The sequence below is a fragment of the Serinus canaria genome, chromosome 5, assembly GCF_022539315.1.
Source record: "Serinus canaria isolate serCan28SL12 chromosome 5, serCan2020, whole genome shotgun sequence".
NCBI classification, from domain to species: Eukaryota; Metazoa; Chordata; class Aves; order Passeriformes; family Fringillidae; genus Serinus; species Serinus canaria.
In genome coordinates, this window is record NC_066319.1 from 19,170,940 (window position 1) to 19,315,118 (window position 144,179).

General features: G+C 41.8%; 2 protein-coding genes across 4 annotated transcripts; one reads left to right on the forward strand and one right to left on the reverse strand.

The window, feature by feature from the left end:
• Positions 1–2,379: 2,379 nt before the first annotated feature.
• LDLRAD3 (low density lipoprotein receptor class A domain containing 3) lies at positions 2,380–110,200 on the forward strand. 2 transcript variants are annotated; one of them, XM_030240625.2, is made up of 6 exons: positions 2,380–2,491; positions 36,780–36,926; positions 56,230–56,355; positions 58,770–58,904; positions 103,424–103,769; positions 105,367–110,200. In XM_030240625.2, exons 1-6 carry the CDS (start codon positions 2,458–2,460, stop codon positions 105,626–105,628), a joined length of 1,050 nt encoding a protein of 349 aa, XP_030096485.2. In that variant the 5' UTR covers positions 2,380–2,457; the 3' UTR covers positions 105,629–110,200. The 2 variants fall into 2 exon arrangements, with proteins under 2 accessions (XP_030096485.2, XP_050831293.1); XM_050975336.1 differs by having other exon boundaries at positions 105,370–110,200.
• A 24,029-nt stretch (positions 110,201–134,229) lies between these two features.
• COMMD9 (COMM domain containing 9) lies at positions 134,230–138,880 on the reverse strand. Of its 2 annotated transcripts, XM_009102154.4 has the most exons (6): positions 138,750–138,880; positions 138,532–138,657; positions 137,990–138,129; positions 137,326–137,360; positions 136,007–136,110; positions 134,230–135,188 (listed from the first exon to the last, which is right to left on the reverse strand). In XM_009102154.4, exons 1-6 carry the CDS (start codon positions 138,798–138,800, stop codon positions 135,048–135,050), a joined length of 597 nt encoding a protein of 198 aa, XP_009100402.1. In that variant the 5' UTR covers positions 138,801–138,880; the 3' UTR covers positions 134,230–135,047. The 2 variants fall into 2 exon arrangements, with proteins under 2 accessions (XP_009100402.1, XP_030096490.1); XM_030240630.2 differs by lacking the exon at positions 138,532–138,657 and having other exon boundaries at positions 138,750–138,815.
• Between the last annotated feature and the right edge of the window lie 5,299 nt (positions 138,881–144,179).

A 144,179-nucleotide genomic window follows, 5' to 3' on the forward strand; every position in this document is an offset into this window, starting at 1 on the left:
ATAGATTTCCTTCTCCCTTCCTGTGTTCTTTGCCCTAAACATTGCACAGTAAATCTTGCAGGTCCCCAAAATTCTGTTCCCATTGCATCCCTTCATGAGTCCTATACCATAGGCAATAATCACCTTTAGTTTGCAAGGCATCTGGGAGACAGTTTCTTGGCAGAATTCACACCAGCTTCCAAGGTTTAATCAGTTTTCTCTGATGTCCTTGGGAGCAGCTAGTGCTGTCCGGTTCATTTTCCTTGACAAAGTTACTGAGCTTTCTCTGCCTGTCTTTGTTCTCCCTGCATCTTTGTTTTAACAGGGATTACACTTTTAGTCACACAGCCCAACATCCGAAAGATAACGAGGAATCACACTGCACCTTTTATTCTGTGCTGACTAAGAAACCGAGGTCTACAAAACACTTTTACAGATGAAGAGCTTCCCACTTAATCTCTCAGCAAACTAGAAGATCCTGCTTTTTGGGAACTGCTAAGGAGGCTCCCATCCCCCCTGCTTTGCCTCTGAACCCCAATTGCTGCATGTAGTCAGGGTGATTTGGCAGAAGCCCACCAGGTGGTGAGATGGTCACACTGGGGTGTCACACTCGGACCCCAGGAAGGAAGAGCAGCAGCTGGAGATCTGTGTCCTGGCAGGCAGAGGAAATTCCCAGAGCCACATCCCTCAGGAGTCAGAAACCACTCCTCCTTCTCAGACCCCCTTCTGGAACTAGTTCGCAAGCTGACTTCTATGTGGGAATTATCTATCAGTGGTTAAAATACCACTTGGGAAGTTACATCTAAGTATTCAAATAAAAGCCTTATTTTAAATAAAAAATTAAATTCATCTTTCCAAATGCTGTGAAAGCTTTATCATAAATCTCCACAAGCTACTCAGAGTATGTTAAACATGAATTGTAAGAATCCTGCTTGAAACATTATTATTGTGCAGATCAGCTGAGAACAGTTTTAGAAATCATTTGGCAGCTTCTAACTGCTATAAACTGGCTTTAATTCTTAGCTAAAATACCTTCTGCACTAAGCCTTCCTCTGCAGCTCTTAAATACATGCTGCAAGCTTTTTAGAGAGTCAAACTTTATTCTATACACATGCAGATCTACTTATGTACTTGACACTCACACAGGGGAATACTTTACAACCAAAAGGTACCACTTAATGAACGACTCATGATTTTTGCATGAAAGCAGAATGGCACACAGTAATGTGGGTTTCTTCCTGGTCATCATATACTGAAAAATGTTGTTCCTTAAAACAAGATCCACTCCTGCTCCCACTGAAACCAAGTAGGGTCAGGATTGGGCCCCTAGATTGAAAATGCAATATGAATTTCCCAAATGCTGTGTCTCAGGGCTTTACTAGGATAGTAAATCCCACAGGCTGGCTCTGATTTCCCTTTGTACCTGGCACTTCCCCTTGTACTGGGCACTGGTGAGGCCAAACTTCGAGTACTGTGTCCAGTTCTGGGCCTCTCAATTCAGGAAGGACATTGAGATGCTGGAGTGTGTCCAGAGAAGGGCAACAGAGGTGGGGAAGGGTCTGGAGCACAAATCCTGTGAGGAGTGGCTGAGAGAGCTGGGATTGTTTAGCCTGGAGAAAAAGAGGCTCAGGGGTGACCTTAACACTCTCTTCAACTGCCTGAGAGGAGGCTGGAGCCAGGTGGGGGTTGGCCTCTTCTCCCAGTCAGCCAGTAACAGGATGAGAGGACATAATCTTAAACTGAGCCAAGGGAGGTTTAGGTTGGATAGTAGGAGGAATTTCTTCACAGAAAGAGTGATTAGACATTGAAATGAACTGCTCAGGGAAGTGCTGGAGTCACCGTCCCTGGAAGTGTTTAAGAAAAGACTGTACATGGCACTCAGTGACAAGGTCTAGTTGACAATGTGTTGTTTGGTCATGAATTGGACTTGATGATCTCAGAAGTCTTTTCCAATGCGATTCTGACTATCTGGCTATGGAAATACCTCATCTTCTAGTTAGGGAATAAAGTTTAGAGGAGCATGCATGAGAAGATATAAGGGGAGCCTTTCTGAAAGCAATAAACCCCTTGGTCGTTGTAGAAGGTGGCGAGCAAGCACGTATGCCCCTGCACGTCCGCAGGGTTTCAGCTCTGACCCAAACTCTTCCAGGTGTTCCTAACGGGTTCCTGCCCGCCGCTGCAAGGCAAGCGGAGAGTTTGCTGTAAGACACGGTAATGCCGTGTCTTACAGCAAAACTGGCCGGAGGTGTCTGATGGGTAGCAGAGGCGAGGGAGACGAGGCGGCCCTTGAGCCGCGCGGGCCGGAGCGGTGGCAGCCGCGGGTGGGCACGACCGCCCAGCGGGGCGGGGCGGCGGCGGCGGCGCCACGCCCGGGCCCTCCCCCGGGCCGGCCCCCGCACCGCCGCTCCCCGCCGCAGGCTCCGTCGGGCCGGACTGGCGGAGCAGCCCCGAAGTTTGCGGGGCGGCCGGCGCGGGGCCATGTGGCTGCTGTGGTTGCTGCTGGGCTCGGCGGGTGAGTGCGGGCGGGGGCGGTGCCCCGGGGCGCTGCTCGGGAGCGAGGGGGCGGCTCCGCTCGGCGGGGGAGGGCGCCGGGGCCTCCTCGCCGCCCCCGCCTCCGTGAGCGGCTCGTGGCGGGCCGGGGGCGCCGCCGGCCGCCCCTCCCCGGGCTGCTCGCGCCGCGCTCCCCTCCCCTCCCCGGGCGGGCCGGGATGCCCACGGCGGGGCTGCGGCGTGTGCGTTTCGGCCCCTCCGCCCCTCGGAGCGTGCTTGGGGTGGTCCCGGCCCCAGCGGGGCTGAGCGGGGCTGGCGTGGGGCGAGGCGCATGGAGCGGGCAGCGGGGCCGGGCACCCTTGGGCCGAACCGGGCGTCGAAGTCGCCGCTGGGCCGAAGGGCTCCGCTGGTACATCCCGGGGCGGGCCCCCTTCTCCTTTACGAGCCCGCCGCGGGGCGAGGGAGGCCGTGGTGGGTGCGGGCGACCCTGCGGCGGTGGGCCCGCGGCGGGCTATGGCCAAGTGAAGGGCTCGGGTCCTGCCTGGCTTTACTTGGGGTGCGGAAAGGGGATTTCATACTTCTTGCTCATAGTCTTCTATATAAAAACTCTTTCTCCCAGCACGGTCGGCATATGCCTATCAAAACTGGCGAGTTGATGATGTTTTGTGCAGCTTTGCTGCAGGTGTGAATTATTTCTGCAACATGATCTTAGCGGGCACTTTTCCAGACAGTGTAAGTAGCCTGGCTGCATGCTGCTGTGTCTGTTTCCGAGTCACGCCTTGGCGATGAAGTGATGGCACACAGTGTGTAAAACTCAGATTATCAAGCTCAAATTATTTTCTTTTCTTGTCTTTTTAGAGTATTTGTTGTCATTAAGAACTCGTAAGTTTCACAGCTTCTATGGTAAAAGTTCGAGTTCGGTGTAGATGGGTAGGGAGGAGGAGAAGAGTTACAGGACTTGCACTGTTTTGAAATTAGTCAACTGCAAACTTGGTGACATTCATAAGTCTTTGCAGGTTTAGGTGTCTTTGCAAAACTATTTCCGCTGTTCCATTTTTGGGAGGCTTCGGATGAAGCTCAGGTTTGTTTACCTGGGTTGTGTTGCCTTCTTCCTTATTAATTTCCATTCTCCTACTGCCAAAATTTCATCTAATTATTCACAGCAAGTTATATGTTTCCATGTGTTGAATATATTTGCTTGTAATACCACCCTTAGATTAACATGGAAGGATCCCATCTACAAGATACTGATCTTTACATCTGAAGGTTTCCCATCCACCCACACCCCATATTCCTGCTCCTCCTTGGCTTGGGGGCAGTGACCTGTTTCTTGTGTGGAAGTTGGTACTTCAACTTTTTGACTACTGGCTGTGGTTCTTGCACAACATTCTTGCAGTTACTTTAACCAGAGACTCTGGTTTACTTTGGGGCAAATTCAAAGAAATTTCTGAAACTTCTTTTTTCATGTGTTCTGTTTTTCTTTTGAATAATTATGTAGGGGGTCTTCAGGGATTTGTTTTTTAGATGTTGCTTCCTCTGTATATTTTGGCACCCCTGCAAGCTTCCCACAGGGAGCATAAGTTTGTTTCTGCCTGGCCTTCACTCTGTTTTGAATTTTACTTCTGGTAATTCCTGATATAAAATATTATAAAATACTTCTTTTCCTATTGAATATTTTTTGGGTACAGATGAGAAACCTTAAAACCCTAGGGATGAATCTCAAGTTAACAGAAGATAAACAGTGTATAGTGTCCCTGTCTAAACAGTTGTTCTGCTAGCGTGCAGAAGTAACTGTTGGCTTGCATTGGCAGTGAATCTTTGCAAGGCAAAGTTGATCTTTTACTATTGTCTTTATTCATAATATTGTACTTGTATCAAATAGGCTCTTTCAGGATGAAAAGCACTATCTGTCTGGGAAAGGTTTTATTTTGTTATGATACTCGAGTTTGAATTTACACCAGGCTTGTTAATTTCAGTTGGTAACTAACTGGTAATTGATCAGAAAGAGACTATGGATCTTAAGTTTCAGCCTCTGTTCCCTGCATAGGAGCTTCTTGGTTACCTTCCTTTCCTCTTCTAGTCCCCATCTCATTTCAAGTCTCATCAAGCTCTTGGGCAGCTCACATACCATGCACCCAGTTTCTTTCATCTGTCTTGCTCTTGCCAGTATAAGCAGGTCAGGCTCAGCTCCGATCCCCTGCTGCTGCCCTGTACATGTCATAGTGTGACCCAGTTTCCAGCACTTTGCTTTGGCTCAGGGTCAGCCCAGGAGTTCCTGGATGTAGGTTAGGTCCTGCAAGGATTCCTGTTTCCAGCTCAGACTGTAACAACATTATCGGGTTAAGTTAATATAGAAGAAGGTCTGTTAGTTAGAAAACAGACATCTATGTTTATCTTCTACTGCTTGTATGAAGTAATGGAAGCTGATCTACACACAGTTACAGTGAGTTTTGGAAAGGATTGTTTCAGAAAATTGCAAGTACACTACAGCTGAAAAACCAATAAAATGTAAACAATCCCTAACAGAAAAATGAGTTCTGTAATCCTGACTGCCACTGTACTGTGTATTCAAGACTTTTTTTTTTTTAATTAAAAGAAAGCTAAATCCTACTGAACATGTTTTGAACATAGATTTATGTATTTTTTTCTTCAACCTGTATATCATCCATTAAGAAGAGAAATGGCAGGAATCAGATACATTCAGGTAAATTAACTACTTTTACAAAGTGAGCGAAAAAGTGACACTGTTTTTTCTGACAGTTACAGACCTTTCTGTTTTAACTGAAGAAGGTTTTACAATATTAGTCTTTAACTGACTGGAGAATCAAAATGCAATGCACAGCTGGGATTTCTAAGTATCATCCCCAGGTGTCACAGTTCAATATAGGGGCCTTTCTGATAAATTAGTCAAATCTATAATGTAGATAATATGCCTCTTAAAATATCAGCTTGCTCTTTATTTAGGGGAGGTTTCTGTGTCTAATTCCCTCCTGTATTTTGGTCTAAGATTGTTAGAATCAGGACCTACTCCACAGACAGCATAAACATGAAGGGCCACACATGTGCTTTTGTTACATTTTCCAACTTCACCTCAAAATCTTGCGAAAAACCAGAACATCCCTAAAATCAAGCAGGGGTAGGAGCTATTTGAAGAGTCATGTTGCCACATTAGTCTGCATTGTGTAATATCTGCTAACTTAAAACTTCCAGATGGTGTTAAGGAAATAGCCATTATTTCCTTACGTGGGTCTTCATTTGTACTGACATTCAGAGGTATTGCTAATAGTACAATTTCTTTGCTGAAAACCTTAGTACTACGTGGCAGGAGTAATCAGCAGTTCTGAGTAGTGGTCTCCACTGTTAGATAAGCAGAGAGAAAAAAGCCACTCTCTACTTGAAGATTCATGTCTGTATTGTATATTCAGTAGGTCTGTTCTGTGTTTTTCAGGCAGTCCTCTTAAAAACTCTTAAACTGAGTCTAGTGCTTCATAACCAGTGTTTGTCTTTCTTGGTACATAAGCCAGCTGTGAGTGTGGGTAGCACATCAGTGTGGGAGAGATGGAGAAAGATTCCTGTAGTTGGTAAGTCAAGAAACTTCCAGCTTGGACAGTAATAAACAACAAGCACTGGATATTTGCTAAGATGTGAGTCTGCCAGTGGTCATAATGCGAGCAGCTAGGGGTACTCATTCCAATGCAAAGCTCCCCAGCCATGCTGAGCAGAATGTGGGATTTGTGCCCACACACAAGTTGTCTTGAATCAGTTTCTGGTTATTCGACATTTGATGTTTGAGGCTGTTGTCAGACTTTACTCTTGCAAGTACATTTTTTGTGCAGGGACTGAAATAAGCAGAGGATGATTTGGGGGAGGTGTGTCCTTGGCTAGATTTAAACAGATTTCTCTTACTCACTGAATGTGGGGAGTTGCAGAGCCCAGGAGCTCCCAGCCATCCCATCTCGCCTGGCATAAACACTGCAAAGAGTCTGCAGTTGCCAGGTTGAGAGGGAGGAAGCATGACTGCAATGTTGCAGTCACATGTTGTGATAGGAAGTGGAGATTGTTATAAAGAAAATAGGTAGTAAAAATGCACCTTTTGTACAAATGTGAAATAAAGTGTTACAAGCATGCAGTCAGTCTGTAGTGCCTGTTACACTGAGACCAGCAAGCTCCATACCTCTTTAGAGAAAAACAGTTTCCTGGTGATACTATATTTTTATTGTCACAATAGGAACCTGCAGCCTGCTTTCATTCTTATGCTGATTATCTACTGGGTGAGGAATAAAATGGCTCCCTTTGCTGTAAATCTGGTAGACTTTTACAGGGATATGTTGATTTGTTAGGTAGCACTGATGAATTGAGCTGAGATTCAAGCATCTCTGTGTTTCAGGGCAATGTGGGAAGGCCTAATTAAAAATTAATTTGTCACCCGGAGAAAGAATTTGTTTTGGTTTCTGTGTTATTTATGTTTTTTAAATTTTAATTTATTTTTCCAAATTGGTATATTTTTACCAGAGTATTGTCTGTCATATGTCCTGTTCTGTGGTTATTCTCTCTGTCCATGTGAGCAGAAATGCAATAATGGAGTAGGCCTGAAAAATCTGTAGCGTGAGATCTGCTGTGATGGTAGCAGTGCTCTCCATTTCAGTGTCTTGTCTGTTGTAGAAGGTGATGAGTTTGATGAATTGCTAGAAAGCCTGGTAGGCTGTTCAGTTGTTCTGCTTGCTGCTGACTGGAGCTGTGGATATTCTTCTACCTTTGGTACAAGGCACTCTGTGATTAATTATTTCAGCTGGCATTTTCAGGGTCTGAAAGGATTTGAAAACAGCTTCATTATCAGCTGGCAGGTGTTGAAGATGAGGAAGGAGAAACATCTTGGGTCTCAGTAGTCGGGTTTTGGCATTTTTGTCTTTTCAAGTATTAAAACAACTCTTCTGTCATGGCAGGACCTCATTATGGGCTTATATCTAAGATGCAGAATGGAATATTTCAAGTGAAAACAGTTTTAATTATGTATTTTAAGGTAGCTCTCAAGTGAAACATAGAATGACAGATTGCCCTTTGCTTGAAGTGTAAATAGATCATGGCTGAATGTATTTGTATAGTCAGCCATTAGGATAATCAGTTTATCATACATTTACTGACTGCTAGAGAATTTTTGAGGAGGAGCTCATATATATTAAGAAACAAACAAACAAACAAAAAAAACCAACAAAATTGAAAATTAAATAGCTTAAGAAAAACAAGCAAACAAAACACCATGGCAGAAAGCATTTGTCTAAATTAGTTGCCTCTGATAAAGAAACTTTAGATTTACGTGATCAATGGGGTTTTGTGTTTGCAAGGACTGTGTGTGTGTGTCCAGATTATTTGACATGTAGAATCTTGTAAGCTGCAGTGACTTGATCAGATGTTTAGTTTCTTTCATGCAGTATCTTGTACTCTAGTGAAATGTCAGATTAAAAGGCATTTTAGCCAACCTCACCTTGCATGCAGTGTTGTCTATCAGGACAGAAAAATCCTTTTAGGAGAGAAGATGGTGTAATAGTAGCTGGCTTGGTGTGTGGGTGTGTTTTAACTAGCACATGGGAGATGCTGAGGCAGTGAAATTTCTAAACGGAGCTGTTGGTCTCTCCTTGTTCTTGGTCTCAGTTGCTTGTACAGATCCCAATTTACCCACTTCTTGGTTGCAAAGGAACTTGTGGAATCACATGCTTATTTTAGTTGCAGCTTATAGAAATGTGTACTCTTTGGAAGTTGGAGGGAAATAATAGGAGGCTCCTGTTAGTGTGAAAAATGTGGTGAAGGATTGGGGAATCATATGGGTGGATAATCAGAAGGCCCTAGATGAAAAAAATGAAAATGGAAGCAATTTGGGGGGGTGGGGTGGCTGCTGATAATTTTTTCCTCTGTGTTTCTTAAGCCTTCTTCCAGCCATGGGCTAGACAGCTGTGAACTTGTCACAAGTAAAACATATCAAGCAAAGCTGCTCTTTGTCAATGTGTAAATGGTTGAGTAAGTTGCTGTGTCACATGTCAGAGTGAACAGGAGCTGAGGTAATGAATGGAAGGTGATGTTGCTGTGAAACTGCTAAAATCTGGGATCGTTTAGGATTGGGAGCTAATGAACTCCGAGGTCCTGATACTATGTCTTCTTAGCCAAAAGATTTATATTTTAAAATGGCTTTGGTATCTCTCAAGGAGCCTGTGAGACTTAACTTATTAAAGATTGAGAAGTGTATAAATTGAATATGGTTGAAGTATGCTGTTGTGTTACGAAGTAGCTTGTTTCAAGAGGGGCAAAAATACAGTTTTTCAGGTTTTAGTGCTATTTTTATCCTTTAGTAAGGATTCTGGTTAGTTTTTTCCTTGTAAATTAAAGGAGAAATCGCTAAGTGCCACACCTTGCTCTGAGTCTCTGGTTTGTGTTGTTATCTTTCATCTGCTTAGACAGATTCCAGATGGCTCCTAGGGAATGTGATCAGGAAGATTCCTGGTTCAGGATTCTCTTATTGAAAATTTTAGATGGAAACCAGTTACATCACATGAGGTATTCTATGTTGGTCTATTTTGAAACTGTTGGGTTTGTTGGATGAAAACTTTGATTTTAGGTAACATTTTCCTGTGAGGCTTTATCTCTGTTTTCATAAAATGTAATAATGTTACTGCAGCAAGTAGGTTGTGGTTCCATTAAAAATTAAGATGTGAATTCTGGCTATTAAGTATTGTGTTCAGATTCCATCATTCCTTGGAGTAATTTCTATTACTTTATGCATTTTGGATGAATTTATGGCTTCAATTGTTAATGAGTCAGGTGATGCTTATAGCTCCAGACAGAACACCATTGCCAGTCATGTATGTGTATCTGTGTCAACTGAAGACTTGTATTCATCTGGGCAAAGCTGTTCACCATCTTAGTGCTGCAGGATCTACTCCAGGTAGTGTTACTGATCAGCAGTATTACTTTGGGCAAGATTTAATTCTTTCCTCACTGTATTCCCTCCCCTTTTATTTGGTTTTTTTTTTTTTTTTTGACATCAGCTTTCTTACAATCTTTCTCTGATGCTGTTAGTGCTACCCTAGTTTTAGTCAAGAGCTATGTGCCACAAATATCAGGCATATGTTTTTACAGTTCAAAATAGTGGGTTTTGTGTCTGAGATGTTCTGCCTTCTCTGGTATGGATTTGATGTGAGGTAAGTAGATTTTTCTTGATATGATAATTTTTAGTCAAGTATTCCTGGATTTTTCTTTATTTTTTGTTGTTAGCGTAAAGGCATTAAAATTCTTCAAACATAGGAGTGTTAGGTGTACAAAGATGTGAAGCACGATAGAGACACACAAATTGATGTACTTATGAAAATCCATGTATTTGTCAAGTTGCACTTTCTCTCCCTTTAGTAAGTCAGGGCAGGAGTTGACAACTTGAAGTACGTTGCTTGTCTGGGGTGCTCTGCACAGGTAACCCATGGTTCAGGACCGTGTCAAGCCTGCTAAAGAGTGGCTGCTTGACAGGGAATGCAGTCATTGCTCACACATGGCTACAGAAGGGAATACTTGAGCTTGCACTAATTCAGACTCAGGGCTGGTAATTCAGACTCAGGGCTGGTATTCTGCTGCTGTCTCCCAATGCAAGAAGAAGTTATGTTAAGGGCTGTTAAATGTTTCTGCTTCTCTTTGTATAAGCTCAGCTATAATTCTGCAGCTAAAGATAGCCATTATTTCTCAGATTGTGAATCCTTTTTTTGTCAGATTCAAACTCCTTTCTTTTTCTTTCTTTGCCTGCATCCTTGTTCTCTTGTTGTGAAGCTGCATGCTGATGACTTAGTCTTTACATGCTTCTTTTCATAGATGATTTGTGTCGCTTCCTTCCTCCTTTTTCTCTTTCTTTCCTTTGTGCCTCATGACCTCACCAAATTGTACCCATTGATGCATAGAGCTAGCTATGGATTTCCTCATCATGCCTCTGTACTTAAAAAGAAAGATGCTGTTATGTATGCTTACTATATCTATGCCAAACTTGCAGTTAGGAAATGTCATTATTCCATTGCCTCTATCTACTGCAGGTGTTCTGCTTCACTCTACCACCAGTGCTGGGCTTCCTTTTCTTCTCCCTGTCCTCCCTATCCATTGCTTAGGTATGCTATGTGCTAAGGCTCAGCTTTAGGCTGTGTAGGACTTTGCTGCTGATTTTGGGAGGTGGAGTTTAGTAAGAGCAGACTATCTGGGACTTGGTCTTACTCAGTTTCTGGTACAATTTATAAGTGAATTGTGCATCTTAGCAAATGAGCCATTTCTCAGGGATCATTTATGAAGGACAAGTAATATTTACTTCACACAATGCAAGGCATGATTTATAAATTGCTAAATCATTAGTGAATGCATTGTTAAATATGTACAGTCATAGACTAGTTAGAGAGTTAAATATGTAGAGTTGCTTTACCTGCCAAAGCACATCAGTTCTTCATAAACACATAAATTGGTAGAGTCAGCATGTGTGACCTTCAAAGGAAACACACTGCAATCAATGAGTTTCAATGGCCAAATAAGTCCTAACCTGTTAGCCAGCCTCCTGCCAATTGCACAAGTTGGTCTTGTGGCTGGGTCCAAAACTGTGAAGTCTTAAAAGCTGGATGGAACTGCACACTCCTAAACTGAATGGAACCTGATGTGCATGGTTTTTGTCCCGAGGAGAATGGCTGTCCACCAAAAGAGTTTGAGGCTCTGATGGTGATCTTGGATGGGTGATCTAGAAGATGCCAAACTGAATCTTCCATGATCTGATCAACTGTAAGAAATATGTCTTCTCAAGGCCTTGGCATCATGTAAAATCTGAACATCTTTGCTTGTTTGTGTAACTGGAAAGGCACAGTACAGATGCTTAGATCAAGATCTGCTCAGTCTGGTCGTAAGCAGCATGCACTTGTGAAATCCTGGAGTCTGGAAGAACTAACTGCTCAATCACTTTTAAAAGACCAAGTCCTTAAACTAAGTAGGCATAATTCAGAATTGGCTAAGGAAGAACAGCAGTGTTTGTGGTGATTGCTGTCTTTCAAACTCAAAAAGGCTTCTTTTTCCTTTCAGCAAGTTTTTGAAAGGTAAAAAGAAGGTGGAGTGGGGGGAAAACAATCCATATGGCTGAAGTTCAGTACCTGGTTGTGAGTGAAATGAAGCATAAATGGAGTTACAGATAGAATTGTGAAAAAAATCAGCCCAAAACATTGTGAACTTTTAAATGAACAGATCATTCATTTTACTATGTAACCAGGGTTCTAGATGTTAAACTTGACATTAATTGAATTGAGTCCTGTTGGAATTCTGATTTATCTTCTCTAAGACGTGTTTGGTAGCCCTGTCTTAAAAGGTGAGATCTACATACTCTTTTTAGGCATTTTCAGTCTTGTGAATATACTGGCTTTGAATATCAGCAAGTGTAAAGGGAAAAGTGAATCCCTGTGATATTTTTCAGTTTAAACATTCTTAATCCAACCACAAGCATTTGTCCTTTTGCAGTCAGATGGAGGACTTCCCTCTGTTTTCTGCAAGCAGTATTTAAATTTCAGGAACCTATTCTTTTTATCTCCTCTGAAAATGGTGCTACCACGTGCAGTATACAAATCAAGAATCTACTCCTGTCCAAAGATCAAAGTGGTGTGTCTAGAACATTAACAGAGTACTTGGAAGATAAAAAGGACGTTGATAGTAGAGTTCCTAAGAGTATTTTTAAACAATACGAGTTGGCAGTACCAGTTGTACTATGAAAATCTTCCATGAGGAATGTGAGCTTCTAAATTGCAAGTTTGAAGTAGAGTGTTGCCAGATTTTTTCCCCTACAGGGATTACTGTCAGCACCATGTTTTTTGAAATGTTTTTTATTGCAACCTTTCTCTTCAAAAAAAGAGTCCAGAATAGCAGTGATCTTATTTTGTACTTGAATTATATGTCCATTATGGTTAAGAGCACAATAGCCATTTTTCTTCTTCAAGTTTTTATAAAATGAGAGACAAAATATTTTTCAGTGTAATTTCCTATTCACACTGCAATTTCAAGTGATTGAAATGCCTGCCCTTTTCAACAACTGAGGCATTAGACATTTCATGGAATACTCCTGATTCAGAGGTCCTGTATATAGGCTTTTTTGAGGTAGCGTGTAAGAGTGTCTGTCTCTTAGTTGCATCACCAGAGTCCACCCAAAAATGGTGGGTACTTGATGACATTGGTTTGCACAGCTGTACCTTTTAATTAGTCTCACATTTTCAGTATAGTACAGAAAGGGTTTGCCATTCTTATGCAAAATTGTGCATGTTAGTTACACCGGAAAGGCCCAGTGTCTCTTCCTGCTGTGGCTTTAGTAATTTTCAGACTTTCAAAGTTAAAGGCTCTTTACTTATTAATGGCTTCTACATGAGATAGACTTCAGCATCTAATCAGATTGAATATCCTTAAAATTTCTAATGGGATCCTTGAAAATCTGCCAATGGACTATATAGGTTTTCTGATGAATTGTTTTAATTGAGCTCTGCCTTGCTATTTGGTTAACAGTCTTCAGGGTAGCCTCAGGCTGCTTACTTTCCAATTTCCTTGTGTTATCTTTAGATAAATGTCCACCTCATTGGAGCTTAATGGCCTATTAGCTGAGTCAAATAAAATCTGGAAACACAAGAAACAGTGCTGATCATTGGCAGGATATTCATGTCCTAACTGAGGCTGAATCCACAGTTGCTGACCTGCTGACTGCCACTGCTCCTTGTGAGTAGTCTCTTGGGGAAACTGTTCAGCCATGGTTTAGCTAATTTTTCCCTGCAGTGTTGGTACTTTGTTTTCTCATCAGTAGTTGCAAATTTACGTAGATTTCTATTGTGAGCAAACTTTCCAGTTGAAGAAGCGATCAGTGTAACTTCCTTTGGGCCTGTATTGAAGAGACCTCTGTAAGGCCCATTAGATCCTGTTAAAATTAAGTCCACGTACAATCATAGACTCACCAAGGTCAGGAAAGCCTTCCAGGACTGACTCCAGCCTTTGACTGAACACCACCATGTCAACTAAACTGGAGCACTAAGTGTCGTGTCCAGTCGCTTCTTGAATATTTCCAGGGGTGGTGACTCCACCAACTCGCTGGGCATCCCATTCCAGTGCTCACCCTTTCAGTGAAAAAATTCTTCCTAATGTTCAACCTGAACCTCCCCTGATGCAGATGAGGCTGTGTCCTCTTGTCCTGTTGCTGGTTGCCTGGGAGAAGAGACCAAACCCCACCTGGCTACAGCCTCTTTTCAGGCATTTGTAGAGAGTGATAAGGTCCCCCGAGCCTCCTTTTCTCCAGGCTAAGCAACACCAGCTTCCTCACGACCCTTACTTCACCTTGTTGAGCCTCTCCTATCTGGCTTTGGCACATTGATCTAGCCTGCCCAGCAGATCAGCACTCCTGCCCAACTTAGCACTGTCTGCAAACTGGCTGACAGGACACTTGGTCCTCTCATTCAGGTCATTGATGGAGGTATATAAAACAGGACTGGACCCAACACTGAGCTCTGAGGAACACCACTTGTGACTGGTCACCAGCTGGATGTACATTCCCCAGTGGACATGGCTATTCAGCCAGTTTTTAACCCAGAAAGAGTGCATGATTTAGACTTCTAAAATATCAGGTGGTTATCTCCTTTTTGTAAAGTAAGCGTGTCTGATATGGGATATCTCAGAGGAGCAGTGACATTGAGGAAATAGAATGATCTCTGCACCTTTGCCAGTCTGGCCCTTGAAGATGGAATAAGTTGGGTGTTTGCAAACACAAGCCTTCCAAGCTACTTTGCACATTCCTGTAAGAAAACTAACTTGGCACAGATTTAGTTCCAGTGTTCCTTGCTTTGGTTTAGAAGGACTTTGTTGGCCGGTTGTGTTGGAAAAAATGTGTTAGTGAAATGCTGTAGTAAATGTTTTGGTTAGAGAGCAGTTTGAGTGAGCTCAACTGTCAAAATTAAACTCTAGGTGTAAGCAGCTATACCAAGGGCTAGTCATTGCATGTTTCCAGGGCAGAGTGATTTTGGGGTACTTTGAAACATACAGATTTATAATCTGTTTTCAAACAAGCTTCCCAAGTTGTTCCTTTTTTTCACTAATCATATCCCGGCATTAAACAAAGTAAAGGGTGCGTGCAAAAGGAAACCAGAAATTGAACCATACCAGGTGTTCTTGTTGAACATGTAAGTGCAAATAAGAGGGCAGTTAATTTCAGTATCTAAAATGGTTTGAGTTTCTTAGGTCTAGGGGATCACTTATCTCTAGAGAGTTACTATGTGAACTGAGTCTAGTTGGTAGTTGAAGCTCAAATTCCCAAACTCCCTCCTGCTTATCTGTTACAGAATGGTCCTACCTATTTTAGTCAGAATCTGTGTATCAGCTGCATACCTACATACCTCCAAGATTTTTGGTTATAAAAATATAAAAATGCCTGTTGACGAATAAATGGAGTTTGCAGACAACACCAGGCTGGGTGGGAATGTTGATCTGCTGGGGGGGGTTAGGAAGGCTCTGCAGAAGGATCTGGGCAGGCTGGATCAATGGGACAAAGCCAATTGTGTGAAGTTCAGCAAGGCAGGGTGCTGAGTCCTGAGGCACTTGGGTCATAGGAACCCCATGCAATACTGTAGGCTTGGGGGAAAGTGGCTGGAAAGATGTCCTGTGGAAAAGGACCTGGGGATGCTGTTTGACAGCAGTTGAACATGAGAAGACCAATGGCATCCTGGCCTGAGTCAACAGTAGTGTGGCCTGCAGGACCAGAGCAATGATTGTCCCCTCTACTCTGCACAGGTGAGGCCACACCTTGAATCCTGTGTTCAGTTTTGGGCCCCTCACTGCAAGAAAGACATTGAAGTAGTGGAATAAGTCCAGAGTAGGGCAGTGGAGCTGGTGAAGGGTCTGGAGTACAAGTCTTGTGAGGAACAGCTAAAGGAGCTGGGGTTGTTTAACCTGCAGAAAAGGAGGCTTTTCTGGGGGGAAATCTTACTGCTCTCTACAACACCCTGAAAGAACATTGTAGTGAGGTGAGGTAGACAGAATAACAAGCAATAGGACAAGAGGAAACGGCCTGAAGTTGTGCCAGGGCAGGTTTATGTTGTGAATAAGGAAAAAATTCTTCACTGAAGGAGTGATCAGGCATTGGAACAGATTGCCCAGCAAATGGTGAAATCACAATCCCTCTAAGTGTTCAAAAAACATGTAGATGTGGTCCTTAGAGATATGGTGTAGTAGTGGGTTAATGCTTGGACTCAGTGATTATTGAGGCCTTTTCCCTCCTTAGTGATTATATGAGGCACAGATGGGCTTTAATATTAATAGTTTGCATTTTTTATGATATTTCTTTAAAAACAGTTTATATATTTGGCAATCAACTGATCAGTATATATCTCGAGGTACTCATCTTCTTAGCATCCAAGCAGGGTGGAAACATAAATTATGGATGCTGGCAGTATTCCCATGGGATAGGAGAGCATTAGAAGTCATTAACAGATAAGGAAAACTGAAGCCAAGGAAAGCAGAATAATATGATCATCTAAGACATCTGTGGCAGGGCTGAACCCTATATCTGGTCATCTCAAATTCCACACAGAAAGCTGCCCTTCCCTGAAAGACATCCTGTCTGAAAGGCTGGACTACATGGCAGGTACTGCCGTTCATCTTCCTCCTCCTGAAGCTTATGTCACCAGCATTCCTGTCAGAGAGCTGACTACAAGTCAGCACACTCGCATGTGTGTAACCATTGTGGTGTTTGAAGGGACATCGTGGTGTTTCACACCAGCTGGGTGACATACGGCCGCTAGTTTATAAAGTGCATCTGTGTCTGCCTCAGCTCTGGCAGCTGCTGTTGAGGGTGAAAGCTGTACAAGTGTGAGAGACTTACCTTTAAGTGCATGTAGACAATAGCCTGTCTGCTTGCTAAGTCTGATGAAAAATTGTGAAGGGGCAGGATAGATAATGTGCAGTGAATGCTCACATCCTCCTTTGTCTGTTTGGTTTTTAATGGTATAAATAGATAATGGCATCAGTTGGAAAGCTCAGTTGTGAAGTATGGTAGGAGTAGAGCGAGTTCTCTTTCCTAGATCACTTTTATGTGTTAGTGATAGGAAGTGTTCCTGTATGGCATCACTGACAGCCTTGAGTGGTTGGCAAGAGGGTTTTAAATCTAAGACTGAATTCTTGGCTTTCTTCTGAGTTTCTAGTTGAATATATTTGCATTGGCAAAATAAGTTGGCTGACTTAAACACATGTTAAGCACAGACTTAAAGTATCTTGAAACAGTAGAGCTTCAATACCTTCTTTGCTTTCTCAAGGGCAAATTCTGCCACTGAACATATGTTGTATATCACATTTTGAAGTGATTTTTTCCCTGGCTTCAATATTGCTGTCCTTTATTTTGAGCAGCCTTTTTCTCCCCACCTCTGAAATGGTAGTAGGATGTGGTTACTGAAATTATTGAATTCTGTACCTGGAGCATTCACTGTGCCTCTCTGAAGCAGTAATATGTTACAAATCAAGGTGATGTGTGACGATGTACAAACAGAACTGAGATAACATGCTAGAGATAAGTGATCCTCTGCAAGGCGTAATGTAGCAGAGTTGTTTGCTGTCTGCCTGGCTTTGTGCCGTCTGCAAAATGGGGATAGCACTTACCGACCTCAGTTTCTTTAGTTTCATAAATGCTGGTAAGTGCTCAGTTGCCCAAAGTGAGTGTCATCAATAATTCATTATCACTTAATTGTTGGAGCTGATTTCCGATTGATTTGCTAAGTAAGACGCTAGGAAGTGGTAGTTGCCACTGTCAGTTCCACTTCTCTGCTTTTCCTAATGTTTTATGAGGTTGTTGTGCACATGATTTTTCCCTTCTCCTCCATGAATGCTTTGCCCTCAAGCCCAAATAAAATTGGAGTAGCTTGCAAAAAGAATGGAACAAACAGCATCAGATGAGATGGTGGATTTCTTTTTGCATCAACGAAGCAGCAGATCCAGGAAGGGCTGAAACTCAGGCTGAACTTGGAGGACTCAGCCCTGCATGTGTGACAATCTGTCACTGTTACTTTTGCTTCTTTTCTTTGTTCAAGTAGGCTACTTCTGGACTGTGTCTTTTCCTCTTGCTGGTGCCCAAAGTGCTTACAGGTCTGCTTCTTTTGTCTAGTGCTGTTTTCTCTAAGCTTGTGTAAGAAGGCTGTTTCAGTTGTCCCATTTATATCCCTACTTTGAATCATATGTGAGTTATTTCTGATAGGTTTTCATTATAATCAGAATATGTACATTGGGAGTGGATAACAGTTGTGTATGTTTTGCTTTTTTTTGTGTGAGGAGTCATAGATGAGGATTTAGAATTGTGTAGGTTCTCCTTCTAGTGTTTCCTGATAGCAAGAAGTTAGTGCCTCCAGTCTTCTAGGGTGGAGCAATGGCAGATTCCTTTTTGGATGCTAGAGAGGGGAACTTTAAAATAGATGTCCTGAAAAATATGTGGTGCTTATTTTTATTACCATAGGGTAGTTTCTGTTCTGTGTAAGATATGAACTAAAATACAAATGAGGAAGCAGGGCAGTATCACTCTCCTGATGCGTGGAAAAGGGAGATGGGGGAGAAGTATTCATTTATCTATATAGCTTATCCCCTGAGACACTGCAAGGGATTTTCACCTACTTTCCTGGATGAAGATACAAAGATAAATAGCTACAACTGGACTTTTTTCATATGTTTTCTGATCACTTTCTTAAAATTTGGGACATTGCCTCACCTTGCAGAATTTGAGCTGTTTAACACTTGTGCAGGGTTTGGCAGTGCCGAATGTTTTCAAACTCTGTGCTGCATTCTAAAAACCAGTGCACAGTCCGTTGGAGCATGTCTTTCATCTCAGTCTGGTTTGCCAAGGAGGCATTAAAGGCAAATACATTGTTTTTTGGGGTGGGTTTTTGGGTTTTTTCTATAAACATACATAGCTTCCAAATTGATTCAGTTCTATCTTAAACACACATGAAGAATGATTTTGTTACTATTTTTATACATTCTTGAGAATTTGCATCACGATTCTTTAAGAGAACCTCGATGGGTTTGTTTCAGTGCATTAACTTTTTGCCTTCGACTGCTGTGGGAATAAAAATGAATTGACATCTCAGTTCGTCTCAGAGATGACAGAATATCCTGATTTGGAAGGAACCCACAAGGATCATCAAGTCCAAATATTGGCCCTGCACAGGACAAGAATCACACCCTATGCCTGAAAGCATTGTTCAAATGCTTCTTGAACTCTGTCGGGCTTTGAACTCTGACCACTTCCCTGGGGAGTCTCTTCCAGTGCCCAAGCACCCTTTGTAGGTTTTGTTTTAATGTGTTCTGATGTCTTTAAACTTCATTAAAGGGACTGGGCTGGAAAGAATATCAGTGTCAATCAGCTGCTTTGTGGGATTCCTTAAAGACCTACTGAAGTCTTGCTTCAGTTTCCATTTACCAAGCTTCCTTCAAAAAGTATTGGTTTCAAAATGAAATTTCAAATTATGATATTTCATTAAAATGAAGAAGTTAATATTTTCAGCCTGCTGCCCTTGTTTGGTCTGTAGTCACTCTTGCCTCTCTTAAGGGAAAGAGGACAGAAATGATGCTGCTACTTTGAGTAAATAGTTTTCCATGGAGAAGTTGTCAGACTGAGAGTTTTGACTTGAATGTGTTGCAGCTAGGATGTTTTGCACAACAATTTACCTGCCTTAAGTTCATAAATCTGTTCTTCCATGTATTAACAGGAATATGTATTGTCAACCTTTCTAGGCAGCAAATTGAGAAAGGGAAAAGTGTGTTTTTAAAGTCTGTACAATGACTTAAAACTTCACTTTCCACAAACAAAAGTAATCCTTGAACCAGTGCTTTTCTCAAATGAGATTAACATCTTCAGTGGAGAAGCTGAAGTGATATGAAGGTGCAGCAGTGAAGAAGCTCTGATATAAAGGTGCAGCAGAAGGAAGAATGAGGACTTGGTGAAGGAGTAATTAGTTTCTGGTTTCCAGTGGCACAATGAATTTTGTGCTTTTGGTTTGGGAATACATGGGGAGAGGTAACATTTTCTGCCATACATATTAAGTTTTTCTGTGGTTTTGATCTTGCCATACAGTTTTTTTCAGTGCTAAGTAAGTGTTTGATAACAAAGCATCTCTGTCAGTGTGTGCTTCTTGTTGCCAAGATGCTTCTGGAACACAGAAGGTATGTAGACATGCTGAGAACGTTGTGTCACCACCCTTCTCTGGCAGTCGCTGTGATTGACGTTCTGTTGTGTCTGAGTGTGGTGGAGAATGTCAGCCAGGTAGAGAGTAATCTGCAGTACACTGAAAAATTCATAATGGCCACTCAAATGATGGCAGTATGACGCTGCAAAGTTACCTTGTGATAGCAGTCTCTGAGAACATCTTCCTGCTTTTCGGATGAAGCTTCCAGACTGCTGAAGGATACTCTGTACCACTTCTGATCACGTGAATGAACTTGGTGATCAGATTAAGGTGAAAGGAAGCAAGAATTTATATCCTTATCTTAAAGATGTCTGTGTTAGGGGTGTTGTATTATAGACATTTTCACATGACCCTCTTTTGAGTTCACACATGGAATGAACGGATGTTGTGTGATGGAGGTAACACTTCAGTTAAGTTTGTGTGTGCAGTCCTGAGCTGTACTGAAGTCAATACTTAGTGTATTACTTCTAAATTTATTTTGTGGAAAATCTGGAGAAAACACAGCCATGGTGCAAAGAGCTAATAGATAATATTAAGTGTTTCTGGTTGAGCCATATAATCTGCTTTGTATGTGAAACACAGTAGTATGATCTAGGATACAGATTGAACAAAGTTTCTTGGTCATGAGTGAATCTTAGCACTCTGTTATATTTTCTGTGTTAATTTTCCCTTTATACTTTCAGATTGTTCACAGAATATGGGTCAAAAGGAATGTTATTTATGTGTTAACCCCCTGAATCAGAAATATCCATACACAAAACTTGTAGTGCATAAATATTTCCTTTCTATGTTATAGACTATATTGTGATTGAATATGTGAAAATTAATTGCCTAGGAGATGAGGAGAATGTGAAGGCAAACACAATTGAAGTGCTTTCAACATAACAGAGAACTATACAGTTAATTTTTCCTGCAGCCACTCCAGTTACATGGCTGTTAACAGTTAAATTATGAATGAGGTAATCTGAAGGAAGCCTCTTCTGACTCTCAGCATCCTCTTTTGTTTGGGTTGGTCACCAGGGTCACAGGAGTCTCATTCCACATGAACCAGTATGAGATGCAGACAGGCTTTCTTCTGGACTTGAAGAGAAAGGCGACTGAGTTGTTGGTGTCATTCACAAAACTCAGTTCTTCTGGGTCTTGAATGCAAGGAGTTTAGGTTCTGGTGCAGTGAATGATGAGCATTCTCATACAGACTGATGAACAAAGGCGTGTCTGGAATGATCTGGGCTGCAAGGCTCTTACTTGGGGGTCTCTGAAAACAGAGTAGCCTGGTGTCTTGTATAATATATGAGGTCACAGGTTAGCCAGTGACATCACCATTCTCATCATGTTGCTTATCCTGTGTCCTAGACAGTATGGCTTATTGTCTTTTTGTGTTGTGTAATGTCTCCTGCTGACAGGATGGCTCAGCTGACCTGTTAAATTGGGCATTAGTGATAATAACAATGAAAGCATCCTTTTTTTGGAAGCATCTTGAAAGATAGTGACTTTTTTTGTGTGTAATAAAAAGAAAATTGAAAGTGGTCCCAAGTTCATGGTCTTTATGATGTTAGCACAGGATTTGTCTTCTTGGCCAAATATTTTTTGCTTTTGTGAGAATGATTTTTTTTTTTTTTTTGCTTAGGCGCTGATCTCCACATGCTTCAGTAAATTGCCAGTATTGGGAAGTAAAACTGAAGGGAAAATTTAGGGAAGATAATTGTGTTAAAAGAAAGCCCCCTCCTACTTGTTTTGTAGGAAGAAAGTCTTCACTCTCTTTAGTAGTTTTTTTTTCCAGTTGCTTTACATCTTGTCTGATGCAAAGTATGTGAAACCTTTCTGAAGTGTTTAACTAATTTTCCAGTTATAGCAGAGTCTGTTACCTCAGAGCTTTGTACTTCGCCTGTGAAGCCTGTTTTTCTGATGCTAATGGAGTAGCTTCAGAGAACAGGCAAAGCATCAGTGTATGGATGGTTGGAGTTTACTAGGCTTTCCAGCAGTGAAGGTGGCAGCTGTTTCTGTGACCCTTCAACAGAAGATCTGAGCAGAATCTGTCACCTTGACGTTTAAGAAAATTACTGCAGTAACTGGAAGTCAAAATTAGAGAAATGAGTCTTTGAGGAATCTCAGGTGCCTTTTTAAAAACGTTATTGCTCCCAAGTGTCTTCAGGTTTCCCCTGGAGAAAAGTGAGTTTTCAATATTTGGCAAGATTCCTGTTCTTTTAAATATAGGCCCGTGTTTAAAGAGAGGGTATGTGTGATAGAGGCTCTGGTGCTGAAAATCTCAGTAAGTCTGGAGTAAGTCTGCTTAGGTATTTGGTTAGAAAATTCAACTCCAAATGAGCAGAAGCAAGTAAAGACTGCGAGTGGGTTGAGACATTGTTCTGCCAAGGAAGAATCAGAGTTGTCAGAACAGCAGTGATGCACTGCCATGCTGACTTTTGGAAATGCAAAGGCTGGAGGCTGCTTTACTTTTGTTGCTTCTGTTCCACACTTCTGTTAAGTGGGAGAAACCTCAGCTAGTGTCTGTATGCATTACACTGGTGGTCTCTTTTGATGGCAGTGGGTGTCAGTCTGGCACTGTGTATTACTTAACAATGTGTCCTTAAAAATACCTATTATGTACAGTTCTCATTGTCTTTTGAACTTCTTGTAATGAGTGAGAAGGACAGGAAGGTGCAAATATGTATGTGAATAGTACTGGGAGAGCCACAATTAGAGCTAGCCAGTCGCTGATTTCTTGGGGCTGTGAAAGAAAATTGAATATTGTTGTTACAGAGAAAATATGTTCAGGTTGTCCTTGTATTCCAAAGACATATCCTGCTGCTTGTTTTTTCTTACCAAGATTTGATAGCTGCTTGGCAGAAGTCTTGGCATTGCTTGGCACTAGCAATTCTCTGCTCATCAACTTGAAAAAAATGACTGCTGAAACTCAGAAATGCACAGTTTTGAGCTACACTGTTTTCATCATTATCAAGTCAATACAGTTTGATTTTTCTTACTTCCTTCTTTGCAGAGATTTGGGGAAAAACCAGAAAAGCTTTCATAAAGTGTGGTATCGTTCTTTTAATTCTCATTAATAAAATACAGTCTCCGGCAGTAAAAGCGTGATGTGAGACCCAATATGCTAAATTTACACCCTGCAATTTTCAAACATTAGTTGCCACTAAATTGGCAGAGGAACTGGAACCAAATATACCTGCTTTGCAATTATATCTGCTGGGTTTGTATTTATGGAAATAGCCAACCAGGCCAACAAGAGTCAAAATTAAAATTAACCCTTATGGCAGCATGCTGAAACTGCTGTTCATTACTGTGTTGAGCAAGGTGCTGAAGAACCTCTGTTCTGGCCAGTCTCAGGTGCCACTGCAGCAATAATGCTTACTTTCCAAGAAGCTTGAAGAAAAGATTGGCAAATTTATGAGCTTAGTGCACCCTAAGTTTCAGCATGGATTTTGTATGGAAACAAATGTGTCCTGCCTTTGAACCAAGTCCTGTGCACTTTGTGAATCAAAAATTTATTACTGACTATGTAGATTCCATGCCTTTTGTCTATGCATTTTGAGTTCTCTGGCTTACTGAGATATTAAGATTTTTGTTTTGTTGAAAATTTTCATGAGTTTCCTGAGATCTTGTGTTTCTTCTGATCCTAGTGTGTGCAGCTCTGTAGGTGATTCCCCAGCTCATGGGTTTGCCCTGCAGCTCTCATAGAGTTTGCCAGTTTGGCGCACTCTGCCTGGACATGTCTTTGCCCCAGCTTCTACAGAATGTACACTTTGTAGCATACAGAAATATGATGGGTGCCAGAAGGAATGTGGACCTTTCAGTTTGTTTAGCCAGGAAAATGATATGTGGCATTATAGCATTGGGTTTTAGAGATCTCCTGAGTTTTGATTTGGCTCAGTGGAGAATACCTGATAGAAAAAAATGTTGAATGAAGCCTTAAAAGGCAAGAATGGTTTTGTAGTTAACCGGAAATGTATTCATTTTGTTAGCTGAGTTTGTGCCCGGGATTGACTCATCTGAATGAAACACATCCAGGTTTGGAAGCTGCAAGAGGGCTCCAGTGAGACACCCAAAATATTTGGATTAGGGGCTGAAATATGTAATCTTTCTTAACTAGAGCCTCCTAGGAAGCTTTTTTCTGAGACTTTTTGTGTCATAGAGTGTTTGAGGAGGCTAGATAGGATATTGGGTGGTTTTGGGACCAGGATACGTATCTAAAAAGCAGATGCCACTTTTTTTATTTTTCTTATGAGAAATTTTTCAGAGGATTTTAGTAAATAAAGGAAACAGAACTGTTAAGAAGCAAAAAGTGGGAAAAGGAAGAAAGTCAGTACACCATGCACACTGAATCTTGGTGTTTTTGTTTTGTGGCCCTTTCCAGAGTCACTTGTCTACAGTTGCATCCAAGTCTCCAAGGGAAAGTTCATTTTTCTCACGCTTTTGTGAAAAGCTTTTCTGCTTTTTGCTAAATCTTCCTCTGTCTACCTTCATCCCAGTATTCTTCACTCTTTGCTGTACTGTTAAATACAGCAACTGTTGAAAGAGCCAGACTCCAAGATTACTTTTGTTGCAGTAAACCCCCTAATTTTACTGCTAGCTCAAAAGCAGTTTGGGGTACGTGGTGTGTGGAACAGTATCTTGCTGTGGCAGTATTTGCTGGAAAGAATCGGTCACCAGGGCCTTGCAGGAAGATTGCACGGCCCCACTGTGCTTCCCATGTTAATGTCCTGTTGTGTGGAGGCACTCTCTACATTCCTCTGCAGGGAAACAACATCATTGCTCTTGGCTATGGCTTCTGGCACAGTAAATGAAAGACATAAGGTAAAACTAAACTCCAGTGAAAAGAGTGAGACCCTCCCTTCAATGTAATCCCTGCCATATATCTGCCTAACAGCACATTTCCTATTGACAAAATGCAAATTATATTTATTTTTCTGGTTTTGATTTGCTTACAGAAAGCATCAGCAGTCTAATCCATGCAGCAAACACCGTGTAACTTTATCTTCTGGATAAATTTTTATTATTGCTGTATAAAGCACATTAAAGAGCTCAGTTTGAATGGGAGAAAATCATACTTTAAGTAAGTGGTTATAAAAGCTGTTATTTCTCACTTGAAATTATTATTTTCTAGGTCTCTGGTAGTGATGACGGGAAATTTCCAACTTCAAATAAATAACCATTACTTGTATACGTCTGTCATTCCTGAGCTCCATCTTCCTCCCCCACTTAACTCTCTTTGAGGCTTACCTAGTGGAGGACACGTGACCAGAGGTAGAGGAAAAGGGCAAATACACAGTCTTCTATAAAAAGAAACCTCTCAACTCTAAAGTAATGGCAAAATCTCTTCAAGTGGACCTGGAGCATGACATTTGAAGAGGCTTGTGTCCTGTGGTTAAATTAGACCAGTATGTTAGCAGGGGTCTCCAAAATACTGTGAGAGTGGTGAGAGCTCCTGGACTGTCTGAAGGATGTTGCTGTGACTGCCCCATGGCTTGTCATGGTTTCATATCTATAAGGTAAAAGAAAATCAGCTGATTATAACCCAGCCTTGTGATGATCTGAAATCAAGGCTCTGTTTTGGCTTGTCTTGTTAAAATTTTTTCTAACAGGGTCCAGTTCTGCATTCTGCAGCTGGTGAGCAATGAGTTGCCTTTCCCCTTAAAGATTCAGGGATGTTCTAAGTTCACTTTGCATCATTTTTTGTCACCCAGTACACATGGTCTTCATGTATGCCCTCTTTTCAGTCTCACTCCTACCTCTTTGTTGGATTTGCATGTATATGAAGAGGTTACCATCTATTTCCAGGTGATGCTTCTGTTTAGGAATACTATCCCATCTTCACTGTCTGTGTGCTACCACTACCATGTAGTACAGTCTGTCCCTTTTCTTATACTATTGCCTTTCCTTGACTCTGATTGTCTTCTGGTGGTTCTTCTAATTTTAACTGTTGTTTCAATGTATTTAGAAAAATGTTCTTGTCCCTCTTCCAGATTTTTTAGGAGCCTTAGGAGAGAGGTTTATTGTCTCCTTTTCTTTTCTTAGGGCAAGACTTCAAAGCAGGAGCTGAGTTGCCTTCCTAGGGTAGGGAAGTCTGCAGATCTGTCTCTTGTCTAGATGAAAATCATGGTTATCTGTCATCGATCTCCTCACACTTGGAAATTAGCTCAGTGTTGTTGAGTGAAGGGTTATGAGTTTTTTCTTTATTGTTAAGGACAGTGTTGATGGTTTGTTTTGTTACTCTGTCCTGGATCCTGGCCTTCCTTGGGCTTGGTTCCTCTTTGGAACCTCACACGCATCTGTCTCTTCCAGGCTCTTTTTGAGGTGATGTTTTCATGCAGTGTCAGAGCCCAAGTTCTCCCCTCACTACCAGTAGTACAGCTTATCTTCCCCTCCTGATGTGCTGTCACATCCTAAATGCAAACTCTGCAGAGGGAAGGTCCCTCTGCCAATGTCCATCATCAGAAAGATAATCGTTACCACAACTTCATCTTGGTTTGCCTTCTCCACCATTATTCCGGTGAGTTTGCTTTCACAGTCCTGCACTTTTTGTCTCTAGCACACCTTTGAAATGGTCAGTGACCACTGCTGAGGGATACACTTGGAGCAGGCACTGAGTGTGCAGCTGCAGTGAGAGCTGCAGGCTGTGCCCTGCGTGAGAGAAATGTTGGGAGCCCCAGACAAGGAAGGGGCTGTGACTGGATGCTGTGACCTTTTCCACAGCAGAGGGAACAGGGACGTGTGGCACTGGCCAAGTGACCGGACACTGGGACATAGCAGGAGCCAAGGACTCAGTAGGAAGACCCCAGCCTATTGGCAGCACAGACTGAGGGTATGAAAGCACAGGAATTCCTTTGCTCAGGCTCCCTCTCCAGAGGCACCAGCTCGAGCTAGTTTTGTGTTATGCACTATGATTAAATTACTTAAAGGAACCAGAGATTTGAGAGTGCACTATGGAAAACCAGGGTTAATGTGTTAAGGAAGCCTTGTCTGATGGTGTGGGTGTGGAGTGTTCAGAGAGTCAAGTGTACCCATTGGGTCGCTGGAGCCACCCAGGGTGTAGGGGTTTCAGTCCCAGCAGAGAGAGAGTCTGGTAGTGGGAGTGTGACTGCCGGAGTGACTCCTGGGTAGTTGGACAGGAAAGTTCCTGTGACACCAGTAAATGTCGGTGTGGGAAACCAGCCTTCACCATTTATACATACACTGGGACACACAGTGGCATGTTTGGTTCTGACAGGCAGCTTTCCTTGCTGGAGAAGACTGATACACAGCTATCAAGAAGAAATTAGTGCTCTTGAAAACTTTGCTGCTTAAAGAAGCAATTGTGGCGTAGTTGTTAAAGACAAGCAACTTCGTGAGACTAAGTGGTGTCTGTTGCAGTTGAAAATAGCAGAAAGCATTTACTTTAGGTTACCTGACTTAGCCTGAGGAAAGGCTACAGTTCTTCTTGTGTTCTTAATCTGGAGGGGGGCATGCATGTTCCTTTCTCTCTGTTTTGTGATGGCATAAGCTCTTGAAACTTTGTGGTGGGTTGATTCAGGCAGCACTGAGAACTACAGGCTCTAGGTTAACTGTTTTTTAAAGCTTGCTGCTCACCTGTGGTAGAGTTTATGCTAGTGGATAGTAAGAGGAAGACAGGAATTTATGACCGCGTTTAAAGAAAGATGGGGCTATTTTCTCTGATTTAAATCAGCTTGAACTGTTGAGGACATGCACTTTTAGCTAATCAGCTATGTACAGAAAGCAGCACAGAAAAGTTTGACATGGTGTTTCTGCCTCTGAGCAGCAATAGCATTCCATACTGTCATCATTGCATGGACTTGACTCTGTGGGCTCTCTATAGGTGCAGAGGTTGTAATTTTGTATGGTTGGGTTTTTCTCCTTGGTGGCTGAAACATTATTTTGCCTAACACTTAATGATAGTTTGTTTGTGTTTTTTTCCTGTAACATGTAGCTCTTTCTTAAACTGCATTCACTTGCAAAGGTTGATTCTATGTCTGATCTGTGTTGTGAGACATACGACTACAGAAATATTAAATATTGTTAGAAGTGCTGAGCGACTACTCACTGAAGAAGAGGAAAGATGATACTTTGCTGAAGCAGTCTTTCTCCCCTTCTGTGTTTTTGTACTGCTGCATATTTGGGCATTGTTATTTTTGTATGCTGGGATGTAAAAGAGGGAGGAGTGTGTCCAGTGTCAGCTACTGATTCCAAAGGACTTCAGTGGTTTTTATGCCTATAAGTTAGAGTGTACTTTAACCATGGCCATAGTAAAGTGTTCCTAGAGCAACTGACATTATGGAGTTGGGTTTATTTTTCCAGAGAATTAATACTTTTACAGCCTCACAGTTAACTTTTGCCAGTCCTTGTGATTACTTCTCATTGGAGCAGTGCTTTAAGTGATTGCTATATGACATAACAGAACAGCTTGAAGTACCACTGGCTTGTGGGGAAATAACCTAATAATGAATTCAGTTGTTTTCTCCAGACAGATTTTTCGTATGTCATGTGGGATTTTTCTTATGTCATGTATAAGGCCTAAATGTATTTGCCCAGCTAGTAAGGCTGAACATCCCAGAATTTGCACAGCTAACCATCTTCTCTGAAGGCCCCCAAAATGCAGGTAATTCAGTACATGTTTTTAAGCAAGAAAATGTGGTTAACAGCAGCCGTTTATGATCTCTTGCATCTGTGCACCCCAAAAAAGTCCTTGCAGAAACAAGTCTCAAAAGGCAATTAAAAGCTTTGAATCTTTGAAAGCTAATGTTCTAATTCTGATTGGGAAACTTAAACTTAGTTGTAGTTGGTAGGTTTTTTTATTGGCAGGGAATGTCATGTGAGGAAATTTAAACCTAGTCCCTCCCAGTTGTTAGAAAAACAATAGAATACCCATAGTGCTTCTTGTTAAATGGAAGCACTATGGGTATTTTAATCACTTCTTTTGCTCTTGTTACTCCTGTAAATTTGATGGTGAATGAATCAGACTAAGTCTTGCTGCTGTCATATTTCAGGCATGATCTTAGTATTTTCTGGGCAGAATGTCGAGCTTGGCCTGTTTTTGGGAAATTGGAGTAGTGTGATGGATCACATGAGCTTATATATCTACTTGTTTACTCCTACTCTCCATGTAATTTCTTATAGGCACATCTGTTTGATACAAAAACCAATGCCAAGTAATTACAAGTGTATTATTAAATGAAAGACAGGAATAATGAAATCTAAATTCTGTCCTAAGATCTGTTGTAGGTTTTCTGCATAACTGTGTATAGATCCTTTAGTCTTTTGTTTTTGTGGAGACAAAAATAATGTTTTCCTCAGGGTGTTGTTGTAGCAACATGCCATAGAATCATGGAGCATGCTGAATTGGAAGGGATCCATCAGGATCATTAAGTTCAACTCCTGGCCCAGCACAGGACACCCCAAGAACCCCACCCTGTGTCTGAGAGTGTTGTCCAAACACTTCCTGAGCTCTGTCAGGTTTGGTGCTGTGGCCACTTCCTTGGGGAGCCTGTTCCAAACACCCTCTGGGTGAAAAATCTTTTTCTAATATCCAACCTAAACCTGCTCCAACACAACTTCAGGCCATTCCCTTGGGTCCTGTCTCTGGTCACCAGACAGAAGAGACTTGTACCTGCCTCTCCTCTTCCCTTCAGGAGAAGAAATTGCAGACTGCAATGAGGTCTCCCCTCAGTCTCCTCCATGCTGAACAGACCAAGTGACCTCAGCTGCTCCTCATACAGCTTCCCCTCAAGGCCCTTCACCATCCTCATGGCCCTCCTTTGGACACTCTCTAATAGCTTTATGTCATTTTTATACTGTGGCACCCAAAACTGCCCCCAGCAGTCGAGGTGAGGCTGCCCCAGTGCAGAGCAGAGGGGACAGTCCCCTCCCTTGCCTGGCTGGTGATGCTGTCCCTGATGCCCCCAGGACAGGGCTGGCCCTCCTGGCTGCCAGGGCCCTGCTGAGTCAGATCCAACTTCCCACAGACCAGGACCCCCAGGGCCCTTTTCTGTGGCACTGCTCTACAGCCTCTCAATTCCTAATCTATACACACGACCAGGGTTGTTGCCCTGTCCCAGGTGCAGAATCTGGCGATTGCCCTTGTTAGACTTCACATAGTTGGTGTCTGTCAAAGGTATTAAAAATAAAATGTCTTTAACTTTGCTGCTTCTTTAAGGACATGGTGTGGGTAGCTCTAACTTGGATAAGAGCAGCATAAAATCTCCATTTGACCTTCTTGCTGGGTAACGCTTGTCTTTTGAGGTACACCAAGTTCAATAATCTAAACTATTCTTTCCTCCTTATTTATTTCTGCTTCCTTTTTCTATTTAAACATGTACTAGTTTGGAGCTGTGTTCACTCTGCACTGTTAATGGCCCACAGCCTGTTTCCCTTCCATCATGGTAAGTGTGCCGAGAGCCTGCAGACCAGGGGAATATATTTTTGGTGTATACTCAAGCCTCTGCACTGCTGCTGAGACAAGCAAGTGGGGAAGCTTTAGTGAAATGCCCAGTCCCCCAAATATAGAATCCAGCCATGAAGGGTGCAGGATTAAAGTGAGCCTGTTCACCTCGGCTCACTTGCTGCACATTGTTGCAAGGAAAAAGCAAAAGGTTGTTTAATAGGGAATGCTGTATTTGATAATATTTAATTAAGGTGCTTCCATATCTAAGTGCTGAAATGCAGCCACCTACTACAGGGAATGTGTCAGTTGCTTCAACTAACACTATAAGATATTAAAAAGAAGATACTCTGTTCTATGCATATTGTGTTATATATGGTAGGGACCATGATGGATTAATTGATCTCCAGTTCAACAAAGTCAGGTTTTGCAGTGGGGAATTAATAGGTGAATGATGGACAGTGTTCCTTGCTGCAGTAGTTTTTCTGTCTAAATTCAAAGCTATCCATTTTAGTGCTCTGAGAGGGATGGTTTTCCCACTGTCTTTGATTTGCCTCAGTAATATTTAGCGTTTAATTTGAAGTTACCATAGGAGTTTCTGGTCTTTTGGCTAAGACTGATCCATGGTAAATCTTGAAAATGCCACATACCAAATATACCTCATTTCATGGAAAAATGAAGGAGGGAAAGTCAAACGTGATCAATGAGCAGTTCCTTGAGTAATCACTAATTACCTGCTGCTTCAGTGAAGAAACATTTTTGAGCACTTGTATTGCAGTGGGACTGTCATTCTGCCTTTACAAATAACCCTCATAACTTCTAATATAGCATGAGCACTGTAAGCATCAGGCAGTTTAAATGAGGATAGGGGAGAATAGGGATTAAAACTACTCAAGGGGATTTAAGTTGTCAGATAATTAGTGGCAGGTGTCCTTTACTTGTGGCAGATGGCTTAAGTGTTGTCAGAGGTTTCACTGCAGAGCAAGAGAGCGCTTGTTTTATTCTTTGCTTCCCAAAGCCAGCCTGAATGTGCACAGGCATGCTTTTCATCTGTTGTAGCAAGGACCTTTGCAGCAGTGCATAGGAAAGCAGATTAAACTGAAGACTGGCATTTTTGCTGATTTACATGAGACACTTGTGGACATTGAGCTGCAAATAACTTTTTGGGAAATACCAAAGGTGTTTATTTGAGAGATGGGAAGTTAACTTCACCCTCATTGATGTATTTTTGTTACCCTTTTGGTGCTGTTAATGAGCAATCTTTTTATACCCTATGTGCTTGAATTCAGTATGGGTGCCTTCCTCTTCAAAACTAGTGCCTTGTTTTAATTTAAACAAGGGTGAAGTGTAATAAAGAGGTTGAACATGTTTGTCCCACAGTCTCTCTGGGTGACTGCATGAGTCCTGCCTTTCTCCCATAAGCACAAATTGTCTCTGCCTTCTGTTTCAGTGCAGTGAGCATTAATCCAAGTCTGCCTTAATGCCACTGGTGTTATCTTGCTGACGACATACTTCTATTGCCAGTGAAGTTTGTGCATGCACATGTTAAACTGAAGTTTATAGGCAAAGCACTTTCTTCGTGCTCAGCTTTTGAATTCCTCCTCTGAATGCATTACTTGCATTAGATCTCTGTAAAGTGGACATGGAGTGAGTCACATGCTTCATGTGAACATAAAGAGGTATGAAAAGAAACGTCTGTCCTGTGGGGCTAAATTCACAGAAGCCAACTGGATGCAAGCGTTTGGAAGTAGTTTTGTGTTCTCTGAGGAATCAAATCTTGTAATAGCCTACCAGTCACTTGTCTGTGCTTAATTGCAGTCTTTTAAGATGACAGAAGATCACATAATGTTTGTTCAAGTCTGCTAATATTGCTGGCTTTTCTTTATTTGTGACGTGTTTTGCTAGTGATCAAGTATTGGCAGGTATGGAAGGTATGTCTTTTGGATGCCATCTTGCTGCAAATTCCAGCTACTGACTTGCTGTAGTCTCTCTCCATTTGTTTTCATAACATGTTGCAGATTTCAATAGAGTTAAAACAGATTTCTGATCTGCATAAATCAAACCTAGTTTGGATTTATATCTGGGAAAGTTTTAAGCAGAAATTAAAAATTAGTATGGAGTATAATATGTGCATGGTGTGACAGGAAAGTATCATCAGTAACACTCAGCCTCACAGCTACATACCAGCCTGATCAAAATAATTCTCTTCACCTATGTAAGGCTTTAAGCAGCAATCCATTGACAGTATCCTGTGAAAATCCCATGATTCCCACGAAAGACACGCCAAAGCTTTGGCGGTGAAGAGTTCATGCTTCATCCTTGGTGGTGGATCCCTTTTGCCATGAGGCTGACATTACTGGCATTGGTCTTGAGGGTAATGAACATATATGTGTCCTGTATTTCTTCCTCAAAACCTCTTTGGCCAAGCTGATTGCCTGCTCTTACTGATTATACTTTCTGATACAGTGCTGTGTGATCAGTAATGATCTATTCTGTAATGTGCACAATTCTCTGGAGTGCTTTCAGGTAAAGGTGGTTTTGTGAAGGATATCCTTGACTTGCTTTCTTAATACAGTGTGAAGTGCTTGCTCCGTATGACTTTTCCTTTCATTTATTTTCCTCTAATTCTTTTTGGGGAATATTAAATATTTAGATACCAACATTTTTGCAAGTGGCTGCTAAAACAGATTGATTTTCCTTACTCAGTCCCTTTCAGAGTGAAACACGAGTCCGTTTTTTATATTCAGCCCAGATGGTATGCTGCTTAAAGTGAGCAATGTGTTGCAGTGAAAATGGACTACTTTCCCCTTCTTTCCTTCCTCCTTTACTTAACTGAACACATCCGTGTAGCTCCTATTTGGGTTGAATTCAAAATTAATCAAAGAGGCTGCAGGGTAAATATGTCAACTTTGGAATGCCAGCTCTGCCAGATTGAAGGAGTTTCTGCCCCTGCCAACAGACAGTGCCGCAAGTTGGCTACACAAAACCTGACATCTTTATGGACCTTGTTAGAAAAATGGACATGATGATGTGTTTTGGTCCTTTCCATGTCTGTACTGGGTATCTGTGACACTGCTCCTCCTTGTGCCTGCGCAGTCCTGCGTTGGGCCGTGCACTGCCTGGGCAGGAGCATCGCATTCCTGAGGGCTGGGAGCTGAGGACCACACTGAGGATTTCTTTGAGGGTTTTTTTTAAGATCCATTGGTGGAGATTTGCAAAGCATGAGCAAAGCAGAAGGGATAATACCATTTAAAGCAGTTCCACATGTGCCATTGTTTTGACAGTTTTTTAATCCACCAATGGATTTTTTGGGCATGGAGTAATGCACTAAACAAGTTTCTAGACGCATTGGCTGTGACTCTCAAATTGCTCTCTGTAACATGCAACTCTCCTAGGAGCTGATGAAGGTCGTGTTTGAAGAGAAGGTTTGGTTGCTTTGAAACTAGATCGTGTCAGAGTTCCCCTGTTCCCATTCCTCAGCAAAGCTTGGGTAGGGCTGTCTGCAAGTATCTTGATCTGCTGCAATCTTTTATTTGTTCGGTGAAAGGCTTAATAATACATCCTTGCTTTAAAAGAATATTGAGGATAAGGTTATTATATGACAAAGGAAATCCTGTAAGTAACTTACTGGGTAACAGAATTTGCTACCTGTTCCTGGAATGCTGCTTCAGTCTAATAGGGTAGAAGATGGCATTTATTTAAAGGAGTTGTTAAAAGGAATAGGGACTTGATAATGCTTTTTTAGGGAAGTTGTTTTTTGTTCGTGCTTTTTGCAACTCTAAAAATTTCTAAAATTAGTTAGCTTGGTCTAAATTTTTTCATTAAAGGAATGTGGAGATCATGGCTGACACTTTTCAGCAGGATAACAGTAGTAGATCTGATAGGAGCTGACGTTTGGTTATTCTGCACAGAAGGTGTTACATTGCTTGAGATATATCCAGTTATGTTTTCTCTATGGAAACACCAGGATGCTTCATGGAGCAAAGGCAGTTCTGTAGCTGGGACAGGTGGCTGTGAGACCTGCTGCTGGTTCTTAGCTAGCAGCTTGGCCAAGTCAAGAAGAAATCTCACTTAAGTGTTCACAGAAGGACTTCTTATTTTAGATAGGTGCTGCTTCCATGTGGAAGGGGAGCGGGTTGGATGAGAGATTTTGCATTGCAAAGAATACCAGGGTATCTCTTTCCTATCTTGATCTGACAATGGCATCCTGTAATTTTGTATTACTGTGGTAGGTTTTCTCCAGTGGCAGGCAGAGGTGGTGTTCATGCTCTGTGAGTGGCTTGCTAATAAAAGATTGTGCAAATGCTGAGAGCTTCACTCTGCAGCTCTTTGAGTGTGGCGATTTCCATTTGGTCATTTCTTCGCAGGTACATGTCAGTGATACAAAGCCTGAGCTGAATGTGTTTGGTTACTGTTGTAAAGGGAAAAAATTGCCTTAAACAACATCAAAGTCCTCCCTGGTTGAACACAGAAGTTGAACGCAGAACTCAGTTAACAGGGGTGCTGTAAGGCTGCCCTAGCCTGGGGGTGCTGATTGACAGCATGGTGTCTGTTCAGTGTTACATGGCATGAGTAGTCAAGAACAAACTGTTGCCATTGCTGATTTAAAGTCAGGGACTCAGGCATGAGGCAAAGTTGGCTGTAGCGTTTCCCCAGGAGCTGCTGGGAGCAGTGAGGGCCTGTTCCAGTGTATTGTAGGCTGTAACAGTGTGGAGAGCAAAACTGCTGTTTCTCCATGGGAAGAGTAGTGATCCAGGGAATGAAACTGAGGTTTGAATGACACTGCTAAAAGATGTCTAATTGCCAGCTGCATGCCTGGGCATGCTTTTTGGTGGCTGTCACTCTCTTTCTTCAAGGTGCTACATACAGCATGAGGGTTACAGGTGGCTCTGGAGACCTTATTTCCACCTTTTTTTTCTGAACTACCTTGTCTTTTAACAGCTCAGGGCAAATTTCCATTAAGGTATCTGCTCTGTGCTGGCAGATTCTTGGAACATGCCCAGGAAAGTCAGCCATTTGCAAGAAATAACATTTGAGAGAAAGCACATTGTTTGAGACAGACATAGGTTTAAAGAGACTGCCTTCCTGAAACATGCCTCTGTATCTTTTGAAATAGTGATGTGAAACTTGGCAGTTTTGCCTGTGTTATGGATGGAGCATTGTGATACGTTGTGGGGGAGGTAGAGAACAATCTACATTTGGCTGATTCAGAAGTTTCTGAAAAGCCTCATGCACTAATCACGCTAAAAACCTTATTATTTTGGTAGATGTGTTCTCTAAAGGTGCCTGTACAGAGCAGATTCCTCCCTGGGGCTGCAGGAATGAGCTAGGAAAAAGGTCTTACCTGAAACTTCTTATGCTGGCAGTTGTGATCTGCTCTGTTCCCTGTGCAGCACTGAAGAATGGGGCACTCGCCATGTTGTGTTCATAATAGTTTTCCTTGCCCTGGGTGTTCAGGCCTTCCTGGGAGAGGAAGGAGTTGGACTCCAAGAGCAACAGGAAGCAAGATGATGTAGGGATGGGCAGTAGAGGAGCCAACTACAGCTCTGCCATTCCTTCAGAGTTCCAAAAATAATGTGGTTATCCTCCAAATAGATAAATGATAGGTAAGTGGTTAAGCTTAGTGTCAGCTTAGTTTGTTCTTCCTGGTTCTGACCCATGAAGGTATGCAGATTGGCAGTGGGGACATGTTTTTAGGACATCCTTACCTGGGAAGGTTTACATTTCTAGGGTTTTTACCTACCCAGGTGTATGTTGCCTGGGACTAGTCTGGAATATGACAGGAAGACAAGGGGAAGGATATTATTTTTCTCACTTTCTGCCTTGTCTTGCAGCTTCCTCCCAGGTCTGTGACAGGTCATGCCATTTTGATGCTAATTAAACCATTGGATGTCATTGTTCTTCCTTCACTGAAGTTCGTTCATGTTTCTGTGATATCTGCGTTCCAAAAGAAAATGCACAAAATGAGAAAAATGGTAGATTAAAATGGCTGAGTAATGCTGTGTCTAACCTTGACAGCAGATCTCTAGGTTTCTTTCTCTTACTGTTCTCTTGATCTCCAGTATCCTGCTCCTGTCCCCCCTCCACTTGGCAGATTCAGCGTGCCAGCTGCCTTACTAGCCTGTGGACAAATTGTGCCAGGGGGACTGTATTGACACCAAGAAGCTCAATTCTAACTTTGACCAGAAGCACAGTATTTAAAACTTAATTGAAAATCTAGTGTGAATTAGTGTGTTACCTTGTGCATAGTCCTTGGCTAATAACAACAACAACAAAATATTCTGCAAGCTAAGTACTAATCTGACAAAAGCATGGGAGGATAGAGCTGAGTTCATGTAGCCTCATTTTTTAATTTTGTTTGGACTGACCCTGTGAAGAAGAGAGAGCTTTTTAAAAATAACCATTGCTTTCACCAGGATAGAGGTTGCACGTGTGTTCTAGAAAGAAAATAGCAAGAGGAAGCTGGCAAAATAGTGTGTGAGAATGGGGAACAGATTAAATGAGAATTTAAGAAAAAGAAAGTGCTACCAAGTACCAGGCTCAGGATTCTGATAGGATAATGACAGAATAACTAGGATCAGGGTCCATTTGTTTAATCTTCATTCAACCACTGATAAACAGCTTGCTCCGAGACAGCTTTTGCTGCCTTTGTTAAATCCTCAATGAACTTACCTCTCTTTCATTTCCTGCAGACAGCCAACTGTTGCCTGGGAATAACTTCACGAATGAATGCAACATTCCTGGAAACTTCATGTGCAGCAATGGACGCTGTATCCCAGGGACCTGGCAATGTGATGGGCTGCCAGACTGCTTTGATGACAGTGATGAGAAGGAATGCCGTAAGTGACCATTGCTGTGACCTTATCATGCTTTTTATCACAGGGCTTGGCTAACTGGTGTTACTGCTTTGTTCTGTGTTAGAGAAGGAACACAGCATCTGCCACTTTCCTCATTTGGATCTTGCTGGAAAAAACACTCAGGCTTTAGTGTTTCAGGTCTTTAATGTTCTTCAATGTCCAGTTTTAATACAGCACTTGGGGAGGTACCTGAACTGATGGATAAATTGAGATGGACTTGACTTACAATTCCTCCGTGATGCTTTGTGATTTTTAGGTATCTTGTATGTACTGCTTCAGCACACTGGTGTAGTGCTGAAAATTGACCTACACTACCATCAAACCTAGTTCCTTCCATTTCAAAATTGTTGACTGTGTCCTGTGATTTTTGTTATCTCCAATCAAAATACAATTCTTAACTCTATGAACTTTAGCAATAACTTTCTAAAAAGTGGGCTAAATTAATTTGCTAATTGGTGTTTGTAAGTTTTAATCCTTCCTAAGATCTTCTAGTTCTAGAGAGCTAAAAAAGTCTGATCTGGTTCTTGTCTATGATTTCATCTTTTACTTAGTATTAAGCTAGATTTAGTTGATGTTACTCGCCACAACTTGAAAATTTCTAGCCTACGTGTGTTAACCAGACAGCAAAATTATGCTGTAGCATAATGCTGTGATTTGAAATCCACTTGAGACTGAAAAAAATCAAATTTCATGTGATTCTAGAGCAACTGAGAAATTTCTGCAACATTACTGGTTTTCATGTAGCAAATGTGGTTTCTCTATGTGTGTACTTTACAGAGGTTTTCATTACACTTAAACTGAATTTATGATAAGCTTACCTTTCCCAGGACATTTCCAAGACAGCATTAGCTTTGCTGATAGAGCAGAAGGAAAAAAGAATAGCTTCTTTCAAATTACCTGACTGGAAATACTTGAATTGTTAAATGCTCTTGCTGTTTAAGACTTAATTCCTCTTCTTTAACCCCAGTAATCCATCCCTTTTAAGTAATGGGGCCTAAATACCTGTGCTGTGTAAATCTCCATATATAGTTTTGTTTTCGGCCAGTGAGTTTTGCTCACTTTCTAAAGAATTAAAACTATCTGTATGAAGTATCTAATGCTTTTCAGTCTTTGTAAGGCATCAGGCTTGTGTTGTGTCATTGAAGACAGGTTAATTTTATTTTTTTTTCACACTTAAATGTTGACATTAAAGGATAGGCCTATTGCAAGGATTGATCAGTGTCATGCATATCTGTTTAAACCCTAGCAGAAAATTATATCACTGGGAGCTTTGGCAAGAATAAAAATATCTAAAGTTCAACCTGTACCTTTCAGTGAGATGTTCCTGATGACAACAGCTGTGTGACTCAGGTTCCTCATTACTTGGCTCCTGAATAGACTGCTGGCATGACTTTTGGTGTGCTGCTTCTACTTTTTAAAACAAACTGAATGATAGTACTTCTTTGTATTTATAGGATACACACCAAGAGTTTCTGTCTCTTTAAGAATGTTGTAGTTGTCTGCCTTGCATAAATTTTTTCATTTGATACAATTAGATGATGTTTATGAAGATTTTCTTAATGAAGGCTGGACTGGGTATTTACTCAAGAATCAGTAAAAAGAAAATATGCTTTGTGACTCTCCATTCAAAAATTTCCTTACCAAAATCAGTTAGGTCTGGTGAATTTCAGACAGTAATAAACATAGTAACTGACAATAAAATATAAATAGCTGTAAAATGGCAGTTCATAAAAGCTGTTCTTGTCACCACAGACTCAAATAAACCTCAGTGATGTAGGCTATGCTGCAGCTCTGAATTTTAAGTTGCTGCAGAACTGTCCTTCCTGGGTTTTTTTCATATACTTTTATTCAGCTTGATTGGCTGACAGTTTCCTGGATGAGCAATCTTTTGATCCTGCACAAATTGATGGAGATAATTAGACTGTTCTTTCCTCTTGCCATACATCTATCTGCTATTGGATCACCCTCACAAATGTAAAACTAGCATACAAAAGAGGCTTGCAGGGAGAGCAATCGATGTGAATCCTATGCTGGCCTGCTGTTAACAGGTCAGATAAGCCAAAACAGAATGCAGATCGTGCTCATTTGAATCTCCACATTTATAGTGTTTCCGACCAGTCTTTTACATTATAAAATAATCAGAAGTTGGATGGGCTTATACAGACCAAATCTGGTGTCAGATTTGTTCCTAGCTCAGAGATAAGGCATTGAAAAGCAGCCTTATAGGTGTATATATATTTTTTTCATCATTTTAGTCTACAGTTTGTTACTTTCCTTCCATCAGAACAGGGCTCTCGTTCCTAAAACTTACCTTACAGCGAAATTAGAGTTCTTTTTTTCTGCTGTGATTTTCCTTTGCAGTAGCCGAGCTGTTGATGGTGAGCCCAAAGCCATAGGAGTTGCATTAGCAGCATGAGATGGCTGAGTTCCCAGTGTGTTACTACTCACAGCTGTACTTTAAGCTGCTTTGTCTGTGATTCCTCATCAAGTAACTATTTCACACTGAAAAGTGTTAACCTTGCTTAAAAATGTCTCTGTGTGAGTAGGAGCTTGGTTACAGGGTTCATTTGTTGTGAAGATGAGTATGTTGTGTTGTGGCATGACCGTGAGGAAGTAGTCATGCACACGTGTGTGGCTATGTGGAAAGTTTTTCTCTTCTGATTTGTCTTACAGTTGAATGTGGATGTCCAACAATATTTTATCAATTCCGTTGCTCTAGCATCTCATCCTGTCTGTCCCCCTTTAAACAGGAAAACTTTGAACTCTGGGTCTGGTTCTGGATTTTTGTGGACTGCAAGTGGAAAAGTGATGGTCTGTGTGAGGAGGAAATAAGATGCCAAGCAGAATTACCTGCACATTGTCCATTCATGTCTTAACTCTTCCCTCTCTTCCTTTTGTCCCTTTCTGTCTCTTCCACAGGACCATCTCTGTTAATCATGTCACTTTGCTTATGGCCTTTCCTTCATCTCCCACACTTGCCAGAACCCACATACCCACATACCATCTGTCATTTTCTATGCTTCCTTTGTGCCCTTACCTGTCTCCTTAACGCATCCCATGCCAGCTGTCCTTGTGCTGTTTAGTGCTCAGAACATTTCTCATACTCTTACCTTCTCCAATGGTGATGTGATGACTGAAAAATGTTACCTGGTTTTATCTGGGAGGAGGGTTGAGGAAAAGCATGGAAGGGAGGAATAAGCTGAGACAGTGACTTCTCATTGTAGTACATAAGAACTACTTCTTGAAGAACAACCTTGCTTTGTTTTTTCCTCCAGGCAGCTAATTGAGTTTGAAAAGGATTAATTTACCATATCAATGTGAATGTTTTGTGAGTACTTCCAGTTCTCTGTAGTTTGAGTAAACTGCTGTCATCAGTGTATCTCCCAGTGGAGAACTATTTTGTAGTTCATTCCCATCTTTTGGTTCTCATCGACTGGATTGCTCCTCCGCCTGCTGTCCAGTATCTGTCATGCACATTTCTTCGAAGTGTTGCTATTATTACTGCTTTTCACCTGTGTAGATGATTGGTAAAGGAAGCTGAGGCTCTTCTTCCCAAGTGCAGAATCTTTACCAATAGGACTTTCCTGTGAAGCTTGGAGGGATTGATTGCTCAGATCTGAAATCCTCCTCTGGTTGCATACCAGGCTTTATAGATACCTGGTGTTAGCGCTTGCCCTGGTCAGGTTGGGAGCTGCATGCTGTCAGCTCTCAGTTCTTTCTGTTATCAGGAATGGAAGATACAAAATTTGCGAAATAAAGAGCCTGAATGGAAGGAGCCTAGAAATGCATGCTTGCATGTTTTGAAACATTTTGAACTAAATGGATTATCTCTAGTGCTGACTTTTATACCTACCTGCTGACCTGTTCCTTTGGAGCCAAGACCTATGTCTTCCTCTTGGAAGGATTCTCATCTTGAGATTTAAGAGTGCATTAGTATTCTTAGTTAAGCTCATAATTTACTCTGTCATCTCTGTTTCCTCTTTCCTTTGCCTCTTTGTACCTCTTTGTATTAGATTATTACAGAGAGAACATTGTGAACACAGAATGGCTTTTGTCACTAATGAGCAGCAGCTAGTGGGGAGATGGCATGTGCTGCCTTTGTCAGCTAACGAGCAGCAGATGGTGGGGATTCAGAGCATGGCACATCATCCACGCTAAGTGCCTGGCATGACAGCAGCCAGAATTAGAGACATACCAAATACCCAGGAGTCTAGATTTCCCTTTGTCGCTCTTCTGAGAGATGCCAAATTTGTATGTTTAGCTATGAGCAAATAGTGGCACACAGTGAAGCAGTGACTATCTGTGTTAATCCAAGGGCTGAAGAGTGTAGGCTGTGGGCTAGAAGAAAACTGTGTGCAAGGATAGCCTTGGGGCAGCGTGTTCTCATGTTGGAAACCTCCTCCGTCTCACCTGTTTGTGTTTCCAGTTGGCGCTGTTGCTCCTTCAACACAAACATAAAGGTAAAGCAGGTTTCTGAGTCAATGCTAAAAGCTGTGACTGGGTTGTATAGATGTCTGAACAATGGAGTATCATCCATGCTTGTAAGGATGTGCTGCCAATGCACTCCTGGGCTGGCTAGCAAGAGCAGGTCTGTAGGAACATCCGGAACTGTGGTAATAAAAAGCTCATTTCATCACCAGCAATCCATTGTCATCAAACCTTGATCTCTGATCGTCCTTCAGACAGAGCAAGTCTCCTCCATGGGGGAGAATGTCTTTATTAAACGAAGTGCTGCATGAAAATGGTCCATTATAATTAGGATTCCCCAGACAGGTATTGAAGCCACCTGCCAAGCAGGCTTCCGCTAAAGGTCAGTTCTGTCTCTGCCTGAGACACATGTGCTTGCAGGGAACCCAGTGCAATCAGAACTGAAGGTTTTGTAATACCTGCAGTCCTGGGTTGTGCTCAGCATGGTGTGGTGAGCCAAGCTTTTCTGCAGTTTCACAGCAGCAGGCTAACTCTCAAGGTCCTCAACGCTGTGACTTGTATTTGGGCAATCTGAGAAACCAGTTTAATCCAAGTGTCCAGTAGATCTGGTAAGAACATTGCCATTTGTGTCGGGAAATTTAGGCCCTTGGCACCCCTGCTGAAGCCAGGGTCTGGTGACAAAGACTGTAGGAACTTCTACACCTGGTAGGCTGCATGCCATAGTGCAAGGATGAAGGTGGGAATGTGTTCTGGTTATGCTTGTGGCCATGCTTCTGTTGCTGGTTTTGCAAGAATGCAGAAGCATTTTTAACTGTCTTTGTCAGGTAAGTAGAATAACATTTGAGATAGTCCTGTAATTACTTGTTAATTGGTGATATGTTAGCATATTAATCTTTGATTTCATTTTCTCTTGTATGTCTCTTAACTATGTTCTTGCTTTTACCCTGTAGAGTTGGAACTGTGTGTTTATGTATAGTAAACATGACCTATTTTGTCACATTCCATTCTGTGTCTATCTTTTCTATGTTGAGTATGTTTGCATTTCCATTTAATCTAGCTAAATGTACACAGGATTTTGTATAAATGCTTTATAGTCTCAGAAAATTTTATAGATCAGGTGTCATCGGGGTGTGGAGTGCTGGGGTGGGAGATGTGGCACAAGTAAGCCTGCATCATTCAAAGTGTATCTGCACACTTGCTCTAAATCTTTATTGTCTCTGCACTGGTGAGGATTTAAACTGGATTAGCAGTATATTGTAGTTTGAAAGTGCAGCACATAGTAACCAATTTTAAGTTTCCCCGAGGTTTGCTGCGCCTTATTTTCCTTGTTTTTTCCATCTCCAATATGAAGCTTTCTTACCAGACAAGTGTTTACTGCTCCCTCTGGTGTTCACTTGCAACAGGTGTTGGAGCTCCCTACGCTGAGGAGCAGCGAGGCTACGGGTTGGAATGATCAGCTACACACGGCCCTGGGGGAGAGAGAGTCTTTTCACAGGATTGCCAAATGAAACCCACGCTCTGCAATTAGTAGCCAGGGTTTCCTAGATCATGTGAAGAATATTTTACTGTGCACTAAACCCTTTCATTTGGGAAACTGAAACTCTTGGAGAACAAAAGCAGATTAGCTAGGTTTTTTTCAGGTGAATTTTAACTGACTTAATTGCATTCAGTTTCTACAAAAGAGGTATTTTTTTAACAACTGCATCTGAGGGCTGGAAAGTATTTGAAAAAGAAAAAAAAAATCCCACTGTAACCAAAGTCAAGTCTGAGGAACTTTGTCTGTCATTGGAGAAGCTCTTGAGTGCAAGAACTCCTACACTTGCTGGCACAGGCTGCAGTAGGAAGAAAGGGGGTTTGAGTGGGGGCTGCAACAGCTTCAAAGGCATGTCATATGCTTGGAAGCCTAAAATGAGGACTGTCAGACTGCCTTGTCCTGCCCTCTTTGATGCAGTGTATTATTTCAGGAGGTGGCCTTTAGATTTGCTGCTGTTTGCTGCTTAAAAAAACAACAAAACAAACAAAGGTAAATCATTTTGGAGTTTGCCCTCAATCAATAGCATACTTTGAGTCTGCTCTACAGGAAGTTTGCAAGTTGATAGACTAAGGCACATTATGTGTGCTTTTCCCTTTGTAAGTCCCAAAATTACAAGAGGCAAAGCAAAATTTATTACTAAATGGTCATTACTAACAACTCAAATCATTCTGGTGACAGTCTGAATTTAGATGTGTGTCCTCACCTTGTTAAGGTTTGCACTGAGAGCAGTCAAAATCATGACTTCCAAGCTGCTAAGAATAAGTAACCAGCTTTAATAGCTACTTTTTAAGACAGAAAAAAGTCTTGTAAAGATAATGAGTGCTACAATCTTTATAAGATATTTAATAAGTGCTTATTATGACAGTACAGTTATTACAGCTGCAGACATTTTGCTTAGATTTAACCACTTAGCAGGGTCAGTCTAATGAATGGCTTTCATGTACAGGAACAAAGGGCACAAAGTAACTCTGGCTCCTATCCTTTTAAATACTAGGCTTTCAGTTCGACAAGCAGAGCTCAGTGCACTGAAGAATGAGATGTGGTGTTTTGCTAGAAAAGAAAATAAAAATGTCTGCCTCATTCAGAAGGGATTGTCTAAACCAGTTGAGATCTAGAAATAAAGCAGTGGGCCAGGACTTGGGCAGGACTAATCCTACCCATCAGTAAAGACTACTGACTTTGAATTAATATTCAGTAGCCCCAGATAATTATGCTTAAGGCATCAGTTAAAGCCAGGTGTAGACTAATAGTAATTCTACAGAAGATGAGGGGCAGGGTGATATTTGGAAGAAATGCTTTTGGATTCCTGGGATTAAGATCCAGCATTGCATACCTGCAACAAGTTTTTGGACTGCCCCATCATATATAAAGTTGAAGGCATCTCAGCTGCTGCAGTCTGTAGCTGCTAGCCAGGTGTTTCTTTTAGCTTTGAGAAGTTACCATTGCTGATAGGTTGTATTCTATCTTGCTAGTGAACAGCTAATAGGCACTGTGAGCTTAATAGCTGTGAAGTGGTCTTGTATCAAAGGACGCTACATTTTAGAGAAGATAAGTATTCATTTGTTTCTTATTTGCAAGTGAGTGATTTAGTGACCTGGCACTTAAAAAAAACTAAGTAATCCCAAAAAATATTAAAAGGGAAACTCCAGCATTGAAAGCACTTTTTTATATCTGAGGGATTTTGTTACAACCTTATGATTGTAACACAGTTCAAAAGTATTATATCTGAACTTGCAGACATCAGTTCATCGAACCTCTGTCTCCTACTTTAAGAAGTGTGGAGTGCCTGTGATAAGGCTCAAAGGATTTAGCAGAGGGTTAGGTGGCTGTGAACTTTGGCCATTGTCTTTGTGTAGTTGTAGAGGTGATGGCAAGCCTCTGCTGCAAATGGATGTGTACCAAGACAGACAAATGGTTGATACAAACGAGGCATAACCTGAACCCTAAGAATAAGCCTAACCCTCGGTGAGGGGGTACAGGGTGCATGGGGGTGAGGCTGCTGCCAAGCAGAAAGGAGGGGAGGGAGCTATGTCTTGGCAGTTCTGTGTTCTCCTTGGGATACCTTTTGCAGCTGCAGTGTGCCTGGAGCTCTAGGCTTTGTAGTTTTCAAAACCCTAACCCTAGGCACGACCCTAACCCTAGGCGGTAAACGCAGCCTTGGGCTTTGACTGGTTCCAAGGAAAAAGCTATGGAGGAAGCCATGTTGTGGGAGTTTTGTGTTCCCATTGAGATGCCTTTTGCAGCTGCAGTGTGCGGGGAGCTCTGGGCTTTCTGGTTTAAAAACCCTAACCCTAGGCATAACCCTAACCCTAAGCAGAGCAGCAAAAGTAGCCTAGCTGTCAAATACTGACTGATTTTAAGTGTTCTGTAATCCCCTGTGAGCATAATGGAGGTTGATACTGGCGTAATGAACATTGTAAATGATAAATACATTAATATAAAATCAGTATGTTAAAATACTTAGTAGAAGTGTAGGAGATGGAATACACCATAGGTCTGAGCTGTGCTAGCATGTATGTGAAAGGTTGAAGTGTGAGGCTTGTGGCATTTTTTTCAGAGTGTGATCTGGGAGTTTGACTTTCCTTGTAAACAGCACTAACAGTCTAACACCTAACACCTAACTAACACCTTTGTGTTTACTTTACATCTCCATCTAGTGCATTTTAAATGCTTTCAAAGGAAACAGGAGGAGTCACAGAATCTCAGTGTCATGAAATGATTGGAATTGTAAGGGGTTTCTGAAGGTCATAGTCAAACTCCTCTGCTAAAGCACGTTCACCTGCAGCCAATTGCACAGGATCATGTTCATGTGGCTTTTTAATATCTCCAGAGGAGGAGACTCTAGAACTTCTCTGAGCAGCACTAGCTCTGGACAGAATCCTCCCAACTCAGCCTCACCAAGGCAAGGTAGAGCTGCATTGGCTTTCATCCAGTGCTCAGGTACCTCTCTTGTTCTCCATGGTCTTTCAGAGGTGATAGAGAATGGCTTAGCAGTAGCATCTTTTGACACATGTCGGTGCATCCCATTGGGGCCCATGGATTTGTGGGTGTCAAGTTTGCCTGATCTCTTACCTGTTCTTCCTCAGTCAAGGGAAAGCCAGACTTTCTCTCTTGCCTCCATGGTTTAGGATTCCCAAGGGTTGCCCTTAGCAAAGACTGAGGCAAAGAAGGCATTCAGTATCTCAGCCTTCTCTGTATTCTTTGTCACCAGGGCACCCACCTAATTCCTGAATGGGTGGACCCAAATTTTCCGTTGTCTTCCTTTTGCTATTGATGTACTTGAAGAAGTCCTTCCTGGTGTCCTTGGCATCTATTGCCCATTAATTCTAAATGGACCTTAGCTCTTCTTATAGCTTTCCCTGTCTCCTCTGACAGTATTCCTGTGTTCCTCCCAAGTGACTGGTCCCTTTTTCCACATTGGATGCTATTTCTTTTTGTTAGAGGTTTGCCAGAAGCTCCTTGCTTATTCATGCAGGTCTTTTGTCCTCTTCACTTGATTTCTTACTCATAGGGATGCACCTGCCCCCTTTGGTGCATCCCTATGAAAAAGAAATTAAACAATCTGGAGGTTGGAGGATGCTCTACTTGAGTATTAACCAGTTCTCTTGGACCTTCCTACCTTCTAGGGCCATCACTCATAGGATTCTCCTCCAGATTCCTTTGGCCTTGAGAATGCCAAAGTTAGCTCTCATGCAGTCCAGGCTGTAATTCCAGTTACTGCCCAGCTTCCTTCACTCAGGATCTTGAATTCCACTATCTCATGGTCACTGCAGTTAAGGCTGCCCCCAGTCTTCACATCCCCAGCCAGTGCTTCCTTGTTTGTCAGTACAAGGTCCAGCAGCACACCTCTCCTCAATGGCTCCTCCATCACCTGTGTCAGAATGTTACCATCAGTGCTCTGCAGGGGCCTCCTGGGCTCCTGTCTGCCCACGAGTTATTTCTCCAGCAGAGATCAGAGTGGCTGAAGTTCCCCATGAGCACCAGAGCCTGTGGCTGTGAGGCTCCTTCCAGCTGACTGGAGAACTCCTCCTTGACTTCCCCTTCCTGACAGGGTGGCCTGTAACAACACCCACAGAAGTGTCACCCATGTTGTCCCTTATGTGTTGACTTCTCACCTGTGAGCTCCTGTCTGGTTCTTCACCCATCCTGAGGCAGAGCTCGATACATCCCAGTTGCTCTGTCACATAAAGAGCAGTTCCACCACCTCCCATTGCTGGCCTGTCTTTCCTAAAAAGGATGCTGCCATCCTGGATGACAGCATTCCAGTCATGTGAGCTATCCCACCATGTCTCTGTAACTGCAGAGAATGTGCACACAGATCTCTAATTCTGCCTGGTTTTTCTCTGTGCTGTGTGTTGGTGTACAGGCATTTCAGAGAGGTAATGGTTCCTGCAGGTTTTCCTGGAGGAAGGGATGCAGGACAATCCACCAAAACCATGGACACCTTTGAGGTGGTTCTCCTTCTGGATCTCATCTTGGTAGTCAGATCAAGAACATTTGTTGTTACTGTGGTTGGCCTGGCTTCCCAGCCAACCCACAGCATTCCCCAGCTGGATGTGATGTAGTGAATGTTGCCACTTTGGACCTCACACCCTGAGTCCTTCAGTTTAATGCCTGCTCACTGAGTTGGCCAGTCTTTCCCAAAGATCCCCTTGCCTCTTCTAAACAGGTGGATCCCTTACAGGATAGTAAATAGGTGTGGATATTCTCAGTTCAGCTGAAGAAAGAGTAGAGATAATTTCTCACAGGCTGAGCCTGGGAAACTTAGAGGAAAGAATGAAAACAATTATTATCTCTCTTTCTGTAACCTTTGTTTAGAGATATAATTCTCCAGAGTGTGCAATTCATAGTTCACCAGTAGTGTGAGAGAAGATTCCTAAAGGCCAATCAGGTCTTAAGTCCACCATTGTTTCTTGAAGAACTACAGATTTTTAATAATAAAGTGTCTTTTCATGCTTTCTGATGATGGAGTCTCTGTATCACCTTTGTCTGTCCCCAATACCCCTTCAGTGATAAATGGGCATTATTTTTTATATTGACAACTTCTGGTGGGGAGTGTGTTAATATATAGAAGGAGAAAATCTAACAGCAGGGCCTGAATTTAGGAAGAGAGAAGCATTCTACCAGAATTAGCATCCTGAAAGGGTCATGGCAATGAAATGCTGCTGTCACTAGATTTTGTGTATTAATGTTAATTAGCATTGTCATGTGCTAGGATTCCAGCAAACCAGTCTTTAGATGTCTCATTCTTACTTAGAAGCCAGTAATAATTTGTGTAAAAATCTCATGAAGTTAACAGCTCTTTTTCTAGATAACTAGAATGTATGGCAGAAAGCTAGGAATTTCTCAATGAAGGTAGTTGCATGTTTTGGAAGACCTCTGGACTTCTGGTCGCATCTCAAAATCAATGAGTGCTTTTAAGTCTCTTTCTGTGTTTCTTGCTGCTTCCTGTCATCTCCAGGTTGACCTGGAATATTTCTTGCAGGTAGGTAAAGAATGTCAGAATTCTTAAGCAAAGCTGGATATTAAACAATGCATGAAATGAGCATTAGCATTAATTGGAAAGATGCTGTAAGGCAGCTGCTGATCTTTTTGCCACTTACTCAGATGGCTTTCAAACTTGGAATATCAAACTGGAATTATCTCTTGTTTTTACTCATGATTAAGCAACCAAATACTTATTAGTTATAATAAGATTTGTTATTAAGTGACCATGGTGAATATTTCATTTGAAGCTCAATTACACATGAGAGGGGCAAGTGCAATAGCTGCTTATGTTTGATAGCTTTTTATGCAGGGAGATCAAAAGGGTTTGTGGTGCTAATTATTTAATGCTCTTGATGGAGGTCAGTAAATAGGCCAGTTGGAGAGCTTGGAATTGGACAGGTTTAACAGTTGGATGGAATCAGTGGCAACTGAAAGAAAAAGAACAGGTAGGTAGTATCCCAGAATAGAGTGAGGGATTGTAGCCCATCAGGCTCACAATTGTTCCTGAGGAGTGCTGCTACTGAAGTGCCTTAAGGGTGGTGTTCTGTCCTGCCTGTTTGCATCCTGAGTAACTTAACAACTCTGAAACTGTGCTTACTTTGTCCTTTAGTGTGATGTTATTGTTCAGGTGGTTTAGTGAGGAGTAATTTCTAAAATACTTAGTGAGAAACTGGTTTACTGAATGTCTGAAACCATGGACAAAAGGTTTTTGTCCATGCTCTCCTCTGACATCTCTGCTTTGTGGTGATTTTGGAGGACTAAAACACAGACTCCTAGACCATGAAAGATTACTTTAGGGCCTTACTGTCTGGCAAGAATTAAAGTCCACCGACTCATAGTAATTCAGTTCTGAAGTGCTTTCTTTTTTCACGCTTTTAGAAGGAAGCCATATACTCTTCATGGCAGCAGACTCCCTTGGCTTTTTTTGCTTTAGCATTGTTCTTTCTCTCTTACTGCTGACTACAGTGTAAATATTACTCATGTAAGTGGTTGATAGTTTACTGTATGGGAGGCAATCTCTGATGCTTCCTACTGGGCTAATTTCACTACCTAAAAACCCATAAGATTGCTTCCTTTAAAATAAAGCACATTTTAGGCTCTTTTTCTCTATGTTTGCATTAGCAGCTTAAGAACAGCAACTCCTTTGACCTGCCTTGTTAAACAGGGAGCAAAAGCAAGAGTGACCCAAGGGCTTTTTGTAGGTGCAGTGAATGCTCTGCAGTTGGATGTGTTTTGTATCATAACTCAGTAACTTAAATAGTTGATAGTTTTGAATTGGAGAAGTTCTAACATAGTGGACCATTGAGTGCATTTTATACTGGCAATATTACTCAAGTGCTAGCTTTTTTATAGATAGGAAAAAGCAAGCAGAGGAAGTGAAACTTCTGTGCTATTCTACAAGACAGCCCTGTTCCAGGGCTCTGTGAACCAATAAATGATGCATTTGTCTTCAGTGGCTTTCCCACTGGGAACAGGTAGCAGTGGCTTTCCCATTGGGAACAGAACTGAAAATACTGTAGGGTCCAAACAGCAGTTAACTGATGCAAAATTACTGTAAGTGTTAACAGGTTTAGGGTTTATAGCAGTTCTTGGGGTGAAAGGAATCAGATCCTGGTGCCATCCAGCTTGTGTTACATGTTGTTGTCAAATCAGTCCTTTGTAAATTAAAGTTGAAACCCTTATCTCCTTCATGTAAAGCCTTTACTGAAATGCTGCATCTCACCACACATTCATCAAAAGAATCTGGTTTTACAGTACTGTCTGATGTGGCTATAACATCCCTTACCGAAATTATCCACAACAGAGAGGAGTTTAAGGTGTTTTTTATCAAAGTCAGGAAAATACTGATGGCTGTGCAATAATGCAGCATCTGCACGCAGTGGTTTCTGTCTGGAGAGTTGCTCTTGTCGAATGCAAGTAATCAAGTTTTGATTAGTTGAATAAATCATTATCTGTTGTTGAGTTGAGATGCGTAGCTGTGAAGCAGCATAAAGTTACTTTGCTTGATTGCTGCTTGGAGAGGTTCTAAAGCAACAATTTAGTTCAAAGGCGCTCAGGTTCTGTGTAGCTTACTTCTGTCTACGTTGTATCTGGTGCATCCTGTTTCCTCACTTCAGATTACAAAATAATTGAGAAACATTTTAAAACTGCAATGTTTGTAAAGTTAAAAGAAGGAAATAGGCTTGTCTACTGGCCTCATGTGTGGGGTTCCTGCTGTGTGCTCTTTGCATGTTGCACGCAGTAATTAGTGCCCAGTTCACTATGACTACCTGTGAAATGCTTGAGGTGTAGATAAGCTGGCTCAACAGTAACAGTCATGGAATCCCAGAATGGTTTGGTTTGGAAAGGATCTTAAAGATCTTCTAGTTCCAGTCCTCCTGTCCATGTGCAGGGGTACCTTTCTCTAGACCAGATTGCTCAGAACCCCATCCAACATGGCCTTGAACACTTCCAGGGGTGAGGCACCTGCAGCTTCTCTGAGCAGCCTTTTCCAGTGCCTCACTGTCCTCACATTAAAGAATTTATTCCTTATATCCAATCTAAATCTACTACTCCCTTTCAGCTTAAGTCCTGTCACCACATGCTCTTGTAAATAGTCCCTCTCCAGCTTTCTTGTAGATCCCCTTCAGCTACAGAAGGGTCGCAGTAAAGTCACCCCAGAGCCTTCTCTTCATCAGGCTGAGCAAGCCCAACTCTCTCAGCCTGGTCTCATAGGAGAGGTGCTCCAGCCCTGTGGTCCATTCTCTGGCCTCCCTGGTCAATGTCCCTCCTGTGCTGAGAACCCCAGAGCTGGATGCAGCACTCCAGGGGTCTCACAAGGACAGAGTAGAGAGGCAGAATGCCCCCCATTGCCCTGCTGGCCACACGGCTTTGGATGCTGCCCAGGATGCATTTGACATTCTGGGCCACAGGTGCACATTGCTGGGTCATGTCCAGTCTCATCCTCCAGAATCCCCAAGTCCTTCTTGGCAGGGCTGCTCTCAGTCCATTCACCCTCCAGCCTGTTTTCACATCACGGTTTTCCTTGATCCAGGTGCAGCACTTTGCACTTGGTCTTGTTAAACTTACAGTTAATACTGTTAATCATACTGTTAATTATAAAATGTATTTGATGTCTTTGCTGCTTTATCTATGGGAAAAAAAAAATCACCTGCCCGTTGCAGATCAATTGTAACCTCCTAATCAGATTCCAAGTCATTGTGGCCATGACTATCAAAATTGCTTTTATTCAAGAGTGTTATCTCTATACAGCATAAGGTTTTACACAGGATTGCCAAATCTTATTTCTTTTTCTCTGCTATTGTGCATCTCTGCTGAGAAATAATAAAACGAATTTCACTTTTTTAAAAATAGTACAGTTTCACACTTGGGATCTTAAAGATAGTGAAATGTTTTTCTGTTACTGCTGTAGAGCTGTGCCTGCAAACTGTCACATTGTCAGTGGAGTGTACTATTGGTCCTGATGGGAAGTTAGTATTTTTTTAGAGCTTTGAAAGTAGAGGGTGGGAGGATTAGGTTCTGTGTAGCATAAGGAGCGACTTCACGCACTCACACGTACAACTGCCAAAATAGTTTTTTTGAACTTAAGTGAAGCAACCTGGAGGAAACATTTGGCAAACTTGTGCTGTGGCCAGCAGCTTTCTGCCACCATCTTCACCATTTGCTTCATGTTTCAATTTTAAGAGATGAAAAGAATATTTTAGTGAAAAGCAATTTCTTCCCATGGGTGATGGAGTCATAGGAGGCTCCTCAAGTTCATGGCAGTTCACTAACACTTCTTTTTAAATACCACAGCAGTTCCCTTTTGTGTAATGTAAATTCAGATTCACGTTAATCTTCCAGTCCTGGGTTGCTTCTGCCATGAGCAGGTAACAAATGAAGAGTGGAACTGGAGTGAACTGATTCTTTCTGACATAGGCTCACAAATTGGTTGAATGGCAGGTTTTTTGGGGTGTATTTTGTACTTGCTATATTGAATCCAGAGTGACAGTTTTGTAAGCTGCTCTGTGGTTTTCTGCAGTATTTCCTTTCTTGCAGTCCCTTCCTGTCCAATGTGTGGTCTCTCAGTTTCTTCCTTTCTGGAGACATGGGTTCAAGGGGACTTGCCTGCAAGTTCTTTCAAAAACCACCAACTTCATCCCTTCCCTTTCCTTTAGCTGGTTGTAATACCTCGGATAAATAAGGTCAAACAATCCGCATGTGCCTGTTCATTTTTTCACTTCTCTTCTGTCATTTCCAGATATCCCTGTAATTCTTGATTATCCTGAGCCTGTTTCAACCAAGCGTAGCAGAGAAGAATATAGATTGCAAAGACAGTGCTGTCCTTGAAGGCTTATTGAGGCTGAAATCACTGAAATAGCCAAATAGATAGCTGCTGATAGATAAATATAAAGCTTCTCACATACAGATCTGCCTGAAAACTCTTAACCTGTGCAGTAGGGGACACAGTGATGAGCAAAGGAGAAGAAAGCTCTTTTTGTAAGAGTCATGTTATGGGAGTTGGACTGCAGAGGAATGCTGGGATGGTGCAGCACATGACTTGAATGTGCTATAGGCTGTCATGGTCCTGGTATATATTTCTGTTAATTGTTAGGGTGCCAGAGACCTGGAGAAAATGATAGCCCTTCATGTTTAGAGTATTTCCAGAGATCCTGCAGAATGGGAAGGTGGGTTTCTGCTCTGGAAGAAATTATTGTCCTTTCCATAGGAACTTCACGAGCAGTGACCAAAAAACACTTACTTGAAAACCTTGGGAAAACTATGTCAGGGGACAAGAAGGATGTCAAATTGGAAATAAAGCTGAAATTCTTCAGTGGAGTTCTCCAGAGTCAGGAGACGTGACTTGGATTTAGCCTTTACTGGTTTCTAATTTTTCCTGCATTTGTGTACAGCATATGAAAAATGCATTTTGTGTCTGGAATTGGAACTTGGAAAACTAAGTTCTGTTTGGGAGCGAGACTTCTGTCTAGTAAGCTACTGACTGACTCATGAATCACCTTGGTGGTTGAAATGCTCTTTTATATTCCTAGCGTCTCTAATATAAGTGTGAGTTTGAACTGGGATTGGTTTATATATCACGTCTGTTGCAAATATAGAGAATTGAATTTGAGTTTTGTTTATCTTTTCCTTCCCTCCAGTTAAAAAAATAAAATCAGTGGACTATATAAAAGGGAAACTTAGAGATAATTTGAAGGTGTTTTGTTCCTTGTTTGTTTTTGATCTGTGGTTACTAGTATCTAGTTTTCTATGAACAGTTATTCTAAACCAGATTTTTCTTGTGCTCTGGCTGCTGTCTCTGGAGAAGAAGGAGAAGACAGAAAGATGTCTGGGGATAAAATGTTTAACTAAACATTAAATAACTGTCTAAGTAATAACTTATATTAGATAATTGTCCCAAATGGTTTCTCCCTCTTTTTTCTGGGGTACCGGCATGCATTATACAGGAGAAAAAGTTCTTGTCTTTGTTCCTGGTCATTCCAGCATGATTTTCTTCCAGGTGTGGCTAAACATTACATATTACTTATGGCTTTACTGTGGAAGCTCAAGGCAATGTCCCAGATGTGCTTTGTACCCTTTGCAGCCAGAGCAGGTGCGGATGTTGTGACCTGTGCTTGTCATCCCTGAAACGGGGCTCATGCACAGCTCACTGCCACTTCTGGCTGCACATTCACTCTGCTTTAGGAATGTGCAGCCACATGACCTCTTCAGAGGGCCAGAGGCTCTGGTTTTGACAACTCATGGTCTGAAATCTGTCAGGAACAATAGGCTACAAGAGCAAGAGAATGGTCCATGCTAGAAATGTTAAAAGTAAATAATTTTGAAGTCTTAATTTTTCAAGATTTTCAGAGAGGACAAAAAGCGTCATTGAGTATGATTTGACATAAAGTTGATAGCCTCTGAATTCAGACCCCAAGTGACAAAAGTAAACCTGCTTGGAGAAATGGGATCCAGTAAATGTTAACAGAGGCAAAATACAGTTGCTTCCCTCTTTTCTTATTTCTTCTCCTTCTTGAACCTTCTTCCTTTTGTCCCTGCTGGAACCATTCTGGCTCAAAATACATCTCTTAAATAAGTTGTCCAAAAGGACTTGGAGTGTGTTCACTGTAGGGTTTCAGAAAGATGTTAGCTCTTATAGAAAGGAAAACAGCTACATAAGCACAACATCTGAAACACTGAGCACCTCTTTACGTGCGTGTGCTATTATTACTCTCTTCCAGCAGCATCTTGGCTGGCTTGTTAGTGCATTAATATGGACTGTTTGTTTGGATGACGCTGAATCTGTTGCTGAGGTTGTTTGGCTGCCTTTGTTTAAAGATTTTTGGGGGTATGATGTTGCCTCACACCTCGTGGTTACTGAATTATTTAGCTGAGACCTGTCTTGTCTCAGAATTCTAACACAGAAGCTACTCTTTGAAGTTGTATGAAGAATTGCAGGGGTTTCAGATGTCTCTGCTGATGGTTTTCTATGGCCAGAGGTGTGAAGCACAGTGGCTACTTCCAGGTAATTTATCATCTTTTCCTGCAAAGTAATGGCTCACTTTCTTTTCCCCAAGTGGACCTTGGATACTCTTCAGAAAAAGTGGTAGTTGAATGTATGAAATTTAGTGATACATCTTATTTTACTTCATCATAATTACTTCATAATTCTAATTGAAAACTACTAATAAAATGAAGAAAAACATGTAAGAGAGGAACTGCAAGAATCTGATTTTAGAGGACACTAAAGCAAGTGAGAATTACTGTAGTTGTACTTTAAAACAATTTATATGCATTCTGTTGAGTGATGGAAGAAAGCTTTGCTACAGCTGTACTTAGTAGCTAATCCTGGAAGAGATGATTCCTTCCAAATTAATGCTGTTTATCCCTATTAGATATACTTTTTTTTTTGGTCTGTACACTGATAGTCCCTGACCTTGTCCTGGCCTTGTAAAACTGTGCAGGTTGGTGTATTGATGTGCCTTAGGGCCACATTAAAAAACTTGCCTCTTGCTGTGGTACCCAGTCTGTCATAGTTCAAAACCTGTGAGTTGTAAGTCTTAGATTTCATAGATTTGGTGTAGGAGTAGGAAGCATTTTCTTAAAAGGCCAGCAAGCTCTGAGTCTGGCTTCTTTCCTGATGTTCTCCCATCCGTGGTGTTACCATTGCACCATACACACCTTCCTGCAGAGACTGCCTTTGCTTTAGAGTGGACTGTCGGAAGTCTTCAGTGTCTTCTTGTGTGGTCTATCAAGTCATGAGATAATTTGAAAAAGCAAAAACCACTATCTTGTAAAATTTGTAACCATTTGTCTTGTAAAATTGCTTTTTTTTGTTGAAGAGTTGTTTTGTTCTAGGCTGGTGATATGATACTGCAGTACTTAACTGGTGCTTGCCTTGAGCATCATGGTGGAACCATCTGCATTACTATGGCTGAGGGCAGTGTTCTCTTGCTACAAAAAGTGGCTGTGCAGTAAAGTTAAAAATATGTAGCACTTGAGATCATAATGAGATTCTGTAATCACGTGTTAAACACATTTTGATGCTATTGTTAGTATTTAATGTTTTATAAATAGCCGTGCTGTGCAGCATGAGATACAGCAGTTGTTTTGCACCCAGTTTTATATAAATCACGTTGAATAAAGGCAGTGTTATTGGTGTTTGCAGCCTGAAAAATATTTTTATGAGTGTCTCTTTTTGTTTCTTAGTCTCACAAAGACACTAATTTGCTTGTAAGGCACCCAACATCAGTGCCAACAGCACTGCATAGAGCACTCTTAACTGTACTGCTGTAACAGGATCTCTAGCCATTGTAAATTGTTTCCCTCACTTCTGCCTGCTTCTGTCTCTTCTCACAGCAAAAGCCAAGTCCAAATGTGGTGCCACGTTCTTCCCCTGCGCCAGCGGGATCCACTGCATCATTGGCCGCTTCCGGTGCAACGGCTTCGAGGACTGTCCCGACGGCAGCGATGAGGAGAACTGCAGTAAGTGGGAGCCTGCTTGCAAGTGAGGGCACTGCTGCTTATTTCAACTACTAATTGATGCTACTTAGAAAGGAAACATTCAGTAGCCTTCCATTTCTGAGTCAAATATTCTCCCTGTCATTTACGACCAAGACAATCCTTGGTTTTTCACTTCATGAAAATTAGTCTGCCATTTTTTTTTAAGGTCCATCTCAGTCTTGCTTTGTATATAATGCCTGTGTGTTACTCCAAGCCCCTGAAATTAGTTTTAAGCTGCATGTTTGCTTTGAACATGTTCTCTGTACTCAGATGTCACTCAGATTGGACAAATATTTAATACAATTTGAATTGTTCCATTTTTATTTGACTGTTTCATGTCACTGAAGAATATAATGTATTTGGTCATCAGCGCATCTGGGTTTCTCTGTTTATACATGTTCTCAAACAGCAAAAAAGCAAATAATGGTATATTTAGTGAAACAGGTTCTTGGAAGGAGAGGCAGATTCTTGAAGCCAGACATGCCTGCCAATGCACAGCAGCAGGGAAGTTGTAGCAGAGAGATGATCTGAAGTACTGCTTGTTTTGGGCTAAACCCTCTGCATGTGGCTACACAGATCCATTTGTATCTGTAAGTCTAGCAGGAATATAGCATAGCAGTAGGGAAACATTATGTTGAATTCAGCAGCTCTGTTGTTACTATCATGAGCTGGTAAAAGCATGGGTCTCTAGGTGAAACCTAGCAGCAAAATACTTGCTCATTCTTCTGTCAGAGGCATGCTGAGGTTTTGTTTTCAATGACTTCTAAAGGTCAGGAGGAGGACAACAGACAGCAGCTTTCAGAGATAACAAAAGGGGCAATCTTTAGCGTGATCTGTCGCTGTCTGCTTGGTGGAGGACTTGCCTTTCTTGTTAGTGGTTGGTGTGCTTCCACATCATGGACCTCTCAAGGTGGCATCTGTTGTTGTCCTGGAGAGTCTGGTTTGGGCCCTGCAAGGACTGTGTGGCTGTGGCAGGGAGTCAGCATTTCTGTGGAGAAAGTGAAGCCAGAGAAGCATTGAAGGCTAAGGAAATTACTCTGGGTTGCACTTGAACAAGTGGACTAAAAATAAGATTTGACAAAAGTGCTTTGAATATCCTTAAGGTGGTGGACTGACAAGTGGCAGGTCTCAACTGAAAGTGCACCAGCTTATGGAGTTCATTAGGAATGACAGAATTTCCTGTGAGCTTGTAGTGTGTAGCTCTAATGGGACCTTAAAACTGATCATAACATGCCACGCTGATCTCCCCATTATTCTATGCCAGTGAGGCACTTGGTGGTTTTAGCATGTCTAAATGTCTAGTTACTGCTTATGAAGAGGAACAGCCATTTTGGTTCTGAGGTGACCTCAAAAATCAAAGTGGTATGCAAGTGTGCAAGAGTTTCAAACCAAAGGAGTTCTAGCATGTTTGTGCTAAACAAGCTCTTGGGGAGCTGGAGAAATTGGGAGTGTTTGTTATTTTTCCTGCATGTTATATGCAGGGCAGACTTTAAAGTTTCATTCATTTATTTTTAAAAAACTCTTTAAATGTAGCTTTTACTTTAAAGACAAAAAATGGAAGCCAGTTAGTATTTGGAAACAAATTCCCTTTGTTATTGTGGCAGAGAAGCAGTTTGGAGTAGACAGGGCATCTAAGCAGCCTTTTTAAAATTTTCAGTTGGAAAGTTGCCTTCTGTTTCAGTCACCCCATTACCAAAAACTGTTTGGAGTTCAGAGAAGAGTACCAGAAAGTATTTAAAGGACAGAGACTGATTTATGAGTAGATATTAAAACCAGCTAAATTATGCATATCTCAACTAAGTGTTGACTGCGTTGAAGGGATATGGTTATATATTACATATATGAAGGGTGTAAACATTGTTCCTTTAAAAGGAGTTGAAATTCAAACAGTGAGAGGCTGAGATTTCAACATTGCTGTTATATCAATTCAAAATAGTGAAGAGAATGGGGAAGAGAATCAGAGGTAAATAAACCACTGCCTGGCAGTTCTCAGTCAAAATTGTTGTCTTATAACATGAAACTTCAGCTAAACTGAGCTTTCTGTAATGGGAATCAACAGGCAGTGTTTATGGTAGGCAGTTCTACCCTCCATATGTCTTCAGTGTGAGCAAATGTGGAACAGTGATCATGATTGGGCTCTCATGAAAATGAACAGAAGGCTTATCACAACTGTGGGTGGGCTAAATCTCTGCTAATTGTAATGAATCTTGAATAAATTAGAAGTTTCAGCTCTCCCTGGTTAGAGAGCCACGGCTGGTTTGATTGCCAAGTTACTCCCACATACTCAGCGAATTGACCAGCTGTTGAGTTATGGCCCTGTGGTTGATGCTTATCAGCTATTTAACTGCCTGAGCAAGAGAATTCCTAATGAAAGGTCTCAATTTCTCTTTTTGCAGCAGCAAATCCCTTGCTTTGCTCTACTGCCCGATTCCACTGTAAAAATGGTCTTTGCATTGATAAAAGCTTTGTGTGCGACAGTCAAAATAACTGCCAAGACAACAGCGATGAAGAAAGCTGTGAAAGCCCTCAAGGTAGGCACAGGGGTTTTATTCTCTTCTGCAATATTATACCAACTCAACACAGAACAGGCTCAGCAGAAAATATTCTATTGGCTTGCTCTGTGTTGGCTAGCACTGCAGATAGTGAGGGTGAAATGTGTAGGGAGTGTGCACATGCATACATTGCATTCTCAGTGCTCAGAAGAGTGGCATCTTTTTCAGGTTAGTAAAAATACACATTGCAAGAAGTGCTTGTAACCTGTGCTCCAGTGCTCACTGAAGTTGCTGGGAATCCATTTAGTACTTCTGGGAGATGGATTGGACCTGGGGGGATTGATAGTAAAACCTGAGTTGGAGGTGAATCTGTCTGTTTACCGGATGAGTAAATTTTGTGTATGATTAAAGCTTCAGATCTTCATTGTTCAGTTACCTTCTGAAAGATATGTTTAACTTCAGGACAGGTCTACAATGAAAGCATTTATTCTTACCCTTCTCTTGAAGACAGGGAAGACAATTTTTATTTGAAAATTTTTGTGTGTTGAGTCTTGGGAGAATCTCAAAACACAGTGACATTTTTATTCTTTTTAACCTATCATAAAAGTCTACAGGTAGTGTTTCTCAGTTTCGTTTTCTGCAACTTAATACCACAGTATTTTATAAAGCAAGAAGTATGTATGATGACTTGAGGCTAACAAATAGTATGTATTGGGCATCTGTTGCTAAACATTTTAATGTCTGAGTTTCTACCAAGAAGCCAGAGTAGAAAAAATATGGGAGATGGTAGATATTTTCAGGGGAGATGTCGTGTGCTTCAGCCTGTAGAAAGCAGGACAGATGAAGAGAGATAAAGCAGCATATGAAGGAAGTTGTAATTAGTGAAATTGAAGGACAATTACTTTACTGTCTACTTGTACTGATGAATTAGTCCTTTGTGGAAAATAAAATAATCCTAAGCTTAAGATGCTGATGAAAAATAATCCTGAGCTGATAAATATTCTTGACAACTCACAGAGGGAGAGGAAGAACACGCAAAAGCAATGCTAACAAAATGGGTTTATAGCAGTGGTGTGTGACAGACTCTTCTGTGTCATACCTCTGCTTAACCTATGAGCTCTTTTCTTGGCTCCACATGTAAAGGTTGGAGGGGTCATCTTGCTAACTCTTCTGTGTGCTGAGCTACATCACAGCCTGGGAATGTGGCTGTGCTCGGAGCAGAGCCTTGGAGAGGGTCTGGTCTGGCCTGCCCCTCCTCAGTCAGGACAAAAGGGCTGCCGAGGGCCTAGCACGTGCCTAGGGCTAGGCTGTTCTTATCTACGGCTCTAAGGCAGCCTAATCACATTAATGTGGGTGGTGAGGTTTCTTTTGCTTTCTCTCTTTTTTTTTTTAATATATTTCGGCTTCTGAAGCTTAAGGCAGCAGTGCTATTCTCTTAGAATGGGATGACTGCTTCCTCTGCAAATTAATTGGCTGGATTGCCTCCAGGTTGTTTGTTGTCATGACAATCTGCTTTTGGAACTGTCTGTCAGGCTCAAGAGAAGAAAAGAGTTGTATTTCATGAAGCTGTTACTTTTGTCGACATAGTTGGTGCTTCTGGAAATGTTAGACTAGTAAGAGGGCAAGCAAAGTAATTCTTTCTCATTATATGTGTGAAAGAGGCCCAAACGAGGAAGAAGAAACTCTCTCCTATAGGACAAGAACAGCCATGGTTGTGGGCTAATTTAAAAAACAAATGGTCCAAGTATGGGGTTGGGAATGAGGAGTTCCCAAAGTGAAATGCTGGTTGTGGGGAACCTGTGTAATTGGCTTTTCCCTTTGGCAGCTCAGAGCCTCCCTGAATGGCTGTTTCACCATCTGTTAAGTGGACAGTGTGTGGGTACCTGTCTTTCAAAGCTAGGATTAAAACAGTGCGATGTGTTCAACTTCCCATCTGAATATCAACGACGATTCCCTCTGGAGCTTGCAGCTATGGGTGTGTCTGTCCTGGCTTGCAAACACAGCAACTACTTTGTGTTAATTGGGAATTAGTTGCTGCTGTGGACAGTCTTTAATTTCTCACAATTCTTTCTACAGCAGATCTAATTACTGTAGTTACAATGTGTTCGTGTTCACACAGTACCCAAGTATCCTGGTCATTAGCTAGAACTCACGTGCTGTGGGAACTTAGGGACAGAGCAAGGCAAATCTGTAGGGTGTTATAAAATGAAGATAGAGGGGTTTCTTCCCACTGGCTGTGTTATGTCAGATGTGGTAGCTTTAGTTCAGTGTAATTGAGTGTAATCTGACATACGAGATTGTCCTTGTGTGCTGTTTTTCTATCTGTAAATGTGTTGATGTAGAAGTCACTAAGCTTCTGAACCACTGCATGATAGTGTTGTTATCACCATTTAACAGATGGGAAAGAGAGGGCATAGAGCAGCTAAAGGAAATGCTCCCAGAGTGCCATCCTGGCTGGTAGGAATAGAGCTTCAGCCGTGCTTGTCTGCTTCAGGGGCATGCCATTAGACTTAATCAATGTTTGCAAACTGTTTTGAGATACTATGACAACATGGGAAATAGAAGTGTGAATTATTAATTGCTACTTTGCCCTCCTTCTGCTCTTGGGTATACTGACAAGCTTTTTAAATTATCACCTTTCCCTGCTCTTCCATGAACTTCAAAGGCCTCCTTTTTCCTGCTGTCATTACTGCAAAGCTCCAGTAGTATATCAGTTTGGTTTGTGTCAGATACTTCTCCATGCATAAGGGTCCTTTCAATCAAGAAGGGTCACTCTGCAGATAGGGAAAATGGGAAAAATGTACTGAGCCAGCTTTGACATGGAACACTTCAAAATGTGCCATCCTCGATGAATAACAGCTTTGCTAGCATGCTGCAATTTGAGATGAACCTGAAGACGTGCATTTATAAAGATTAATTTTAGTCACAAATAAGAGCAGATTCATTTGACAGGAGGGAGGGCCCCATGATTTAGTTGTGAAAATGAGAAGAAGATCAAATGTTGGAGGGTGTTCCTGTCCTCCTTTCTCCTTAACACTTGTAACTGAGTGTTGTGTATTTTACAAAGGTTTGTATGTCATGAGGAAAGTGTCAGATTAAAAAGTGCCAATTTAGCAGCAAGTCAAAGAATTCTTCTCTAATTATTCACAGAAGTTATCTGTAGCTCTTGTCACTGCCATGATGAACTTCAGAGCAATTATTTTAATCCCACTCCAGCTATACTTTGGTCATCTCAGTTTTCCAGAAAAAAGTGAAGTAGCATGGCAAAATATTTCCGTTAATCCGGAATGTGATGTATTCATCAAAGTATGTGCTTGAGTTTTGGGATTGGATGGAAGTAATTGCTTGGATTATCCACACCAATCAAATGCATGAATTACTTAAGAACTGTGTTTTCTAGGGCTTTACTCCAGGTTTAACAAAACCAGCGCCGATTAGAAATTTCTGCTCCTGATCTGTGTTTTTTAATCTCAATTCAGAGGAAAGTTTCTCTCCCCCACACACTTTTCTCCTATGCCTCTATTTAGCTGACAGTGTTAATCTTAATCATTCAGAGCATCTACTCTGGGTGTACTCCTCAGGCCTATCTGTTGCTGGGGGGATTTCCTGTTCTGTGACAGGCATCCACTCAATTTGGAAGGAATTGCTCCTTTTCAGTATCTTCCAACAACCATATAAATTTGTTCAGCTCTAGGACTGTGTTTAATTTATTCTCTTAATTTGTTTGGGGTTTTTTTAATCTAAATGTGTCCTCACAGCTCTTCTTTTCCTCCATTTTGTACTTTTAGTTTAGAAGACTTCAATGCTAACAAAAGCATACTGGATAGTTTAATTCAAACCCATTTTTCTTTCACAGCCCTTCTTTTTTCTCCATCTAAGTTGCTAAATACCTTTACTAGCTTAAACCCTGTTGCCTAGGAAAGGGAGTTTTATTGCTGCTAGTCTGTATTCACTCTGTCTGCTGCAGTAAAGAGAGGCTCTTGACTTCAGTTATACTCCTGAAATTCTAGCTCGGCAGTTGTTTGTAAACAGTACTGTTGTGGTCAACTTATAAACCAAATGTTTTGCGAGTGTTCAGAAGTTAATTCTTGTTCTATTGATAATAATGGACAATAGTCCACTGCTGTCCATGTGGGTACCTCCTCCTTTTAATTTTTGTGTATCTTTTCCTTGAATTTGCATTGTGATTTTTGTACACCTTTATAGTATTCTAAAACAGATTTAGAAGCATGCATAGTTTTAGAAGTCTCTATTCTTTTCTCTGGGGCATTTATAAATTGCTTATATAAAACATGTCAGCATAGTAAAAACTAAAAAATCTGGCCCTGTGTCGAATAAGAGGAAAATCATTCAAAATTATGACTTCCTAAAATGAATCTTGAAGTGATAATATGAATTTTTTGATGATAATTTCTGTGGATTAAGTTATAGGCAAAGCTGAAAGTGGGCTGGCTGTAGAAGTAAGCACCAAAGCCATTGCTACTGTTTGCATGATTGAGTTGCAATGCAAAGTGGGTTTTAGAACTGACAGCTAAGTGGAACACACGTACTCTAAATTTCAATGAAATACCACAAAACCTAGTTTATCAAGCACAAATAGTTCCCAGAACATCCCACTCTGTATGGAGCTTGTAACCAGCCCTTTGCACATGATAAACTGAAATTCTGAAATTCCCAAATGATGTGGTATCACTTAGACATCCCAAGGCTTTGTAGTCTGATCCTGTCTGTATACAGGGTTTTATTGAGTCTCTCTGACTCATTATTGTCTCAGTCTGTAAACTGAAGTGCAATTTGCAATTATTGTGCATAATCTTAGCCCAGATTCAGCCTGCAGCAGGAATTTAATAATCAGAGGCAGACTGAATAGAAGCAGAAACACAAAGAAGGACACAAATAAAATGTCACTGAATGTTTTATTAAATGAAGGCTTTGCCTGACTGTATTTAGCTCTCTAATATCCTTCTTTTGCATTACTAACTATTGGAAATGGTTTAGTTAGCTGTGAATTTTTTCTTTCCTATGTTTCTCCATTCCCTGAATCCATGCTTGCTCTTCTTTCTCTTTTTTTCTCCTCAAAAGATTATTTATTGAGAGGGTTCTTGTCAAGGAAAAAATGTATCGATCTATTCGGGACTAACATGGGGTCTGACAGGTAGGGTGAGCTATGGGAGGCAGGTGTTCATGTAGGTGGTACTGACCTTTCAGGTTGGCAGCATGTGGACTCTGTGGTCTGTGCTGCCTCCCAGGGCAGGCCATAATTCTTAAATGGACTGTTGATCACTTGATTAGAGCAGCTGATAATACCCAGCCATAACTGTAGATGGGCCCAGACTCTTTCAGAAACATGGTATCTTCCGAGGGGGACTGAGAGAGGAATTCTTACTTCACTGTGCATGGAGGCTTTGGAATTAAAGCAGTTTAAAATAGATGTGGGGATCTCAGGAAGAGGTCTAGACAGCTGGTACAAGTGGATTTGAGTTGCTGTTCCTCTCAGCTCCCTGAGCTTGTGAGTATGATGAGGTTTAGTTGCAGAACAGGCAAATATAGATAAGGAATAGGCTCCTTGTAGACCAGCATGTTACTTCTACAGGCCTATCATTTTGGCAGAGTAGTAAAAGACATGCTGCCAAAATGTTCTGCTGCTCCTGTGTGGAGCACAGATGTTCTATTAAGAGCAACTGTGATGTGGCAATAGACAAGCAATGACTCCAAGTCCTCAAATGGACAATAAACAAACTTACTTTAAAAGGTGTTTCTAGATCTGGGAGTTGTCCAGACTCTTTTACCTAATCTCTTGCTCAGCTCACCTTTGATGACTTCAAGCTCAGAAGTTACCAGCACATGATGATTTGACTACTGTAAAAACCAGTTTTACGATCTAGGTCAAGTCTTGGATGGGATGTTGTGTCACCGGGAGTCACCATGTTTACCAACAGCTTTATCAGAGATAATAGGGAAGAAAAATAGGATCTGTCAATCATCACCTTGACCTGAAAGCGATTCCTTGAAGATAGTAAGGATGCAGAGCTACCATTGTGCCTCCAGCTTGTGATGTTAATATGTTCTGTAGACAGATGTACTTCACAATGCCTTACCTCAAGGCACAGCTTACTCCATCATGGAGGTGCCGGTCTCACTGGACTTTTATTGTAATACCATGATTTTTAATTTTGGTTGGTTGGTTTTTTGTTGCTGGAACTGAAATTGCAGTTCTTAGGCTACTTACAAAAACAGGAGGTGGAGGGATACTTTTTTTTCATCAAGTGGCTGATGAGGAGACCTGGGAACTGAGTCTGAAAAGGCATGGGGTCTTCTCACCTGTGCAGAGATGAAATGTGAGCTCTGAACACTTGTGTCCAGATATTCTTACCTTCACTTTGTGGCATTTATGTCTAATTAAAAATTCCTGAAAGAGGTGATGACATGGATATCCAGTTTCATTGCCTGTGCTTCAAAACTTCAAAAACAGGCTATAAAATGTTACACTTGAGGAAGACAAATGTGAAATAAAGGACATTCTTTTCCCCCATTGATCTTGAGGCTCATTAAATTATCTCTTGATCCCTCATTAGTAAAAATAAATAAATTCCTGTGAAATACATTTTCCACAAGTTTGTAACATTATGTTGGTGTTTGAAATACACTGTATGTAATGGCATGTCATGCCATGCCCTGGCTGCTGAATTTCATTAACTTTTCATTATGTCAGTGTGATCTAATTGTGCAAAAGGCTCCTGTTACTGTACTGTAGGTGCCAGACCCAAGTCTTTTTGCTGTCACTGGGGGAAATCCAGATAAAAGGCACAGATGTTAATCTTTGACTTGCTGTGAAACAAAATCAGTTCCAGGTAAGGTGACCTAGTGTATTTTCTATAGTTGCTGTAGAAAATGATTATAGCATTTGTATTTAAAATGAAACCTTCTGTTATTGCAGTTTCAGTACAGGGGCAACCTGTTTTTTGTTGGAAAATGGGAGTTGTCATAGCAAACATTTGTCATGGAAGAGCCTCCACAAAGGTTTCCTGGGTTAAATACTGAAGAGACACTCTCACTAGCAGAGTGGGAGTTAGCTTGGCTGTGTCTTCTGTTTCATGTTCTAACCCTCATTTATCACTGGCCTGCCCCAGCCTGTAATTCTACTTTCAAGCCCAGCTGGGAGCTGGTCTGCATGGCTCTCCCACCAGGTCTGGCCCCATCAACCCTGCACTTTTAGTTAAACCTCACTGTTTAGCCTGATTACTGGCATTAATCTCTGGTAGTAATAATGCTTTAGCCTAAATCTAGCTTTGAAACCTGTGTGCATTAACCAGGTCACCAAAAAGTGTGAGGTTAATTTATGCTTCAGTGCCTTTGTTAATCTTGGCCTGGCATTGTCATGTTTGTAACCACTGGTTAGAAGTGATTTCCCAAGATGAGCTATTGAGGGAGGTGGCTGCATTCAGCAGTTTGCACTGGGACTTGGGCAGAGAGCACCACTGTCCCTTTCTTTCTTTTTAGGAGTTGGACTGTTTTTTTTCTGCAGCACTGGAATTGGCAAGACCAGTTTTGTTGTGTATACCTGTGTGTGGCAGAGGGGGGAAACAGATCTCAGCTAATTGAGTGTCTAACTTTTGGATAGTTTTTTAACTTTGGTTTGGTTTTTTTCCACCTGCAGCTGCCAACAATAAAGTTAGAAGATGTGGCTCCTAAAATGTCAGGGTGCAACTCTGTCCCCAGCTGTAACTAGTTTTGCATGTGGTTAAAATCTGTATCTTTTCATTAGTTCAGTTATATCTGGGAATAATTTGTGGCATGTGAGCTCTGCCAGAGCTTGTATGTTTGTTCTTAAGCAAAGCTAAAGCCACAAGCAGAGCCAACATGGCCAGATGTAAAAGGGTCTCCATTCAGATTGTGTAGCAGTTTAGTACATAGCCAATTATGGGATTGACCTAAAGCAGTATGTTTTCAGTGTAGACAGTCCCCTAGAGCAGGCTCTGCTGAGAAGTTTTACTGACATATGCTCAACAACAGCAAGGTCAGTGGCTACAGGTTAATCATATCCCTTTAGCTAGAAACTGTGCTGCTGCAGTGCACTTGTTTGTAGGGAGGAGAGCAGGTAGAAATGCAGAATTGTCCCTAGCAGTGCAGGTGATTCCATGAGTGCAGGACCTCAACAGGCCTTGGCAGGTTTTGTCTATTACTTTGAGAAATCCTTGTTTAGCATGGTTCTTGCTTTTCTCTAAGTGATTTCACTTCACTGTGCTAGCACAGTTGCAGTTTTATTCTGCCTTACAGAAAATATGATTTTATATCATCCCATAGGACAAATAAAGGTATGGAAAACTGAATTGTGAGAGATACCAAATCACTGAGGTGATATTAATGTTAAAGTGTATCTACTAGACCTTACAGATCTTCATGCCCACTTCTTCCATGTGCTGGTCCCACCCAGGTCAATGGAAGCATTAACTTCTGCAGCTGAAGGCATTTGTTTCTTTATTGTAGGTCACACTTAAGTTGCTATGCCAGTGTGCTAGCACAGTGAAGTGAAATTCACTGTGGAGCACACGTTGCTTGAGGATGGCTTTCAAGCCCCAGCCAGTTGCCTCCCAGGGTTCCAGAGAAAGGTATTTCATACTGCCTGATCTAAAACTAGCAAATGAAACGTGATGAGTAAGTGGATTATCATGAAAAAGGATGTTTCTTGCCAGGGTTTAGATTAAGCTGAGATTCATCCTTACCCAAGCACTTCAGTACCTGTAAATGTGTGAAGGATGAGCCTGTTGAATTCTAGATTTTCCTTCTTTGCTGCTCTTGCATTCAAACTTGTGTCCCAGAGTCTGATCAGGCTTCCTAGCAAAGCTGGGAACTGCAGCGGATTTTCTTCTGCCTGCTGAAAATTGTGAAATGATGAGAGACATCACACCAGTGTTTAGTGTTCATGCTGTTTCCTGAACTTGGCAAAGTAACTCATGCCCCCATCTCACGTTACCAGATTTTTGGTGCTAATTTGCTGTAAAGCATTGTGTTAAAAAAATCCATATTTATGAGGGATATTAAAACATAAAGTAATTATATGGGTTTCAATTACATAAATATCAACATGCAGAAGCTGAATAATTAATTTTCTGTTTATTTTTGATATAGAGTCTATGCAAACAGTAAAACCTGGAGAACGAGCAGGGGGAGAAGTGTGAAGGGTATTGTGCCCTAACCACATCATCAGTTCAGATGTCAAAACAGATATGGGCTATTAAGGGAGGGCACAACTTGGTGAGTGGAAGCACTGGGTTCAGAACTCCTGTTGATAGTATGCCCTATTGTATGGACACAGTTTGTGGTAATTGAGGTGGGGCTGTGGCCGAGCTTCATCCCTAATGGGCTACAGCTGTGAGGAGCAGGTGAGCAGCATTGACAGCAATGAGCCATGGAGTGCCCAGGTGCACTGACCAACCACCAAAGGGAACAGAGGGCACACAGGTGCAATGCATTAACATGAGGGGTATAAAAGGCTGGGCTAAAGAACAAGAGGAGGAGATGCTTGCGGCCTTCTGAAGTGAGGTGATGTTACTCTGTATGGGCAGATGCCTGAAGCCTTCTGATACGGTAGGGTGTTATTCTGTATGGGTTGAAGCTTTCTGAAATTGTCTGGTGATACTCTGTGTACTGTGGCTGTCTCAACTGTGACATATGCTGTGGCACCCTATCATTAAAAAAGTGTCCCTGTCCAAGCAGGGACACTTGGGAGTGGCTGTTCTCGTGTCTTGCCACAGAAGTGGCAGCAGCTGGAGCTGTCTGATGCTCTCTGCTACTGGTGTGGTAAATAACCTTGGGTAGTTTGGGTTGTATGCCTCCCCTCTATTTTGCATTGGAAAAATACTAAACTGTTAACTTTTAAATGGTGTGTAAAATATTAAGTCATTTGAAGAAAATAAATTATTAATAATTTCTGAGTATTGTCAGTCAGCTGCAGTAACCAGCCAGTCATTGTTCAGTCTGGTCGTTGGTGCTGAAGTACATCCTCTGAGGCTTCAGAGCAGAGGCTTTCAAAGCTTCTAACAGCATTAATGCACTGCAGTAAATGTAATTATTATCGAGTTCTTAAGTGGACATAATTTTGAGCATCTGTTGTTTTTGTTAAGGGGTAGGAAATGTGTTACCTGGGAATTAAAAATGAGCTTCTTCTATTTGAGTGGTTTTTTGTAGATTGTTGTTTCCCTCTGCCTCCTTCACGCTGAATAGTGAGAAAACACCAGCCTTGATTTAGTGATGGCTGTCAGGAAAACACTTTAAAACTTTTTGAGCTGTTTTTTCCATGGTGAATAGGGTTAATGGTTCTTTACAGAAGACTGCAGCACAAGTTCTAGACCTCAGAGGTTTTCTGAACTAAAACTTGAACTGCTCTGTCAGTCAGCTTCGAAGTCCATGGTGGCTGGAGCCTGGCTGACTGGTTTGTGAGGATGTGGTTTGGAGTTAGTTTGAGGGAAAGGGAACATTATGTGCAATTAAAATGGAATCTTTGCAAGGTATTTTGTGCTGATACTTAAAAGAATCAATAGTTGTGGGAATATTGTATGGATCCTTACAGTAAGTCACCATCAAATTTAATTTTTTTTAATTTCATAGTTTAGAATTAGAAAACAATAAGTATGTGACTTCAGGAATGCAATGCTGGGAGGGAAGTTGTGTCCTTGCTTAGAAACTGGTCAACTGTGATCAACCACAAAAAGGGGAATGAGAAGACATATGATCCATTCAGAACTGAACAAATTCCAGGCTGATTTTCTTTGTTGGTTTTACTTGCTGTTAAAGCAGAATTTTTCTGACCAGATTGGAACAGGTTGTGTTTGGGATAGGTTCAATAGAGAGGTTCTTCAGAGATGGGCTCAGACAGCAGGGAGGCTACAGCAGGAATGAGAGGATGGAAGCAGCTGTTGTGATAAAAGATGAGGCCTGGTGGCAGAGAGCAGAGCTTACTGTGATAGTAGTGCTGCATAGCTGTACCTCACAGGTAGAGCAGAGGCTTAAGCCATGCTCCTCCTTTTTTTTTTTTTTTTTTTTCTTAATTGCATTTTATGAAAGGGTCATTTGGCCACGGTCTTGTCAATTGCTATTGTGTGGGAGGCAGCTCCTATAATTAAGACTGAGGTGGCAGTAACGTGCTGTTCATATGCACACACGATCAGTTTTGTGATGAATTAGCTGCCAGGGTTTACAATCCTGAGCCCAAATTCTTCTTTTTTTTCATTGAATTCGCAGCACGTGTGATTGAATCACTGAGTATTTGTAGAAGCCACTGCTGGCCTCTCCCTTGTTTTCCAGACTACCTTTTGCACCTCTTGATATGTAAATCCCAGTTGATGGTTAGTTGGCAGCTGTATGAGATGAGGTTCTAGCCATGACTGATAATTGCAAGAAAATATTCAGGGAGTGCCTTCCTGGTCAAGGTGGATGTAATTCAAGACTCTCTATGTGAAGGAGTGCTGGCTGGAAGTGCCTGAGGAAACGTGCAGACCAGACGTGGTGCTGTGAGCCCACATTTTGGAGACAGATCCCAGCAGATGCCTCTGCAAGCTGTATGGCCTGTCTGGGGTGGAAACCAAGCACCTGGAAAACCACTGTGCAATGAATTAACCTTTGAATAATTCATTTCCCAGCAAGGTACCTGAATGCTTTTGGCTTGTGTCTCTCTTATCTGTACATCAGCAATATGGTCAATCTTTCCAGAAAGTCTGGTGTAAATACAGAGTAGAGGAAACATACTGAACCTGTTTCTCCTGTTTCTGTGCTCTTTCATTCATCATTTCACCTTCACCATATTCTCTACTTTCTTTTGTTGGAAAAACTCCTCATCAAGTAAAGAAATTAAGTCACACTAGTGCTGCTTTCCCCCACCCCTACCCTGCTTTTTTAAAATTGCCTTCTTTCCTGTAAGACATCAGGGGCTTTTCCACACTTGTGTCTGTTTGCTTTGATTTCTTTCCCTCTTCAGATTTTGCATCTTGCTTTTTTGTCACATGTTTGTTTTTGCCTTTTCTGAATGTGTTAGACAAGGGGAACTCTGCACTAAGCCATATCCAGACTTCACTCTACTAGCACTAGTTAAAACATCACAAGGTTTTGTTGCCCTCTTCAGGTAAATCTCTCCTACACAATCATTGTTCTCATTTTTTAGTGTCACCTTGGAGGGGCAGGAGATCATCTAGGCTTAAAACATAAACAAATATAAGAAAACTCTCAAAACCCACAGGCAGGAGCAATCACACATCTCCCTGAGAAGACTGGATATAAATTCTTTTCTCTTCCATCTCTGGACCACATCTCTTCTCTCCAATGAGATTGCCTGACAGTGGCACTCTCCAAGAACATTGTCATCTGGCAGTATTCATAGCAGTTGTGTGTTTCTTTCAGCAGAGGTTCAGTGGTGTCTGCAGTTCACAATCAGGTGAGAAAAGGAGTCAGTTTCTGCTCTGGTTGTGCTATAGCTGTTAGAGCAGGAATTTCCTTTCTGCCTTTTTTACCATATTATTTGTACTGCTTGTATTTTATGGCCATGATTTATAGCATATGTCACGAGTTCCTCTGATGCTGCTAGCAGTTCCTTGCCTGTGGTTTGCTAGGTGGGGGCAGTGTCCTGATGCTTTTGACATGAGGTGTGTTTGTTGGCTGCAGTACCTTCCCTTTGGACACTGGAACCAAACCCTTGCAGTAGAAGGAGGTGGTGGGGGGAATGTCTTGAAAGAAGTTACTGCATTAAACATCTGCTAGAGGAGGAAGTTTCCACAAGAACTGGGTTAATAGTCTGCTTCTGGAGTGTAAGCTGGGGGCAAGCCTTTGGCCAAACCCAGCCATGTGCAGCACACAGCAGCAAATGTGGCTTTTCAGAAATGGGGGTGCAGGGCAGGAACTGTTGCCTGCTCATACATTAATAGGGAGGAGGGGGAGGAAGCCTTTGCAGCTGGGTTGAGCGTAGGCTGCTGCCAGCAGTTGTCCAGAAGCATTCCTCACTGCTGTGAGATCTGTGAGTGATGCTTCAGAGAAAAATCTCCCTTGGCTTTTTTCAACCACAAGTCTTAGTCATGCCTAACAGGGTGGAGTTCTCTGCTGTGCTCTTCCCCAAGTTCTTCAGTTGTGGGAGATAGGGGCAGGAAAAAAATGAATCAGACTTCTTCAATTTCTTCCTTTCCAGGGGCTGCAGGACTGCCTCTCCAAAACCATTACTTTACTCTTATGGTAGTTGTCTCTGGAATTGCAATCACATCGTATTCTGTCTCTTCTCCTGATAATTCAGACAGGCTTCTTTAGCTTTTTGCTTTTTCTTTCTTTTTTTTTCCATACCCTTTTCCCTTCTACTTTAACTATGCAATGAGAAAGCCAAGGAAATGAAGAAGGTGCTGCACACCTCTGCCCTTTCACATTGAGAAAGGAATCTGTCTCTTTTATGTGTGCTATGGCTCTGTCCCAACAAGAAAGCCAAAAATTAGGAAGTGGATGTTTTTCCCGAAACATGTTTAGATGCACAAGTAAGGTCAACTTCTATAAGTTCTGTATCCCTAGGCAAACTTGAAATGATCACCCTTTTATATGTCAGTGTGGGTTTTCTTTAAAGGAGGTAAATAATGAAGCACCAAAGATAACTTAATACAAGCAAGGCTTCTCCCTGCTTGAAAGAAAGCTGACTGGAGCAGATATCACAGAGTCCTTATTTCCACTTATTTCCTTGTTAGAGGCTTCAAGAAGGATCACCATATCTTGACAATTCAGTTTGCCCTGTCCTTTACACTCTGCTATGCTTTGTTCAGTCTAAGTTTCAAGGCCTCAGGCTGTGAGGATTTAATTACTGTTTCTGGGGGATTATTGTAACTGCAGCTCTCGCATGTTTTTCTGTTCTAACCTCACCTCTGCTCTAAAGCCAAGGAAAACTCAAGTGTTACATAGCCTATGTGGTTTCAAGGCCTCTACAAGCCTGTAGTGTAGAATGACTCTTAACTTTTACCTTTCCTTGTGTTTTGCATCCAGAACAAACTCTCTAGATCTCTGATTTATCCTGAATAGGATATTGAATTTATCTCAGTTGTTTTGGGTGAAAACTGATGCTAAATGAGGTTTGCCCTTCCCTGGGCTGCTTCCACTCTTTCTGTGAACTATACATTAAATGTGCTTTCTGTTTTTAATGAACACTCAATCCCAGCTGCATTTTTTAAATAAGGTCTTGTAGACCAGTTCTTGCTGAGTCTTGCTGAATTACTCTTGCAAGAAGATTCTCATTGTCTAGATGTAGGATCATGTAGCACTGAGCTTGTCTTTTAGCTTAGTACTTTTCCAGTGGTTAGATCAGCTGCATTTAGGCCCATTTTGTCATTAGGAAGTTACTAAGTTGCTGCCCTGTGGCTTCATCTTCAAACATTGACCTTTCTGTTGATGTTTTGTGCATGGTTCAACTGGCCTGATCTCATTCTGTCCTCTGCATTCTATCTGTTACAAGGTCTTTTTTCCTGCAAGTCTCATGTGTTTGCATAGGTGCTTCATTTCAGAGGAGTACAAGAGGGATACAGATGTTATGACTTCATTTTTTATTATTTATTATACTGTTTGGGATTTTTTGATCTCTGGAACTCAAAACAAGGATCAGACAAGGATTCTCTTTCATTTTTCTTGGCACTAGTTTCTCTCTCCGTGGATGGAACTAACTGAGAGTTTTTCAGAGTCAGTGACTGGTACATCACATGAATTCATCCTCAGTCCAGCTGAATTTATTACGTATTTGTGTTTTTTGCTGGATCTCAATTTCTAAACCTTACTTTTGCCCTACATAGTTTACACTTTCAGTCTGGAACACTAAATGTATCTTGTGATCCTGGGGGTAAATGCTTGGTGTTTCCTCCTCCCTATTTAGCTGGTTCCTTGGGCAAGATCCAGTCCTTTGTCCCCTTCCTCACCCAGGGAATGGCCAGGGTTTGTTGCAGGGAGGGAGCTTTGCCTGGTGTACAGCTGCTGTGGGTAAAGGTAGCTCTACTGCAGCCTCAGCAAGTGCTCAACAGCATCTGTTTTTTTAGGTACTCTCAGGCTGCATGAAAATTACTTCAAGCGGAAGAAAAGCATTTGTACTAGTCAAGTATTGCATGAAAGATCCACAAAACTGATCTAGTTAGGAGCCCTTCTGTGGGAGGGTAGAAAGAGAAGAAGAAGAAAATAGTAGAAACTTTCAGAGGGAATTCAGTGAGGTAGAAAGGGACATCTCTTTGGCCATAGTAGTGAAGTCTATGAGTCCTACTTTTTCTTTCTTCTGCCTCCTCAGTACCTCTTAAAACTTCCAGTTGTTGCTGCTGCTTGTTAAAAGGTGTTTTCCTTCTGTCATTCTTTACTCCATCTCACATTCATTCACTGGCAATGCTGTACCAGCCCCTGTCTCACCACTGCTCGTCAAAATCCTTTCCTTTGCCCTTAGGGCGGAGTGTCTGGAAGTGCAGGTGGATGTTCAGTGGTCTTCATTTGCTGAGTCAGGGGCCCTCTGCTGAAATGAGGGAGTATGTCACCCAGTGCAGAACACAAAAAGGAGTGGTTATTGCTTGTGATGGTTATTCTGAGGACTTGACTCTCTTCTCTCTCTAACTGGGAAAAATTCTCTGCTGTTCTCTACACCAGTTTATTTGTAATTTTCTGATTAATCTGAAAGGGATGCTGACAGTGGCTCTTAGTGATATGAGAAGCTCTAGGTTTTTCTGCTGGGCCTTTTGTGGGCTTGGCAGTTTGATGTCACCCTTCCCCTGGGTAACTTTCCCTCCTCTGGTGATAAATGGTATGTGTGGTACAGCTGCGGTTTGGCTGATATGGTTTTCATTCTGTTGGTGGAGAAGTAGTGGGAAAGGTGCAAAAGTAGGTGTGAGTGGGAGACAAGGTCCTTTACCACTATGCAGTCTAAGAAAGGAGAGGGAGAAGTCTGTTCTCTGGCAGTAATGTGTGAGTGGGAGCATTATCAGAAGAGATTATCAACCTGTCTTTTCCCTCTTGGTTTCATGCTGCACCTTAGCCATCTGTTCTGTCAGCCCTGGAGAAAGCTGCTGCTTTGTCTAGTTTCACTTGCTTACCCAAGGGTTGTGAAGGTTCATTCCTTGAAAGGACAAAACTCCTGTCTGTTGTCATTTAAAAGCATTTACTATTATGAATTATGATGCATCTATGTTCTGCCCAAGTGGGCTTTAAATGAAGCACAGGTTTGGTTCATCAAGGTACAGCTGTCACTGCAGCAGGAGTCCTTAGTGTTGGTGCAGTTCTTGTTCCTACAGGAGTGAGAGAACTTCCTGCTCTACAGATTCACCATCATTTCTTACAACTTACTACTACATCTTTAAAATGCTTCCAAATGGGTTTCCAAAGCTCAAGTTTTTCAGTCTGTCTTCTGTTAGGTACATCCTAATGTCAGTTTTGCCTTGCAAACTACCAGTAGCTAAATTCATTACACAAGCTTGCTCGGAAGAGACATGTTCATAGAAGTCCAGGAGGCAAAGTGGGAGTCCTGAGAGCTCACACAGAAGAACTGCTTTGCTCTCTGTGAGCACTTGGTTCTGTGGTAGTGCCAGCTCTGGGGTTTTTCTCGCTTTCCAGAGAAATTGCGTTGAGGGTGATGGGGCACAGCCTAAGGGAAGTTGTAGTCTGGGTCCTGTGAAAAGTGCCAATAAACTGCAAATCAGATACTGACACTTCTTAAACACAGGACTATATTTCAATGAGGATCTTGTTCATTCATCTGAGACAAAGCCTTGAGTATTGTGACTCTTTTAGCATGGTGGTGTAGCAGTGTTCCTGATAAGAGTGAGCATTTAACTTGCTGAATTCCTATTTCTACTGTTGGCAGTAGCTTTTTGATTCCCTTTTTTCCTGTCTTGCACTGTCACAAGCATCTCAAGAAAGTTATTTACTCTAATCCTGTGTTTGATTCATGAGACCCAATGAGCTAATAGCTTGAGAATAAATTGCTGTAGCAATTGCATTCATAAATATCATGAGCAGCCTCCTTAAAGTGGTGTTTGATTACTTGAGACAAAGCTTTCAAAACATTAAAACAGTTTAAAATAATCACTTGGCTAAAGCAATAACATTCTGTGGATGCATTTCATTATTCACAACCCTTTATTTATTTCCCTTTTCAGAAAATGGACAAGAAGCCTGTATTAAAAAGTAATTAAATCTGTAACCCAAGCAAGACACAGAAAATTCAAAATTTAATGCTAATGCAGTTTTTTCATTTTGCAGATGATTGTTGCCCACTCACATGCACACAAGTATGCACATCATTAACATTGACAAAGAGCCGACTGTTAACTTTGAGATTCTTGGTTTCCAAGAGTTTATTACACAATCCTATTATGTAAATGTGGCTTTGTTAACTTGTGCAGTTGCCAGGAGAATTAGTGTCTGTCTATAGAGCTGCATGAGATGCATCTGCAAAAGCTGGATAGGACTCTCTGTTCTGTTGAAAAAGAGTCATGTTGCTTTGATTTGTAACTAATCTTTAAAAGTTTAAAGTATCCTGACAATATAAACCAAACTAATCTAACAGTGTGTTGGCAGTGTTTGCCAAATGAGACAGTGTCCTGAATGGTATTGTGTGCATCCTACTATAGCTTGGGGGGTTACTGCTGCATATTTGCCAGCTTTCTTTTAGGGAAGGGATGTGTTGTGAGGCTGTGAAAATACATAGAACAGAAACTTCTGGCTATTTGGCTAAAAAAAAAATTAGTGTTGTGTCCCTAATTTTTTTAGTACAGTACACGAAGTGCTTGTCAGGGGAGTGACGTTTGACAAAGCCTTATTCCTGTTACACCTGGAGACCTGATGTATTTGTTCTTGATTGTATGTCTGATCCAACATGAGGGGAATGAAACATCCTACTGCTTGGAACTTTCCTGGCTGGAGGGCAGATCTGGGAGTTCCCATGTCAGCTAGTTCACCTACCAGAAAAGTAGAATTAGAAGGCTCATTAGAGTCTAGTTGTGGGTGTTAGTTACGTACCGGCAGGAGCTGGTAGGGGTAGGTGATGTGCATGGGAGGATTTATTTACACTGAGAGAAAAGTGTACTTCTGTGAAGGCACAATGTGTGGTACATGGTACCAAAACTACTTTTTGTGAGTGCTGTCAAGTGCTATTGGAAATAGCAGTCACAAATTGTCCCATCCTTCTGTGAAAACAAATTCCTTCTAGCTCTCATGGTTGGGAGGGGGGATTCAATAGGCAGATTGTTCAAGACCATACTTCAAGGCACATAAGTTAACATGTCTTTAACCTTAAAAGGTTGTCAGTCCATGAATTATGGCTTTGAAGCTTGCAATGGATGAAGTTGGGATTGCTGTTCAGGATGGAAGTGAATTTCACCTGTTAAATTGAGAGGTTTGTGTTTGGCAAAGAACTTTCCTCCACAGGTCTGCGTTATGCTGAGAACATGGACCATGCAGCTTCTTAGCACTACTAAACTTGTTGTTTGATTGTTGCACAGTATTTAATAAATTATGTATATAGCTAGAGGTGAGGGTCAGATTTTTAAAATATTAAATCTGATCACTTCCATGTGGTTTTAAGCTTAGAGTGAAAAGCCGTAACTTGATAATTACTCAATATAACCTCTGTAATGTCTTTACAGCACAGTCTGGTTTGAACATTGCTCTTCCTCCTCACACCAGCAAGATAAATCAGTTGCATTTTTTGTTGTCCTGGCATCTGCAGCCCGATAAGGATGAAGATAAGGCTTCATTGTGAAGCAGTGAAGCATCACAGGTTCATCACACCCCAAGTGCTGTCTTGCTGTCAGGGGAGGCTCGTGAGCTGCAGTGTGAGTGTTCAGTGGTGAAACCTGCCAGCTTCTGCAGTGAGCGTGGTCTTGGCTTCCAGAGAGCAGCAGATCTAGAGCATCTCTGCTGCTGGTGGGCTCATTTTCCATGATCTGGTTCATGCATATTCTACTCATCACTGTGGGCTCTAACAGTCAAAGCTTTTGGTTTGCTCCTTGTCCAATGCAGACATTGATTTGAAAGCTGAAATAATGTTGGCGTGCTTCCTTTGGTTTGCCCCAGATATTTTGCTGTGGATATTCCTGTTTCATCACATTTTTATGACTTGAAAATAGGCCACTTCAGACACTTTCCTGTGTAAAAACTGAGCTAGACCTTTTTCAAGATGAACCTTTAAAATTAGAAACTTCACACTTGAATGTCAGAGTTGTGTATAATTTCCTGTGTTGACAACTACATTGCCTCTGTCAAGGATGAGTGAAATGTCTTGAGCTGTTGCTAAGTAAGTTTGTGCCTGTTTCAAGATCTGCTGTGCCTCTGTGACACAGATAAAGAAGTCAGCTCTAGGTTGTGTTGTGGCTGAGCTTTTATGGTGCGTTACAGTCACTCTACAAAGATTTCAAATAATTTTGCCATGCCAGGGTTATGCTAGTTATATTTTAGTTTGTTTTGCTGTTAATGGTATCATGTAAGTGCTGAGTTTGTTTTGTGTTTAAAATTGTTAGAGCAAAGGGGGAAGATCATTTTTCTTTGGGCTACACATAGAAAACTCTGGAATAACATGTTTGATTTTTCTATCAGAATAACTTGCCATAGTCTCTGTCACTCTAGTGGGTAATGTTTTCCCTTCTGGTTCCCATTACTATAATTAAATGCATTCAGAGCATTCTGTTTCTGTCTATTAACATGTAATCATGTGATTGATCCTTGTGTGCCAAGTAGATATTTTTTCCAAAGGAATTATTTATTTACATGAGTTTTCAGATTAGCTATGTAAATCAAGTGCTTATGAGTGGCATTTTGATGTTCAGCTTGAACACTGGTATTTCTGACTTCTGTCATCTGTACTTCTCCCTCGTGTGCCTCCACAGCTTTCTGCTGCTTTAATTGTTAGTTCACTCACTACCATGCTTAGTCAGATGTTCAAAGACTGGTTATTTAACTTGCCAAGAGAAGATGTTATCTTAGTTGTTATCTGTATCCTGTGGATTTTTTTATTGATCAGGATTTAGTGGGAGACTGACTTGCCTTTCTGAACAGATAGTCTGTGTCAAGGAAAGCTGCTGACCAAGGGTATTTTTAGATATTGTTAATGATCCAGAGAATGTACTGTCAAATATTTTCTTTTCAGTCTGTTTTATTTCTTTGGCATCACATCAGGTTAACATTAAGCTTTTTGTGTTTGCCTCCTTTCATACTATAAATTCTTTGCCTTCTTTGTTATAACTGTCTATGCAAACCTTGTGACTCTGTTTCTCTGCTCTCCATTACTTTTGTTCTCTGATCCATGGGAATAATATTGCCCCTGAACTATAGTAGAATTTCTTAAAGTGACCAGTAACTGTAAAATTGAACAAACCTAAAGCATTCATACAAACAACCACCCTACTTTTCTACCCCAAAGACTGAAAATGTATGCCCATGGATAAGGCATTGATGATCAATACTGTCTTCCTTCAAACTGCTTTGTACCAGAGCATAGGATCAGTAGGAGACCATGGTTCCAGAATTGTTAATCCTGGGAATAATTGCTGTTCTGTCAGTCAGAGGTACAGATGTGGCCAATATTTTTGTTGTTAACTGCAGCACTGAGTTTAGGTCAGCTGAAGAAAGACTGGTGGTGATGTCTATCCAGCACAATGTTTTCAGATGCAGACACTTGTTTTTAAGAAATTTCTTAACCCAAAGTAGCACTTTTCATTATGGCCCAGGTATTTTTGATTTCAGACTGCAGACTTGTGCTGGGGATGCAGTTGCTCAGCAGAATGTCACTAATCTAGGAAAGGTATTGAAGCCCCATCTGTGAGCAGATACTGCATGCTTCATTTACTGCCAGCCTATGCTGAATAGATTTCACCTAAAAGCAGGAGCTATCTTAATCTTGAGAGATGTAAAGAAGGATGTTTTAATGTCATTTTTTTATCCTGAATTTTCCAGTCCACTGTGGCTCCACAATTTATTGTTGTTTGTACTCCAGACCAGTTGCAGAGTAAATGGGAACATCCCAGCTGCTTGGGCTGGTGTAGCCATGGCTGCATTGATAGACTCAGGAGCAGGATATTGCTGATGAGTCTTGTGGTCTTAATCTGCTGGTTTATTGATAGTGTAATGATTCTAACAATTCCTCTATACAGAGCATCTTCCTAGGGAAGAAGGATTTTCTAGGTATATTTGTGGAGCTTAGATTCTTGAATGCATCCTCCAGAGAAGATAGAGAGCTGCTGGAAGGAGTCTGACATTTGGTCATGCATTTGACAGTGAGATTCAGAGTGCTTACTTGCTGAATATGTGAAGGTATTCCTTGCTCTTGATCCTTCTCAGTGTTACTAAGAGGATCTGCATTGTTGGCAACTGGTTTTGCTAGTCAAGGAAGATACAGTTTTTATTTTTAGAAATATTTTCTTTCTGTTTCTACTTGGTTTTTAACTAGAGGAGAAATATAGGAGTGATCTGTCAGAAGACTTCCTGACACACTGTAATCATCACCAGAGATGATAAAGATGAAACAAAGCATCCTTGACACTTGGGCCATCTAATCAAAGAATTGATAGAATGAATTTAGTTCCTTGATAGTCTGTGATCCTACTGTGTGACTTACAGCAAGTTTCTGTTGTGATAATTTTTCCCCCAAATTTTAAGGTAGCAGTAGCACTTCCTTTTTCTTCAAAGGGTATATATCTAATAATATACTATATCATTAGGTTTTATGAATAGATTTATTATTATAAAATTCATTTTACATAAAATAGATTTATGTAAACTATTTGTTGATTGTTTACTTAATCATAGAATCATTAACACCAGTTTGGGTTGGGACTTCAAAGATCATCTAGTTCCAAGCTCTCTGCCAGGGGCACGGATGCTTCCTACTGGATCAGTTTGCTCAGAGCCTCACCCAGCCTAGCCTTGGACAGGATGGTGCATCCATGACTTTACTGGACAGCTCCTTCCAGTGCCTCACCTCCCTCACTGTAGAGAATTTCTACCTAATACAAAGTCTGAATCTACTCTCAGTTTAGAGCCACCGCCTTTGTCCTGTCACTACATGCCCTTGTAAAAAGACAGTAAGCATTAGTATCTTGTCTGTTATATCCAGCAGGATAGAAACATACTGTCACAAATTCACTTGAAGACATTGCTCAGGTAGGAGTTGGTAATCCATTTCTCCTTTGGACATGCCCTTGGAAAGGTTAGGAGTTAATCCATGCAGTTCCCCAGGGCACCTCCAGCAAGGTGTTTTGGAGTAGGGTGATCCAAATTGGATCAAGCTGTATGTGTGCAGTTCAATACAAATCATGTTCTTCACAGGAGATTATTTCACTTCTAGGAATGTGGAGCTCCTGTATGTGGAGTTTCCTAAAAAAGCTTTTAATACTTCATTATTCTGACTGCCAGCAGAACTGCTGTGTGACCTCTGCATGGCTGAAATGGGCATTTTTCAGTTTGGGGAAAATGCTTGTATCAATCAGCAATTTGAATTGCAACAGGAAAAATGTAGTTCCCCTTCTGATTACAGAGGAGATACAGTCTGATTGTAGATGTTAGTCTTAGTTTTTTAGCATGGCTCTTTTATGCCTTGTTAATCCTCTTGAGCAGCAAGAAGAGTTTAATACTGAAGATCCATTTCACCTAGGAATTCCTATAAGAAGACTTTAGAATTGTATAAAAAATGATGTGGTAAGAAGACGATATTTGCAAAATAAGTATTTACATTGTGATCTCAAAATACTTACTCTGGCCTCTAAATCTCTCTGTCAAATGTTTTTATCCCTTTTCATATTTTTACATTTCCATATGAAATTAGTCCAGTGATTAAATGGAAGTATCAGAACATCAGAATATGATTAAATCACTCTTTTGCTTTGTCTGTGTAAGTAAATAATGGTGAATCAAAGTTTATAATGTGTCTCTTATTATCTGTTTTGTTTTGGGGTTTTTTGTTGGGGTTATTCTTGCTTACACAGGTAATTTTTGTCTCCTGAGAAGATAAAGGGCTTGGATAGCCTTTTTGTAGTCTTGGCATATATTTTTAATGACTCTAGGTATGTTATCCCTGCTTCTGATTTTATGTAGGTTTTTTTTCCATTAAGCTTGGCGTGCATTAGAAAGTCAGATTTTAGTTCTTTGAAAGACTGTCCTTATTAATTAAATCCACTAATTTCCAGGAAGAGGTTAATACCTTCTCACTAAAACAGTGCAATTAAAAGTGTTTCTAGAGTGTGCTTCCTCAAAAGATGAGTTTCTGCTCATTTAGATCTGCTTTTCTTGGAAATAGAGGATTTTTTGTTGCAAATAAGTGATGAAGGCCAAAAGATAAAATAAACATGAGAACAGGGAAGGCACTGAGGCCTTTTTTTCTATTACAGAGGTGGGGGATAATTTTTGCTGTTGCTAATTAACTGCAGGAAGAACCATCTGGTTTTCTCTATTGAGGCTTTTTACTTGAAAAGTAATTTCTTTGTTGGCATCTTCATAATGATCATGCTCACACAGTCTGTGTATATGGTGGCCTCCATTCCCCTGAAGTTACAACATACAAGCCCTGTGCAGTTTGGGGGATGACACAAGTGCTGTGGAGGTGCTGGGGAGAGGAGACTCATTGCTTCTTGATTGATTGGCAGTCCAAACCTGGCATGCTCCCATGCCCCCTCAACTCAGCAAAGAACAGTTTTTGTCTGTGAATTGCTTATAATCGATAGGTGAGAAGACACTGTTTTGTTTCAGCATCTTCAGAGGTGGAGTCTGAAAGGAAACTTCTAAGCCATTAAAATTTAAACTCATTTACCATTCTGAAGATAATTCTGAATTTTATATGATTCTGTACATACTGAAAAAAATTAATATAAACTGTACATCATGTAAAATACTGTGTTATGCAGTTCATTGATGTGACTTCTGTGTTCAGTGGTGCTCATTCAGCTGCCTCTGTTCAGTGTCTCTGCACAACTAAGTGCAGCAGTCCTCAGGTTACCCAAATTAAAAAGATATCATTAATTCTTTCACAAATAAATGTGGTAGAAATACAGTGTCTACCCCTTTAAATCATCAGTTCAAAGAAATGACCAGTCAAACTGAAAATCCAGCGAATGGGTTCAGTATGTTGTGTGAGGCAAAAACATCATTCCCTTAAAGAGTATGAAAGCAGCAAGAAGAATAGAGGCTGTGGAACAGTTATTAACATTTATAGTAGTCAATGAGCAATAAAACAGTTTTCTGTTATCCTAACAGGTATGATTCATGTATCATGTACATAGCTGTATAATACTGAGCTAAGCAAAAACTAGAGCAATGCAATAATCAACTCCAAGGAGGAGATCAGGTGCTGGTGGTGACAGTGGTTTTTCACTTACCTAGTTGGGTGCTGAGGGATGTCATCCTGAGTTCCTCTGGGTTGTGTGGTCTCAGAATTGCCCTTTTGCTTGAAAAAGAGTATATTGTTACAAGTTTTGTACCAGGGTAAATATTGGGGCATGTATAAATAAGATTTAGATTTTTTTTTTACATCTGTAGAGGTGTGGGGGAAGGGAAGGAGAAAAAGCAGTACAATAAAAAAATTAATTTATTTAAAGCTTCCTGAATGCTAGATTTTGAGTAACTTATTTTCTAAGTAGATCTGCAGTGTATGTCATTAACCACCCATTTCCTTTTAACACAATTAAAAGAAATGCATACCTTGTGCTTTTAGGGGAAATGTGCTAAGAGGAAGCACATTGTTGTTGTTACCCCTTTTGCAGTTACTCCTCTCACAGGCCAGGTGAATTTTATAATGGTGTAGAGAAGTTGACTATTTTCCTTATCTTTCAAAGTGAAGTATTAATCATTTAAAGATAGAAACAGCTGTTGGCTGTAAATGAAGGCCAGTGGTGAAGGAAGATGAAGCTGTGCAGGTTTATGTGTATGGAGACCTGCCCAGCAATACATTGCTACTGACATGGTAATTTTAACTCAGCCATTCATTTATGTACACCTCAGATATTCAGCTGACAGCTCTGGCATCACTTGGGCTCAGCAGGAGGGGAGGAGGCTGTGTCCCTGCCATTGTCTAGGTAGATTTCTACCAAGGATACTTCTTCACATATCCTACCTGGAAGCTGTTGGCTGACCTGTAGTCCACATGACTGGTTTCTCACTCAGATGAAGGCTGTCTAACTTTAGCAGCACAGCACGTTAAAAAATTTACATTTGCGTCAGCGCGAAAAATAAAACGTCTCTGCTGTTTCAAGCCTCAGCAAGTGCTTGGAAGTACCATACTAATATTGTAGCATGAAAATGTTAGCAAGTACTGATCAAATTTGTTGTGAGTACTTGACAGCCAGTCTTGAAATTTTGTTGATGGTGTTGTTTTTAAAAAAAAATTAAAATAATGGCTTTGTAGATGTCCTGAGAGGAATTCTGCAAGATTAGATGCCATGGGGGAATCAATATTAAGATTGTCAAAATGTTAAGGACCTAATCTGAGTGTAACATACTCTGTTTTAAATGAGTAGTAAGTCATCTGGTATTGTAGCAATTAATCTGGTGTAAATGAGATTAGAATCAATATCAGATTAGTGGCTAATGGGACGCCACTGATTGGTGTGGGTATGATTTCAGGGACTGGGGAGAAAATCCTATAGTCTATTCTGCTGTGCAAACTTTTCTTTGTTCTTTCCTCTGTTTTCTATTGTGCTTTTTCCCTGTGCCTGAATTTACAAATTCTCATAATTTATAATTACAATTGAAGAGCTCTCCTTAGGAGGGAGCATTTCAAAATTGCTTTGTAATCTCTGCTAGGAAAGATAAACCTGGAATCAGAACAGATGGTGAAATTTTATATTTATTCAATAGATACTACAAACTCAAATCTTTCTGCCTGATATTGATGCAGTTGGCTTATAGTCTTACTGGTTTTTGTTGAGCCCCAGTTCTGTCTGATTTTCTCATACTCTTGCTTTATTGTTCCATGTTCCTTGCATTCAGGTTGCAGTGCAGCTGGCTGACAGATGAGAGGGAATTGCATTTGTTTTTCTCTGAACAAACTGTATTAATTATAATGCCTCCCACTGGGCTTGCAGTTTGCTTTAAGTAGCACATATCATTAGCTTTTAAAAACAGACAGGATCATAAACTTCATATTATTTTATCTTAAATGGTGTATGATTTAAATGCACGGTATTACCATGAGGCAGAACAGCAAACTTGCACTCACAATTCTGGGTTCTACAGAAAAATGTGTTTTTCTTCCTGAGGAGAAAGCATCTGTATTAACTAGAAAGGGTAAGAAAGTGAATTTATTTTTTTTAGTCCACAGTGCAGGTCAATTGTTAACTGTCTGTCCAGAGTAATCAAAAGTGAACAGTAATGCAGTCTTAATAGATGTGTTCTTTTTTTCATATACATGTATATATTACTGGAGAAACAGGCTCCTGGAGTGTTTTCTTCCTGCCAAAAAGCATATGGTAATGAACAGCAGACTTCATCCTTGGACATGTTGTGGCTTGGATAGTGGAGGTCTGTATCTTCTGTTTCTTGATTTTCAGTCTAGTTCAAAATATTCTTCAAGACAGATGAAAGCACTTGTTTGCATCTTTTTCTGATATTTTAATAATGAGGAGTTTGTCAGAGTGGAGGGGTGAAACAAAAATTCCAGGATACCTGGTTTACTATAGGGTATCAAGAAAAACAGTTAAGAGCATGTACTATGTGTTTTATAAGGGTGTCATTAGTTACAGGAGAAAGAGCCTTGGGCTGTTTCCACACAATTCAGTCTGAGTTAGGGTTTATTTAAGTCACCCCTTGAAGTGTTAAAAATTCACAGTATAGGATGGATAGGAGCTTTCCTGTGCTGGAAAAGAAGGAATTTGCATAAAGTACTTAAGATGTTTATCACACACCATGTATTGCCATGCAAATGCTTATGCTTTGTGGCATGCATTCACCAAGTATAAGTAAATAGAACCAATGAAGTTGCTCTGTAGGCTTCAGAAGAAAGCCAGTTTTCCTTATTTAAGAAAGTGTTTGCCTTGTATGATGTAATGCAGCAGGTTTTTCATTTGGTTCCTTATTTAAAAACAGTGAAGTATAAAGGATTGTTAAATAAGGATGTACAGTTCATTAAGTAAAATGGTGTATATCCTGTTAGCAGTGGAACAACAAGCAACTAGTAAGCAAATGAATAATTACATTAGAGTTTCAATAAAGAAACTATGCCAAAGACATAGATTAGCAACCACCTTTTTTTCTGACTATCTACAATATGCTGATGGGAATGGTGGAGACAACAGAATGAGAAGGATGTGGTTTTGAAAGATCTGTGCCAATGTATAGCAAGCAATTAGTCCAAAGAGGGACCTAGATTAGTGCAGCTGAAGTGTTCTGTATCTGCTTCCATTTGGGTGGAGCAGAGCAGTTTGGCTTTGGTTTCATACATGTATCTGACTGAGATGCTCTCAGCTGGAGTTCATTTATCAAAGACTCCCAAGGTAGAGGGCTCACATGCACAAACAGGATTAATTTCCACCAGAAATGTAACATTTGCATTCACTTACCCAGGATAATCTGATTTTCCCTTTCATCCTCTGTGAGGGTTAGTTAAATCTTTGTTGGAGAACGGAGCACCTTGCTGCCCTCATCCTAAAATGTTTATGAGCAAAACACCTTAAGAGAGAGAACCTTGAACTCTACAGCTTCAGGGTATATGAGTGCAAGCACTCTTTTATGACATTTTATTGTTTTGTAGGAGAGAATTGGAGAGTCCTTAGGTGGGTAAGGGAGAGGAAGAGGGAGGATGATCCAAAAGAGGTGTGGGAGGAGGCAGCTCTGTGTTCCATTCTTCATAAGTAGAGCTCTGCATAATGTATTTATATGTTGCACTGTATAGAAAAGTGTAAGCAGGCCTTGCAGAAGAGATGGGACTTGGCATCCCCTGTTTCCTGGGTGAGCTTCCTAATTGTTAGGCTACAACCTGAAGGGTAGGCTCAGTAACTTGGGGAAATGAAAGAATTCCACAGCCCCAGTTGCCTTTGTTATCAGATGCTAGTGAAGAAGGAGAATAGAAGAATACTGATTTTGTGTTGAATGTCATAATGCTGCAGTTCTGTTACAGAATTAGCATGCAATGAAGAACATGCACAGTATTTGTTCTGTACAATGAGTGTCAAGTTTGGAGTGTTTGTGTAAGATGCAGCATTAAAAAGAGGGTGTGCAGCATAGAATGTCATTGTTTTTTCCTTGATCTCTACAGGTCCTATTACTTCAAAACTGGTTGAATTTTTTTCTTGGATATGATCTCTTGGTACTCATCCTTAAAGTATCATGGGTTTATTCCCAAGGGCAGAAAACCTTTCCTTTCCTGAAATTTGGCAAGTCACTTTCAAAAGAATGCAATTTTTCTGAGTCTGAAAACATGATTTATTGCTTAATCCCCACAGAGGATATAGAAAGTGTCATGTTTTATACATTCTATGGTGTTTTTGTCTAGACAGAGTATTAGAGTAGGGTTGCAAAGATACTCAGGAACATCTGCAATTTTTTAAATGCAAGAGGACTCTATTACTAAGTACCTTCTCAGCTGCCAGTTGCTTTTCACTGCATGCTTTTTGGTTTTTTTGATAAATACAAATGTCTGTAGTTGCTTCCTACTAAACAGCTTTGCCCTGTTTTCAGCTACTCAGATCTATTACTAAGCAGGTAATTGCTCTCATTGCTTGAGTTTGCATCACTGTCTGCATCTGACACAGAGCCTTTGAGATTTTTGGACAAAACTCTTATTGCAGAAAAAGGATGAAGACATACACAAATTTTCCTTCACAGAGGTCTGGAAATCAGTGGGTGGGTTTCAGATTGTTGACAGCTGTCCCAGAAGTCCCTGTAGGACATAACTCAGGAGAGAACAGAAGTTCTTACTATCATTGTGGTGGGTGTGTTCTTGGTCTCTTTCAAACCCCTGGTGTGAACAGGAAGAGACTCTGCTCAAGGTGACAATCCTCACACTCATGTCTGATGGGAAATGCTTTGAACTGTGGCCTGAAAGACTCCTCTTTTCTTTGCCCTTTCTTGTACCCCCATTGTCCCCTGTGAGAGCTCTGAACCTTTCACTTGAAGTGACCTGACCCTGACTCCCACACCGAGGTGGCTGAAATGGTCACAGTGGTGAGTCAGAGGAGAAGAGTATCAATCTGACATGAAGATGGGTGGGGACTTCTGCATCAGGTCACTCTTACTGAGCTGAGAAAGTTAATGCTGAATAGGCTGTTTCCCTAAAACAGGTTGATTTATTTCCATCAAATACTCAATTTCCATAGACCTCAGGTATGTTTGGATTAAACTTGTAAAACCAGTACTTCTTTGTGAGCATTGTATTACTGAGAATGATATTTAAACTGTGCCATAAGGGACAAATTCGTGTCCAGCATCCTGCCAGACTGAGGATTTTCCATTATACTGAGGTCATCCTGCTAACCTTCACTGGCTTCAAGGGAAAATAAGCTCATTTTAAACCACAGCAGTAATTAAATCTGCATGCCTACTTGACTGATTTAATGTTTAATTAAAGCAGAAGTATTGTGGTGGGGTAGTTGAAATAAATGACTGTCAACATTTGTAAAGCTGACAGAATCTTTTTTTTCCCTTGTTCTTTTTAGCTTTTAAAAATGCTTCTCAGTGTAGTATATAGGTATGCACTGAGATATCCTTAGAACATCTGAACTAGCATGAAATATTTGAACTGTTTTCTGAGGTTCAGATAAGAGCATAGAATACTTTCATTAGATAAAGGTGCAGAGTACAAAAATATAATGAATTTCACACCAAATCATTCATTGTATTTTTGTGTATACATCTGTGTAACACTTGCTACCAGAATGAAGTTTCTTTGGTTAAGAAAATGTGAGACTGGTTTACAAAGAGCTTTGCAATTTTATGTGGGTAGAAGTATTTAACTATAGTCAGTCTATGAAAATGCACAAGTGAATTTTTCTTTTGTTTCAGCTTTTAAACTGGATATAATAAACAAGTAAGGATTTTTCCTCATTGAATTGCAAGTTATCTGTAAAACAGAAATCATTGCCATCTGACAATGTACCAGTCTAGTTTGTTCAGACCCTCCTAGCTAATAATACACATGTGGCTCACAGGTTCACAGATACTCACTGGCAGCTCTTAGTCTACTGAGACAGAGCAGATACTGTATTCATTTACTGATAAGGTAAATGAATACAGCATTTGTATTCATATATGTCTTACTTGTCATAGGTCTTTGACACTTGCTGAAAGAGCTTTCTTGGCGTTCTTGGGCTCTTGACTTTCAGTACTTTTTCTTATTAATTACCTTTTTAATTACTCACCAACCACCCTGGTTTTTGTTGCAACAAGATACTGAACTAATCTACAGAAATTAAAATATTTCTACAGGACTGAAAGATTCTACAGAAATTAAAAACAAAAGATTGTAAGAGAAAAATTACCCATTGAGTCATTTGCTTATGGAGACTTATAGTGAAGGAGTAAGGAACAAGTGCTCTCCTAGCAAAGTTCTCTTGTGCTTTTGCAAGTCTTCTATCTGATTAGAAATTTGCAAGATTTCTTGACATTTGGAGAAAAAAAAAACACAGCAAGATTGAAGCTTTGAAGTTAAGATTGAAAAGGTGTTTGAAATAAAGACTTTGTTTTGTTTAAAACAATAATTAATTATTTGAGTGGGCAAAGCTCACTAATATTGCCACTGTTATAAGATTCTAAGGACATAGGTTTAAATGAAAATAATAATGAAATAATAAAAATAGTGGATTGAGTTACATGGAAATCTGGAAAATCAGTGGGTGGGTTTCAGATTGTTGACAGCTGTCCCAGAAGTCCCTGTAGGACATAACTCAGGAGAGAACAGAAGTTCTTACTATCATTGTAGTGGGTGTGTTCTTGGTCTCTTTCAAACCCCTGGTGTGAACAGGAAGAGACTCTGCTCAAGGTGACAATCCTCATACTCATGTCTGATGGGAAATGCTTTGAACTGATACCATGTGTCAGTGTGGGTGTGGTCCCTGAAATGTCCTCTGGTTTGCTGAGATGTGTCACTGGTCCTCTTTGAGTGCCAGTTGTGTTTTGGAAATTGCTGGGATCCCCATCCAGGGATTTTGCATCTTCTGTCTGTTGTCACAGCATGGCATTTAGATACTTCCTTGGTTGATAGGAAGATTTTGTGTTGTCCTTCATTAGAGGCACTCCCAAATCAATAAATCACAATTGACTGCAGAGACTACCCTAGAAAATGAGGACACTGTGTGCTTCCTAGACTAAGTCAAAATTTTTTGGGCAATTTTTTTTCTAGACCAAGTCAAATCTTGACTCTTCCCCTCTTCCCCTACCTCTTAAGAGAGGAAATGTTCATTACTTTTTCAAAATCAGTTGTAGAACTGGACATCCAAAATCATTAGTCACCCTTAAAATAGTAGTACAATGCTTAAACCATAGTCAAATGAGATTCCAGGTTTGAGCTTGATCTAAGCTAACTGTGGCTGGTATCAGTCTCTGTCTCAAGGGATGACATGCTAGTGCTCTGCACAAGAGGCCAAGTGGCACTGGGCAGGCTGAATATTCTATGGAAAGTGTAGCACTACCCAGCATATGGTACAAATGCATTAGAGCAACGCTGTCTTATTTTAAATGATAACATTTACACTACTCCCCTATGCTGTATTACTAAAAGCCATTAAAATAGCATTTTGGTTATGGCACCATCTGAGGTAAAAGCACCATGCTTTCAAGAATGACTGGTTTGAAAAATTTTAATTTTCAATTAAGCTTGAAAGGACAAAGTGCAAAATTAACTAACTTGCAATTAATTTCAGTAGTAATTATGTAAAAAATTCCAGGCATACAGAAGATGAGAAGCATGGCATAATTAGTTGTGGAGGTTTTTACTGCTGTAATTACAGTGATAAATATGTATGAGGCTGTTTGGGGAAGGGAAGCACAGCAAGCAATTGTATTTAATTAAACTTTTAGCTGGCTTAGTTATGGAGACTGCTCTTTGTTTTAATCCCTTCAAAACTGCGGTGACACTCCCAAGGCAGGGTAGTTACAACCCAGTGTGTGAAAATTGCATTTTAGGTTTTGTTTTTCCTAGGTAGAGGTCTCCCAGGTCATCTGTCACTTTATGAATCACAGGTAACCACTATGTTCCAATTTTACAGCTCTTGAAACTTTTGTGAAAAGCCCGATGAAAACAAATTGCATAATTTGTGTATTTAAAATGTTCAAAGAGAAGGATGTAGAATTGCACAGGTGAGCATGATGCAGAGAAACCATCAAGCACAAGGTAAGAGTGACTGCTAAACAATTATGTTAGGATCAGTCATGCCTTCAGCATCCAGAGGTCTTTGTTTATGGGGTGCTTATCTACAGCAGCAAAATCAGCTGAAAAATTAAAGCTATTTGTAAAGGGAGCAAGGAGTCATGCAGACCAGTCTGTGTTTGTGGTTTGTTATGCATTTTTATTCAGTATTTTTTAGATACTTGATGTGTTCCACTTAGACTAGAATCCAGTGTGATTAGGACTTTTTTTTTTCTTTTAATTTTCTTCCCTAATTTGTGTTTAGACAAGTTTTTAAGCTGAGACATAGGCATATTAAATCAGCCTCCATCTTTAACATGTGAACACTCTATACAGACAGCTTGTTAAAATACCACAGAGTGCTGGGGAGGACAGGACTGCCTTGCTCAAGGATAATTAAGTGCACCTTAAGAGTAAAGCAATAAAGCTGCCTACTCTTAGATAGTAAAGAAAAAGTAAATAATTCATCAAAGTCTCTCTGTGTGTGGAGAGCAGGGTATGGCTGATGGAAGCTGAGAACTCCCAATTTCTGATCCTGGCTGACAATCTCTAGCTCTGCAACTTGAAGTGAATTGTTTTATTAATTTAAGTCTTGCTTTTTAGGTAAGGAATAGGTTTACCCATCTTGTTGGATTACTGTAACATTTATGTGATTTGTCTTTAAATACTTAAAGGAATAGTACTAAAAAAATACTATAGTTGGCCATTTGCATCTGTACTACAAAGGAGTAGTAGTAAATAGTTTTGTGTCTTCCCCTTGCAAATTAGATAAGCTCTTAACCTTTGTTAAGAATGATTTTTAAAATAGCAGCAGATGCTTGTATGTGTGTGTGTAAATGGCAACATGTCTCAGCTATTACAAATTATGCTTCCTGGAAGCTTTTACCCAGCCCACACAGTCCCCCAGCTTTTGTTTAAATTTAGCCATGAAATATCATTTTACCTATTTTCTCTTCTTCCTGAGAAGTGTTTCATTAAATTTGTCTTGCATCTTTTCACTTTTACCCTTGTTCACCTTTAGTTCTGATCTGTCCAATAATCTAAGAATTAGTCCCTGAACTTATTTTTTTATAACCAGTGGCTATTATAAATACTTCAGTCATATCTCCTCTTAATAATATTTTCTCAATACTAAATAAAGCATGCTTTTTTCTCTCTTGATATTTAAGCTCTGTTTCCCCTATTCATCATCTTTGTTTCTCATGCTGCACTCTCCATCAACCTAATTCTGTCTTCAAGTAAGCTGGCCAAAATAGGCTGCCAGTGTTCAAACATGGTTTCATTGGGGTTTTGCAGAATCATGCCATAATACAGTTAATATCCTTTCCTTGTGATAAGCCAGTTTTCTATTAACCTTCTTTACCACTGCTATGCATTAGCTGAAGTTTCTGTCAATAAAGGTTCATTCTCATGTGACACATTAGCTAATTCAGTGCCTTTTAAACTATGCTAAGCTGTACTAATCATTATTATTTGCCTCCAGTCTTTTCAGGCAGAATGAGAACTATAAGTATGCCACCAAAAATCTCTTCATTTGCCCTTGCATACAGTAATTATCTTGACATAGTGATTAATAATTATGATTCCTGCCTCTTAATACAAATTTTAAAATACGTTTTTCTTTCTTCCATTGTACACATGCTTTTCACATCAAGAATTGCACAATTCAGTATGACTAGTTTAGCCAGTCAGCTGGGGTCAAAGGGAAAATAAATGTTTCCACAATCTCTCTGGAAACAAAAAGCAAGACTACATCTTCACTAAGAATAAAATCTGGCACTCTCAAATTCATTAGGCTGCATTTGTCAGTGCTGAATAAACAGCCTTTCATCAAGTGCAGCAATTTTCTCCGTTGTGTAATTAAAGATATTTTTTGCTTAATTTATTTTTATGAAAACTTGCTGAAGTGAGACCAAAATTTTTATAATGCCTGTTTAAAAAAAAAAAAAAAGGTTCTGGATAAAGTCCCAGGTGCTATAATATCTTGATTTACTGTCTGAAATGTTACACTAAGTCCATTCACAGGGTAAAGGTATCCAAGTGTCCTCTGCACTCTAAAGGAGGAGATGAGCTCCTCCTTCCGTTCTGAATGCATGGTTAGCTTCTAAGGCTTATAGAATTTATTGATTTGTCAATGAAGTATGAACTCCTACTGAACTTGGGAGAATAATGGGATCATGTAACAAGTGATATAAAATTCTTTACAAGAGGACCTCCATCCTCGTTGTTAGAAGGTGTTTTTCATCTTTTTTCTGTGTATCTGAAGACAGGTGTGGTGAAACAAACACAGGTCTGTCAGCTCACCAGAAGAAATAACCCAAATTTAGGCTCTATGAGATGTTTTGGGTTATTTGATTGTCAGGGTGAGAGTGTTGTTATTTCTGACTGCAGGCCAGTGTAAAGCTTCAGGACTGTCAGAGGTCTCAGGGTATTCCCAAAGCACAACCAGACCATTGCTAGCTCGGGGGGATCTGTTCCAGTGCTGCACTCTCCTTGCCATTTTGCAAATTGCACCTCACACCAGAGCTACCCATGTAGGTAATAAGTTACTGTGGTGCTTTCCCTTTCGAGGTGAATGGTTCAAATTCAGCCTGGATTGCCCATACTTAAAATCTGTAGGATTTTTTTATATACATCAGGAAAACTTTGAGAAACTCTCCTGAGGATATACAGCAATGATCATCCCTATGGTACAACCATCAGAGTGGTCAGTGTAACTGGAAATCTAAAGGCATGGAGGCACATGGTGCTACTAGTGTTTATTCACTGGCAGAGGTGACAGCTTCTATTCTGTTAGATGTGTGAAATAAAGCTGTGATTTTTCACATTAATAATTTGGGACACTTCCCTGCAGTGTTTGAAAGCCCTGCACTTGTGTTGTTAGAGCAGGTATGGTTTTGATTCTCATTCATTTCAAACTTCTGTATTTAAAAATATTCAAAGCTTCCCTGCAGTGTTTTCTTCAGCCTAAACCATCCCTTCTTGGTAGTGAGTGTCTATGTAGGCATCTGATAATTCATGTTGTTCTCCATCAAGCTCTGATTCACCTCTGCTTCTTTTTTTTTTTTTTTTTTTTTTTTTTTTTTTTTTTAAGTGTGATGTCCTGAGCTGGATATATGCTCAAGCACACACCTTGCTAGAGCTAGATTCTTTGGGGTTGTATTTTTCACTGCCAGAAAACATACTGTTCCCTGCTGACACCTGACTACATGTGATCCTGACAATTTCTGCTATTTTTCAATAATTTTTAATTTTGATATCATGCAGCAGGGTTGATGTTGCCTAACAGCAAGCTGAATAAGCATTCTCTGTCATTCAGGTAATTACTGAATAGTTTCAGGTTCAGAGCAGAGCCTTTTGGACCCCCCTGAAAAGCTTTCAGTTTTCTAAGGAGCCACAGCCTTTGAATGTTTCCCTTCCACTCCCTTTTTTCAGTGTCATCTCTTCTGATCAAGTGAGATTTTTATCAGAGGGTGAAAAGCACATGTTTATCTTCTTCCTGGTGTTAATGCCTTCCAGATGCTTGTTAGTGTCCCATTTGTGTACACTAGCTTTCAAATGCAGCCTTTTTCTTTATCTTCTCTTTGCCTCATTTGCTTTTCTGTGCTTTCTTCCCTCTCTCTTTCTCTGGCATTTGACAGTCTGGGTCTTGTGATCAGGAAGGCCAAAAAGGGCAGTGCAACATCTACTTTCACAGCCAACTGCTGTCTTCTCTGCTGTTGTATTTTGCTCTTTTTTTTCCCTCCTGTTGTATGGATGTGCATATAATATTTAAGGAAATATTTAGAATTTGATTTACAGCCAGGTACAATGTTTGTTAAGACCTTCCTGAAGGTGGAACCTGAACACAGTGAAGCTACTGAGGCCATTGTTTGGCAGGAGTTTCTTGAGTTTACAAAGCTGGTGCCTGAAAGGAAACATAAGTTTGTATGTCAAACAAATGTAAAGCAAATTCAGGATAATTTTAAGAGGGAAAGCATCTCAGAATGTAACTTCACACTGGTGTGTTGCCTGTTGGGACCAAGCACTGAGCTTATCTTTGTTTGGACTCGGTGTCTACCCACATTGCTCAGTTGTTGTAGTCCTTCCTTTCCTCTCCCGTCTCCTTTTGATTCCTAGAGCCAGAGGGTGGCCTGCAGGCTCTTGCTGGAGTGGATTTGCTGCTGGTTTCTTCTGTGGCATCCTGGAGGCAGTCATTGAAGGGGCATTGAGTAGGTATGAATTAATGGCTGATGAAAAGGAGTTAGGTGACCTGGAAGGTATTGCTTTCTCTGGGGATTTGTCTTTTTTTTAACTCAAGATCACAACCTGCTCATGGTTTCTAGATTGTTAGTAGCTTCTTGAACAAGTGAAACTATGTATCTGGCAACATCTCTTCTTCACTATTCTAGAAAATAAGTAGGATTGACAATATTAACATGTAAAGCTGGATGTGGTCGCTGTACTAACACTTTTTCAAAAATAAGAGTCATTAAAATACAGTTCTTGAATGATTAGACTAAATTTATAAACTGATTATAAACTTACTCTACAATAGATTTAAATCACATTTAAGCAGTATTTCTTGCCATGGATACCTGACTGCAGCCTCCATAAATCCTGCACTGCATTTCTTCAAGCCTTATTATCCTTCTTAGGCTCCAGCTGTTCATAGCACTAATCAGCACCCAGGAAAAATTTAATGTGCACATTCTAACTGAGCACTGTGTGTCTCTTCTTGCCAGCCTCCAGAATAAACACTATAAAAATGCAATTCAGCTGTCCTGCACAGCATCCCACATTCAGCTTTTTCCAGACATTCTGTTGAAATGGCATGCTTTTTTTTCGGCATATAGATCACTCAAGATAAATTGGTAGCAGTTTTGCAATGGGTGTAATTTCTTTTCACACTTGATAGATGATAAAAAACACAAGCATTTCATTCACGCATTTTAATTTTATTTAGTTTACTTTTTGTTTTTATTTGTTGGATTTTTCTGCCTCCTAGATATTCACATGATTCCAAGTAATATTAGTAGAGTATGTCGTGGGAACTTGGATTCTAAACACTTAGGGAATAGGAAAGACAAAGCCACCCATGGCCTTTGCCAAACCTGTTTTCCATCATACTTTTGACTTGGAATTGTACTGATGACCTTTTAAAATTAATCAAGGTAGGGCCTGCCTTTGCACTGCTGATACTATGTCCAGGCTCTTTCGTGGCTCAGAGCTCCAATTAACCTTTGCAGAAGACAGTACAGTGCCCTTGCTCTTACATTTGCCAGTGATGCCAAGGTTTTTTGGTAGAAAATAGTATGCTTTAGTTAAAGAAGTGAAGATGAAGCTGACATTACAGAATCAAAGAATCACTAGGGTTTGGAAGGGACCTCTTGAATGTGTCCAGAGAGGGAGAAGCCATGATTTCCTTGGATAGCCAGTTCCAGTGTTCTGTTGCCCTCCATGTAAAGGAATTCTTTTTCATTATGAGATGGAACTTCTTGTTATTTTAGTGTATGTCCATTACTCCTTAAATATTGGAGACTGAGTATGCTTGGGTCTTGCTGGTTGAATTTCACAGTTCTGTTACCTTGTCCAAGGTAATGTTAAAACATTATATTGTTTTCACTTTCAAGACTGTCCTATACTACTCACTAATGATACACATGAGATTATGCAGCAACCAAAGACCCCAAACCTGGACTTTCTATTCAGCTGGAGAATACTGTATGAGACTGGAATATCTCTTGGGAGGTTGGAGGAAGGAGCAGGCTATGCTTTAGGATTAGCGGCTGTTCTCTTCAACTTAGCACCTTGTTTGAAATGGCACTAGAGCCTGGGAGGTGTGTACTTGTCATGTGTCTCAGCAAGAGCACCAGAGCATGTTTATGCTATGAAGATAATACTGTTTTTCTTTCTTTGAAGCATATTCTTGATTTATTTTATAAACTTAGTCTACCAAAGAGCCTTCTGGTAGGTGCAGTTACAGATTTTTCTTCTGCAAAGCAGGTTTAATTTAATGCTTGGGAGGGCCCGATAGTAACACAAGCCCTTAAAGCTTTCAGTGCCCCAGACTCTTCCTGAGTGCCATCTTCCTGTCCTAAAATGTTACGAGAACTCTACAGTAACTTATTTCATGGTATTCTCATTGATGGTGACCCTACATTTACAAAACAGAAAAAGGAGACTAACGGGGCTAAGTTTTCCTTTTTATGTTTTACCCCTGCTGTTGGCCGGGTTTTTATAGTGGCTGTGGTTTAATCAAAGTACACCACTATCCTATCATGTGTCCAGGAACTGCTGCATAGATCAATGCTGGAGTAATCCTAAATTACTTTTGAGTAACACTTTAATTTCCTCCTTGGGCTCTCTCCAGCTGCCAAGTGTGGACCTTTTGTTTCTGTGCTTTATGGCAGGTTTTGGCTTTGCAGGTTTTTACATTGCTGCCAAGTTAATTTTAGAACTTTGGTTGCTATGACTACTGCTAAGTATTTCTTCGTTCTCCACTTATTTGCTCAGTTTTCTACTTTTCTTTGTGTGTGTGTGAAGTGCATGGAGTAATTATCCTGCCCTGCAGAAGATAAAAAAGGATGGCATGTGAGAGGTGAGGCTCTTGATCTTCAGGCTGACTCAGCTGCTCATTTAGAGCAGCTGCAAGGACTTGAAAGCGCAGCTCTTGCAGCGCGTGGTCAGGATGAGGATTTAAGTCTGGGGAGGAAGGCACTGGTAATGCACCCATTCTGGTGCACTGAATGAGACATGCTGGCACTGCTTCTAATTCTGCTGACTGCTACTGTCCTTAGGTTTATCTGTGTCTTGCTAGCTACTTTTAGAACTATATATAGTTCCAAGTCTTACACTTAGCTTTACATTCTTGGGAGCAATAACCGTTGTTTTGCTCAGAGCCTCTAAAGTGAAATTCTGTTTCATTGCTCTGAGCTCAAGTTGTTACACTAATACTAACAGTGATGTAAATATATATATGTATATATATAGATGTACAGCTAACAAGTTCTTCATATCAAGAGGTCCTGCAGTGTTTGTACAGGCAAGGTCATGACTGTCTTTCCAGTCATCTGAAAGAATAGGTAAAGACAGAGCATCCATTTAAGACTTCTGATTGATATTTGAAACCCTTAGACTTTTCAGGAAAATGTAGTTTTTGTCAGTATGAAAGAGCTCTGGAGAATGTCCTGAGAATGTGGGAACATCACTATCTAGTTTTCATTTGGGGCTAGCCAGGCAAGGAGCCAGGCAGAGATGGAGAAAATTACCTGATGGGCAACTTCAAGAGCTTGGAATAGATCTACCTATTGCTCCAGCTTCTTGGATGAAGGTCTTTTCTGTTTGCTGTGGTTCTGGGCTGTGGGCATTTGGGACACTTGTGATTAGCAGGGAATTAAACACAGGATAACCTTGGTGCCATTTGAAGCCACGACATCTGTGCAGATGCCTGTTGTCTGTCTGTGAAGCCATAACTTATAGACATGCCTGTAAGGAGCTTCATCCTGGTGCCTTCCCAGAAATCTTACCTATTTACTAAGTACCTGTTAAGCAAAAATGTAATCATATAGTATTCCTTTGGCCAATTCCCATAGATAAAGATCTGTTTGGTATGTGTAACACTTCCATTAGTGAATCTCTATTCTGTTCCTGAAACAGAGGAAAGCCATAGCAGGGCAAAAACATGCTTTGAATGCAGTTGAAAAAAAATCCTTGTCTCTGGTGTCTGTGGGAACTGTGAAGCTGTTCAGGAGGGGAACAGTGGTAACCTAGCAGGAGGCTTCATAAGGTCAAGGTGCTGTGTTGTCTGAGAGAGATCTTGTTTGTAACACTGAGAAGGGCAATAGGGAAAAAGATAAGTCAGTTAGAAAAACATCACTAGAATAAAGAACATTCTGAGAGTTCAGTGCACAAAAATCTATGAAAGACTTGTCTTAGTGGCACATAAAATCATCAAGGTTGAAAAATTTAATAAGAGGTTTGAGAGACTTAGCTGGATGCCCTAAGAACTCCAAACACAGAAAGTAAATAATGTGCAGAAGCTCTGCCTGTCTGCATTTGATTTTTGTTCTTTAACCTTCCAAGCTGCAGCTCTGCACTTTAACCAGTTGGAATTTAAATGTGTTGTTACAGTAGCATCTTTGTTGGAGATGGACCATGACTCCTGCTCATTAAGGCTACAGATGTCTGCTCAGATTATGTATTTCAAAAGCTTTTTCTCCAATGAACTGTGAAAAGCCAGGCTTGAGCAGAGGATTGTGAAAGATAAAATAATAGCCTCTCATCCCTCTGTCTGGCAGACTTAATGCAGTTACTCTCAGATCTTTTTTTTAAACTTTGAGACAGCAAATTTGTTCACAGTCAATAAAATAGACCTCTAAGCACAACCTGCTGTGTTTCCTTTATCAGTATTTTCCTAAATTATTCACAAGGCTTTTTACACTCCAAAAATCTCTAATCTGTGAATTTGGCATTTCCCGGATACTGGGGTTTAATAGGCATAAGTGGCATTGATAAACTGTTTATATGTGGCATGATAGAAAACAGATCTTCTTAAGGGGGGGAAAAAAGGCACAAAATAGTAAATACTCCATGAATTTAAATGAAATTTGTTTGCCCACTCACTCTTTTTCATGTATTTGCACTTAGTAGCAGAGCAGACAGAACTTTTTAAACCTACCTGGATAATGCCTGCTTCTCCTGGGAGATGATAACTGAATTACCAAGAAATTCAGTTAAATGACTTCTGTGATGTGTAAACATTTGCTGAAAGTTATTAGAGCAGAGCTAAAGAGTCATGGATTTTGTTTCCTTGAGTAGTCGTGCATGTCCTACAGACAGTTTCCAGGTGTTCTCTTTATCTCACCTTCTCCCTTTTACATCGAGTGCCAAATGGATAGAGAGGTTCATCAGGCAGTCTCAGCTCAGTACCCCTCATTCTGTTCCAAACCTCTGAATATTCACCAGACTCTACAAAATAACCAGTATGTTATCAAGGAATTCTAAAAAGTTACTTATTTCAACATGATCAGGTACATAGGAAGACAAAGCAAAAACTTGATGCAAAAGTCTCCTGTGTGCAAAACTGTCTCATAGTTCTCTACTATGTTTTGTTTTAGCTGTACCATACAGCAATTTTCTTGTCAAAGTGTTACTTTGGAAGACCATTAAGAGCAGTTCACCTCTCTAGGACTGCAAGCCAAGCAGTGTTGATAGGCTCAGGTAATGTTATTTTCATCTTTTGCAGGCTTGGATTTACTGGCCTTGCTAGAAAGGAGAGATTAGGTACATACAGGTTGGTCTTTTGTGGAGTAAATTATATCACAGCCAAAGTGAAGTGCCACTGGACTTCACTTGTGAGCGTGGATTGCTAAGAGACCTTAAGGTTATGTCTTGTTGGCCCAGAAAACCCACCAATAAGTCAAGAATAATATTGTTTCTGTGGTGAAAAAATACTTAGTTTCAATGGTAGCTGGAGCTTCCTGGTTAGAACTCCATCTCAGGTACAGTCTGTTCCTGGACAGTTATAAAGACTATGCATGTTTAGGGAGCTGGATTCTTTGTATGGGGAGGGTGTCTCTATGCAAATCCTCAACTCTGCCTGGGGTGCAAGAAAGAGCACTTGACAAATGAACCAGATTCTTTCCTCTTCACAGGATAGATCTGTACTTCTCTGTGCTGCTTCATGTTAGACACACATGGGCTAGAATTAGCTGAACTGATGGAGATGCTAATTCCAATCCTAAACGCAGTATTGCTGTGTTGGCTGGTTCAAAGGTTGCACCAGACAGCACTGTTCAAAACAGCACCCTAATAGCTCTGCTTCTGGTTCAGACACCTCTACACATGCCCTTAGATTGCTCTGGGTTTCAGAAAGACAGTGAACTAAATAGGAATGTGAGAAACAGATCTAAACACCCGAAAAGGAATAGAGTTATTGGTAAATAAATGATGTTTCATTAGCCACAGTAATCCCAAATCTCCAAAACAGCATGTTACCTGCAAAGTTATCCCAAATCTCTGCAAAATATGTCTATGATTGTTGTATGCAAAGGACTGTAAATCCAGATAAAAGATGGTTTGTTTCACACTGTTCTGAAGCTGGTCATCAGATCCCATCTGACTTTTGACAAAGCAGTTTCTCTTCAGCAGTCCAGTTAACTTGCTTGGATTTATAGAACTGGTTCTTGTAGGACCTACAAGATGTTATCTTAAACAGGTGGATAACTTTAAAACTTTGGGAAAAAACGGTGATGGATAATTCACTTCTCATTTTTCTCCCCTTTTAGTAAGATGGAGATTATACAGAGAAGAGACTGTGCTGCTGCAGAATGACCCCATGGTAACTAATTAGATCTCATCAGGTCTGCAAAGGCATCCTGTTTTCAGCCTTATGCCAATGTACTGTAACCACTGAGTCAAGTTGAATGAGAGTCTTATGGTATTTTACTGGGATGTCATAATAGATTTACCTTCCTTGCACTTGCTGCAGGTAGTAGTATTCATCCATGGGTCAGTCCTTGCAAATAAACTTCTTGATGCTTGCATAAAAATTATCTGCTTGTCATTATATTCCCTGCACTGGTTCTTGTCTGTGATGCGTGACATGAATTCATTTCTCAGCTGTTGAATTTAGGGAGTGTATTAAAGGAGCCAGAGTAATATGTGATGAGCTGTAATTAAAATTACTAATGCATGTCAATTCCTTTCCTTCCTTCTGTTCTCATTTACATTCCTCATGCAGACTTGGTTCACTTTGCTGAGTGAGCCAGAGACCAAATGTTGACTGGAAGCAGTGATTTCTGTTTTCTCTAGCACAGTTGCACAGGGAAATAAAGTTAGCAAAGATCCTCCCTGAGGTGTTAGACTAAGTATCAGGAAAAGTCTGGCTTGCATCTGGCCTGCAAAGCTCTGGTCTGTGGTTGTAGTGGCATCATCAGTGGAACAGCTCTATCTTAGTGGTAGTTTTCATTGCAGCAGGACCAATAATCACAGAATGGCTTGGAATGAACCATAAAGACCATCTCATTCCAACCCCCCTGCTGTGAGCAGGGAAACCTTTCACTAGACCAGGTTGTTCAAAGCCCCATCCAGCCTGGTCTTGAACACTTCTAGGGATAGAGCATCCACAGCTTCTCTGAGCAATCTATTCCAGCACCTCACTACTCTCATAATGAAGAAATCATGTTTTCTTTGTTCTGTTACAGTGTTTTTTTCCCATCTCATCTCTTATGAAAGTATCTATGCTTTAAAATTGAGATGTTTAAAGGATTAGCCATTTTATGTTGTATTGTCTTACTGACAAACGCAGAAGCTGTTTTTAGTGATGCTTGCAATCGTGATTTGGTGTTTAACCATGGAAGTGAACTACCAAACTCAAATATCGAGAGAGATACCTAAAGCATCTTGGATGAAAACAATGGGTGCTTGAGTAAAGATCTTCCATTATGCTGGGCACAGTCAGTATATATTTCATCTGTTAGAGAAATACGCTAGTGGCTCTGTTGCAATTCTGAATTACTGAAAAGCAGTTTTGCTTGATAAGGAAAATCACATGCCAAGATTTACTGTGCCAGTCTTCTGCAATAGGAAATTAAGAATTTGGATGGATCATACTCTTGTAATTGTGTGGATTTGAGGTTCTGTTTGTTTAGTTTGGTTTGGTTTTTACTCAGCCTCATATTTTTCTTGAGGTAGATGAATGTCAGAATAGCCTGTTTGAGGCTGTAAGGAATTACAGGCTGCACAGAAAGAGAAATTTTTGCCCAAAAATATATTGCTCAATGGCTGCATGACCTTGTGGATGTGGGGCTATAATGTGTCAGGGGAATGTAAAGTTTAAAAAAAGTTGTTGCGCCTTCTACATGTCTGATTCTGGTGAACTTTGCCAGGTGCAGCTGAAGTATTGTGGTTATAGCATGGAACTGGGTATCTCACCTCTGGAAACCAAAGCTGTGACTTGTTAGGTAGGGGTGGGGGAGATACTCCCACGATAATGCTCATGCTTCCTACTACAGTGTGACAGTGTGTATTTTCCTCTTTCTCAGCTTGTCTTTCCCTAGTAGTTTACGTGCTGGCACTACTGTGGGTGAGGATGGACTGAGGGATACTTTGCCATCTCCAATTTGCATGCGTGTACTTTTAATGAGCTCATTTTTCACAATCTGAAGGAAAAGGGAAAACTTTCTTTGTCAGGCAGCGTGTTAGCAGAAAACACAGCATAGGCCAAAAGCAGTTTTATAGTGAAACCAATCTCAGCCTTCCTTTTCCTTTTGTCTTGCAGAGGCAGGGAGCGGCCAAGATTACGTGACCTCTGACAATCAGCTGCTTTACTACCCAAGCATTACCTACGCCATCATTGGCAGCTCTGTCATTTTCGTGCTCGTGGTGGCCTTCCTGGCCTTGGTGCTGCACCACCAGCGCAAGCGCAACAATCTGATGACGCTGCCGGTGCATCGCCTGCAGCACCCCGTGCTGCTGTCCCGCCTGGTGGTCCTCGACCACCCGCACCACTGCAGCGTCACCTACAACGTCAACAACGGCATCCAGTACGTGGCCAGCCAGCCCTACCACAGGCCAGTGGAGCTGGACTCCCCGCCATCCTACTCAGAGGCCGTGCTCGACCAAAGGTATGTCCAGGAGCTGATTCGGGCCTCCCCAAAGTATCCCTGTGCTGGTTACAGCTCTGGTAATTGTGCTGCTGCTCCCCACCCACTGCTGCTTTTGACAGAAGTCCAGTCCTGCGCTTTTGTTGCCTGCACAGGGTCAAATTTCAGTAAATCTGAGCTCCTTCTGTGTATGAAAAATTCATGGTCCTCAGGTCTGTTTACTGTTAGTGGTATTAAAAGGGATTTGAGGCAAACTTAAGTCTCTTAGCACATATTGGTAGTAAGATTTTAAGAATGGCAGGAAAATGTATCCCTTGTCTAGTAGTGATAACCTGTGCCAGTTTGGAATCAAAATGTGAAAACTGAATTTGGAGTTTCATCCAAAAAAACCCAGGTAAGTTGTAGGTCATAGCACTGAAAAAATACAGCCCTGTTCATTTATAATAAATATATAAAGGTGAGAGCATTCTTCAGTTCTTTTATAAAGAACTGTATAGTTCTTCTGCTCTGCACTGCTTTACCTTTTACCAAGAGAAGAAAAGAACAGAACTCTGGAGAGGACTCTTCCTAATTTAAATAACTGAAAGTGCTTTGAAGTTTGGTGTGGGCTTGTATGTGATGCTTTTGTAGTTATGTAGTTATGACACTGGTTTTATTTGTAGATAATTAACCTTCATTTTAACCTCTGTCTGTAAAGTCTTTCCAAACAAAACTTGAAAGCAGACATCCCCTGTACCTAGAAAAGATATGGTACAAACTTTAACAATTCAGATTGTTCACTATCACCCTGTTGGTATTTACAGTACAAACTGTGGGATTTAAGAATAGTTGTAAATTCCTATTCTCTACTGCTTTTGGCTGCAGGTCCCTTGTCTTAATGTTGACTTTCATAATAATGATATATTTTCATTATTAAGGACAACTAAATGAGCAGGTGTCCAGATTGTAATTACTTCTCACCTGAGCTGATAAAACCATCACTTTGGAGCTAATTGCCCCCAGTGCCTGTTATCAATCTGCTCAACCCTTACTTGCTTGCTATCAGAACAGTTTTCCTGAATGTAGTGCTCATCTTGCCTGTGCCTACTTAACAGTTGTTCTGCGTGTGATCTCATGACAGCCAAAGTGATTTGTCAGTGTGGAGAATTCAGTTTGTTATTTATTTGTAGACTGTAAGCCATTAATCTCTGTCACTTAGTGGAGGTTTCCTTGGAGCTTTCTTCTGCTCACGTCATCATCTGTAGGTGTAAATCCACCACTTAATGTTACTTCTTTTAGTATTTTCTCTGGAGTGAATGTTAAGCAGAAAAGTTTTTTACCTCTTGCACAGCTGTCTTTGAGCCAGCTTTGCTGGGAGTCCATAGCCATCTAATTCAGCGTGTGGATTGTTAAACAGATTGTAATTACTGTATTGCACCTTGGCCAGAAACCTTGCTTCCCAGTGGTGGTGTGGATGTTTTGAAATTACCTGAATGCGAGCAGGTCTAAGATCTCTTGATATGTGTCATAATTGAAAAGCTAAGAAATACTGTTTGTTTTTTTTCATCATTGGAATACCATGTACTATCTTCTGTCCCACAGTTTTCAGTAACTTCTTACTCTGTTGTGTGTCTTACAGCAGACCACCTTGGTTTGACCTTCCTCCTCCACCTTATTGTTCTGAGTCTGAATCCCCTAATCAGCCAGACCTTCCTCCTTACCGCTCTCGGTCGGGAAGCTTGGCCAGCACAGACACCCCCGTGGCAGAAAGTCCTGTGGGCACATCCGACAGCTGGACGAGAGACGTCCGTGGCAGCGTGGATGGGCACAGAACTCTGCTGGAGAGGACAGTAGATCAGAGTGATCCTCTGGTCAGCCACACTGCTGAAAGAGAAGTGTAACTGCTCTGGTAGTTGGGATGGCCAGAAGGCATTTACTGTGTCTGTGTGGGTTAATCTGCTGTGGCTAATAGGTTTCAGGGGGACATGTGTCTGAATGATGACTTGCTTTGAATTCACACTGAGTTAATATTTGAATTCAGCGGTTTGGGTTCATCGAAGGTAGAGCAAGGAGAACTAAACCTAGAGTCCCATCAGCTCTCCACAGTGTTTCTGTGAGCAAGTTCTGGTTCAGACGAGTAAGAGAAACATCAGTGCTTTGTCAAAAGAACTGATGCGGTGTATTTATTGGACTGCTTACTGTATATGAATGTATATATGTGTGTGTATCATATTTACAGAAGTTGCACGGGAGAACTCTGCCAGAAGGACTTTTTTTCAGACTGCCTTCCATCCTCTCAACGTGGGAGCTGTTTGTTCTTACTGTCTGGTGCCAACTGGTGGTCACTGAAGCACATGAGAGGCACTCATGCTGCTTGGAGGTCCGGTGCCCAATGCCAGTCTCCTGGCAGTGCCCAAATTACAGAACGTCTGCTATTGACCCATCTCTACATGGCCTGGAATGTTCTCACTGTGAAAGAGGTTTAAGCTTGTGAGGATGCAACAACTAAGTCAGTTTTTTTTTTTTTTTTCCCCAGATGCCAGTATCTAGGCCAAATTTGCATGGGTTGTCTCAGCAACACCACAAAGGTTGGCTTATCTGTCAAATGTCAGGGCTGAGTTGAGTACACAGGTGCTGAAGCTTCTCAAAACAACAGAGCAGGGCTTCTTTTCCTGTGTGGCATAGCATTATTCAATGTATTCCCTTTTAAAAAAAACCCACAACTGAACAACGAAACAAACTCCCGAATTGTTCCAGCAAAATCTTCAATACCAAAACTGCTGTGAGGCAAATACCCAGCACAGAAAGCTTTAATGTCAATAAGTATTTTGCTATATTTGTAAAATACCTGAAAGCAGGTCATGCCGTGAAAGGCTTGGTATCCCATCTACAGCCTATGTGTAAACAGGCATGGATACCTACCTGTGTGTAGGTACATAGTGTATCACTTGGGTTTAGTTCTGCTACACCACGAAAACTCTAGTGTAAAAGTTTTGGTTTTGATAAGCTCATTGGTTTTCACAGGGTTTGCATTATTCACATTAATTTGGTTGAAATTGTAACTTCTGCAGCAGAACTATTTATGTCTGTTCTGTGGTAAGTCTTGTAATGGTCTCCTGTCAATTGTGTTTCAGTGCACCTTGTTGAATCACCATGTGAAAGCACCTCTGAGGTTACAGGTATTTAGAGAAGCAGGAGGGAAGGAGCTGTGAATTTAAATGCCACTGCAGTGCCGTACTTGTGCTCCGTATACAGAAAACAGTGCAGTGTCTTCCTCTTGTCTGGGGGGAAATTTGCCTTGAAAAATTATTTGTGTTTGTCTATCCCACATTTCCCACTCTTTCTATGTAAAAAAGAACAGTGTCATTAAACAGACCTTGCAGTTTAAAGGAAGTGAAGGAAGCTGACTGCCCACACCTTCTGCTTTCTTCCTTCCCATCTTTGTAAGGTAGATTCTTTTAGATTCTTTAACCTTTTTGCCCAAAGGTTACATGCTCAGAACCCAAAAATCTGGAGTGCAAGTAAGGCAGCAACTCCAGTTCGGTCTCAGTTCTCATAAATACAACTGAGTTTTTAGGGAGAGAGTTAGGGTGGTGTTGTTTTTTGAGTTGGGGTTTGGGTTTTTTTTGTTTTTTTTTTTCATTTCCAGCTTTGGAGTCTGTTGTCACAATATGCAAGAGGCAGGGACCAGATAGATTTACAAGCACAGGTCATTCCAGTACTGAGGACATGGTGGGGAGTCCTGGAGAATTCTAATGCTGATGGGCTAGGCTGACTTTGGAAGCAGATTAAGGGCAGCTTTCATTACAAGCTTAGGCAGCCTGTGGTGAGGTGCATTGGTGAAGATGCTCCTAGGTCCTAGCAAAGTAATATACAAGAGTGACTCAGATTTTATCCTTGCTGAGAACTCAAGCAATGTAATTATGCTGTCCTGCACAAAGCAGGATTTAGCTTTATTACTGACTGACCAAGGTCATAGGCAGACTGTTGTCATTACACAGAGCAGACAGCTATTTATTTTACAGGTAGATCAGACTCAGGTATATGAATGAGTTAATAGTACAGATGGGTGCAGGGGTATCTCCTGTGATCACTGGACCCTGCTGTCCCTCTTGCCTTTCAATAAGGTTCTGCTTGGCCTCTGTAAGAGAGCTGTGTTATGCTGTATCAGAATTAACCTTAATGGTTTTCTGTTACAGTTTTATAAACTTTATATTTGCCTTGAAAACACACCACTGAAGAGTTTGCAGTAGTTTCATTGTAATTAGGTATCTTTTTTATTTTAAAGTTGCCTAAAGCTGTATTAGTGAAACTTAATCTTTGTGTCCACTACCCCTCAAACAAGCCTTCCACAGGGGATTGCATTTCACCATGTGTATTCTAAGACACCAGAGGGTGTGCAGCCCAAATCCTGTGTGCCTACGGCATCTGAAAAACATTGCCTCACATTGCTAAGAAGAAGAAAAGAGTGAATATAGCCTGTTTCTTCTGTTTTGTGTCAGTCACTGTCATATATGTACATATATATATTAAAAAAAAAGATACTCTTTCAGGTTGTATATATTTGGTAGCTTTTGCATTAAGATAATTCGTTTGGACTTTACCAAAAAAAAAAAAAAAAAGAAAAAACATTCTTAATGGTGTGATGTTTTCCCTTCCAGCTAAGGGTGTATTTATCTTTGTATATGAGTTGTCTAGTTTTTGAGAACAACTTAAAAGGAGATTGTGCCTTTCTGTTTGAATGTTGGTTGGAAAATCTGTTACCTGCATTTCTGGACATATAATTGTCTAGAGATCCAGAAAGAGCAACAAGTCTTGTCTTCCTCTTCCTTGTTACTTATGGGGACCACTGAACTTAAAGGAATACAGCAATTCTTGTTCCAAAAAGGTGTGCTAAAACTTGGGGTGGCTCATCTTACTCCAGTTTTCTGGTGTGTAGAACAGGTTTGCTAGGCTGGTTTCTTTGGAAATTGCTGTAGTATCACACAGAAATTGTTTATGGTGTATCACTTCTAGTGTGTTCATGCAGCATTACGCTGCATTATTCAGTGGAATCTTTGGGAAACGTGCTAATGAAATTAAATATTTCATTGAAAATCCTGCAGCTTGTAGGGCTGAAGTTAAATGTTCATCCAATACCTTGTTGGTAGGGTTTCTTTTCGGTAGCAGGTAAAACTGGAATTGATCATCCTATTGTTTGCAATCGTTCTTAACCTTTTAGTTTGGTGTTAGTCATCCAAGAGTTTTTCTTTCTACTTAATATTTAAACAAATGGATGTTATTCCAAAGATTTATTCTTAAAAAAGTAAATCCAATTAAAGTTCTCTTCAAGAGCCAAATTCTGTTTCCACATCTGTACTGAATGGTGGCCACTGAATTGCGTAGTTCTCAGTGCAGCTATTAATACATTTGAACAAAAGAGTTTGAAGAAATGATTACTTGACTTAAATGAAGGCATGTCAGAAAGGTCGTTTAAATACAAACAAATAAATAAAATCGAGGAGCTTCATCGGTAACCTCTGCTGAAATCAGTGTGCTGTGTATTTAAAATGAAGCCATTAGTGATTCTGCTTGATAGTAATCTGAAGTTCCTTGTAAGGCAAATTGCCATTTACCTCTCTGATATTGGAAATGGAAAACTGGCTGTGATGCTTTTAAAAGAGAGCCTATGAATAATTTTCTTGGCTCTTGTCTGCAGTGACATATACAAAAACACTGACTGCATTGGAATTTTTAAATAACTGCATTTCTTCTTCCTCTGCTTTTAAGCCAAATGAGTTTTATTTACACCACTTCACTTTGATACAGCTAATAGGGCCCTTGTGATAGATTTAGAAACTGAGTGGAGGAAAGAGATGACTCTCACTTTAATTAATGCTGCAGCTTGTTAATCTTGTGCTCTTTCCTTTTAGACATCATAGCAAAGACAAATGGTTTTAGTAGATAAGGAAAACTATTAACGATGAAAAGGATGGAGGGACACTGATTCTGATTTTTAATGAATATTTAAAATTGTATCAATGAAGAAAAAAATTAATGCTGTGTTTTTAATGTGGTGATCAAATGACAAGTACTGTTTTTAACTGTTGCTTATTGGAAGCTACTTTGCATATAATGCCTGGAACTAAAATTGTAAGACAAGGGCTTTTCTTGCAGTTCTTACTAGATCTGCAGTATTTTTTAATTAAACAAGGTTATATTACACCCATGGACTAAAATATGGACTACAGGAAGAATTTCAATACTGTGCTGGATTCTGCTTGAATGTATCCCAGTACAGGACTGTGGCCTTCATTTGTCTTTTTTTTTCTTTCGGCTTTGAGGGGTTTTGTCAACTTGAAGTGAGACGTCACTTAAATGCTTTAAAAGAGGTTGTATGTTGAACCTTGTCTTAAACTTTTGTAAACTGGAAATCTTCAAAAATGTATTCTGTATTCCTGAATAAAATTGGTGTTTTAATACTGTTCACACAAGTGGGCATGTCCCCTGTCTCATAAAGTCTCAGTTGTTCTAGTTTTATAGCCCTCTACATGGGGCTTCTTATTTCTTTTACATTCCATGTTAGGTTTTGTTAGCTCTTTGTGGGTATTAATTATATTTTTTAAACGAAGTAATATTGGAATTCACATGTACCTGTGTATAAAAAAATCTACTGATCCATATTTATACAAATGAAAATTGCTTAATATTATAATTTCTCATTTTGCAGTCCTATTTGTGCTATCAAAGACAAGGTGTCAGAACCAGTTTTGTCTGCTTTGTTGCAAAGCTCTAGAGGCTGCAGCAGAGGTTGGTGCTCTGTGTTGGCTGCTGTGTGTGGTTTTACCAGCAGAGCTCAGGGGCTGTGTGAGCATTAGCTTCTACCTCCTCCTTTCTGCCTGCCCCTTCCCCACTAGTCGTGTGCCCAGCATAATGTCCCTGTTTATCTTCAGGTCCGTGAGCCAGGTTCAAGTGCAGATGCTCCTAGGAGGCAGCATGTCTGCCTGTCGTCCTGAGTCAGGACTGCTCCTGACAGATGCCCAATCAAGCACCACCACTGTCAGGGGAACCATCCAGACCCACAAAGTCTTGTCACTCAAAGGATTACCGTAAGAAGGACCCTGATGTTATAATGTTACTTTCCCAGACTAAGGAGAACTAATTCAAATGTTATCTCTAACTGGTTGAATCTCTGTAAGTATACAGAAGTTGACATATTCCACTTCCATGATTCCTTTCCTCTTGCTAACTTTACAAAGGCATGCCAGTTTTATTGTTATCCTCATTAATTAAATCACATGCCCTGACTCAGATTCTCAGATGGAAATCTTTGTTTGGTTCTGGCAAACTGCCCCAGAATAGCTGTGGATACAGAATTCACACCAGCAGCACAAGGGAGATAGGGCTGTTGAGGCTGCCACAATGGGCTCTCTGCAGGAGAGGGAATACTGGGCTCTCATGGCTGACTCATTCAGTCACACCCAGCAAAAGCTGTGCTTGAGAAATGTTAATAATAAATACCATAGTCTCCAGCTAAGCTCCCTAATTAATCTTTTTTGTTCTCTCTGCTTTGATTTGTTTAAAGATCCTAATTTTTACACCTTAAAATTAAATAGGCAGCAGTGATTTCTGAATGCAACATCTTTTCTTGCTGGTTTGCAAGCAGTTTGTTAATCAGTCAGCCTCAGTTATCTGTTGGAGAGAGAACTAAGCAGCTTTTCACTGTTCGGGGAGCTGTAGTCCAAAATGATGTGCTGTTATTAATTGAAGCAAAGACATCTTCATGTGGAAATTCACAGCTCTTCTTTGCTTTTCAAAGCAAAGTTGAGGGTATGCATATTGCATAAAGCACTTTGGAAAAGTACTGGAGGGATCATTCTAGGGAATTAACTTTTCTGTTTATCTGCCAAACATACTGTGAATAAATAAACTGAAACATGATTCTCTGCTCCCCAAAATCATGGGGAGCATCAAAAATTTGATGCCGGATACCATGCAGAAGACCCCCATTCACTGAGAATTGATTTGGGACCATCCCATCACTTCCTATATGCTTCCTAACAGCCACTGTACAGGTGGCTTTTCTTTTTTTTTCCTAGTCTCTTCTTACCTAAGGTTAATTCCTCAGTTACCTTGAGGTAAAACCTTTCATCTCTCATTATTTGATACCACATCCTGTAATGCCTTCAAATTTAAACCACTGTCATTTTCCAGCACACAAAAGTACAATAACCTTCACCTGTGCAGGAACAACGGGAGTAACAGCTCAGTTTCACCCAAACCTCTCCCTTCTCCAGGAGTGCCCAGGCAGCATCACTTTGACTAAATGAATCTGAGTCTCTTCTATTTATTTGCAGCACCTGCTATTTCCTTGACAGATGCAGGTCCTGTAGTAGCACAGTGATGAAGAAGTATGATGTTGTGTTTGACAGAGGAGATTTTTCTTCTCATTTGTTGGTGACAGAGTTATTTCAGAAAATGCTCCAAATGCTTCTTGCCCAACACTGCATCCAACATAGCACTATCTCACAGAGGTGTGGGGCAAGGGGAGGACAGTAAGGTTGGCTGTTTAATGTATAGGAATATATATAACTGCTTTGGAGATTTCTTATGTGTTCCAGCTCTTGTACCTGAGTAAGAAATATTTAAGTGCTGCACAATAAGTGAATTTGCAGATTAAGGAAGTATGGTTGATACTTGGCTGCTCTCTTGCTAATTTCTGTTTACTTAAATATGATGCATAGTCAACAGGAAAAATTCTCCATGCATCTGTTGCTGTATTTATTGTTCTCCCTTGGCAATCTGTGCAGAGCAGAGGAGTCAGCAGAACCAATGAATTACCTGAAGTGGATTTGGAGAGTGCTTCGCTTCAGAAATAAAGGAGCTGGCTTACATATCCACTTGCAAGGTGTCATGTTAGATATGCTGGTTAAGACATGAATTACATAAAATAAAATCATACCTGAGCTTCTACAGGGGAAAAAAATAAAATAAAAAAGGCAGCAAACCTGTGAGTCTGAGAGATGCAGCAGATCTTCATCAGCAAGGCCAGTCTAGGAGCTGGCTGCAGGTCAGGGTTAGAAATTCCTGCACTTGTGACCCTTTGTGAAGCTGCAAGTGCAGCACTCAGAGGAAAATAGTTGTTTCAGGTTTGGTAGCATGAGTTAGTCTCTCTAGTATCTGATACCTGAAACATGTGAAAATCATTCTAGACCAATTGTCAGCTTCCTTCAGGAATGTACATGGAAATCATTTAGCTGCTTTGCATCGTGTTTCTCAAGCAACTAACCACTCTTTCTTCCTTTTTATCCATTGCAGGGATGGGAGGAAGATTTGCACTGTTTAAGTAGGGACAGCTGAGACAGGGAGAGGCATCAAAATGAGTTTCAGGAATAACAGAACCTGCATCTTCCAAGATCCAGCTTCCTGACCACTGGATAGTGCTGTCTTCTCCATGTGTTTGAAATCTGTTAAATCCATTCCATTTAACAGAAGATTTTTTTCAGATTTATGGAGGGGAAAACAAAAAAGGTATGTCTGGAGATGCAGGTAACTGTTTTAAGTTGTTTTTCTTTATGTGAAAATTCATGTAGTGATCAAAAAAATATGAACAAATGTTTGAATTCCTTATTTTCTTCTATCTTCTAGGTATTTGTTAGCCCTGTTATTTCTGCAGATTCATTGAAACAATTATTCTGTATAGCTTTTCACATGGAGGAGGATTTTGCTTTTTGCTCTAGAATAAGATTCCTGGCTAGGTCTTAACCTAGAGTAGGTATTTCTGTAGGTTTCCACAGAGGAAGGTTGTAGCTTAATAAATATGTGGACTCCAGAAGGGAGCTGGGGGAGTGTACTGGAAATGGGTTGCTGTAAATAATGCTGGTTTAAAGACGCACACTGGAATTACAGTGTGTGGAGGGAGGGCCACAGGTACTGCAGGCCCTGAAGGAACGCTTTGTCAGGTGGCTGGCACCAACATTTTCTGCTTTATGGAACAGGGAAAGGAGGGGGAGGAGGTGGGAGGGAGAAATGTCATTTTGACCCTGAGTTTATAGGTAGCCCAAAGAGATACAAGGAACTACAGAGAGAAGAGTGTGACCTGGCTGCCTTTCATGCTGGCATTTGAAAAATTAGCTCAAGATAGTGCTTTGAAGGGTAATATTATTAAAAAAATAAAAGAAGTCCCCACTTTCTTTTCTTGATACTGATATCAAGAATGAAATGGCTAACGTGGGCGAGAGTGATTCAAAATGATTTTTGGATGTCTTTTTTTCCCTTCCTTTGAAAATTTAGGTGAAGTTAATTATGGAATGGCAGCAGCATCCTAACTAAAGTGACTGCTTTCATCTCACCTCCTGCTTTTAAAATAGCTGCACTCTTATCTCTGCTTTGAGAAAGGGGGTGTGGGGGGAGAGCACCCTGGTGATCTTGCAGCCTGACAGTCACCAGATGAATGAAATGCCTTAGAAGACTTGAGGCCATTAAAACCTGCCAGCAAAGATATTAAGAGTCTGCCAATGTGCTGATAGCATGTTTTGTGTTAATCTGATGAAGTAAGCAGAGGAGCTGTTCCCAGCACAGGCCAGGTGCAGTGTAGGGAAGCGCTTGCTGTGCTCAGCGGGATGGGCTTTGAGCTGCTGTGGGCTGTAAAGGGAAGGTGTGGTGTGACACCAAGACAGAGGACCAAATGCAAAACCCTGAGAGGATGAGGCTGTGGCTGGGGAGGAAAAGGCAGACAGGGAGTTGGAGTGCTAATAGCATTGCTGCCTGCTAATCCCATCAGGGCAGCCCCTGCTCTGGCTTTTTCCCTGGGGGTGTGTGTATATGCCATGTGCCTGGTGAAATCCCTGGTCATGTGAGAGCTAAGAGCAATACAGGGTGTCAGGGTGAGCCTCCTTCAGCTGCTGGGTAATGAGCCTTATAACCCCATTGTAAGCAGAGGTTAATCCTGCTGCATGCTGGTAGCACCAGCAGCTCCAAGGGCTATTCATTACCTCTTAGTGCACAGGACATGCCTGCACAGGCACACCCAAGGGTTTCACATTCCTTTGAAGAAACAGGCACTTATTTCAGTGGATGCAGTGTGATCTGGCATTCTGCAATCACCTGCAGCCAATGGTTCTGGGACCCATGTGAGGAGAGATGTTGGATTACTAGATATGCTCAATACAAGGGCTTTGGACTTCAGTCCTTTTGCAGTGACTGAGGACAGTAGCTGAACCTCTGTGGCAGCCCCAGGACTAAGTCTGTCTGAAAGCCCTTAAACCACATGATGGGATTCAAGTATCTCCTTAAACAGAATCTGCCCAGATCACTTTTACCAAATGGACTGTGACTGATCTGAAGGCAAAGGGGAGGAAATGAATGGGAAGGGGGTATAAGAAAATGAACTGTCATCTGGAAACAGGTTTGTGCTCTACTCTGGCAAGTGTCTGATTTCACACCATCAGTCACCTATGAAGGATCCCTGAGACTATGGAGAGTCTTCCCCTCACCACTATCAACTGTTAGGAAAATGCCACAGGATCTGTCTGCCCTTATCTCTGTTCAGTCTGAGAGTTTATTAAGATGCCTTGAAGAATTTTGGGTTTTATTTCTGTCTGTGGTTAGATCTCTTCTGTCAGCTTGGTATCACATGTCCATCCAGTGAAGGTCTGGTGCTCCTGTGCCTGAAGGTCTGAAGGTGCCTTCTGCCCTTGCTTTCTTTTCGGCTTACATGACTGTTTTACAGTACCCTGCTGATGAAATGTAATTCAAGGAATTAAAGTAACCTCTGAGCTTTTATGGGATGTTTAACGGCCCAACATGCACCTAATATCCAATCTAAATGTCCCCAGCACAACTTGAGGCCATTTCCACTCATCCATGTCATTTGTTAGCTGGGAGAAGAGGCCAACCCCCAGCTCTGGCTACAGTCTCTTCTCAGGTGGTTGTAGAGAGTGATAAGGTCCCCCTTGACCCTTCTTTTCCCCAGGCTAAACAATCTCAGCTGCTCCTCACAGAACTTGTGCTCCAGACCCTCCTGTTGCCCTTCTCTGGACACACTCCAGCACCTCAATATCTTTGTTGCAATGAAGGGCCCAGAACTGGACACAGCAGTTGAGGTTTGGCCTCACCTCTATACTCACCAGTACAGGGGGACAGTCACTGCCCTGGCCCAGCTGGCCATACTATTGCTGATACTATTCTTGATAATTTTGTCCCAAAGCTTGCCAGCATGGAGGTCTGGCTGCACTGTTGTGGCTTGACCAACTGCTTGGGTCTCTGCTCACTGTCTTTAGGCAGCCAGTGGGAAGAAGCACTAAGCATCCCTCTTCTGAAGTGGCAGGTAGGGAAAGCCTCTCCCTAGCAGCACTCTGGTGATGGCTTGGTAACTTGAGACATGCCTGGCATCTGAGGCACCACTGATCCTAATGCAGCCATGTTTTCATCCAGCAGCCCATGCAAGGGGTTGTGTACTTCTCTGTAAGCAGTACTCTGCATCCAGACAGATGAGCAGTGCATTAATTATGATGTGTTTGTGGTTTTCAAGTGACTTGTTTTTCCCAGTGGGAAACTAATAGCTTCAGCTGTCCAGGAGTCACAGCTTAAGGAAGAACCTTTCAAAACCAGGTTCCAAACCAATAAAACATCCGAGATGGTTACTGCTGAATTAATGACTCAATGAATAAGCAAATCACTGTGACCCTTCATGTTTCTAGTCTGCCTGATCTTCCTTTTCCCCCTGCAGACTGCATCACCCAAAAATCAAACACAAGGCAATATTATCAAATACAATGCAGTAGTCTCCTTTGCCTTCTCTGGCAGGGCTTGTTTTTCATCCTGTGCTACAGAACAAGGCGGGCATGAAGCTGAATTTGTTGCACCCCCTCTGGTTCAGCAAGAAATTACTCAGATTTTTTTTCCAAGATCAATGAGTTGCCATCATGTCCCAACAAGCTTGCACTCCCTGGTAGAGACATGAAAAATGATCCTTTGTCTCTCATGTGACACTGGCACTGTGGGTGACAAACGCTTCCCTCTTTATGCCTGCTTATGCTTCGGCGTTGTGCATTTTTCTAGATAAGCTGTGTGGCAGCCCTCTCATCAATCAGACATGGTGCTGGCCCATGATGTGCAGGCCTAGAGCACTCCTGGGTGGATTTGACCCCACTGAAAGCAGGGTAGAAGGAGCTGGTGCTTCTGGGGGGGCTGGGATCATGTCCAGTAGCATCACATTTCTTTCCTGAGAGCTATGTGCTCAGATAAATAAGTGGACCTGTGGAGTATTAGCCTGATTATTTAGCAGCCTCTCCTTGAACTGTGTAAGCATTTATTCTTTAGTCTGCAAGTAAAGCAGTGATTCTTAGTTAAGGTAAAAGAAAATGGGAAAGTATTAAGAAATTGGCACTGGGTTGCTTTTAGACAAGCTTCTGGAAAATGCCAAAGAGAAGCACTTTATCATTTTCTAGTTGAAGAATATTAGTTCCAAGCTTTTAATTTTGAAATGTTGAATGACCTCCTCAACACACCCCACCCCCCAGATGAGACTGCTAATGAAACAAACAGATGGTGATTTGAATAGAGTAAAAGGACATCATGAGGATGTGCTTTGAAACAGCCAGACAGAACAAATTACACAGGAGACGATAGAAAAGAAAGTGGTGGAAAACTGAGAGCAAACCACCACAGTATTCATATAGTTTACCAAATGGCCTAGCATGTGAATGGAAAGCAGTTTAATTATCTTCCATAATCTGATATGAAAAAACATTTTCTATGCAGAAAATGTTGGGCTGATAGTTAAAGAATTGTAGTCTTGATCAAGCACAGAGGCCAGTCACAGGCATCTGTCTGTGTCTGTGCATCTCACTGCTGTCTCCAGGGCTGTGCATGTCAGCAATGACATTTGTTTGCTTTCTATTTTAAGCAATGCCTGGGAGAAAACGAACTTTTTTTTGTTTGCCTCTCTCCCAGATTAATGCAATTTGAAATGCTGTGCCAAGGAGTCTAGAAAGCCTGAGGCAAAAGTTGAAACTGTGACCTTCTGAATATGAAATTGTATCGTGGCAAGCTGAGCATCCCTCAGTTGGGGAAGGGGTTTGGGAAGATAGCCCTTGGGCTGGTTGCTTCATCACTTCCTTCTTTCTGCTCCCTCTGCCCTGTGTCTGAACTCCTTGGGCTTCATGACAGCACTGGCTGAGGCTGCTTGCTGGCCTTTCATTGATACTTTCTCTCTGGGAATTGCTGACTGCTTTGCAAACACTATGACTTAGGCTTTATAAGCTGCTGTGAGGAGAGGGAATGACAGAACCAGCTAATTTACTTACTTCAAGTGCAGAGTAAAAACAGGTGGTGAAATCTGCCCCAAGACTGCAGGCTGAGGAAAAACCCTAAACTGATTGTATTTCTGCTCTTCCCAAAGGCTTCTGGTTCTGAAGCAATGGATTGTCTCCCCTTTACACCTGTTTTACCTGTACTAGTTCATTGCAGCCTGCTTTGTTGGCTACTAGTTCATTGCAGCCTGCTTTGTTGGCCCCTGCCATGGCACTGGAAGAAGTTACCTAGGTATTGAATGCTTAGGGAAGTTGGAAGCGATTCATTCAAACTAAGATGAAGTCCCTTAGGATGGGAAGAGAGAATGTGGCACCTTCTTTTGGGCCCAGCTACCAAAGCTGGGAGAAAAGGAATGTGGTACACTTAACTGCAGAGTAACCCCTACCTCTTCTGCCCTGACTGCATGGAGGTGACAAGTAAATCAATACCCAAGCAGCACACATCTCCAAAGCTTTGATATTTCACTGTCTGATGTTCCAATACTTTCAGTAAAAATTAATTGTGCTCTTCTGTTTACCCAAGTCTCCACAGCAGCCTCATTACCACACAGCCAAAAGTTTCCCTCTTCCAGCTTGAAGGAAGTAGAAATCAGTTTTGTTTGCATGGCTGGGATTTTTTTGTGGTGAACAAAATGTGTCCTTGTTTCTACTGTACCTGCAATTGCACCCTGAAAGGAGGAAGGCAAAACAGCCTTCAGTCTCTCCATAATCATCAAACAACAGTTTTGCAGTCTTTGAGCATCATCTTGAACCTTCCCTTGCTGTATGGCAAGTTCTCTGGTTCCCTCCAGCTTCCTTCTGTCTGATTATTAAAATTGTAACGATCCTATCTCCTGCAGCAGAAACAAGTAGGAGCTGTGGCTGTACCCTGATGGCCTGGCTTGCTGCTACTCCAAAACAACTGTGGCAGCTGCTCAGGCTCAGAGACAAACTTTAGTGTCACTTTGTGCCTTTTACTAGATTTAGTGAATAATAAATATGTAACTTAAGCAAGAACAGATTCCTCTCCTGCAGACACACATCAGTTCTGTGTGCATGCACCCACTTCTGTCTCTCTGGAGAGAAACTGGAACATCCTTCAATCAGTCCTGCCTCAAAATCCTTATGCAGACTATTATACAGTCTCCTACAGAGAACTAAAGCTTTTCAGCTTCTTTGTGTAAACTAGCAGGAAATTATGATCCTGCTTTTACCCTGGTGTAAAATTGGCAGGGAGAGGTGAAACAGCCTGAGGACAAGGTTTACTGTGTGAGCCAGGACAGAACCCCTGGATCCTGGCTTGCTCTTTCAACCTCTGGATTGTGTGCACTGGCTTCAACTTAAAGTCATGATGATGGAGAGATCTTTGAAATCATCTGAGGGATTTAGATGTGCATTATGTACTCCAAATGTAGCACTTCATGCATGTCCCGTATGCCACTGGCACAGCTCTGTGTTACTACAGGATGTGTAAAAACCGACATTGCCCACAATAGCTTTGAGGACTAAAGGTGGATTATCAAACACTGGCCATAAGTGACTGTCTAGTCAAAAACCTGATCAGCACATGGTTGTCTTTCATCACATGGATTCAGCTTTTTGCAGGTCTGGGCATCATAAGCTCAGTCCTGCTGACAGTGCCTAGAGAGCTGCTTTTAGCAAAGGAAATGTCTCAGTTTTCCTCCTGTGTTCACTGCCTGCCACATGCCCTTAATGGCCAAAGCATCCCACCAGCCCATTCACTAGTCCTAGCTGTGTGTGTTGCTGCCTTTCTGCAAGGAGTAGGGAGTCATCCCAGTGATGCTGAAAAGTGAATTTTCCTGTACTTTGGAAGACTCTTGGGCCAGCAGCCAAGGTCAAAACCTCAGACTAATGTGATTTGAGGTTGGATTTATTACTTATACTTTTCTAGAGGTTTCTGTGCACTGCTTTTTAACCTCATTTCAGTTTGCCTTGCTTAGACAAACTTTTCTATGGTCTTCCTGAAGAGCTAGAGCCTGACAGGACATCTCCAGGATGGCAGGGACCTGCCCAGTTTTCAGAAGTGTTTCTTCATAGCCTCTGATGGCAAATGACTCCCTGAGCTGGATTGCAGGTGAGGAGCAGTGTCTGCAGTGCCCGGAAAGAGAGTGGGGAGGAGGGACCACAACCCTCTGTGGCCAAGATCACAGATCCATGGGGAAACAGGAGTTTGCTTATCAGTGGTAGCAGTGGTGCTTTAAAATATAGCAGCTGGCTAAACTGGCAGAGCTGGTCTCCCTCTGCAGTGGGACTGGGAAGGTGCATGGGGTGCCTGCCAGGACTCATCAGTCTGTGTTGCCTTGTCCAAGTGAGCTTTTAGGGCAGGGAGGGAAGGAGGGAAGAGCCTTCCACTGGGGCTCCCCATTGTTCTACCTGTGGAAATGGCTTCTTTCTTAGGGGTAATAATTGCTATGGGGATTTTAGTGGGGCAGGAGGCAGTGTGGGATGGCTGCAGCTAAAATGAGAGTCTGGCAAGGGGCAGGGGGAAGGCAGATGGTTCTGAGCCTCCAGAAGGATGGTGAAGTGTCAAGGTCAGGATTGCTCCCTGAGGTGAGGAATTAAGTGCCTGCTTATTTCAGAGGGCCCTCTCAAGCAGCCTCAGGAGCTGAGAGACTTCAATGGTCACAGGAAGGGGAGAGAGAGGATCCCTTCATCCCACCTGGGTGGGATGAGAAGCAGTTGGCTAGAAATTCACATCCAGGTTGGGGACTGGGAAAAATACCTTTGTGAAAAAGGCAACAAGGCATGGGTTGGGCTGCAGGAAATGTCTTGTGTCAGCTGAGGAGAGTCCTGCAGGTGCCTTCTGCCCAAGTCACTCTGCAGCACCTGCCTGCCAGATTCCTTGTGACCTGTGCTATGGCTCTGACCACTGCTTAACCATTGATCCTGTCCTGGTGCTGCACTTCCTGTGGAGTTTTCTTCAGGCATCAGTGCTTAGGTTGCTGTCTTGCTGTCCTTTCCAGATGTCTGCTTATTTCATGGCTTTCACCCAGTGGTGTGGAAAAAAACAGAGCATGGTCTCTAAAGAAACATTTGCTAGCCCTGGGCAGTTCCCAGCCTGACCTGGTGAGATGCAGGCAAGAGTGTATGGAAGAAGTATTGCAGCCCTAGTAAAGAGTTAACCACTGACCCTTTCAAGGCATTGTAATAACCCACTGATGGAGAAAGGATAAGGAAAAAATCAAACAGTCTTTGCACCAGAGGAGGAGAGAAGCAATTAACATGGTCAGATGTGGGAAATTTGACAGGGGAGGTGACCAGAACCAGAATTTGCACTGATATCCTTCTCCTATCAATCTTGCCAGGGAGCTTGACAGGCAAGAAATGTCAAAGAGCAGCCAAGGGATTCTGAAATCAAAGGGCTTTGAAAGCTGGATCAGAGAATAGAGCAGTTTTTCCATCTGCTTTGAATTTATTGTTGCTAATGAGGAAACACGCTCTGGTCTGAGTGAACACGTTTGACCAGAGGGGTCACTTGATAGATCCATCACATAAGTATAGAGGGACTCTCTCCAAGTTAACCCTTTCACTGTCACTTACAAATGAGCAGTTCAGAGGAGGGAGAGACATGCTGTTTGGACTATCAGATCCTATTTATCCATGTGACTGGTGGCAGCTCCTGCAGGCAGAGCTGAAAAGCCCAGCATCAGCCCATCCTGCAGATTGTGTCACAAACAGGTGAATCTTCTGCTTCTCTGCTGACGTTGGCTGTGGTCACTCTTGTTTAACTGTGAATCCAAGATCACTGAGCATTACTTTGCTCAGTAACATACAATTCATTTATATACAAAGCTGGAAGGGGTTGTTTCAAACACTTATTTACAACAAGGCCACCTGCTCACTTTGGTTGCTGTCCCTGTCAGCAGGGGTTGCATAAGGGGACTGATCTCCCTTGCCCAGCATACCCGTCAGGGTTCCTAAGCAATGGAGACTACAGTGCAGTTGGGTGAAGGAGCAGATGGAAAAGTAGGCTGATGAGAAAAAGAGGAGAGTTGGAATTAATTAGACGCCTTTGGCAACCCATGAGAATTTGTTTTGAAATTGGTACCAATTATCTAAATACCAAACACCAACCTTCCCATTCCAGATTCCTAAAAACTCTTCTGTGTTCCCTGCCCTTTCCTGCCCTAAATGCTGATGCTATTACATCTGATTTTCTCTATCTCCTGCTAATGCTGAAGGCACAACAGCCAGAGATGAAAGCCATGGGGATCTGCTTGCTGAGGTTGTGATCCCCAATTATCATTCCAGGCTGCTGCCTGTCTGCAAGGCAAGAGCTGTAGATGAGGCTCACAGAGCTGCAAATCTTCCGAGTGGGACAGAGTGTGCATGTGAGCCACATCTCTGACTCATCACTGAAGAGATTGCCCAGGGACCCTCAGTTACAACAGGGAGCTTGGTAGCTCACACTGCAGAATTACTCCTCATTTCTTCTTCTCCTGAGCACTGCAGAGCTCTGAGCCAAGCTGGCCATTGGAGCCATGGAGACATGGGTTGCAAAGGTAAGTTCAGGGGGTGTGTTCAGAAAACTTGCAAAGCAGGTGAGTGGGTGCTTGAGTGGGTCCATCTCCTGTGAATTCCCTCCTAGCTGTTGTGTTTAAAATATAGAAATCTGGCAAAAAATTGACACCCCTGCTTTCCAGCTGGTCCTCAGAGATCAGAGGGGTTGGGTGTGGCTGGGCTTAATTTCTGGTAAGCCAGGTTGCATTTAATAAGATCCCAGATGCACAAATCCTGTGGGTCACACTGTAAGTGTGGTCACTTCACTACCACTGATGCACAAATAGTGCAGTTTCTTGGAGCAGCAGGTTACAGATTGCTGTGAGGTTGCTGGTGATAAATTCACCAGGCTTGCAAAATATAAGTGGATAGCACTATGTACAGGTGTTCCTGGGAATACTCCAATGCAGTCAGAGGCAAAATCTGATGAAAGAGGCACCCTGCTTTGGGGAGGAGAGAAGAGCAAGTTGATCTGTCTGCAAGGTAGGGTCATATTCTCATCCTCTGCCACTGAAGATTTCAAGTGCCCCTTTTTACTTCTGGCAGAAGTGGAGGTGAAATTGTAGTTGAGCTATCCTGGTTTTGCCATCATAAATGGGAGGGGGGAGGCAGCCATTTTATGTGTCAGTGAGGGATATGGAGAATTACAAAGCAAATACACAGTCTGGGGTTTGTGCAAGGTTAGAACAGAACCCTGATGTGTTAGTGTCTCACTCCCTCCTCCACCACTTCCAGAGAGAAGGGTCCTCCCACTTGATAAACTATCAATCAGCTATCATGCCCACTGTTATGCCAACATAATCCCTTCACCACATAATCTCTCAGCATATCTGATGGAAATCCTTTCATTCTGATGGCATATCTCATGGTTTTAGGCCTCTTTCCTGCACTGCAAAACACATTTAAACCTTTAAAACACAGGATGAGACAGATTAGTCCCATCCATTCAGAAGGGGATACAGTATGCCCTTAACATGGCATTTCCAATGTGACCTGTCCTAGGTGAAGGGTGTTGACCTGCCTGTGGCTGCAGCTCAGGCCAGTGCAGCTGTGTGTGCTCTCAGGCACTGGGAGCAGAAGGCACAGTGAGTTAGCATGGTTCAGCTGATGTGCAATAACATTAAAAGGTGGTGGGCTGGGTGTGTGGCTGAACCCTGAGATTTGCATGAGCTCAAAACCATAGAATGTAATTACTCTCTGGGGATTCATTTACAACCAGTCTCAGTTTGTGATCAGGTGAGGGCATGTGACAATGTCTTTACTGTACCTTGTCATCTTTTTTCTCTTCTGGAAGACTGCCTTCTCTGAAGTATTTCTACATTAGTTGTCTCCTTGAATGTCAGGATATGTAGTTTTAGGGCAATCTGTCATTTGGCTTCAGCAGAGTTGCACAGAGTCTCTTAACAGCACTTCTGGGCCTGCTTCAGTGGATGGTGATAATGTGGTAGATATCAAATAGAAAAGGATCTTGGAGTAGATGAACGGTGTTGTAGCCATTGGTTAATGAGATATTTAGGATTATGTTTTCAAATAAAGTGTTGGAAATTAAAGAGACAGTGAGTTTTCAAGGGCATTTTATCTACTGGGAGTGTTTAAACCTGGAAATACACAGTATTGATAACACAGCAGGATTAAAGTTTGCTGCATCAGATTCATCACAAATTTGCTTGTCAGCTAGCAGATAGAGCACAAAGTCCTTAAGCAGCAGTTAATTCTCTTATTTGGAGGCTTTCTGCTTGCTGACTGCTAAACTCCAAATACTGGCTGCCAGTTGTCTGTTTGGAGCCCTGTCTGTTCTTACATCTCCCTTCCAGACTGCTCCCTGCTGCTGTCTTGGGTCTGGCTCACTGAACAGCTGACTGAACTCAGCACTGAAATCAGCAGGACCAGGTGCATTCACTGCATACTCCAGACATGGCATGGCTTGGGGATCTGGCCTTTTGGGCCAGAATTAGTAGATATATTTTTAACACAGATTGTTTTTTCAGCTGAATATAGGTATTGTTCTTCTAAATCCAAGGCTTTGCTAAGTCCAACTGGAGTTAGATTAGTTAGCAGTCAGGACATATGTGTTAAAATAGTCCCATGGTGTGGGTTGCTCTCAGCCTGCCATTTCTCATCACTAGGGTGACTGAGAACATTTTCAATCTGGCTGCTTGCAAAGAGCAGAGCACAATTGATCCTTCCCTTCCCTGCATCACTCTCTCTCACTTCCTTTCCTTTTTTCCCCTGTAATGCCCCTAGCACCAAATAAAAAGGGAAGCTGTAGTCACTGGAGCAGTATTGATGTTGTCATTGCCTTCCTAACAGCACCCACCTGGATACAGAGCCCTGTGCTGCCTGCAGTCCTGTCACAGGTTAATTCAGACCAGACAGCCCAGTCCTGTGTCCTCACAGCAGAGCTGCCTCCAGACTGTGCTCCAAACAGGACAGGAGGGTGCTACCATGGCATGAAAAACAGCTGGGGGTAAGGAGGGAGAATCTGTGGAGCTGGCTTGGGTTTGCCTTTGTTTTCAGAAATGCAGTAGGACTGTGTGGTCATGCAAAGGCAGTACTCAATGACAGGGACTTTGGGGACAAGGGATCTTTTTGGTGATGCATTCAGGGGACTCCTGGTGGAGGGCTCCTGAGGGCTGTGAGAGGAAGGAGTGAAGCAGAAACACTGGCTAAGGGGCTGGTTTATAATTACAAAATGGCTCGTGACATTTTCTTTGGTAGTCAACATACAGCAGATCTCAAGGGGAAACTAACAGACCCATGAAGTTTTTTGTAGGTCAGCCCAAATAAAGGACAACACCTGAACATACCTAGCTCATTGCAGACATTTCTCTGTCAGGTGTGGAATGTCCAAATATCATAAATGCTATAATAAAAGTGAGTTAATAAGGCAATAAATGGCAATGATGAAGTCCATGGTTGATTTCAGAAGAAACAATAAATCTGTATTTCTATTTCAGTTAGGATGGCTGAAGGCCCCTTCACTGTTCCCTGCATCTGCTTCATCTCAGGTTTATTTGAACAATACGTCATCACTCCACCCATGAGACATCCCTGGAGCCTGCAGGCTCTGCAGAACTCCTAAAGACCTGCTGAGGCTGTACTGTCTCACAGGGCACATTTATTCTGTACCATGTCCTGTAGTAAATGCCTGGAAACCACCATTTAAAACAAAAATAAAAAAACCAAAACACTCTAGGCAAAAGGGACCTTAGATGTGAAAATGGAATTAATGTCAGTGAATCGATCAGAATCATCCAGGCTTGGTTCAATCCCTTCCCCATTCTGCATGCACATGAGCTTCATACAGCAGGGACTTCAAATACATGGAATTTATTTCCTGTGCCCATTCATCTGCCCAGTCACAGCTACATGAAAGGAGAGACAAGATGCTACTGGATAAGATGCTGCTGGAGAGGTGGAGCAAGGAAAGGGGGGTAGCAGGGAAGTAATCTGGATAGTTGCTGATTTACATGGAAGGTCTGAAATTGAGACAAAGCAAAGGGGGTTCTTCCTAAACAAACAAAGGGGCTGGTCTTCCACTGTGGCCTTTATTCACAGTTTCCTTCTGAAGCCTTTCATATGAATGAGGTAAAAGGACACACTGTTAAAGTGGGTCAGGGAGAGGTGAAGAGTTGCAATCAGCTATAAAGCCCAGCAGGATGGGATTCCTTTGAAGAGCGTTGTGATAATGATTTAGGTCCAGGAGTTGAACCCCATTGTATTTTCAAAGATGTATGGTACTGTGATCCTGAGGAACTTGAGAGAGAGAGAAATTCTGAAAAACACTCTCTTCTTTGCAGGCAGCAGAAAATCATTTCAGCCTTGTCTGTCATAGGGAACACAATACCTCAGTATTGACATCTTTGTCTTGGCAAAATGCTCAGTACACGTGTAGCTTCCTTTTCCTGCACACTGCAAGAGGCTTAATACCAAGTCGATCAGTTAGTTATTCTGTCACCACCACAATGGGTGGAACGTAGCTTTTTACCTGCTAGGCAGAAGTCAGAGGTAAAGTGAGATACTCAGAGGCACTGCAGAGACAAGCACTGGGCTCAGAAGTCTGTGTTTGCAGGCCTCACTCTCACTCCACCCAGGCTGCCTGCTGCAGTTTTACTGTGCTCCCAGAGGTGACATCAAGGCCTTCAGGTCTGCTGTAAAAACCAAACTCAGTCCCACTACCCAAGGTTGGACATGCTCTTGAGCCAGGAGAGCTGCAGCTGCTCCTGTGCCCTGTTTGTTTCTGTAGCCAAGGAGCTGTGAAAAGTTTGATTTCTTGTAGAGCATGCAGAGCTCTCAGCAAAACCAGGCTGTGGTCCAGAGCTGCATCAGTGCTTGCTGCTAGAACAGCTCTATGCTAGAGGGTACTCCTTCCCCAGAGCATTGCTGATGTGAGTAAGCTGCCTGTACTTAAGAATAAATATCATTAATGACCAGTGTGTTGATTTTGTATGCAGAGATTGTCCCCCAAGATTTTTTCCCCTCTCTAGAGAAATGCTAATTAGTTGAATTTCATCACCTGAAAGTCAGGTTCATTTTCAGCTACTAGAAGGCTTCATGGCTGTCTTCACCGTTACAACAAAGGACAGTCTGTGTAATTTATTTTTTAATTTTGGTGCTTTTCATTTATTACTGAATTTTTGAAATAGGATGCTGTTCTTTCACTGCCAGAGTGTAATCCACTCTGGAGTGAAGAATGATAGTGTGTATGATACAAGGAAATGGAATTGTAGAGGAAGAAGAAATTTTAACCAAAAATACCATGACGATTGCTTCTCTTGGGGGAAATTGTACTGAGGTCCCTTCTGACACTGCAGATTAGATGGGCTTAGAGAGGGGGTTATCAGAAGTATATCAGAAGTATCTGAAGTTCCAAAGTACATATTCCACACCTCTGAAAATGGGACCATTTCTCTGTGAGCTGCCAGTGGTGACACAATCCACCCATTAAACTGCATAGATCAGCCTTATTTATCTAGGAAAAGATAAGCCCCCTGCTGTGTCAGGCAACTGGAAATCTGATCCTGAAATAACTACAGTATTTTGGTGACAGAATCCTTGGTGTTACTGGTGGAGTACCTGTGGCAGAGTCAGTCTCCTGTATGGTGCTGTGAAGACAAAGTCTCTGCCTCAGACTGGAGTCTGGAGAGGTGGTGTGCAAACCACAAGGTGGAATGAAGGTTCACCTTGATTAGATTTTTTGCTTAGCTGTTCTATTTTATTGTTTTGAAAGCACAGGAAAGGGGTTTTATTTTTTACTTGCCTAAGGACAAGGGGAAAATGTGGCCAGCTTTCATTTTGTTTAAAGGGTCTTTGCTTTATTGAAAACTATGTTACCACACCCACAAGGGAGTGTTGAAAGTGTCTATTTCAGTGCCTTTAATATTAGCCAGAACTTCCAAGACAGCACCAAAGGGAGAAATGAGGTCACTGAAAAATAATGGCTAGAAATTGTAAATAAGATTGCTTACAGGGCTTATGTGGTAGATGGGAGTGATAGTGATGTTTGAAGTTTACCATCTGTGCCCAAGAAAAGGAAAACATCCTGAGACACAGATGGCCAAGTACACTTTCATGCTGTTCTTTTCAGAGAGGAAAAACAGTAGTTTCTAAATGCAGTTCCCTTAGCTTTCAGTTATGCACTAAATACATGCTTTGTGTTTCTTTGATTTCACTCTGATCTTCTGATTATTTGCCATCAGACACAAAGTCTATCAGTTGTCTCTTGAGATCCAGTTCAAACTTTCTAGACTTTCTACCATCCTGGCTTAATAGAGCATGGAATAATACTGGCTGACACTAGTGGATTGAAAAAAAGCAAACATTCAAAAGTATGGGTCATGTCTCTGTGTAGGCATGAAAATAAGATAAATGCAGGAACAGGTTTGGGAATGAGGCCCCAATACCTAAATGCCACCAAGCACTGAGGAACCAGAATACTTCAGACAGTGGGTAACTTACTGAGTCTGGTCATAAATCTGCAGTGGGCTTTATGTGGGTTGAGCCCTGCCACTGTGTGGAGTAGAGATACAACCTGGGGAGCCTTGCTGACCTGTACAGTGATTTGTTTGGAAGTGAAGATACCGTTTGTCTCAAGACTTACTAATACAGAAAGTGTGTTTGAACACCCTGGACCTACACTCACTGATACAGTTGTAAAGAAATCAGCATTTCCAGTTAGCCCTGTCAGTGCAAAGCATTGGTACACTGCAGTCGTCTCATCCAGGTTTCTTATCACTTCTTTTCAGCACAGTGCAGAATGTCAACGCAAACCCGATTTTTTTTTTCCCCTAAGAAACTAAAGCACTCACTGCAAGGTTCAGATTTTCAGTGTAGAGTTCCTCCTGCATCTTATTTACAAGGCTGAGTTATAGCCCTCTAAATTACAAACAAAAGCCCTGGCCAACTCTAGCTAACAGCTCTGATGGATGCTATTGTATTTCTGCTGCTAGTTGGCACCCAACCCTCACTATCTCATCAGCATAAAGGGATGCTGTCAACATGACAAATTGTGTCTTTCCTGGGTGGGGGGGAAAGCCGTACCTACTATTGTTCCAAAGCAGCCTTTACAAGAACAGTGACTGGAAGAGAGGAAGGATGAAAGCAGGGCACTATTTCAGCGCCTCTGTTCTCTCTGTTTACTTTGCATATTTGACAGCACTGTGTGGTGTGTCAGTGTTGCTAGTGTGCATTAGCACTTCCCCTCCCAGAGTGGCAAGATGATGCCTCCTGGGAGGAGGGGGTGCAGAAAGGTCAGCGAGGGGAGGGAATGCTTTCATCCCAGGCCTTGTATTAACAACGGCAGCAAAAGTGAGTGGAAAAGCAACAAGACAATTTGTATATACATTGCACAGGATGCCATTGTGCTTTGTGCACTGTTCTAAATTGTTTTCTAACATGCTTGGGAAAGAAGGAACTCTCCCTCCCCCCATCTTACTTCCTTCTCTAGACGTGATTTTAACAGTGTCCTGCTCACCACTATTTAAAGACAAATCTATGCAAAACTCACATTGTCTGAGGGAGGCCAGTTTGGAAGCATTCAGAGTTGTCCTCATCCCTTTAAATGCAACATTGTTCTTACCCCTGTTAAGTGCCTAAGCTCTCCCTGGAGGACTATGCATCCAGCCTGCGAAAAAGAAGGGAGAGTTCCTCCTTCTTGGTGTTTAAAATGACTGGCACAATCCAGAGAACCATCTGCTGCTTCCATCTCTGCCAGCTTCCCCTAAAATGTGCTCAGCTGCCTCAACCCGCAGCTACGGGAGCAGTTGGGAGCCCTTTTGCTGAGCAGTGACTAAACCCCCCCCCTTCTGGTTTGGTGCTGTTTGGACTCAGGCAGGCATTGATTTGCTCCCAGATTCTGAGGAGGACAGCAGAGACTGCTGTGTCCTGCCGAGAAACTGAGGAGGGAAGAGAAATGGGAGACCGAGCTCGCCATCTCCTGGAGAAAAAGAATTTGCGCCTTCAGGAATGTTTCTTTTGTTGTGGCATCCTTTGATTCTCACCCTGCTTTCATTCACACCTGCCCAGCGTGTCCGCGGGAGATGGTCAGGTGCTGTTCTGAGCCGAGCCGAGCCAAGCCGGGCCAGCAGTACCAGTTTAGAAAGCTGGAAATATACTCAGCTAAGTGGTTAATTTATGTCAAATTCTCTCAGGGCCATTTAGGCTTGAGCGTTTCAGCAAACTAGGACTGTAAATCTAGGCTCATTTCCTAGTCTCTGTTAAGTTTAGCCTGGTTATTTGGAAAAGGCTCTTTCCCCAGAGGGTTGCTGGGCACTGAACAGGCTCCCCAAGGAAGTGGTCACGGCACCAGCCTGACAGAGCTGAAGGAGTGTTTGGACAACACTGTCAAGCACATGGTGGGATTGCTGGAGCTGTCCTGTGCAGGGTCAGAAGTTGGACTCCATGACCCTTATGGGTCACTTCCAACTTGGGATATTCTGTGATTCTTTCTTTGCTAAAGGCCAGTGTTACAGAAAGCTTAGGAAGCTTGTGAGCTTGCAGTGCCAGTTCTGACCCTGTTGTAGTCCCTCTTCTTCCTGGGATACTCAGTAAAATACACCAGCAGATTGTCATAGGGTGGGTGTGCTGTGTTGGTATTTTTGTTATGTATTTCATAGGTACTTCAGCAGCAGCATTGTCAGTGGCAAGACTCACAGGCACTAATAAGTCCAGACAAAAGGTTTCTAAAGCATCAAGCAGCAACAGTCAGGTTCTTATGTGCTTAAGAAGGCACTGTGTTGGGATCAGTTTGGCCACTGATCCTTACAGTGAAGCTTCTAATAGATACCTATGATTTTTTGAGTGTAACTGAAAAACTCAAGATCTTTAGCACATTCTCATCAGCCTTGCTATAAATGTGTCCTTGCTGTAGTTTGTGAGGTTTAATTCACTAGTGATGGAAGTGCAGCTGCCTTCAAGCAGGGACCAGATGAATGTGAATTATGAGAGCAGATGGAAACGCTGGGCAGGTGAGCACAGTTGATGGTGGGTAAGCCAAGGTTTTGCATTGTAATGATACAGAGCTGTGTTGCAGTGACACTGGAGACTAAATTACATAATGTTAACCAAGTTATACCTTGGAGAAGTCAGTTAGTTAGAAGGCAAGCCCAAGTGTCACAGGCATTATTAATTTCTTACATTAAAACCAGAGCAAAAAATCAGCAACTACCTGCACAACATTTGTGCAGATGGGGGGGAAAAATATATGACAGTTTGTGTAATTACCATGTCATGGACTAAGGTTTCTGACTAAGGGGTCAAAACGTTAGAAAAGGGTCTGGGGAGGTGGCATTCCTCAACTTCAAGTGCTGCCACTCTACAGCCTAGATGAATCTTTTAAGGGTATATAAAAAAGAGTGGTAAATATATTAAACTACTATTTTTGTAGGGGTTATTATAACTCGGAATAACTATAGTTATAAAGCAGCTGACAAAATTACAACACTAGGTATGTTGTTGCTAGTACCAAAAACTGAGATTAAGCTGGACTGTTGTGGTTTCTAAGAGAGATGTTCATTTAACAAGAGGACTATCCCAGATTGGTCTCTTGGTCTCAAAATGCCTTCTTCAATCCTGATCTGGGCAGGTAGCCCTATCTATATTGTTAAAGAACCTTTATTATATCCAGTGAAAATTAGATGGCAAAAATTAGAAACTAACATTTTAAACTTAGGTCAAAACAATTCTAAACCAGATAACTAGTAACAAAATAACTTGTTTGAAGTGAAACAGTAGGACCTCAGTTATAAACAAAGCATAAAGTTTGTATACATATTAGTTTTGGAAGAGCTTGAATATATAAATTTCGTGTATTAACCTCAAAACTTAAATATAAAGTAATTATTATATCTTTACCAAACTATCATGAGTCTTAGAAAGTCTTCTACTGTTCTAAACCAGAGTTTAAAGATCAGTAATTGAAGTAGAAGCTAGGAACCTTATAAAGGCATTTTCTTTCTAAGCTTTTCTTGCTCTCAATCACATCTACACAATTTTTAGTCTGAACACCCTAAAGTGCACATTTTCTTGCAATAAAAGGTAGCATTGTTTGTATTGTTTTGAATACAAAGTAGGCTTTAATGTTTGTAATGCTTTTTCAACACTGTGACACTGTCAGATTCAACACAATGTCTGATTACGAAACTACAATTTGAATTGAACTTGCATACTGTGTTTTACAAATAAATTTATCACTGTTTTGCTTACTGTACCTGAATTAGCACCATTACCAAGTGTACATGTAGAAAATTAATTTTCTGTTTCTCAAATACTGGAACGAGGATGGAGCTTTTAAGCTCCACTTCACAATGAAGGCTTGTGGTTTCCTGGCAGGAGTTCATTCAGGTGATTCACATACTCTGACAGTTCATTCTTCAGTAATGTCCTTGGACAATCCTCTAGAAACACTTGTGGTGATGACCCCATTTAAGGGAGATGCAAACTGTTAAGTGAAGAATGGCCACTGCAGTTCTGAAAGGCACAGAATATAAAGCTTACAAGGCTTAGTCATCAAAAGTGGTCAGGGACTTTACTGCTTCTTAAATAGGACAGAAAAATGGAAAGGCAAGAAAGAAGTAAGCAAAAGAAGACAGTGTTGGCACAGTAACAAACTGGTAACAGAGAAGAGATGAATACATCATCTCTTAGGCTAGCCCTACCATCAGGAGCAATATGTGGAGGGAGGATGAAAATCTAACTCATTTTAAGAGAGCAATAACTTTATGAAAAAGATCACATATGATTGCCAGCAGTAGGAGGCAATTTATTCTCTTTCTGTGTAGCAGTCTCCATAAAAGGGACTTAAATGTGAAGTTCTGCTGCTGTCTGGGTAATGACAGTCCTACTCAGCTTCCTTTGTTTTATGTCCCTTTTCAGAGCAGTCAGCTCTTCTGGCTAAGGAGATAAGAATCCACAATAAAATACCTAACAATTTAGGCAAAAATTTGAAGGCAAGCTCTCACAGCATCCTAAATATTGGGCTAGAAAACAGCAGTGTCTTCTTGCAGAATGACTTGACATCTACCCCTTGGAGTCACCAGATGTTTGGCATGTGTCTGGTTCAGTGGGCACACTCCTTTTTGTTAAGACTCCACAAGCAACTTTTAGCTGCCTGCAGAAAGCTCCACTCTGGCACCAGAAAAGCCTTTTCAGCTGTAAATTTCCTTTTTCTTTACAACTATTCCATAGTTGTACAATTGTTTTACACAAGAACAACTATCAGTTCTTCATTGGACCCTACATTTTGACTATAACTTCAGTATTTACCTCAAGGATTTCCTCCGTGTTTTGACTTCCTCAGCTCCTCTAACACTACAGTACTTTGTCCTGAGTTATTTACCTGCTCAGTGAGTCTTACCTTCTAAAACACTACTATATAAACTATTCATTTTTATTTTTCTTTAAGGCTAGGATGCAAAGGCAACAAAATTTCCTCAAACTGAAGTACTGTTAGAGATGTTTTTCACAGCTTGACTCTTACAGAACATACTCTTAAAGATCCATCTCCTCCATTTGAGATGTCCCTATTATACATGAAATGTACCAGTTTGCCTTGATACCATACTAAGCATTATAATCTTTGCTCAAGACATTAACAAGGGACTTGCCACCCAGTTGATCTTGATGCATGAGCTGCATTTCATGAGCTCCATTATCTTTTAAAGACACAGCCTTCGCTTACACTTATATTCTACCCTGCATTTGGGTATGTGTATTGGGGGGATGTGCAGAATTAATTAACAAAGTTCTTGTAGTTATGCACACTTCTTGAAGGATTTCGTGTTTCCAAACACAACAAACAATGTTTGTGTCTTGAAGGAGAGCCCAGTGTTGCAGGAAAGATTGGATTTTGCCATAAACATATTTGGATATAGACTTCTATAGAAGCTCATCAGAAAAAAGGATCTGAATTTTGTTGATTTTCTGCATTTAACTCTTCCACACTCATAATGCACACATATTTATAAACTTAGGTCAGGGTACTCCTCTAATATTGTACAGAGGTGATACCCATGGAAAAAGGTGCCCTGAAACTGTATTACAATGAAGAGAAGGAAGTTTGAAACATGAATCAATTTGAATAGGAAACAAAAGATCCTTCTTCAGCAACAACAGGAACATCCATTAAACCAGCCTAGAAACTTGGCACCATCACAAAGAGGCTGAGGTAACCCAGGACAACATCTCTTCCAGACTGAAAAGGATTCACAAAATCAATTAGCAGTTCATTCTTTAATTAAATGAAGATTTACACAAACAACAGAACACTTTGAAGAAGTATAGGCACATATTGCCACAGAGGGGTTTCCTACAGCACAGAAAACAGCCTTCACTTCTTTATTCTCCCAGTTTGGTTTTTGTGCAGCAAAGACAAAGCCCAGAGTCCAATAAACCCCAAACATGAATTACCTGAATTCCTTTTTTACTTTTCAAACAGAAGGAGGAAATTAGTTCTGCTAAAGATGATGAGAAAAGTCATTTTGCAAATGGTGCTGTGAAGCTGCTCAGAAGGGAATGTGCTGTAGCATAACTGGCCTATTTCAGTGCATCATCCTGTAATAACAATCTGCTTCACTGAGAGGGAGAGAGTGCTACATCCAGCAGGCACCTCAGTACATGAACATTCCAGAGAGAAGCACCCTCCCTTTGCTGGAAGGCAGCCCATTACCCAGCTTGAGCCTTTCATATTCTCATTTCAGGACAGAGATAGAACTTGCTTCATTGGCTGCAGCTATTTGCTGTTTCCAGTTATGACCCTTGTGATTAAGCCAAGCTCTGAGCCCTGAAATCCTCTTCTGAAACGGTGAACAGCTTTTGTTCAACAACATAATAGGAAACCATTTCTTGGCATCCAACCAAATGAGTATTTGAGTGTTAGCTTTTCAAAAGCTATCTCATTAATTCAAGAAAGAAACCTCCTTAGTTTTGTTTTGTTGAAATAGACATCATGTTACACTAGGCTGCAACTTCCGACAGCTGTAGGTAGAGAATACTTCCCTTCCTTGCTGCTGGAATCCACGCCCTTGAGCATTCATTTGTTTGCAACGGCAGAAAGTTGGTCCCGAATCCTTCCCAGACCTTCTAACATAGTGTCCAGGGTTTCTTTGCTCAGTTCCACAGTCAGTGCAGAAACAACGGGATTATTCCCACATAAGGCAGCATCTTCCTGAATCTTAAAACAGGAATGCAGATATTAGTTGTATGAAAAATTAATTTATGTGTTCTTCCAGAGCCGCTACAAAATGCAGCATTTAATACACAGATTAAACAGAATGGTCTGAATTTGGAATCCAGCTCCATCCTGAAGAACCATGGCATATTTTCTAAGCTGCGTACCTCGCTAATGAAGTGCACTCCCACTGACAGAGGGCAAGTGAGCATCTACTGCCATGAGTACTGGGATATTTTGAAGATAGTTGTGGCAGAAAGCCACATCTGTATCAAAAGCATCTCAGCAGATACCACAGAGATACCACATTGACCCCACCCCACACACAAAAATTCGATTTTAATTCCTCCTCTGTATCCCACTCATCTGATTTTTATTGGTTGGGGAGATCCAAAACTCTGCAGAACACAAGCAGTAAGGTAGGTATACTCCCCAAATGATAGATCTGGCTAGTGAAGGAAGTTATTAGTAATCTCAAGTCATTTCCCAACTAATGAAGTCAGCTAAACATGCTGATGAGTGTTTAGAATTAAAGGATGATGGCTTCATGATTTATCTTCTTTTTTTCTGTAGAAAACAATGGTGACTAGGAACAAACATGGTGATTTCTCACACCCTCATGCACACACAACTTCTGTGCAAGAGTGCTTTCATCAGAAACACCATTCCCGTGCTCTGTGGCATTTCAGGTATCATCTCTGAGAAAGTCTAATGGCCCACCAGGCACGAGGCAAGCACCAGATGCCTGAATGAACTGGTTTTCCCTGGCAAGTCAGGTGTTGGACGTTGTTATTTGGGTCCTTCACAGCCACTGCCATTACCTTTAACTGCAGCAGGCAGGTAGGGACTGCCATTCTTACGATGCTGTCTGAAGAAGTCTTGATGTCCACCCTCCAGTCCATGTCCACCAGGCGAGGCAGGGAGACTGGGGGATTAAAAAATGGCTCTGTTAGGCTCAGCAGCACATGGTGATCCCACACCCTGCAACCTGGGACTACCACCATGCACAGGCCTCTCCACTTCTGGCCCTGGGAAGTGTACGAGTTTAGTTCCTACTACGTGGTTTCCCATCATTTTACTCTGGAATAAGCCAGTCTCTGAAGACCTCCTCATGACACTGGAAGGGCAGAAAGGGTTTTCCCATCATTACATGCAATGACAGTTCGGTGCTAGAAGCAGAACTGTCCCCTTCCAAAGCAGCTGGGAGAAGGAGAGCAGTAAGATGTCTTCTCCCCATCTTTATGCCCTGCCTTGCTGCCTGCTACACTCAACTAGTGTTTCATTGTGAGTTGCTCTGGCACCTGCATGCTTATTGCTCTGTTCTGAAACTGGTAAGAAAGCACTCAGGAGAGCTTGTAAAATCTAGCAGTATAAAACATGTTATTTCACGTTCCCCAACCAAAACATCCTGCAGTACAGCAAATATACTGACAAACTGCAATCTTCACATTCCTTAAAATATTTCAAATATCATCCTAATTACATGCAGCCTGGCAGAAACCATTTAACAGGTGCATTACTGACATCAATAGCTCAGAGCTGGAGACCTCTTGGGCCCACCCAAGTTGAGAAACACCAGTCTAACTTGGCTGCTAAGGAAAGAGCTGTCTCAGTATGCAATGGCAGTCTGTCTGGATTCTGCCTACTGTAAGATGCTTAGTGTCTTCCCCAGGGGTTGATTGCCAGCCTTCCTACTGACTATAGACACTCAAGTCACCTTCTCTCTGTGCTTTATTGCCTAACAATTCTTTTTCTGTCTGGGGAAAGGCTCTCTCTCCCTGCCCCTGCTGCTTCCTCGCTCAGAGCTCTAGGGGGCAGTGCACAACTGGCTGCCTTGCTCTTGCTTTTGGAACAAATTCCTGTTCTGTCTGTTAGGGCCAGCACTTGGCAGCATTTGCAACAACACAAAATACATCTGTTAAGCCTTGTATGTTAATTTGCAAAGATTGATTGCTGATGGCTTGGGAGGGGCAGGAAACCATTCACTTTTTTATTTTAACACAGATCAATCTGTTGGAATGTCTGCCTTGGACCACTGCCTTGGTCCCTATGTAATGCATGTCAGATACTTCATAAATACAATACTAAGATAATCTATTATTTCCTAGCAGACAATCTCATTCCTGAGATTACTACTTACTCTGACTGGCTTGTGCTTCATTTCTCCAAGAAGAGCTGTGAAAAAGTGGAGAAAACAGTATCAACAGTGCTTTGAGAAAAAAAAATGAGGTAAGCATTTAGCATGGCTTAAGGTCACTAGCAGTAAGCAGGAGACACAGACTGCCTATGCTGCTGAGTGCCATGGAAAGGCTGGGACTGGTGAGTAATGGCAGGCAATCTGGTGACCAACCATGGGATCTTCTGGAAGGGCAGCTCATTTAAAGCCCACACCTTTCTCCCTGGTCTTATCAAAGCAATGGGCTCCAAGCACTGAGATGTGCAAGCAGAAGTGCCCTCTTCTGCCACCACCTCATGTATGCTCTATCACATACACTGCCTCTGCACCTGAGCCATGGTGACAAGTGGATGGATATCTGGATACCACCTAGATCTTCTAGAGCTGAAATCCAGCCTTCTACATTTTACCATCACCACACAGCTGTTAAGATAAAAGGGGCTTTGCATATTGGGAATGTGGCCCAAGTCCATTTCAAAAGTCATGGGAAAACTCTGTGTGCCCATGGCTGTGTTTTGCTGGCCATTTAGAGAAACAAGACTCATGCTGCCAACTATCCACGTATCAAACCACACACACAGGCCTTAACTCTCCAGCTGAAAGCAAATGGCAGGTAGACAGCACTTACATATTCTCCAAGATTATTTTAGTCAAGAGGTTTTTCAGATTTTGGTGGAAGTTTTCTGGGAAAAGACAGAGGATGTCTTCTGCCCCGGTCAAGCCGCGGTACACCACGTGCCTGGTGAGGTTGTGCAAAGCAGACACCAGCTGTCAGGAAGCAAGAGAAGGGCTGGGCTGAAAATCATTACATACAGCATAGGACGGGCCTTCTTAGCCAGCAGACACAGCTTAGGCGGCGAGACCCTCACCACCAGAGCCTTGGGCATCCAAGTACGGCCCGACAGCCTCAGCAGGATGGGGCTGAGCTCCCAGCGCCCTCCGGTTCGCAGCCTCAGCCCGTTCCCTTCTGCCGCGGGCGAGGGTCGCTGTTCCCGAGCACGTCTCGTTTCCCGCACCCTTCCGAGGGCCTGGGCCAGCCCCGTGCTGGCGGCGGCACAGTCCCGCTCGCTCCCTCCCGCCGGGGCACAGTCCCGCTCGCTCCCTCCCGCCGGGGCACAGTCCCGCTCGCTCCCTCCCGCCGGGGCCCGAGGTTGTGCCGCCCGGCCCTACCTGCTCCGCTTCCTCGGCGCTGACGGCGAGCCCGGGGCCGGCGCGCTGCGCCAGCGGGCCGAGCGCGGCGGGCGGGCTGGAGAAGCACTCCTGGCACAGCTGCCGCACAGCGTCCTTCGACGGCGCCTGGCGGGGAGCAAAGCGGGGGCGCTCAGCGGGGGCGTTCAGCCGCGGCCCGGTAGCGGCGGTCCCGGCCCCCGCGGCCCTGCCCCGCTCACCTTCAACAGGATCTGAAGCGCCGCGAAATCCCCGTCCCGCAGCGCCGCCATCTTGGCGCCGTCAGCGCGGCCGCGCTCCGCCCGCCGCCATCACGCGCCCGTCACCGGGGCGGGGCCGGGGACACGGGACACGGACCGGGATCGGGACACGGACCGGGATTGGGACAGTGACACGGACCGGGACCAGGACACGGACAGTGGCTGACACACGGACAGGGACCGGGACAGGGACAGGGACGCGGACAGGGGCTGGCGCACGGACATGGGCCGGGACACAGGACACGGACCGGGACGGGGAAGCCCTCGGTGTGTGGCACTGCCCCTGCCGCTCCAGTCGGGGCGTTTTCTACTCTCAGTGCAAAACTCTGCCTTAGAATTGTGCTGTAAACGCGCTGCTTCCAGCGAGGACGGGCGGTGAAGGATTTGTCATGGCACTGTGATAGCCATACGGACCATTATCTTTGCAAGCTGTGTCTTTCACTTTTTAAAGGATTTAAATAAGTCATCTTTCTGAGAGAGAACGGCTTCTCTTTGCCTTGTGTGGCTTCCAGCACATCTGCATCCAGGGCATCACTAATCAATGCTCTTTCCCCGTCACTGCCTATCTCAGGTCCCCATCCTCATTTCCATATCTGTTGATTTATAAGCAGAATATTGCACAGTGAGAAATGCAAACATATAAATGCTTCTTCCATTGGGCTTCACAAACCTGGTAGGGAACAGATTTTACTCTTGTAGAGGAGCAGATACCATACTACACACTAGGATGGAACAGAAACTGAAGGGAAGGTTGGTGAAATATTAATTTTTGATTTCCAAAATGAAAGGTTTGCAGCTAGTGGGTTAAACAATAGCATCCCAGTGGGGAAAAAGCATGGGGTAGTGGTTGGAGGTTGGGGTTTAAGAGCTGGGAAACCAGGATCACATTCTCTTGACCCTGCTTCAGTCTTTAGATTAATCACAGTAGGTCAGTTTTGTCACGAGTGCCAGGGAAGGTAATGGCACTCTCTGTATAACACATAACATCGTGCAGTAGTAAGTGTGGGCATTTATTAACATCAGCTGTAAGCGTGGAGGTTGTGAAAGGATAAACAGAATGAGGCACTGTGAAAAACAACACTGTGTTACAATCTGAGAATGAATGCCTAAAGGAAACAAGGATTGTTCACAGGATATACTTGTACTTGCATCGTTGACCTCTTATAATCTGTCTGCTTTTCTTGCTCCCAAACCAATAAGGCTAAGTTTTTCTAAGAGGTAAGCAGAATTTTTCTAAGCAGCAACACTTCTGAAATGCCATATCTAACTGGGGGAGAGGACACTTACATTTTTTCAGAGCCCTTCTAAAGCAACGACTTTCCAAGGCTTCAATAAAATCACGTTGGTCCATACCTAGTGTATTGGGTTTCTGTGGCAAGGTTCTGGTCATGGGAGGCTACAAGGTTGGTTTCTTTGGCAAGTTGTTGCAAACTTCCCCCATCTCCAACAGAGCCTGGCTCCAAGATGGACCTGCCACTGGCCAAGGTCAAGCCCATCAGTGATGGGCTATATCCCAGCACCTCTGGGATAGCAGGCTAAGAAGAAAAAACAAAAGTTATTGCACAGAAGTAATTGTGAATCAAGAATGAAGTTAAGTCCAGGTAGCAGGGAGGGGTGGGGGGAAGGTGCTCATAGGATTTGTTTTTTCATTATCCTGCTCTGATTTCGACTGGTAATAAATTCAGTTAATTTCTTTGGGTCAAGGCTGTTCTGCCCATGATGGTAATGTGAGTGATCTGTCCCTGTCCTTAACTCATGAGCCTCTTGTTACATTTTCTCTCCCCTGTCCAGCTGAGGAAGGGCATGACAGAGTGGCTTTGGTGGGCCCTGGGTATCCAGCCAAAGTCAGACCACCACACCTGGGTTAAGGACTTAATTGTACAGAGTGACTTTGTCAGACAAGTAGGTGGAGAGATGGAAAGGATGGGAGGGTGTAGGGTGGGGAGAGTAGATAACTGTCACTGCCAGCTCTCACAGGAGTGTGTGGCAAGAGAACATTTACCTGTGAGTCACATACTCAGAACAAAGATGCTGCCTGCCAGTAAGCACAGCTGGCATCCCACTGAATTTGTTCTCCAGTCCACCTCCTATTGCTGCCATTTTCTCACTCTGGGAGCCTTATAATTATAAAGCAATAATGACAGGTTTGATTTAATATCAAAATTGAAATGCTGTTTGTTTAATATCAAACTTAAATCAGCTGAAGCCAACAGAAATGCTTAGTAAAACGCTTTATTTGCTTTGATCTTGTCTTCTTCCCTCCTTTCCTTCCTCTCCTCCTTCCTTCCTTCCCTTCTTCCCTTCTTTCCCTCCTTCCTTCCTCTTTCTTCAAGGTCAAGGCCTCCAAAGTGAAATTATCAGGGATGAAGTGTGAGACTGCATCCTGTAAGGAAGGCTGGCCCTGTGATCAGTGTGATTATCAGGAAGGTTTGAGAAACACCAGTTCAATTATCTGCTGTGCCAGAGGCACTTCTCTCTGAGTTTGAAAAAAGAAACCCACTTAGGGGAGTGAGATGGATTGGATGACCTCCAGATGTGTTTTCTCACAGCCCTTTTTTTGCCATGATTTCATGTCTGTATCACCCAAGGGGACTCAGCTGTGAGTTCTGAGCCTGCAGATGAGTCACAGCACTGTCTGCAGGAATTGGGTTGGATCTCATGAACCAAATTGTCCAGTCATTGAGTCTGAAAATTAAATTCTGCCTCTGGGCTGGCAAATTTGCCTGCACCCAGTCTTGGGTGATACAGCTGGAGTACTGACTGATGTGACTCCCTCTTGGTAGAGCCAGCCTAGGGTACCTGCAAATCGTTCTCCCTAAAGTAGTGTAGGTATTTTTTTCTCCTTGAGAAGTAAAACCAGGAAATACTAAATTTAGCTTGCCTACAATTCTTACCTGGAGAACTGTAATCTTTTACACTCCAGGGAGAGAACCAAACAGTTCTAGCTCACTTTGTCCATTCAAGGGTCTCTGGGAGAGAAATCCTTGGGATATTAAGGATTTCATGGGAAGAAGGATTAGATTTTTCCCCACAGCACAGCTTGTATTCACTGGAGCATGTGTAGCAGAGGAGTGCTCTCTTCCTTTAGGGCTTCCAGCTGCAAGGCAAGGCTCTGCTCTGTAACTGCTCCCTGCTGGGTGGGTACAATTTTAGTAAGTTGCCTATCTTTTCCAAATAAGAAATGCAGGATTTAGCTTCAAGAGAATGCATTAGAGAGATGACATCAAGTGTGTTCATGGGCCTGGATGTAGACTGTGTGGGAGAGGAAAGCTCTGTGTCCCAGCCAGTCTGTGGCTAAGCCTTGCAGAACTTCAGGGAACAGGATTTCCAAACAGTCACCTATAATTAGTGTTTTGACACATGTTACTTTTTGCTGGAATTCAGAAAAACTGATTGGTCTGTGTTATTGGGGGAAGGTTTCTGAACTGATCATTGGACTTGACAGGTAATCCTTGCTTTAACAGACTTAGGCAAGTCAGGTTCTTTTCATCTTCCATCTTCTACATTTATTTCTGTTGGTGAAACCCATTAAGTGTGTGATAGAGAATAGGCTGGAAGCACTGGGGATACAACTGTGGGCATGATTAGCAGTGCTGGCCTGGCTCTGCATGGCTGTGCACCCTGTTCATTGCCCATCTGTTGCCTCTTGCAGTGGCCCAACAAAGTGCATGTAATGTAGAATCAACACCTTTTCCTTTTTGGCCCCATCTCTACTCACTAAGGACTTGTCATCTTGACAGGCTTTTATTGTTAGGGTTTTTTAAGAAATGGAGCCAAACCATGTGGCTGACATTCTGGTTTGTACTCTTCTGTGTCAGTTTTCAATCACCTTTTAGATGACAGTATTCCTTCCTCCCTGGCCTCTCAGCTGAAACAGCTGAACTTCCTTTTCAGTTTGGATTGCTGATACTTGAGACTCTTCAAATGGGACTGCAAATTGGAGGGTAAGACCGCTGCTGACAGATGTGATCCGTAAGGCTTGTGCCAACAGATACTCTGTGTGCTCTGTGGACAGTTGCCTGCATTACAGCTGGAAAGTGAGCAGCCTCACACTGCTGTAAATCTGCATTACAGCTGGAAAGTGAGCAGCCTCACACTTGTAAAGAGGACATTGCACATTAACAGCTCATCTAAGGTAATTTTCTTTGCCCTCTGCTGCAAGGCGATCCCTATAATATTTGATAGGCAGCTCAGACTGTTCATGAGATTGTGAATGTGTTCCAACTGCAAAGCATCGCTGGGACAAAAGGAAGCTTTTTGAGTGTTTTCCAGCCGAGTGTATTTGGCCTAAGCATCCTAGCAAGCTTTTACCATTGTCTTTATTCAGGGTCTCATTCAGATTTAACAACCATTCATGGATGCTCACAAAACTCCTGGGAAAAAAATCTGTATAACAATCAATGGAACTGCATCTGGTTTTATTAAGCAAATTAAAGCATGCAACAAAACATTTTCCATGAGGTATTTGCCCCGATGGCATAACAGAGTCAGTTCTGACAAGACAGGAGGAGCAAGCCAGCACAGACAAAAGCAAGACATTTCATAGCTCTTATAAAAGTAAAAAAGTAAACAAGCCTTTCCTCCCCACTCTCCTTTTGAATGCCAATGTCCCTTAGCATGATTACATCATGCTGAAGCTGAACAGGGAGGCGGAGGCCAGCTCCAGCATGGGCTCCCAGCTCTCCCTTTTGGCTGCTGGAGGCAACCACCCCTCTGTGCAAGCAACTGTGCAAATACGGAGGGGAAGGCAGCAAGGGAAAGCTCAAACATGCTGGGACTCACTGGTGAACTGGTCGACTGCAGCTGCCAGAAATGTGTCCTGTGAGACAAGGTGTGCATGTCTACAGGTTCAGATGTGAGACAGGCACACATCTGTGTGCATGATGTGCCTGGTTCAGTTGCATGGCTTCTCCCTTCCAGCAGAGGAAGTGACCTGCCATAGCAAGTAGTTGATGGCACCTGTTACTGGGAACCACTGCTGGCAGGAGAGCAGTTTCTGCACATCTGTGGGGCCTCAGGCCACCTTGGTGACTTGAGGCAGTTTAGCCTGTAGAGTGAAACATCAAGGGCCAGCTCTGGAGCTGCAGTGATGCCAAGTATCAACAAGCCAGCTGTAGGCTCATTTCACCAGTTTAATGTTCTGTACTCAATACAAAGTCTCACTATACCCCAGCCCATTGCAGTCTGCAATGCTGCTGTGGCACAGCCTATAACCTCTGCCGAACCATGCTCAGTCTGCTACGTGGTCTTGCTGCCCTTCCTCTCTTCCACAGCCTAAATGCCAGAGCACTGTCCTCTGCACTGCCTGCCTTTAACCACTGGGTGCCAGGGGCCTCCCAGCAGGAAGCCGCTCACACACGGGCTCGTTCTCCTGAGTCAGGAGGTGAAGCG

Excerpts from the sequence above, each read along its gene's own strand:
- LDLRAD3 (XM_030240625.2), top strand. The coding sequence starts at position 2,458 with ATGTGGCTGCTGTGGTTGCTGCTGGGCTCGGCGG. Across the intron at positions 36,927-56,229 it reads CAGTGATGAGAAGGAATGCC|CAAAAGCCAAGTCCAAATGT; the intron begins GTAAGTGACCAT and ends CTCTTCTCACAG. Across the intron at positions 58,905-103,423 it reads AAGCTGTGAAAGCCCTCAAG|AGGCAGGGAGCGGCCAAGAT; the intron begins GTAGGCACAGGG and ends TTTGTCTTGCAG.
- COMMD9 (XM_009102154.4), bottom strand. The coding sequence starts at position 138,800 with ATGGCGGCGCTGCGGGACGGGGATTTCGCGGCGCTTCAGATCCTGTTG. Across the intron at positions 138,130-138,531 it reads GCGCCGAGGAAGCGGAGCAG|CTGGTGTCTGCTTTGCACAA; the intron begins GTAGGGCCGGGC and ends GCTTCCTGACAG. Across the intron at positions 136,111-137,325 it reads TGAAGCACAAGCCAGTCAGA|TCTCCCTGCCTCGCCTGGTG; the intron begins GTAAGTAGTAAT and ends TTAATCCCCCAG.